General features: G+C 38.0%; 5 protein-coding genes and 13 non-coding genes across 31 annotated transcripts; 9 read left to right on the top strand and 9 right to left on the bottom strand.

Annotated features, from left to right (window-relative positions):
- Positions 1-1,923: 1,923 nt before the first annotated feature.
- Positions 1,924-21,474, bottom strand: MED17 (mediator complex subunit 17). Of its 3 annotated transcripts, none has more exons than XM_060160227.1 (12): positions 21,065-21,474; positions 18,284-18,450; positions 17,337-17,556; positions 15,381-15,517; positions 15,206-15,290; positions 14,708-14,860; positions 12,855-12,985; positions 11,808-11,992; positions 8,749-8,886; positions 5,446-5,563; positions 3,837-3,978; positions 1,924-2,444 (listed from the first exon to the last, which is right to left on the bottom strand). In XM_060160227.1, exons 1-12 carry the CDS (start codon positions 21,312-21,314, stop codon positions 2,233-2,235), a joined length of 1,938 nt encoding a protein of 645 aa, XP_060016210.1. In that variant the 5' UTR covers positions 21,315-21,474; the 3' UTR covers positions 1,924-2,232. The 3 variants fall into 3 exon arrangements, with proteins under 3 accessions (XP_060016210.1, XP_060016211.1, XP_060016209.1); XM_060160226.1 differs by having other exon boundaries at positions 1,925-2,444; positions 3,819-3,978; XM_060160228.1 differs by lacking the exon at positions 3,837-3,978.
- Positions 21,475-25,260: 3,786 nt separating this feature from the next.
- Positions 25,261-25,333, bottom strand: TRNAG-CCC (transfer RNA glycine (anticodon CCC)). The gene has a single exon. It is a non-coding gene; the product is annotated as a tRNA-Gly (tRNA).
- A 3,247-nt stretch (positions 25,334-28,580) lies between these two features.
- C9H11orf54 (chromosome 9 C11orf54 homolog) lies at positions 28,581-53,167 on the bottom strand. 3 transcript variants are annotated; one of them, XM_060160224.1, is made up of 10 exons: positions 53,068-53,155; positions 47,534-47,677; positions 47,155-47,216; positions 39,158-39,256; positions 36,011-36,084; positions 35,726-35,827; positions 34,459-34,635; positions 32,898-33,047; positions 29,859-29,975; positions 28,581-28,926 (listed from the first exon to the last, which is right to left on the bottom strand). In XM_060160224.1, exons 3-10 carry the CDS (start codon positions 47,207-47,209, stop codon positions 28,753-28,755), a joined length of 948 nt encoding a protein of 315 aa, XP_060016207.1. In that variant the 5' UTR covers positions 47,210-47,216; positions 47,534-47,677; positions 53,068-53,155; the 3' UTR covers positions 28,581-28,752. The 3 variants fall into 3 exon arrangements, with proteins under 3 accessions (XP_060016207.1, XP_060016205.1, XP_060016208.1); XM_060160222.1 differs by lacking the exon at positions 47,534-47,677 and having other exon boundaries at positions 53,068-53,167; XM_060160225.1 differs by lacking the exons at positions 34,459-34,635; positions 47,534-47,677 and having other exon boundaries at positions 53,068-53,167.
- A 7-nt stretch (positions 53,168-53,174) lies between these two features.
- Positions 53,175-64,323, top strand: TAF1D (TATA-box binding protein associated factor, RNA polymerase I subunit D). The gene is given in 11 exon segments (XM_060160221.1): positions 53,175-53,322; positions 54,915-55,074; positions 55,841-56,219; positions 57,037-57,212; positions 57,550-57,607; positions 57,994-58,116; positions 58,119-58,170; positions 62,607-62,653; positions 63,031-63,077; positions 63,391-63,456; positions 63,901-64,323. Coding segments are annotated over 9 exon segments (993 nt in total). The 5' UTR covers positions 53,175-53,322; positions 54,915-55,015; the 3' UTR covers positions 63,443-63,456; positions 63,901-64,323.
- Positions 58,740-58,866, top strand: LOC132526618 (small nucleolar RNA SNORA40). Its single transcript, XR_009542611.1, has one exon. It is a non-coding gene; the product is annotated as a small nucleolar RNA SNORA40 (small nucleolar RNA).
- LOC132526611 (small nucleolar RNA SNORA18) lies at positions 61,485-61,615 on the top strand. The gene has a single exon (XR_009542605.1). It is a non-coding gene; the product is annotated as a small nucleolar RNA SNORA18 (small nucleolar RNA).
- Positions 61,767-61,836, top strand: LOC132526624 (small nucleolar RNA SNORD5). Its single transcript, XR_009542616.1, has one exon. It is a non-coding gene; the product is annotated as a small nucleolar RNA SNORD5 (small nucleolar RNA).
- Positions 62,404-62,541, top strand: LOC132526601 (small nucleolar RNA SNORA8). Its single transcript, XR_009542595.1, has one exon. It is a non-coding gene; the product is annotated as a small nucleolar RNA SNORA8 (small nucleolar RNA).
- LOC132526606 (small nucleolar RNA SNORA1) lies at positions 62,787-62,921 on the top strand. The gene has a single exon (XR_009542600.1). It is a non-coding gene; the product is annotated as a small nucleolar RNA SNORA1 (small nucleolar RNA).
- Positions 63,173-63,244, top strand: LOC132526600 (small nucleolar RNA Z40). Its single transcript, XR_009542594.1, has one exon. It is a non-coding gene; the product is annotated as a small nucleolar RNA Z40 (small nucleolar RNA).
- Positions 63,507-63,627, top strand: LOC132526609 (small nucleolar RNA SNORA32). Its single transcript, XR_009542603.1, has one exon. It is a non-coding gene; the product is annotated as a small nucleolar RNA SNORA32 (small nucleolar RNA).
- Positions 63,963-64,089, top strand: LOC132526605 (small nucleolar RNA SNORA25). The gene has a single exon (XR_009542599.1). It is a non-coding gene; the product is annotated as a small nucleolar RNA SNORA25 (small nucleolar RNA).
- CEP295 (centrosomal protein 295) lies at positions 64,242-112,512 on the bottom strand. 10 transcript variants are annotated; one of them, XM_060160210.1, is made up of 31 exons: positions 112,420-112,512; positions 110,299-110,333; positions 108,370-108,509; positions 107,061-107,261; positions 105,776-105,900; positions 104,975-105,068; positions 102,595-102,690; positions 93,886-94,026; positions 91,309-91,492; positions 90,929-91,096; positions 89,203-89,424; positions 86,849-86,941; positions 86,597-86,700; positions 84,348-84,485; positions 83,835-83,932; positions 80,103-83,577; positions 78,867-79,035; positions 78,587-78,730; positions 74,377-74,529; positions 70,689-70,792; positions 70,085-70,181; positions 69,455-69,703; positions 68,535-68,674; positions 67,464-67,665; positions 66,258-66,856; positions 65,457-65,597; positions 65,097-65,190; positions 64,807-64,971; positions 64,634-64,733; positions 64,454-64,553; positions 64,242-64,363 (listed from the first exon to the last, which is right to left on the bottom strand). In XM_060160210.1, the coding sequence occupies exons 3-31, from the start codon at positions 108,484-108,486 to the stop codon at positions 64,325-64,327; spliced, it is 7,752 nt and encodes a 2,583-aa protein (XP_060016193.1). In that variant the 5' UTR covers positions 108,487-108,509; positions 110,299-110,333; positions 112,420-112,512; the 3' UTR covers positions 64,242-64,324. The 10 variants fall into 10 exon arrangements, with proteins under 10 accessions (XP_060016193.1, XP_060016194.1, XP_060016197.1 ...); XM_060160211.1 differs by lacking the exons at positions 110,299-110,333; positions 112,420-112,512 and adding an exon at positions 108,593-108,989; XM_060160214.1 differs by lacking the exons at positions 110,299-110,333; positions 112,420-112,512 and having other exon boundaries at positions 67,464-67,641; positions 108,370-108,492.
- LOC132526614 (small nucleolar RNA U2-30) lies at positions 70,269-70,338 on the bottom strand. Its single transcript, XR_009542607.1, has one exon. It is a non-coding gene; the product is annotated as a small nucleolar RNA U2-30 (small nucleolar RNA).
- LOC132526615 (small nucleolar RNA U2-19) lies at positions 70,486-70,565 on the bottom strand. Its single transcript, XR_009542608.1, has one exon. It is a non-coding gene; the product is annotated as a small nucleolar RNA U2-19 (small nucleolar RNA).
- On the bottom strand, positions 75,378-75,459 carry TRNAS-AGA (transfer RNA serine (anticodon AGA)). Its single transcript has one exon. It is a non-coding gene; the product is annotated as a tRNA-Ser (tRNA).
- Positions 108,887-108,960, bottom strand: TRNAG-UCC (transfer RNA glycine (anticodon UCC)). The gene has a single exon. It is a non-coding gene; the product is annotated as a tRNA-Gly (tRNA).
- A 4,872-nt stretch (positions 112,513-117,384) lies between the features above and the next one.
- On the bottom strand, positions 117,385-118,202 carry LOC132525344 (BOS complex subunit TMEM147-like). The gene has a single exon (XM_060157891.1). The coding sequence runs from the start codon at positions 118,123-118,125 to the stop codon at positions 117,451-117,453; it is 675 nt and encodes a 224-aa protein (XP_060013874.1). The 5' UTR covers positions 118,126-118,202; the 3' UTR covers positions 117,385-117,450.
- Between the last annotated feature and the right edge of the window lie 1,666 nt (positions 118,203-119,868).

Genomic DNA, 119,868 nt, shown 5'->3' with positions numbered 1-119,868 from the left:
TCAGAGGTTTAATCAAGCCTTTTAAGTCTTTTGTCATTTATAGATATTTTTGTACTCTGACACTGTTACAAAATGTGCTTCATCATCAAGAAGATTCATAGGAAGGCTAAGGAAACAGTTACAACAGTTCCACATCAAGATGACGGCCCATACGGACTTAAAACAAGCTGTCCTGCCCTTGTGGCCCCTAGATCAGGCATCCAGAGATTTTTTACTCCCTGACAGGCAGGGTCAACGCCCCTACTCAGCCCTGAAGCAGTTGTAGAAGACAGACCATCACCCCTCTGATTCCCATAAGAATATGGGAGTAAAATCTCTGAGGGGGGAATGAAACAGGAGGGAAGGAGAAATGGCACAACCTTTAAAAGAATGACACGGCCATAGGACATGACAAAAACTGGTTAGAACTCACTAGATCCAAGATGGCAGAAGATCTGACTTCCAGTGGACCTTGAGACTCATTATACACTCACTGTAATATATTAGTATGCTAAATGACACACCTACCAGCACCATGACAGTTCTGAGGCTAAGCATAAAAGGTCAAAAAGTGGGTGATGGCCCACTTCCTGGAAATCTCCACCCCTCCCCCCAAAAAACTGGAATAATCCTCCCACTCATTAGCCTATGAAATTACCCAGCCCATAAAAATGAACCATGCCGGGCTTCCCTGGTGGTGCAGTGGTTGAGAGTCCGCCTGCCGATGCAGCGGACACGGGTTCGTGCCCCGGTCCGGGAGGATCCCACATGCCGCGGAGCGGCTGGGCCCGTGAGCCATGGCCGCTGGGCCTGCGCGTCCGGAGCCTGTGCTCCGCAAGAGGAGAGGCCTGCGTACCGCAAAAGGGAAAAAAAAAAAAATTAACCATGCCATATTTCAGGGCACTCTCTCGCCTTCTGAGATGGTCCACATGTTTGAGTGTATTTCTATCTAAATAAATCCACTTCTTACCTATCACTTTGTCTCCAAATTCTTTCTCGACAAAGCAAGAACCTCAAATTCACTGGGAACATTATTAAGTGAAGTTCCTCAGACATATTTTAGGACTGGGGCACTATTTCCAAGAAGTTCATGTTATTTATTCTTTGCAAAATGTATTCCATTACTCCATTTGTATTTTCCCTGGGAAAATGCAGAGAGCTAATGGAGTAAGACAGGACAAATCTTTAGTCGGAAGAAGCAATCCAGGGTTGCTGGCTGAAGCTGAGGGCTGCCAGGGGCAGGGCCAGGCAGGAGCAGGTGCCTAGTGGGGCAAGGCAAATGAGGTCTTTCAAGTGGGAAAACAGACCAAGGAGGGACCTGAGGAAACACTAAAGATACAGTCTGCCTTCCAGGCCTTCAGCTGGAACTCTCCAAGGAATTTCTCAAAGTAGTAGACCCAGGCATGCATAACAAAGACAATCAGAGGAAGAGGTACTTTATCCACTAATACAAGAGCTCGCTTTAATAGCTCTGGTAGGGAGTGGAGAACAGGCTCCTTTGGCTGGAGAGTACTCTGTTGCACTTCAGGGAAAGGATCTGCTTCTCTCAACTGGAAGGAATTCCTGTATGAAAGCTGGGTCTTAAGAGTGTTTAAATACTCTTAAGCAATAAATAGTGGAATGAAACAAGTCAATTAAAGACACAATTCACTGAGGTTGAGTTCAGAGTGTCTGGAATTTAACCATATGCTTTATTTGATGTCAACATCAAAGGAATATTTTTTTTTTTTTTTTTTTGCGGTACGCGGGCCTCTCACTGTTGTGGCCTCTCCCATTATGGAGCACAGGCTCCGGACGCTCAGGCTCAGTGGCCATGGCTCACAGGCCCAGCTGCTCCACGGCATGTGGGATCTTCCCAGACCGGGGCACGAACCCGCGTCCCCTGCATTGGCAGGCGGACTCTCAACCACTGCGCCACCAGGGAAGCCCCAAAGGAATATTTTAAAAAGCAAATTCAAATCCATAAGTTAGTAACAGTTCAAGTTAACTGCATTAAAAAAAAAAGTATTTACATCTATCCATACTTGTATACCCTATAACTGTAAATAAACTTTTGCATTTCAAAGCACTTGTCACTTATAAAGTGAAAGTTTTCAAAATGCTAGGTAAACTTTTGCTAATTATGACTTTTTAAAAACAATACTCCTTTGGAAGATTCTTTTTCCTTGTGCTTATAGTTGATCTGCAAACATTTCTCAAAGTTTCTGGAAACTTCTCTGGAAAAAAATATCTGGAAACTGGTCTGGAAGAAAATCATAGTAGACAAGGGCTAAGTGCAGACATAAGCAGCTCCATTTTGTAAACAAAGTTCCGGCCTTCCATTTTATTCCACTGAACTTCTTTGAACGGTCCACGAAGATGATTCCATTTGCTATCTTGTAAAACATCACTTTTTGGAAGGTCTTTACACTGGTTACGGGGAAACTGAACCATAATCTTGCTGCCACTTTCAGGGCCATTACGAACTGTGGAACAAAACCAAAAATTCAATATACTCATTTTCCAAGCTAGAGACAACAAAGATCACACAACTTCATTTTCCATGAGTATAAAAACCTTGTTTGTCTATCAACTTGAAAGTGCTCATGTAAAAGTGCTTTTCAGGTTCAATATGCTGAAAGAAAATTTACTAATTTATAGATACTAGGCTGGTATAAATACTCATGAATTACCATTTGCACTATAAAAATGTGGCAAGATGAATGTTGGTTTAGGAAAGTCAAATGTCCTATATACATTTTCAGAACATCATTATTTTTTTCTAAAATACTTGACAACCCAATCATTCAATGACTTGGTTAATATATACCTACTATGTGATAAACTCAAATGTTCAAAATCAGAACTGGAAAGGATGGAGGAAAGATTATTCCAAATATAAACTTTAGGTTTTAATGAGGCTTTATAACCCAGGAAAGAAGAAAAGAAATTATCAGTAAGGGCCTAGCAATGATCAAGCCTGCAGATTCACAAGCTCTGATCCTGTGGGGAAGAATTTCTGATTATCCATTCTTTCAAATATTTAGAGCAGGTATTAGAAAAGATCACACTAAAACCATATATAATTTTCAACTAGACAGTATGTATACATGCCTATCAAAGTGCCCCACTCATAGAAGGTGTTTCATAAAACACCTCTCTGTTCCATCCCTTGACCATCTTTAGGATCAAATATTATTCTTGCATATTTGCAGCAGTATAGATATTTTATCTATGTATCTGTCTATCTATTTTTGGCCATGTGGCTTGTGGGATCTTAGTTCCCTGACCACGGATTGAACCTGGGTCCATGGCAGTGAAACCATGGAGTGAAAGCACCGAGTCCTAACCACTGGACCACCAGGGAACTCCCCAGCAGTGTTTTTTTTTTTGTTTTTTTTTTTTTGCGGTATGTGGGCCTCTCACTGTTATGGCCTCTCCCGTTTCGGAGCACAGGCTCTGGACACGCAGGCTCAGCGGCCATGTGGGATCTTCCCAGACCGGGGCATGAACCCATGTCCCCTGCATCGGCAGGCGGACTCTCAACCACTGTGCCACCAGGGAAGCCCCCCAGCAGTGTATTTTTAAAAAGCATTTATCCATTAAAAGTTTTGGCATTTTTCAGGTAATCTCTTAGGAAAATGTGTTGCCAAGCAAGACATTTTTTATAACTACTAGAAAAGAGAAGTAATAATCTGTTGCTCTGAATAACAGCTATGATGAGATAAATGCTCAGTATAATTACTGCATGAACTCACCTACTGCAGAGATAAATTACTATTAAGTATAGTAACTATTAAAGCTAAATGTTAAGGCCAAACTCCCAAAGGTCTCTTCACATTCAGAGAAGCAGAAAGTACCTGAAATAGCATAGTCACCATTCGGGGAGGCCACTGTGATGGCAGAGGCATTGCCAATGCTCTCTATGGGCCCAAGGCCCACGTGATTACTGAAGCTCAGGACCTGCCAGCCCATAACCTTGGCTAGCTGCTGAACTGCATGCACCTGATGCTGTGACATCTGTGAATGAAAAAGGAACCTTCATTGACAATCAGCGTGGGTATTTACTTTGCAGTGACTTGACATCGTGACTGTAAAATAACCTTCTGTTGGGGTTTTCAGTGCCTAGCACAGGAACCCTGTCTTATGTTTGAGGAATCCTCCTGTGACCCCTGAGGGAAGCGAACAGCACCCCACCTTCTACTGCAGAAGCTAAAACAGCCTAATACTCGCTTTCCTGTCCACTGGCAGCTGGAAGACAGGCATACAACCTGAACTTGGCCAACTGGAACCTCCCACCTGGATCACTGATTATGAAGCAACAATTAAGTAGTAGCAGGGTGTGCAGCTGAGTATCTTCCATTAACCCCCTCAAGTCCACTCTCCACCCTGCTCTGTCCTGGGAGGCTGATCCATATGGCTACACTACCAGCTTTTATAACTAGGTCCTTAGCAAACAGACACTCTTGAAATTATCCTGAATGTGCCACTTATTTCCGGTTAAGACCCTGACTGGTACACGGGGCAATTCAAGAGTGCATTCTGTCCCAGCGATGAAGGCAGTAGTGCTGGGATGGCATCAGTAGTGGCACTGCCCTGGCTGTGGTTCTATCTAGCTTCCTTTGATCCTGATCCATTTGCAAGTCTTATTCTCTAGACTTCTCATCAGTTCTGGAAGCTATTCAGTAGGCTTTCAATATGTTTCTGCGTGTATGCGTAAGCCGACCAAAGCCATTTTAGGTGCAATCAACCGAGAGCTGCCATACCTCACGAATGCATTTTTTTCCCTTGGTACCACGTAAGCAATCAGTATAAAAGATTATTGCTTCTAGGATGAAGAGTGTCAGTATTTTCAAAAAATTTTATGTGAAACATAAATATGTGTTTTCTGTGAAAGATTCATTAGCATTTCAAAACCTACCCTTTCTCCCATAACTCATATTTCAATGGGTCATCACAACTCCATGAAGAAGGTAGGAAAAATACTGTTCTTACTTTACAGACGAAGAAAGAAAGGTCCAGAAAATTGTCCAGTGTCACAAAGAAGGTTTGTGACGGCACTCTCCATACTGTCCCTTAATAAGAGGAACACTTGCTTAGGGCTCAAGAGGAAAACATTCCACTTATCATTATGGAGAATGGACACTATAGCTTCGTATCTGATCTCCCTTTCTCTGGTTTTCTTGGGTTAGTAATTCTAAACTTTCACGTGGTCCTGGAGGGGTGGTATATCTTGGCTAACATGAGAAATGAAAAAAGTCTGATAGTCTCAGAACTGGTCCTGCATCTTAAATACAAACTAAGAGTAGAAACAAATCTAGGACAGTTTGTCAACACTTTCAATTAGCCCGTAGGTTGTAAAATGTGCACTAGACATTAGGTGGCAGGAAAAAATGGCTTTTTAAAAATAACTGTACTTCTTCCCCACTTTGTTCGTTCACTAGTTATGAGTGGAAGGGGCTCAAGACCTGTAGCTGTAACTGTTACCTGAGACAGAAGGAAGTCCTGCAGCTCCTGCTCCTGATGAGACAGAGTGATGACTCTTCCATCTCTGTGTACGACTCGGATCTGCTCAACTCCAATATTCAACTGCAGCTGAATGGACCTTTAGAGACACATATACTAAACATCAGAAATGTTGCAAATTACCTTACACAATGCCAAAAACCTTAACGTCAAAGAAAAAGAATATAACAGACAGTTTTGATAACCAACACCCACGGGGGAGAGTTTTCTTAGGTTCAATGGAAACCATCAGACTCTCTCTGAACTACTGTAGGCCACGAAGCAGCAGTCTACTCAGAAGGATACGGTGGGGGAAGCACAGCGTGCCAGCAGGCCAACAGCCCTTGCTCCTCTTCTACGGCAGGCCTTCCAGCTGTCAACACTGCAGCAATACACCATTGCTGCAATGAAATGAGATCCACGTTGAGAATACGTGGGACCTGCCCTGACGCAACAACCTGGTTCCTCACAGGAGCCACGCACCCTTAACAGCTCCACAGGCATGGTTTCCAGGGTGCCCACCAGAGACACTGCCCACTGTTAGAAGTCACGCCATCCTGGGAAATCCAAAGCTGTCCCCATCAGGGATTTATAATTTCTCCCAGTCCAGAACCATTTTACCAATTTGGGATCATTTCTGCCATAAGCAGTGTTGCCTAGTAACACACATGGCATCTTTCCCTATCAAGTTACTAGGAGACTAGAGCGAGAGTTAACCAAAGGTCGAATTCTCATACAGAAAGGAAAATAGGGTTTGTTAACGTCACTCTCTCCTGAAGTAATCAGCAAACAAGTCAAAATACGTACGCTCTATAAACTAAGCTAAGGTCAAACAAAGAAACTCGTAAAATAGCCAATGAATATATACGCAGATCACAAAACTCTTCCAAGCTAATTTATAAATTTTTAGCATATGACACGTACATGAAACACAAAACTCTCCAAATCAAATAACCTAGATGAACAAATGTGGGAAAAAATAGCATTATTTCTTTCCACATTTGACAGTACTTCTTTTTTTCTAACTTTGTTTTACAGCAAATATTTAAGAATAAAGCATTTTGGCAACTACCTATATAAAACTGTAATCTTGATGAAGTTTACATATTTCTTTCCAAGAAAAAACACAAAAATTCAGAAGGCTTAAAGGAAAAGACTTATAAATCTAACGAAATTTTAAAATTCTCCTTTTTTAAACAAAAAGAGGAAGAGGGATTTGTAACCACTTTGAAAAGCAAATTGGTAACATTAATCAAAATTTTAAATGTCCTTATCTTTTGACACAGCAGTTACACTTGGAGGAGTTTATCTTATAGATATGCTTACATATGTACAAATTATTTTGCTGGCATCCAACTAAAATGGTCAACAATAGAAAGTTGGGGAGCTTTAAGAAAGAGAATTACTTTCAATTTTAAATAGCATAAGATGACCCCACCAGCTATAGAAGATGGGGAAAAGGGCATTCTACACTTCCTTCTACTTCCTCTCCTGTCCTGATTCTATCAAGGCTACATTATCACAAACCTTTCTTCACAGAAGTTTAGAACGTTTACACTGGATTCTATAACCATAATCCCATAGTTGTTTGGTCTTAGTTCTAGATGTAAATAATTCAATGCTGATCAATTTTTTCTTTTCCTCTCCTTTGTGCTAAGTTTTTATTATGGAAAATTTTAAACACACACAAAAGTATAGTATAATGAAAGCCGATGACCCCGTCACCTAGCCTTAACAGTTAAAAACGTACACTAACTTTGTTTCATATATTCAACACTTCCTCTCCCACCACACCCCCAAGGCACCCCAATTATTTCATTATTTCTTTAGGTAGAGGGGGAAGAAAGCCATGATCCACTCCACCAACCTTTTCCAAGAAGTTTCAAGACTGATTTCCTTTGCATTGTATACTCTTTTCCCTTCTCTATTTGATCTTTAAATCATGTTCGTCTACTATCTTTCATTTTTATAAAAAAAGAGAATTAAAACATCCCTATTAAAATATAGTGTTATTATACTACACATTATTATAGTATATATTATTATATTCCCCGACTCCTGAGGGTGGTGATTTCGTTTCCAGTTGTGTTTTGCTCACTGAGAGACCACTGTGGCTAGTTACGTCTGCCTAAAATAAAGCAACTAAAGCTTGAAATATAAAACATACAGACCCTGATAAACATACTCACTCTCTCAGACTGACCTGGAGGAGGGGACTCAGCTCCATCTTTCTAGTTGTTAATTTTCAAAGAGGCTGAAATGGAAGCCCAAAATGTCTTTCATGGCCACCAGCTAATTATATTAACAGTTTTACTGCCCACAGTTTTACTGATATAATTGACAATGTCATTGTATTCGTTTAAGGTGTACAACATACTGGTTTGATATTTGTATATATGGCAAAATGATTACCACCGTAAGTTTTTTTAGCATCCATCACCTCACATAGTTGTTAATTTTCTTTTTCTTGTGATTATAACTTTTAAGATTACTCTCTTATCAACTTTCAAATATATAATAGAGTATTATTAACTATAGGTTCCATGCTGTACATTACTTCCCCAGAACTTAATTTATCTTATAACTGGAATTTTGTACCTTTTGACCACCTTCACCAACTCCCCACCACTGCAACCACCAATCTACTATCTGTATATTAACTTGTGATTTATGAATATAAATCAAGTAGACTGCTCCTCCAGGAATGCTGGGGACAAAAGTCATTAAGGGCATAATCATGAACTGGATTAAGACACAGGGGTTGTTTTAGGCACACTATGGAAAGGATAGGCTCTAATATAAACGGCCCTCCTCACCTCAAATACCCCAGACTAGCCACAGCCTCTAGGCAAGAACTGAAGCGGATCGGAGTCTGAGGAAGCGTGGCAGCTTTCCGCTCAAAGCTGTGGTTCCTTCTTTACCACAGCTCAAATATGTGACATTTACCTAACAGAGACTATTTTAGACATTCTTACATCTTTTTTTTTTTGGTTTATTTGTTTTTTTCCTGTGTATTTTGGCCACACCACGCGGCATGTGAGATCTTAGTTCCCCAACCAGGGATAGAATCAACGCCCCCTGCAATGGAAGCGCGGACTCTTAACCACTGGACTGCTAGCGAAGTCCTTACCTTTCATTCTTAAAAACACTCTACAGCTGACATAATTTACTTGCATGTTATGCCACCCTGGCAAATAAAAACCAAAATCTTGATATAATCACTCAGCAAACATCAATACATAAAAAGCAACTTAACATATTAAACAACTTCTTTTTGATACTTACTTGCATATTTGTTCATAGCCTTGTGATGTGATTAAGACTTTCACACTAGATTCATAAACATCATTAATATTTGACCAGTGAGCCTGTATCTGAGGATCTTCAATGCGACTTGCTAAGCTGTCAATGGTTGCAGCAGTTCTTTTAAAGAAAATAAGTTAAAATTTTTATAAAGTTACCATATAAAATAATAAGATGATAAATCACTTATCAGTTTTACGATTATTTGAAAAACAGATGACTACTTTTTGAAAATACCATCATTTGAAAAGCAAAGATTTGAAAGAAAGGTCAGATGTAGCTCTGATGTGCTGGTTCTCAGTTTCACATCACGGCACATTCTCAGGCCACGTTGATTTCCTTTTAACTCCATTTGTTTTCTGCCACTCAGAAAATCTTACCAGAACACAAGTGAGAAGTATACTTCCAGGGTACTAACCTCAGCTCTGTAAAGAATATAAGTTACTCATAATTTACTCATAATTACTCACAATCAATATCAGTACTTGATTCCTGGTAACAAGTGACTTGGGACATACCCGCACCTGGAATTATAATTCCATTACTGTCATGGAATTATAATCATTTTCAAGAGAACCTAGAGAGACTTATTGCACAATTAAAACCTATACTCCAGGAAAGATAAATATGGTAAGCATAAATGAAAAATAAGACCCTTCAAGTGATAAAAGATAAATATGGTAAATATAAATGAAAAATAAGATCCATACAGCGATAATTATGTACCAACTGCTACAATAAGTGCTTTCATGAATTATTTTAACCTTACTAACAATAGTAGACACTACTATCATTACCTGCATTTTTCAGAAGGAACAAAAGCAGTTTAGCAATGTTTAGTAACTTGCCCAAAGTTTGTAACTGTTTGGGGCACAAAACCTGAAAGTCTAACTCCAGAGCCAATAATCTTTCCTTTATATTTTATACACACTAATGAAAAGCCACTGCCTAGAACCAAAGCATCAAATATGTAAGTTAACCAAATTACTGAGATCCTCAGTTTCTAAAATGTGATTCTAGCACTTCACTGGAAAGAGAAGGAAAAGCCAGAAGGAAATGGAAGAAATGAGAACAGCCCCTGAGGACAAGGGGTTTTTACACCAACAGGCTTGGGCTTTGCTCTTTTATCCTGCTTCTACTCTAGTACTGGTTTCTTTCAATCCATTTTTAACTTTACCTTCTTTTTCTGTGATTTGTTTCCCTGGCAGTGCTTCAAAAATTTTTACAACAGATAAATATGTATGTGAGAGTTTTGATCTCAGTATTATATCTATCAACAAACTGGGAATAAAAAAGTATCTAGCAATTGAGAATTGTTAAACGAAATCATGGATTAGTCACACAATGGGCTATTACACAGCTATTAAAATATCTCTGAAGGCAGGGTATAAAACTTTATGATACCAGATTTATTAAAAAATAAAAAAGATACACATGCCCTGACACATATACTGTTGACCCATGAACAATGGGTTTGAAATGCACCTGTCCACTTATAAGAGAATTTTTTTCACTAAATAATTACTACAATATGCACAATCTTTGGTTGGTTGAATCCACGAATGCAAAACCTGGGAGAAGGAGGAACTGCCTATTTGGTGGCCGACTGTAAATTCAACTGTATAGAGAGGGTGGCACCCCTAACCCTTGTGTTGCTCAAGGCTCAAATGTATGTAAAAATATATGAACATGTTAATTGTATGGAATTATACAGATGGGTTGATACATTTGGAACATTATTTCTATATATAAGGGGAGAAAAGGGAATATTTTTAAAACTTTGCTGCTTCCAAGATTACAACTACTATTCAGAAATTTATAAGTGTTCTAAAGATAACTTTTTCCATGCCCTTCATTTATTTCAGGGAATATTTAACTTTATGGTTAATCAGAAATTTGCAAGATTAACAATATACTCAAAATAATAGCTTTTATAATGGAAAGTAACAACAATAATCTAACATATAATATTCTTACTGCTTATAAGGAACTTCTGTATATACTGTTCAATTTGATCCTAAGACCAGACTCGTATACCCCCAGTTGCCAGAGAAATAGAGGGCCACAGATATTAACTAACTTGCCCAAAGTTACTTAGCAAGTCATTGAGCCCTGGCTTAAATGCATCTTTTACCCTAAACTCCTTACTCCTTTCACTGTATCATGCTGTTGTCTCTAACATGTCTTCCTAATTCATTTTACTAAGTTTCCATTCTGAGACCAAAGACTAATATGCTAATAAAACCATGACTGTATTAACAGGAAAAAAACAAAAATCAAAAATCAAATGTCATTCACAAAAACAGTGTGCCCACACCTGTTGAGTACCACCAAGGCGCAATCGTGAATGAAGTAAAAACAGACCTCTTCACTAAGCGCCCAATAATAAAATAGAAGAGCACCCTTTAGCATTTGGAAGTGAGACATTCATTTAGGTCCAATCATGCAAGTTTTTTTTGTAAATGATGTGTATGGAAGAAAGAAAATGAGCTTTGGGGTTACATAAACGTGGGCATAAATCCTGATTTTGCTAACCTTTTAGCTGTGTAACCTTCAGCATGTTGCACAACTTCTCTGAACCCCAATCTTCTCATCAGTAGAAATGGGTTAACATGATCTGCCCCAGAGCTAAGGATTAAATAAGTCAACATATAGGAAAGTGCCGTCCAAAGTCCTAAAATGTGTGACAACCAAAAAATAGGGAAAGCTTCAAAAAAGGTTTAAATCAGTTCAGGAAGAGCATCCCATGGAGGGGTTACTGAAGAAAGTTTGGTGTCCCATGGCAGGTCCCTAGTCAGTCGTCTTTGGAAACATTAGTGCCAGTGTTAGAAACAATATATTAAGTTACATGGGCAACGGCGCTAACTAAGTCTTCCCCAAACTTGACAGGACCATCTACGACCATAAACTCTTCTACCATAGCCACTTCCATCTCCCCGGAAAAAAAATTAAAGCATGCCAAAAATAATGTAACTAATAAAGATAACTAACAAAGGAAAAAGGACTGCAATTTCAAAGAAAAATAGTAACTCTGTCCTTACCTACTCCTCAGAAATATATGCTTTGCTTGTTTAATTATTTTTTCCAGGAGCCCTTCACTTGACTGTATTGAATTAATTTCATTTTTATCAAAAGCTTGAGGACCCGAAAGTCTCATTCTCTTGTGGCCGAAAGGTGCACTTGCTGGATGCGGCATCATGATGGAACTCAAGGTCTGTTTATGAAACTGTAACAAGAACAGCCGTTTTAAACAGCCAATACCCACATATTAACTACACAACGTTCAATCAAAACATGGCTCACATTTTGGAAACATGAAAGCAATGGATCTGAACCACATATAAAGGCAGTCTTGGCACACAGATAAATGTTAACATCTACTAGGCCACATTTAATGTGAGTTTGTAAAGAGAAGGGTCCCTCTCAAGCTGCTGTTTTTATTTTAAAAGTTTTAAAGTAGAAAAACAAGTATTCTTTAATAAGTCCCATTGACAGAAAACATGAAATCAATAGATAATTATTCCACCATACCCTAGATTAGAGGTTCCCAAACCTGGCTACAACAGAACCATCTGAGGAACATAAAAAAATACTGATTCTTGCACCATCACAAATGACTGAACCAGATTTTGGGGTGAGGCAGAGAAGGCTGGAATATGTACTTCTATTAAAAGATTTTCAGGGGAGTCTTTTGAAATTATCCTAAACTGTGAACCAGCACTCTGGAAACATAGTTCTAGATGATGTGTAAGTAGAATACATCCTGAAATAACTCAAGTAATCCTTTTCACGGGCTCTGGCAAGATATTTTCCCTGATTACCCAATCAGAATACCCTCTAGCATGCATTTCTTACACCTCTCTATAAAACCTGTGGTGTACTTCTGCCATTACAAGCTATGCTTGGAGATAGAGACTGTATTCTGATTATTTCCATATTCCCTGAGCCCATAGCAAGGATCTTTCACAGCACAGCTACTGAATGTCATCGCTATATGAATAATGAGGACTCAGCAGAGGGGAGTGTGTGTACATTCACTGCTGTGGATACTCTTACCACAATGCAAGGAAAAACATTTACTTCATTACCTCTCTAATCAGTAGATGCAAATTATGCTCTAGGACATAAAGATGGTCCTCTGGACTTTGCTTCTCAGTAGCAGATTTTTGGGATTTCTTATCATTTGAAGAATGGCACAGAGAAATAGATAACTGCAAGCCTATTTATAAAAATAAGAAGGACAGATATAAATAACCTATAATATGGAAAGGCACAAACTGTTTTCATAAAGTATAATCACAGCCCATTCTCAAAAGATACATTCTGAACTTTAAGAGGACGCTTTCGTGATCAACATTTTTACACCAAAATGACTACTCATGAATATAATAAACTACCATATATTTTAACAATTCAAATTCTGTTCACCTACAATGTGGCTGCTGACTTTGAGCTGTGGCTAAAGACAGGTGAACAGAAACTATATGTTAATTTATTTCTTCTAGATGTTAAATTAAAAACGAAATGAAACACAGAGTTAACATCTGGTCTTACTGACTAGAAGACATAGCGTTCCCTGTTCCCATGAGAATCAGGATGAAATTTTTCACTCCTAATACCTATTCCCTTGACAAGATCTAAGAAGATGCTCAGAATTTATGTAAAAAACAAGTGCAGCTAATTACAAATTGATCTCTAGGTAAGTCTAACTGCTTTTGAATAATATTTTAAATTCAATCTCTACAAATTTAGGAATATTATGGATATTTAATTATGCATTTTCTAAACAGAAACACTAAGTGGAAAACATACATGTACCCCAATGTTCATAGCAGCATTATTTACCATTGCCAAGATATGGAAGCAAAGTAAGTGTCCATCAACAGATGAATGGATAAAGAAAATGTGGTGTATATGCAATGGAATACTACTTGGCCATAAAAAAGAATGAAATTTTGTCTTCTGCAACATGGGTAGAGTTTGAGAGTATTATGTTAAGTGAAATTAGTCACAGAAAGACAAACACTGTATATCACTTATATATGGAATCTAAAAAATAAAACAAACTAGTGAATATAACAAAAAATAAACAGACACACGATAGAGAGAACCTAGTGGTTACTAGTGGGGAGAAGGAGGCAGGAGGGACAATGTAGGGACAGGGGATTAAGAGGTACAAACCACTATGTATAAAATAAATAAGTTACAAGGGTATATTGTACAACACAGGGAATATAGCCAATATTTTATAACAACTATCAATGGAATAACCTTTAAAATTTGTGACTCACTATGTTGTACACCTGAAACTTATATAATATTATACATTAACTATACCTCAATAAAAAAATAAAAAATAGGGACTTCCCTGGTGGCAAAGACTCCATGGTCCCAATGCCAGGGGCCTGAGTTCGATCCCTGGTCAGGAAACTAGATCCCACATGCATTCCGCAACTAAGAGTTCGCATGCCACAAATAAGCCACAACTGAGGAGCCCACCTGCTGCAACTAAGGCCCAGCGCAAACAACCAAATAAAAAAATAAATAAAATATTTAAAAAAATTAAAATAAAAAAAATTTTTTTAAACTAAGCATTTTCTAATTGACAGCTCATTTAGACAATAAGACAGGATCCCTGAAAAATCTTCCACAAATGGTGCTGGCACAGACACCTCAAAGCAATTGTTACTCAATAACAGCCTTGCTAGGACAAACTTTAACTTATATTGTTTATAAAGCCCAGGAGTGACATTACTGAGGACCCAGAACAGAGTCAGCAGTGCAGACTGTGTTGCATACTTCATTGGCTGTTATTACGGACCTCACACTACCTCTTTGCTCTAACTGTTCCTTCAGCACACCCAAATAGCTACCCACTCTGTCCTGTTCCCCAAACCACAAAGTCCTAATTATAAATCTCAAAAGGGTAGGCTGCACTTACTTGGAAAGGGCTGAGAGATAATCTGGTTTTTCACCACAATGTGAGGGATCTGTGATTTAATTTGAACAGCTTCCCGAGAGAGCTGTGCAAAAATTTCTTTACATAAGAGAACATTTTGTGCTGCTTCTAATTTCGTCTGCCAATGTGGGGAACCTGAAAGACAGGGACATACGTATATATTAATTAACTAATTATACTAGGTATTAACTAGCTTAAATGATGATTTGGATACATATGACAAAAGTTTAGAAAACAGTGCGTTATGGCATATAAAACATTTTACTTCTTTTACACAGAGAAAACTGGTAAATAAGTTCAATCTTTAAAAAAAGATCACACAGCTATTCACTAATGGTTAATTAACAAATTATAAATACTTACATTTCCAATTGCTCTTATTCCTAAGTACCTATTTTTCCTATCTATGTTTATCTTCAGTTCATTTGTAAATATAAGCTTAGATAAGACCAGAAGTTAGAGGATAGAACATAACTATACCTGGTTTGGATTTAGGCAAAGGTCGTTTGAAGAGGTTAACTGTGCCAAGATCACCTATGTCCGGAGCCTGTTTTTGAATTGAAACCTATGTGATGATAATAACATGAAAAAATGTTAGCACATCAGCTTCTGGGCTATTAGTAAGAAATTACTTGAAAAATACTTTGACAAATACCTTGATATATGCAGAGCCCTCTAAATCACTAGGAATCTGGACATCGAGGGGACAGTAATCTTCAGGTATTTTCTTGTCCAGATCAATGTCTGTATTCTTTATTACTTCAAATGTACCATGATGGGGAAACAGAGATCCTAAAGGCGTATTCAGAATAGCAAAATGAAAACCAGTTAACATGTTAATTTAACACAAATTATTAAGGGTATAATATTTCACATACACATCACTGAAGCATAAATTAAGTTCCTATGAAAAACGTGTGTTTTGGAGGAAGGGAGAGGCGTGGTAAACAAAAGGAAGTAAGGAAGCAGGAGAAAAGAGTTATTTACCTTAAAAAAATAACACGCCTTAGTCTAATGGTATCATAATAATATGAACTCTACAGGCCATCCAAACTGTTTTATTCAAATGGAGTTTTGACAAAATGAATATAATTCTAGAAAATACTTCCATAAATTTAAACTTTGGAGATTAAAAACTTCTGGAGCTCAGTCTCTGTAATATGGTTGCAATTAAAGGGTTCTGAATTCAGTAAGAGAAGGACAAAAGGAAAGTGTGTATACCACCGTTTTTTCAACCAATTCCTAGACTTTCATGTGATGTCTTTTTATGTAGGGCATAAGTTTGGGATAGTTGTTTTGGGCTGCTGAATTGCCAGAGGAGTGGGTAGATAAATGTAACTGCTGTTTTATAACAGGGGAAGATGTTCAAGATTTTCTTGCAGTTAAAACCAGAATGTAATCAAATCCTTTTATAACACAGGTGACTATCCCATAGAGAGAAATTAGGTAAAGTTCTTGCACATAATTATTTGTTGGGAAGAGCTTACAGTGTTCAAAGCCAGATAGCACTGCTTCTACAGACTACCTAATGTAAAAATGTCTTTGTCATCTCGAATTCATCTTTGTGGTAGAACTTTACCTTCAGAATTCAAAATTTCCCAATTCACATCAACGTTAAGGCATGTAGGTCCTCCAGTACTTAACTACCTCAATTTACCTTCCTTTAATTTTGGGATAATGATGGCTTGCTCTGACAAATGAATCCTTTTAAAATATCACTCTACTATTGTTACCCCAGTGATCACAGCCAGGGCTCCTTGCTTTTTTATCCCTTGACATTCAAAGTTTTTACCCCATTGAACTGTGACTCATAAACTTTTACTGTATCCTCTGAATATACTTCAGCAGCTTAAAGACAGTACCATAATTACCTCGAAAAACCTGCTATTATATATCATAGCTCAACAACAAAGAATGTATACCAAAAGATATTCAAGATTAAACTCTGATATACTTCAACAAAGTATATTCCTTAAGTTAGTGTTGCAACCCTGGCTGAATAGAAAAAGGAAGGCGAAGTGTTTTCACCACTGTTTCTCCTCACCCAGGATATGAAAACAGCTTAGCAGACTTTAGGGAGAAAAACAGAATAAGGAAGAATAGAGAAGTTTCTTTTCTCCATTTATGCCCAGTTTTTGAGGGTTACTGGTAAGCCTGTGATTGAGGACTCTAACCCTACCTCCTTATTTCTGACTTAAATGTCAATTATGGTTCAGGGTGTATGAGCACATAAACCCTATCTCTAAACTTTCAATTAAATTTATCTAAAGTGTTTCCAAATTGAATATAAACTATTTATACATATATTTACATAGGTTGTGATAAGGGTAATTTTAACTTTTTCAGGCTTATGGGCACAGAAATTAAAACTTCAAAACGTAACATGTAACTGAGAAATAATATTATTACAGAAGAATATGTGGGAGTTCCCTGGCAGTCCAGTGGTTAGGACTCGGCACTTTCACTGCCAAGGGCCCAGGTTCAGTCCCTGATCTGGGAACTAAGATCCCACAAGCCACGCGGTGGGGCCCCGCTTCCCACCCAAAAAGGTAACATTACAACCTACCATTTATAGTTTTTGAAAAACTATATTTTAAACAACAATCTATACCTGCACTTCTGTAGCTCAGATCTCCAAGAATTTTATCTCCAACTTTTCTAAGTTTCCAGTGTTGCCTCAGTCTCAAAAGCTCAGAATTGAAGTCTCTTTGTAGCTTATTTTCTTGGTTTTCAGTGACTGATTTAGTCAGTCTTTCTGCCCCCTTCAGTAGGATTTGTGCTGCTCCCGCAAGTGACTTCTTTTTAGATATCAACTGCAACGTCTGAGGATTCTATCAAAAACAATCCAAAAGTGTAGCTCTGTATTATTTTTTAAATGATTTTAAAATGATACACTTTTCTCAACAATAAAATACCTACTCAAGGGAAAATTTAAAAATTAAAGAAAAGCACAGAGAAGGGCAAAAAGCACATATAATAATGTTTTTTTTTTTAAAAAATAACCACAACCTATTTCTTTGGTCAACTCAAATAAAGATTTGTGTTAAACCAAATCACCAGTGGACTATAAATCAGAACTTAACACTGCATCAACCTGGCCCAGCCTAGGTTAGGTTCCACTCTCTGTACTGCCATTCCTCTCCTATGTATGCCACTCTCCCCCCAACCCACACGTACACTCTTTCGAGGCACTCAGTACACTTCAGATCAAAGTCCATAACTGGAAAACTGATGAGAAATCAAAATCTATGTATTATATATATCCACAATCACTACCAATTCATGTAGACATACTTCCAAAAAGCCAAGTTTAATAAAAGTTTTCTGGCTGCTGCATAAGATTCAAAATAATAAAGTTTCATAAAAATGTCACAATTTTTTGATCATATTACAGTACCGGATTTTGAGTTTTTGGAGAACTCAAGAGAGTTAATCTTTAAATCTTCATCTGGACTTAATTTTGCATTTAAGGAAAAGGAAACAATGGGCACACAGTCTAAAAGATGGTCCTAGGACTTACGAAAACGGCACCATTATTCAATCAAATCCCACAAATACCTGTTTTGGAGGAAGTGCATCCTGAGAGACAGGATCAAGAGTCATAAATTTTTTATCCCTAACAATACTGAGAACGTCATAGAGAACACACATCTCTGTCAGGGCACTTCTCAAATTGTTCCTCACTGAATCCCAAGGCCAAAGGGAAGGTTGAAATTTCACCAACCCTAAAAAGAGAAAGAAAAAAAGAGAAATACATAGGTATTAGTTATAGAAGGCTCATTTAGAGGTTTAAAAGTACTAAAAGAAGAAATAATGAATTCTATTTTAAATTGTTCCCTATTTTATCTCATTCTCTCCACTCTTTCTTGAATCTTGGTTAACATTTAAGTTAGTATTCCTACAATGTCAAAACAAATATGATATCTAATTTCCTAAGTTAACTCTAACATTACAACATGATAGGCTTTCAACTTGTAAAATTTATGCAAGCCTTCTTAATAACTTTTTTTCTTCCAGCTTTCAAAACCTGAAAAAGTAATTGTTGAGTTTCCAATACACAGAAAAGTACACAAATAAAAATGACCTATAATGGCAGCATTCAGATAGTAAACACTAGTAACACATCTTCCAACCTCTTAATCACTTTTAAAAATTAAATTTCATGAATACAGGCTCATCGTACAGAGTTCAAACAATAGAGTTATAGAGTAAAAAGTGCAAGTTTCCCTTTATTCCCCACCCCTAATTCTCTCCCCTCCTGACAGGCAGTCACCATTAACAGTTGGGGCGTACCCGTCCAAATGTTCTCCTATGCATTTACATACATATACTCCCATTTTTCTATTGCTTGCTTCTCCCCGCCACCCCACCAAGTTAATATGTCCTAGAGACACTTCCCGATCTACTTCATCCTTTTAACACTGTATGATATTCTGGAACATCAGTGTACAGTAAGTTTACTCATTTCTGTTTAATTGTCATGGAGATTGGTTGCAACAACGCTAGCAGTGGTAAACATCTTGAACACACATCTGTGTATACGTCAACTTTTTCTGTAGGTTAAATCATTAGCCATGATATTAGTGGTTCAAAAGAGATACACACTGGCAGTTCCCTGGTGGCCTAATGGTTCGGATTCCAGTTTTCACTACCATGGCCCGGGTTCAATCCCTGGTGAGGGAACTGAGATCCCACAAGCCGCGAGGCGTGGCCAAAAACAAACAAAAACAAGCAAACAAACAAAAGAGATGAACATTTAAAGATTCTGATACATACTGAACTGCCAAACTGTCACCCAAAAAGGCTCTAAAGGGCTTCCCTGGTGGCGCAGTGGTTGAGAGTCCGCCTGCCGATGCAGGGGACACGGGTTCGTGCCCCGGTCTGGGAAGATTCCACATGCCACGGAGCGGCTGGGCCCGTGAGCCATGGCCGCTGAGCCTGCGCGTCCGGAGCCTGTGCTCCGCAACGGGAGAGGCCACAACAGTGAGAGGCCCGCGTACCGCAAAAAAAAAAAAAAAAAAAGGCTCTAAAAATTCACATTCCCAATACGAGATATTAACAATCTTTTTAAATTGCTACTAATCTTACGCATGAAAATAGTATCTTAATGATATTTTCATTTGCTTCTCCCTACTAGTGTGAGAGCTGAAGTCTTTCCTCTGTGAGCAAACTGTTTATATCTTTGGCCTATTTTTCCAATGAATTGCCTTTTTCTTTTCAGTTTCAAGGGACTCTTTGAACATAAGGGGTATCAACCACTTGTGTGTCATATGTGTTGCATATACTTTTCCCAGTCTGTCATTTATCTTTTTACTTTGTTTATGGCATATTTTTCCATTATTATTTTAAAATTTTATGTAATTAATATACCTATTATTATACCTATCTTTTCCTTTATAATGTCTGTGTTTCCTATCTTGCTTAAGAAGATCTCTCCTAATCCCGAAGTTATATGATTATAACTTCTTTCCAATATTTTGTTTTATTCTCTTCACTTGCATTTCAATCCTTGCGGAAATATTTCTGTGTGAGGTCTGAGGTAGTATTTACCTTTTATTCCCAAACGGATCCCTAATTGTCCTAACACGACTGGCTTGAAATGCCATCTTTAAATGCCCATTTACACAGGGTTTCTTCACATAACTAATTCAAGAACTGTTAATGTTTTTTTATTCTTGACAATAAGAATACAAAAACCACACATACTTCTATAATCCTCTCCTAACTAGTTTTATTTTCCTTATAATCCATTTACTATATAGCATCCAGAGTGATCTTTTGTAAACAAAATCATCTGTCTACTTAAAATCCTTCAAACTTTCAGCTGTCGTTCTAATAAAAAGTAAATGCTTATCCTGGCCTACATGATTTGGCCTCTGCCTACCTCTTAGATCTTATCACATACTCCAGTCAATACAAATCGCCTTTCAGTAGGTGTTACTATAATCATCCACCTTGCACAGGGAAACAAAGTAACTAGTCCAAGGCCCCATAGCTAATACGTATCACAGCCGAGATGTGAACTACAGGGCTCTGAACCAGGGTGTGCCACACTACAGACGCTCTACTAAAAACGTAAACACTTCACCAGTGACAGTGTCCCTCAAGCGCTCCCACTCAAGGAAACCTGCAGAAGAATAAGGTGTATTAAGAGTCATGCAGTGCCCTAAATTGTCCAGGTGACGAAGAGCACAATTAAATGTTCCGCGTACCTGCGTTCGAAGTACTTCCACGCACAGCATCTCACCTGGCGCAGGAGAGGCAGAGTGACATTACCTGGGCGGGTACCGGGACCCCCAGACCCGCCCAGTAGACTCGAGCAAAAGACACGGGCCTTACCTTCCTCGTCGTCCTGATCCGCGCTGGACCCGGCGCCCGCCCAATCCTGCGCGTCGCCATCTGCCCCCGCCGCCTCCTCCTCCTCGGAGCCCGAACCCTGGCTGAAGTCGATCCGCTGGGCCAGACGCGCCAGATTCTGGGACATGGACAGCGGCTGCAGGTACGTCTCAGTGCCATCCAGGCCCACCTCCTGGACCTGCTTCTCGCAGGCAGACTCAATGCTGATCCGCACAGCGCGCACCCCAGACATGCTGGCGGCGTTGGCAGGACCCCAGCGCCAGCCGAAAACCGAGGGAGGAAGTATGTGCGCCTCTGTGGGGAGCCGGGAACCCGGGAACCCGGGAACCGCACCTTGGAAGAGCTTTTGGGAAACCAAACGCTGCTCTAGAGCCGGAAACAAAGACGAGAGTGCTGAGACTTCCCCAGAATGCACTGCAGGCCCCTTCGCGCTCCCCTCTTCCCCCCTCGTTGGAGTCTCGCGGAAGGAAACCGGCCGACACGGGAACTCTGCACTTCCGGACGAGCGCTTCCGGTGAATCCCACTACGTCGTCCGGAGAAGCTTCCTGGGCTGTAAGAGGCGTGGCTGGCGGTGGGAGGGTGGGATTCGGGTGCAGAGAGCTTGGGGAGGCGGGTCCCTGGTGCCCACCTCTGTTTTAAGTGTTGCTTGTTGGAAGGTGATGTTGGATAGAAGGATGAAGACGACCGAAAAGAGGCAGGGAAAAGGAGATGAATGGGCCCCTGGATCCTAGCTACGAGAGGCCCTCTGAGAGTGCTGAGATTTGAGGGCTTACACCTGGGGTAGAAACAACATGTCTGAAGAGTTAGAAAATAAGGGCGTAGTTTGAGGAAAACAATTAATTGTGCTTATCACTACTTAAAATTATACTGCATAATTAGTTTGTTATCTAAACTCCCGTTAGTGGTAAACTCCATGACGGAGACTATCTCTGACGTGTAATATGCGCATATTTCTTTCATGCCTGAGTTAAAATAATATTTATAAGATTAAGAAGCACTGATGTGGGCGTGGGGGTGGTGGGATGAATTGGGAGATTGGGATTGACATATATATACACTAATATGTGTAAGATAGATAACTAATAAGAACCTGCTGTATAAAAAACATAAAATTCAGAAAAAATATTTAAAAAAAAAGAAGCACTGTTGAGTCCCTGAGAAAGTATTTCATCAGTAGTAATTCCACAGGGGAAGATGAATTCTTTTATGTTACAAAACTCTACTTAATTTAAGGAATTATGTATATCATTTATCATGAGTCTCTCCAAGTTTTGTGCTAAGGTATATTTAAGTTTTTCAACTCCTTTTCTAAGGTATTTAGGAAAATACAGTTGTCATGGTGTCAGTCTCTACCTAAACAATATATGTGGGGTGTTTGTTGGGGGTGTGTGTGAATTTTCGAGGGAGGAAGCTCAACGTTGGCAAGCTCAACAGATTCTGCTGGACAGTCATGTTTGAGAACTACTTTATGCATAAGTTTGTAAAAGATTTTAATACCTTATTTCAAAATTTGATTAATATTTATCTTGGGCTCTATTTGTGCCAGTCACTGTGCTAAGTGTTTTAAACATATTTCTCCTTTAATCTTTATAAGGTGCTCATACTTATGCAGTTTGGCTGGGGCGTCTGCTGTCTCAGCTGGGCTTGACCTGAGGGTCAGCTGATCTAGGCTGGGCTCAGCTGGTTGCTTCTACTTCAAGTTATAGGTCTACAGGCCATTTAGAAGACTGTGCCATGTGTGTCTCATTCTTCTTGTACTAGCAGGCTGGTCAGGGTATGTCCTTCTCATGGAGATGGTAGAGTCACAAGATGTAAGCCTTGCCTGCATTACATGTCTAAAATCCACAAGTCCCATGGCCAAACCCAAAAGTCAAGGGTGGGAGAGGGGTTACACTCAGATTTTTCAGTTGCAGAAACTGCAGAGTTACATAGAAAGGGGTGTGGATGATGGGAGGAGCAGGGCCAACCATCAGTCACATATGGAAAATAATCCAGTTGCATTCCCTTATCTCACATCCTAAATAAAAATAAATTCCAAATGGAGTAAAGATCTAAGTGTAAAAAACAGTGAAGTCGTCTGCAGACTAAGATACACATAAGGTATATACATACCTAAGTCCTGCTTAGAGGGAAGTGTTCTATAAAAAATATTTGTCAGGGGGCTTCCCAGGTGGCGCAGTGGTTGAGAGTCCGTCTGCCGATGCAGGGGACACGGGTTCGTGCCCTGCTCCGGGAAGATCCCACATGGCGCGCAGCGGCTGGGCCCGTGGGCCATGGCTGCTGAGCCTGCGCGTCCGGAGCCTGTGCTCCGCAACGGGAGAGGCCACAACAGTGAGAGGCCCGCGTACCGCAAAAAAAAAAAAAAATTTTGTCAGATTTTGAGGGTTCATGGAGCTCAAATCTACGAAAGGGAAGAACTGAACCCCACACCATCTTTCAGGATTGAGGAGGCAGAGATCTGCCAGGCTCTGAATTAAAATCCCGGAAGTAACAGAGTAACAGACTCTAGGTAGAAGTGGCCTGAGTTTTATTTAAAATGCAACTGAGCCCCAACCCAGCTCCTTCTCTGATTACAATGAGCTAATCAGTCTCACACTTCATCTGCCTAGCAAAAGAAAGGTGGAAATCCTCACTGGTGAAAGATACCATCTTAGCAGTAGTAAGGGGTAGGAAAGAGTGACTGATAAAACATAAGCAAAGACAAATAATAGGAACTAATTCATGAATGATCAAAACATTGGTGATGGAAGACAAGGACTTTAACAGATTAGTATGTTAAAAAAAAATAGAGGACTTTTCTGGTAGTCCAGTGGTTAAGACTCCGTGCTTCCCATGCAGGGGGCATGGGTTCAATCCCTGGTCAGGGAAGTTCTGCATGCTGCACAACCAAAAAAAAAAGGAAAATGGACAAAATGGATGAAAAGATGGGCAGTTTCAACAGAAAAATTTCAGTCTATAAAAAAAAAAGATCAAATGTACATTCTAGACTAAAACCTAGATGCAATTAATAACCCAAGGTTTACTAAGAGATTTGACACAGCACAGAAAAGTATTAGTGAACTCAAAGATTGGACAATGGAAAAGTCCAAAACACAGAACGGAGTGTAAGATAATTTGGGATACACATTCAAAATTCTTACAGACATTAATAAGCTAATAAGGGAATACTGTGAATATCACCCCTTTTCCTGCTTCCTCTGGCCACAAATACCAGTTCTTCTTAGTTTTAGTGCCCTACACCCCAGACTGTAATGTAGTTCTTCACAGCTGGGGCCACCCTCCAGATGAAGCACCAAGAGAAAAGAGAGAAAAATGGGACCACAAGAAACCCATTTCCTGATTCCTCTGGAATCATTTTTCCTTGGTGTTTTAGGTAACAGCTACCCTGATACCACTGGTACAGCAGTGCAGCTCTGACTGCACTGGGACTAGCCTCTGGGCAGAGCCAAGACATAAAAAAGAAACAAGAAAAAAATGGAGACTTTCACACTGTGGCCTGCTGAGGCTCCCTTTCCTGGTTCTCTGGCCAAAAAGAACTGTCTCTTGGGAGTTTTTGCTGTCCATGCCCATTGCGTAGTTCTGTGACCCCGACTGCCTCGGATAAAAGAGGAAAGAAAAATCAGGAAACTCATCATCAGTATTGTTCATTCTTCAAGTTTTGACTTCCCTCTTCAACCATTCAGTCAAAATGGTTTAATTTTCAACAGTGTTCTGGGAGTTGCTTTTTGTATTTTATCCAAGATTTTGTATTTTGGAATTGTGGAAGAAATAGCCTGTTGTGGGCTTATTCCATCTTGGCCAGTACCAGAAATTCATGTGTTCTTTAGTAAATTTATTTTTGTGTTTGTGATATGAAGTATCCTCTAATGTACAATACCTTACAGGGTAATACTGATAGGACTTATTCTTTTTTATTTTAATTATTTGTTCATATGTCAGTCAGTGTCCCGTCCCTGCTGACTGGGGTAGGCCTGGTACAATGCTTGGCACATTGATGGTGTTCAGTAAATTGTCCTGGAATGAATGGTAGAACAAGCCACACGGAGGCATCACAGAGAAACTAAAAGGAAGCTGGGCTTTTAAAACCAAAAGCAAATGAGAGTCTGCTTTTATTTTTTTTAATATTTATTTATTTATTTGGCTGCGCCAGGTCTTAGTTGCAGCACACGGGATCTATTTCCCTGACCAGGGATCGAACCTGGGCCCCCTGCATTGGGAGTGCAGAGTCTTAACCACTGGACCACCAAGGAAGTCCCCCTGTCCCATATATTTTAAAATGAACTGGTGAGGCTCTATAAAAGCCCTACTGGGATTAGACTGATGTTGAATTGAATTTATAGGTTTGAGAATTGATACTTCTGTGAGATTGCATCTTCCTGGATGTACATGTTTATTTTGATTTCTTTGAGTTTTCAACAGTTTTATAATTTTCTCCATAAAGGTTATATATAATTTTTGTTAAATAAAAATACTGCTGTGTACTTTTGGTAACATTGTAATTGGTATCCTTTTCAGATTTCCTTTTTTTTTGGTTTTGACCATGCCACCGAGGCTTGCAGGATCGTAGTTCCCCAGTTAGGGATCTAATCCCGGTCCTTGGCCCCGAGAGCACGGAGTCCTAACCACTGGACCGCCAGGGAATTCCTGCCAGATTTACATTTTTAACCTATTTTTTGTTGGTATGCAGAAATACAACTCATTATTGTATATTGATTTTACATTTAGCAACTTTTTTTTCCCTTGTTGAAGTATAGTTACAATATTGTGTTAGTTTCATGTGTACAGCAAAGTGGTTCAGTTATATATATATTTTTTCTCAGATTATTTTCCATTATAGATTATTACAAGATATTGAATATAGTTCCCTGTGTTATACAGGAAACCCTTGTTTCTTATCTATTTTACGTATAGTAGTGTGTATCTGTTAATTCCACACTCCTAATTTATCCCTCCCCCACCCGCTTCCCCTTTGGTAACAGTAAGTTTGTTTTCTGTGTCTGAGTCTGTTCCTGTTTTGTATATAAATTCATTTGTATTATTTTTTAGTATATGTGCTGCCGAAGCGAGCACATTTGTATTTTTTAGATTCCACATTTAGGTGAAATCATACATTTGTCTTTGTCTGACTTACTTAGTATGATATTCTATAGGTCTATCCATGTTGCTATAAATGGCAGTATTTCATTCTTTTTCTATGGCTGAGTAATATTTATATTTAGGAACCTCTTTGAACTCAGTCTGATAATTTAACTATAGAGTCTCTTGGGTTTTCGAAGAAGTCAATCATGTTTTCTGCTGAAAAAATTATTTTTTCCTTCCTTTTCAGTTGTTATACCTATTCTGTCTTTGTCTTCTTTTCCTAGTTGAAACTCCAGTAGTTAATGATATTGGGCATCCTTGTCACATTCCTAAAGTGAATATAGTATTAACATAATTTTGCAAATATCTAGCTAGCTAGCTTTTTAAAAATTGCTTCTCGCAATATGCGCTAGATGTTAGCTTCACGGAGTTCAGGTGATCCTATTTTGTTTACAATGGCCTCTGCCATTTTTTGAAAATACCAAGTCCTCTTCTGCCTCTGAGCCTTTAAATCTGCTGGAAAGGATGTTCCTCCAAATAACTTCATAATAATGGCTCACTCTCTCAGTTTTTTCAGGCCTTTGTTCAAATGTCTCTTTATCAGAGGCTATCCCCGATCTCTCGCTATAAAATGTGTCATAGAGTCTGAGTCCACCTTTGATGTTTGATTGCCGACAGCTGTTAAGCCTTACCCCACTCCTTCCTCCCCTTCTGCCCCACGTTTGTGCAGTAAAGCCTGGCTGCTTCTTGCATGGCCACCTGTGGGAAATTCAAACTGCATGCAGAACCATCACCCTGGCCCTACCCTGTAACCACCATAAAACCCCCAAGCCAGTCTCCTCTCTCTGTTCTCTCAGGCCATTTTTGGACTTGCTTGGGAGCTGCCCTGCTTTCCCCAGAAAGCCTTATTATGGGAATAATAAAGTCTGTCATAGACCCTTGGTATGTGTGTGACTTCATCAGTCTCAACATCTGAGCTGAATTTTGGGTGGGAGTCCACCATTTCTCAGTGTGGATGCCCACAACAAAATAACATCCTCCTTCACAGTCCATCTTCTGCTTTATTTTTTCTTCATAGCACTAGTACCACCTGACATAATATGTATTTGCCTTCCCCTACTATATAAATGACTGAATGATAGATCCCAGCATCTAGTGAAGTATCTGTCATAATCATTCATTCAACAAATATTTGAGTGCCCACTTCGGCCAGGTTCTCTTAAAGGCAATAGTGCTATAGTGGTGATCAAAGCCCTTGCCATGGAGCTTACATTCCAGAGGGCAGGGTAGGTGTTCATTCAGTATGTATTTGTTAAATGAATGAATACTAATATTATTTTTGTCTGGAGGTAGGATATTAAAAAGAAACACAATATCATATTATGAATGTAAAATTTTTATTCATTTCTTTTGGTACAAACTAGTGTTTATTAAAAAATAATATTTAGGAATTTATACTCACTGGACATGTTATAGTTAACATCCAAAGACAAAAAATATTTCTTGACAATTTATTATATGCTTAGTACTAAAAAGCTCCTAAATCAGTGTTGGCATTACAAGATTAGAGAGTTGTTTTTGGCTCATGATTATTATAGAAAAACACTGAGGAAAACTTCAGTCATTACAATTGGTAAAGGTATAATTTTACATTTCATGAAGGATAGTAGTCATATTTGGCAATAGCCTCATTTATAAATTAAAGTATACTCACTTCGAGGTTGTATTTTGATGCTGTTTCTTTTCACTTCTCGCAAATAACCAACAAGGCACAAACTGCTTCCAATTGACAGTCCAAACAAAGGAGGAATCATGGCTAACCATCTGGTTGCTAATATTTGTTAAAGGCAAATTACAAACTTCAGAGTATGGTTCAACATCACCAAAAGGAGTAAAGTTGCTCCCTCTGACCACCTTATTCCATGAAAAAAGTGTACTTTGACTTCTAAAATGGATTTAAAAATTCAGTAGAAAGATTTAACAACTATCAACATTTCCAGCACTGATTTTTCTAATACCCAGAAACATCCACTTAGCAGTTGTAAGACTAACTTGAAAAACTGAATATACAAATGTAAATTATTGCCATTAGCTAGTAGGAATCATCACTTGATTCTTAATCCTGTTTATATTTAATTATAAACATAAGACTGATTTTTTTGTGTGTGTGTGGTATGCGGGCCTCTCACTGTTGTGGCCTCTCCCGTTGCGGAGCACAGGCTCCGGACGCGCAGGCTCAGTGGCCATGACCCACGGGCCCAGCCGCTCCACGGCATGTGGGATCTTCCCAGACCAGGGCACGAACCCGTGTCCCCTGCATTGGCAGGCGGACTCTCAACCACTGTGCCACCAGGGAAGCCCAAGACTGATTTTTAAAATAAAAAGAATGAAGAACATCTCCATCATGTGTCTTTGGTTCCCAATAATCCCTTTCAGATAGATCTGTGAAGTAATACAGAGCACGGTGTCGACATACCTTTCATTTCAAAGGCCGAAAAAAATAGGGCTTATTAAGTAGTGAGATCATTTCTATTAGGCTTTATATTAGTATCAATTAATGAGTTAATCAGTCAAACGAGTATCAGTTGATTTAATCTCGCCCAAATGAATGGGTCTCTGTTGGTTGATCAATGCGATAGAGAAACTCTGCAGGTAAGAAGTATCCAAGATATTCCACTATATCTGGGGTGGTGTCATAATGGTAGTGTCCACCTTCTCCATGATGACTAAAACAATGAGTGTGCTCCAACCGCAAATCAAACCCCTAGGACAACAGAGAAGCTATCTGTTAGTATTCCAATTATTTTGTATAGAACTTGTTTAAGGGGATGGGAGACCTTTTAAATTTATGTTACAATAATTTTTGTTTTATTTTTTAGTAGGTAATACAGTCACATGATTCAAAATTCAGAGGGTGCAAAAGCATATATTCAGTAAAATGTATCTTTCCATTTCCTGCCCTCACTTCCTTTCCTAGAAGGCAACCAAAGTAAGCAGCTTCTTCTATATCCTTCCAAAAGGATTATTTTTAATTTATTACTTGCATGGTAGTACTCTGCACCCACTGTGCTGTATGTTGCTCTTCTTCATTTAACAGTATAGCTTTCAGATCTTTGTATATCAGAACATAAAAGAGCTTCCTAATTCTTTTATATCTATGGTATTCTATTGTATGCGCATACCACTTTCCAACTGACATTAGATTATTTCCAGTTCTTCTGCTATTACAGCAGTGCTGTCATGAATAACCCTTTTAATTAGTCATTTTATGCACATAACCATATATTTAATGATAAATTCCTAGACATGTAATCACTGGATCAAAAGATATAGTCAGTATTTTGGTAGATATTTGCTTTAAATTAGTCTATATTATTTTTCTAGGGTACAATATTAGAATATAATGAACAGTATATAGAACAGCAAATAAGATGATAGGACACCTGAATCCTGTTCTGATTCTACTATTTAATAATGTGACTTTGGGTGTTATTTAAAATGCCGGTGCCTTCAATTCTCCAAAGGTAAAATCTGCTCTGCCAAATCATAGGTGGTCAGATATTTGCTCCCTTACCTTTTAAGACAATTCTACAGACTACACTAGTTCTTAAATAAGAACACAAAAAGTGCCTAATTCTAAAAGAATATTCTAAAAATCAAGCATTATTGCAATGTAAAAGACAGACATAGACTTACTGGGTCTCTGGAGATAAAAACTGGCAGACAAACCAAAGGAGCCTTCATCTCATAAAAACGTAACCATTTATTCACGTCTTCATCAGAGTTCAATGGGCAGGAAGAAAATTCTGCTGGCTACAATAAAAGGACATTAAACAAGTAAACATCGAATATTATTAGGCTAAAAATTTATATATAATTTCATTGTTAAAACCTTTAAGACTTCTTATACATTCTATTGCTATTTTTGGCACCAAGAGAAGTTATATACCCTAGTTTTCAAAAGGACCACCAATCAATGTGTACACACTAAAAGATATGAATGAATAAATAAAAGAGTTTCTCAGTTTTCCTATGAGTATATCCTCATCCCAGTCTTAAATGTCATTATTGATACTGGTAAATGAAAAAAAAAGGAAGGCTTTGAAAGTGGGGTAGAAGCATCAAACAGAATAAAATACTTAGGAATAAACTTAAGGAGGCAAAAGACTTGTACACTGAAAAGTACAAAGCATTGCTGAAACGAATTTTAAAAGACTCCAGTAAGTGGAAAGACATCTTGTGTTCATGGATTGGACAACTTAATATTGTTAACATGTCAGTACTATCAAAAGCAATCTAAAGATTCACTGCGTTCCCTGTCAAAATCCCAATGACGTTTTTGCAGAAACAGAAAAATCCACCCTAAAATTCATATGGAATCTCAAGGGACCCCAAACAGCCAAAACAATCTTGAAAAAGAAGAAGGAAGTTGGAGGTCTCACACTTATTGATATCAGCCTTGCTACAAAACTATAGTAATCGAAATAGTGTGATACTAGCATAACGACAGGCATACAGATCAATGGAATAGAATAGAGATCCCAGAAGTAAACCCTTGCATATATGGTCAAATGGTTTCTGACAAGGATGCCATGACCATTCAATGGAGAAAGGGCTGTCTTTTTAACAAATAGTGCTGGGAAAACTGGATATCCACATGTAAAAAAATAAAGTTAGACCCTTACTTTATATCATATACAAAAATTAACTAAAAATGGATCCGACACCTAAATATAATAGCTAAAACTGCGAAGACTCTTAGAAGAAAACAGGAGGGAAGTTTCATGACATTAAATTTGACTTTTTGGATATGACGTCAAAAGTACAGGTAATAAAAGGAAAAATAAACAGGTGGACTACGTCAAACTAAAAAGCTTCTGCACAGTAAAGGCAACAGTCAACAAAATGAAAAAGGCAGCCTATGGAATGAGAGAAAATATTTGCAAACCATATATCTGATAAGGGGTTAATATCCAAAATATATAAGGAATTCAATAGGAAAAAAAAAAGCCCAATTAAAAAATGATCAAAGGACTGAATTAGACATTTTTCCAAAGAAGACATACAAATGGCCAACAGGTATATGAAAAAGCACTCAACATCACTATTCATCAGGTAAATGCAAATCAAAGCCATGAGATATCACTCACTCTAGTGCAGATGGCTGTTCTCAAAAAGGCAAGAGATGAAAAGTGTTGGTGAGGATGTGGAGAAAAGAGAACACTTGTACACTGCTAGTGGGAATGTAAACTGGCACGACCATTACGGAGCTTCCTCAAAAAATTAAAAATAAAACCACCATATGATCCAGCAATTCTGCTGGGTATATATCCAAAGGAAATGAAATCACTACCTTGAAGAGATATCCGCACTCCTATGTTCACTGTGGCATTATTTACGTTAGCCAAGATTGGGAAACAACCTAAGTGTCCATCAACAGATGAATGGATAAAGAAATTGTTATCTGTATCTTTTTAGTTGTGATATGTATATGAAATATTATTCAGGCTTAAAAGAAGGAGCAAATCCTGCCATTTGTAACAATAGAGTTGAACTTGGAGGACATTATACAACACTAAGTGAAATAAGCCAGTCACAGTCAAATACTGCATGGTATCACTTATATGTGGAATCTAAAGAAGTCCAACTTAGAGAAACAGTATAATGGTGGTTGCCAGAGGATGAGGGGGTGGGGGAAATGGGGAAATGTTGATCAAAGGGTACAAACTTCCAGTTATAAGGTGAGTGAGTTCTAGAGAGCTAATGCACATCATGGTAACTATAGTTAATAATAAAGTATTGTTTACTTGAATTTTAAGAAATCCTATAATCCTTTGGCATTTACAAATAGATTTATCTATAATTTTGTCATAAATTGGAAAAGTAAGTAGTTTCACAAATGTGTCTTTCTATGCAGAATCAGCTGGTTTGCCATTTAAAATTATCAGGATAAAAACCATCAAAGCAATACGTTTTCTAATGGCTTCATTGTTAAAACAAAAAGGACATTAAGTTATAACACTTTTACACTTCATTCATTTATTCGTTCACTCACCTACCAAAAATTATTTTAAAAATCCTAGATGACCTGGTCTGTCTTCATATAGTATTCTGTCATTAATGCCTTATAAACTTATTATAGTCAGCCCATAAGATTATAATTTTCATGAGTTCTTTCCCTAAAACCACAACCATCGTAATAGCAAAGTCTATATAGGGATTCTAGCAATGAAAATAATCAGTTTCTAAGGCTTATACTCACATCTATCTCAATCTTTAATACAAACAAATTGAGAAGAAAGTTCTAATATATTAATATGAAAAAAGGACTCCAGCTGGACATTATCATACAAGTTGCTTTACAGTATTGTCTGTCATTTAAATTTGATCACAGTAAAAGGGTTCTCAGGTCCTCCCTAGTGGTCCAGTGGGTAAGACTCCGTGCTCCCAATGCAGGAGGCCCAAGTTCAATCCCTGGTCAGGGAACTAGATCCTGTATGCATGTTGCAACTAAGAGTTCGCATGCCGCAACTAAGAAGTCCACTAAGAAGCTGGCATACCGCAACTAGAGACCCTACATGATGCAACGAAGATCCCACGTGCCACAACTAAGACCCAATGCAACCAAAAATAAATAAATAAATATTTTTTAAAAAGGTTAAATTCTCAATGTATATTAAAAAAATCCTACGATCTTAACCACGTGCACACACACACACACACACAGGCCTTTACCATAATATGAGTCTTCACTTTTCCCTTCTGAATCACGAAAGTACCTCCCATTCCTACAGGCTTATCTCCATAATGTTTTTCAAGAGTCTGTCTCATACAAGTCACAAAGTTAAGTTTTCCAGTTCTTCTTTTGGCTTTCACCTCAATGACCTAGAGAGGACATAAATATACATACCATTGTTCTAAGCTGCAAAATATTATGTAAATAACTACCCAAGTGAAACATTATATAATTCAGTGCCATCAAGCAAATATTCACTTGTTTGCTTCGAGCACCCAGATATGACCAGAAGTGTCTCAATCCTCTAAGTCTTAATAATATATATAGTATTTTATATATATATATATATGAATTATGTATCATTTACTCTAATAATGTCGTATTTGTGCTTTCTTGGACTGAGAGAGTTACAGCTAAATTTTATAAATTTATAGCCAAATTCTACACTGAACTCTAGAGATTCTTATATGTCACGGTGGTAAAAGACTGAGAATTCTTTGGTTTAAAGGGATTAACTTCTGATAACTGGAGGGAGGAGAAATGATTATGTTTTCTCATTTCCTTTAAAAATCTGGACTTCTGTTACCTCCACTTTATTAGGTATTTATGCTTCACTATCTCATTTCCCAAAGTGGCTGAAGTAGTTATCTCTACAAGATCTGGGAGTTCTCACAACAGCTAAAACTGAAATAATCTTTAAAAAAAATAACAGCTTTATGGGGGATATAATTCACATACCATACAATCCACCTATTTCAAGTATACAATTCAATGGGTTTCAGTATATGTATAGAGTTGTGCGACCATCATTACAATTTTGGAACATGAAATCATCCTTTTTTTTTGTACTAACAGGAAGTAAATATGAAGTGAGGCATTAATTCTTCTCACCTCTTCTATAATTTTTTGCTCCCACCATTTCTATCTCAATCAATGTTTGATCAGTCTGAAATGAGTAAGTTACATATATACTAACTATATAGGCAGACATTATCTACTTCAGCTGCATGGTTCATCTATTTGACTAACTCACTCCCCACAGGAACATCCTATTTTAGTTCCTTGGAAAAAAAGCTATTGCTTACTAAGTATTATTTTTTTTTCTTTTTTAAATTTTTGTTTGCGTGTGTCTTTGTTGCTGCGTGCAGGCTTCCTCTAGTTGAGGAGAGCGGAGGTTGCTCTTCGTTGCGGCGCTAGGCCTTCTCGTTGCGATCGCTTCCTTGTTGCAGAGCGTGGGCTGTAGGCGTGCTGGCTTCAGTAGTTGTGCCGCACGGGCTTAGTTGTTCCGTGGCATGTGGGATCTTCCCAGACCAGGGCTCGAACCCGTGTCCTCTGCATTGGCAGGTGGGTTCTTAACCACTGCGCCACCAGGGAAGCCCAAATTATTTTCACTCTGCCTGTAGTACTTTCTGAATCTTTCATAACTGGGTTATTTAAAGAGGTTTGGGACTTAGCTAGCTTTGGATTTTCTTAAGAAAACTACAGTAGTAGCAATAAGCATGCAAATTTTTAGCTATCTGAGAACTCTTGGAGAATACTGCATTTTTAGAACAAAATCACCTTTCCAGGTTGGCCTTCACTGGCAAAAAGATTAGCCAGTAATGCAAACCCAAAATCATGATATTTCTCACTGTATTTCTCAAGTAGGCACCCTCCATCTGCAGAGTTAACATGAGCAAAGTAACTTCCATTCACAGGAGGTTTGTGTTCACTTTCTGTTTGAACAACTGGCATAAACTGAAAAGAAAAGTAAATAAGGTAATTAGTCAAGCCTAGTATCTCTATGCAAAGAGAAGATCTTGAATAATGTAACAAAATATTTTGTCCTAGACTTTAAGACATTTTATTTCAAGATCTAATAATAAAACATGAAAAATAAAATATTTAATGTCAGATTCAAAATGTTAAAGATTTACAAATATCAAAAAAACTGAAAAAAAATTTTAGAAAATGTTTACAGTATTATAGTGTTTCTATAAGATTGTGACATTTGCATCAAAATTTCTCATTTTATTACTTACTTACCTACCTACTTACCTACTTACTTACTTAGTTCCCTGACCAGGGATCGAACCCGGGCCCTTGGCAGTGAAAGTGCCGCGCCACGTCCTAACCACTGGACCGCCAGAGATGTCCTTAAAATTTCTCACTTAAATTTTAAACTTTTTCTGTCTTGAACACTAGGCAAATTATATTAATGTTTCTATAAAAGGACTTGTATGATTATTGACTAACAGTCACAGATGTAAGAGGCTGTGAGAGAATGGGCAGACTGAGCAGGTTATTCTCCTGTTCGTGAGATGTGAAGAAACAGTGATGTTTTTATGTTGGAAATGTGTTAACATACATAGTGATAGATACTACCTTTTGTAAACAATAATCATACTACTGGGGTAGGTCCCCGCAATTTGGTCTGAAAGAGGGATTTGATTAGATCATTAAATATTTCATTCATCTTCTGATTGCAAGCTGCCCTTATACCAGCAAAGATCATAGAGAAGTTAGGAATCCTCTGATGTGTAAGGACTGAAATCTTTCACAGTCCAGAGTCCTCAGCAAATCACAGTAGGACCTTCGATGGACTCCTCGAATACTGAGCGTGTGCCATAAGAAAATCTAAATTAGAGATGAGTGCTCCATTTCAGTTGGACTAATTGGAGCATGTGCTATACTCCAAATTGTATCAAACAGTAACAAATCTGTAGAGAGGTATGACATCAACCACTTACAATTCATTCAGAAGACAAGATTTCTGATAGGGCAGTAAAAGGAAAAAGGCAAACTAAGTGTCAAATCAATAAAGTAAAGTAATTATATATATGCTGACCTCAGAATTGAATCCAAGAGTCTGAAATGGGCCTGCTCCTGCTCCAAGAACAAAAGCTCCAGGAAGCTGGATTTCTTTTGCAATTTTATTTAGATCATAAACCTATACAAGAGAAAACGCATATTATTTAAATCTTACTTATATAAATTCCCAGATTTACTTTTTATTACTACATCCATTAACATTTCCTTGTCACATTGGTCAGTGGACTTTCTAATAATAAAAATAGGAATCAACCCGATTTTCATAATCTTCATGTGAATGTGAAAAGTAAAAGAAACTTACTTTTTTTTTATTTGTAAGAGGCAATAAGTAAGGCACACCTCCTACTTCTGCAATTCTAGTTTTCCCACAGATACCTAAAAAAAACAAAACAAGCCATCTTAAAAATAGGCAAACATCTAAATTTAAGTATAAAATGCCAGAAGACACTAATTTATTAAGAGTATATAACTTTTCAGTTCATAGTTTTACAAATAGCAGGGGTTGGAAAATGTAAGTAGCTAGGATCCCTGTCCTATGCTAACTTCCTGTGTTTCTAATACTGTCATAACCAAGCATGACTTGATATAGTTAGTAGCATAAAGGCAATCGAAAGTTGATGATACATAACACTGTAAAGCAACTATACTCCAGTAAAAATTAATAATATAAAAAAAGAAAGTTGATGATAGGGCAAGGGCTAGAACTGGAGCCAATGTTTGGATGAGGTTTCTAGAATTAGTCTATAATGACTTATTCCTTTAAAAATCTTTCTTTTGGGGGAGGGAGGGTTTTAGCTAAAATTATATTTTAATTTAAAATATTTTGGTAAAATATTACTTCTTTTAAAAATCCATATTGAGAAGTCCTCTTGTTAGAGTTGTTTGTTCCAAGGTTGTTTATAAAAATGACAAGTAATTTTAGGTAACTTCAGATGCTAGGAACTTTCTACTTACATTTTTAATTAAATGTCACAGGTACAGCTAGACACTGTTTGGGAAAAGATCCCCCAGTGTTCTCCTTACTTGCTGCAAGTGACAATAAGTCCTTCCTTCTCTAGTGCTTTGGTTGTGTCTATTGGCTCAACACCCACCAAGAGGTGAACCTGGTTTTCGGGTAAAACGACGAAATAATACTAGTAAACACGCCAAGATCACTAGTGACAAGACCAGTTCATGTAGAAAGTACCTAAATATGTTTATGAAAGATCATATATGTAACATGCATACATATCTGGCTTCCTTAGTATGTAATTTAAAGACTCACAAATTATTGACAAGAACCTAGAAAACTCTTTCAAACCAACCCTTTGGGTGACAAAATTAAGATTAACTATTTTTCCTGTACTCTTCTGTGTTTTCTGGTTTTTATTTGAATTATTTAATCAATTATTTATTTTGGGGTAAAATATATTACCCTTATAATTGGAAGAAACAGAGCTATAAAAAAGTATTATGATAGGGACTTCCCTGGCAGTCCGGTGGTTAAGACTTCGCCTTCCAATGCAGGGGGTGCAGGTTCAATCCCTGGTGGGGGAGCTAAGAGCCCACATGCCTCAGGGCCAAAAAACCAAAACATAAAACAACAAAAAAAGTATTATGATAAATGCTTTTAAGGTGTGAAGAGATATTGCCATCTGGTACATAAAACTTCTAGAATTTACAGGTCTACTTAAAATCAAAGACTGTTTGAACTAGAAAGACCCAAAAAGAACATTTAACCCAAATCTCACTCCCCCCACCCCCATTTTAATGTATCTGAAGCCCAGATACATTAATTGGCTTACCCAGGGTAATGAAACCTTAAGTGGCAGAGAAAGAACTAGAGTCCAGGATTTCTACGTAAAACTGCTTTTTAACAAAGATGTCAATTACATAATAAAAAGAGTGAGTAAGTGTGACTGTTTCCAAATTCCTCATTACAGTAGGGTATAATGAGAGAATGTTGGACTTTGGAAGCAGACAGATCTGGATTTGAATCCTGATTATGATTCCCACTGAGATTACTTAGACTCTCTTCAGCTTCAGTTTTCTCATCTATAAACTGGGGCTAGTACTCACCTTGCAGTGTTAGTATAAAAATTAAGACATCAAATATAGATATCCATCATACTGTCTGACAAATTATATTTACTTAATATTGAAACTGAATGGTACAGATGAACCGGTTTGCAGGGCAAAAATAGAGACACAGATGTAGAGCACAAACGTATGGACACCAAGGAGGGGAAAGTGGCAGGGGTGTGTGTGGCAGGGGGGGTGGGTGGGGGGCAGTGGTGGTGGTGGTGGTGGGATGAATTGGGAGATTGGGATTGACATATATACACTAATATGTATAAAATGGATAACTAATAAGAACCTGCTGTATAAAAAAATAAATAAAATTCAAAAAAAAAAAAAGAAACCGAGCAGGACCCTGTGGGGCTCCTGGGCACAAAAGTCTTTTCGTGTCCCCTGTTTTTTTGTTGGTAAGAAATAGGCTTCATTCAGCTTCGGTGACCTTCCCTGAGTTCCACAGGGCAGGTTCAAACAGTTGCTAATCAGGGAAGGGAGGGGATGAAGAGACAAGGGAGGAGCAGTCAAGAAACGATAGTGTAGCCTTGGGGCAGGGTCCTGGTTCCTCCTCACTGGATATACATAACTATATCTTTGAGCTCTTGTGCAGAACTAAAACCCCTACCACATGGAAGATGTTAACCACTTGATGAAACATTCTTCATTCCAGAGAGAAGGTTACAGTTCAATAACATAGAGAACCATAGATCACGGGACCACCTGAGATGATCCTTAGACTGAAGGAATGCAGGCCTTGCAAGCACTCTGATCCTTATGAGAAGCCCCTCCCCTTGACTGTAAGACTCCCCACACCTGCCCCCCCACTGAGTTTGGGACAGTTTTGAGGGCATTAGCCCTCTGTGGCCCCCTTTGCCTGGCAAAGCAATAAAAGTATTCTTTTCTACTTCACCCAAAACTCTCGTCTCTGAGATTCAATTTGGCAGTGCTGCACAGAGGCTGAGTTTCAGCATCAATATTAATTTCCCTTCTCACTTTAAACACTGGCTGGATAATCACTTGACAAATTTGTTGAAAGGATATTAGTATTTAATGGATGATTCAAATAAATACAAGGCTTTTAAGATCCCTTCTGGTCTTGAATGAATGAATGAATAATAAATAAATAAATAAATAAATAAATAAATAAATAAATAAAAATTACAGTAAGTTTCCATAACAGTCACTTGAATGATTAAAAACAAAACTCTCATGTGATATTCAGGATTCTAACCTATTGAATATCTACTATATAACCTGTAAAAGTTACAAAAGTACATAAAAAAACGTATTTTTCTACAAGGGTATAAAATGAAATTTGACCAATATTAGAAAACACAGAAATTAAGCACAATTTAATCTAAAAGTTGGGTCAATATCCTTTGCAGATATTGCTTACCTTTTACGGGAAAGGTAAATGGCTCCTTGGTCAAATTAGGGCAATCAACTACAGAGACCTGGACATCAGCAAAGTTATCCGTTAGCCCCTTCTGCAGAACTAATAAAGACAAGGAAAAGGGTTAAACATTAGGTAGAAATTTGTCATCACATATCAAGTCTTCCCTCAACTGTTTTGTGTGTCATACTTCCAAACTAAACTTGTGTAATTTACTACTTTTTTTTTTTTTATTTTTTGGATGCGCCACATGGCATGTGGAATCTTAGTTCCCTGACCAGGGACGGAACCTGCGCCCCCTGCAGTGGAAGCATGGAGTCTTAACTGCTGGACCGCCAGGGAAGTCCCTAAACTTGTGTAACTTAAAAGGAGGGGGATAAGGGACTTCCTTGGTGGTCCAGCAGTTAAGACTCAGCACTTCCACTGCAGGGGGTGCTCCCCACATGCTGTGCAGCGCAGCCAAACAAACAAAAGGAGGGGGAAATGGTCTTATTAATGAATACAATCAGAAACTGGACACATAATTAATCACAAGATACATATATTAAGGTACATAAATACTTCCATAAATAACACTGTAAACTGTAGTGATTAGAAACCACTGAAGATAAACACTGCACTCAGGTGAGGACTACGTTTCTTTTAGGGAGAGGATTCCAAGTATTGAAATGTAAGTATTTAAACCGCAAGAAAGTAAGCAATTACATGCAACACCTTCATTAATGCTTACAGAAAAAACGTTGAGCAAAAGAAGTAAGACATGGGGCTTCCCTGGTGGCGCAGTGGTTGAGAGTCCGCCTGCTGATGCAGGGGACACGGGTTCGTGCCCCGGTCCGGGAAGATACCACATGCCGCGGAGCGGCTGGGCCTGTGAGCCATGGCCACTGAGCCTGCACGTCCGGAGCCTGTGCCCCGCAACGGGAGAGGCCACAACAGTAAGAGGCCCGCGTACCGCAAAAAAAAAAAAAAAGGAAGACATGAAAGTATGTGTTATATGACTCATATGTATTTCAAAGACAGGCAGCTAATCTAAGGTTCTAACAGGTTAGAACAGTTCAGAACAGTGGTCACCTCTTGGGCGGCTGGGGGAGGGGAAGGGATCCCACACGCGAAGGGGGAAATTGGGGAACCACTGGGAGGGCAGAGGATCAAAAGGGAGCATGGCCAGGTTTCCCCTGCCCACTTGGACCCCCAGGAACCTGTTGAGATCCCGGGCCTGATCCTCTGCCCACCTAGGCCCCCTCCAGCTGTGTGGGTCCTGAGGGAGCGAGAGGGAGGGAAGGGGGAGCAAAAGTAAAGGCTGGACCTATGGCACCGGCACCCCTGAGGGGTAGCCAGGGGAGGGAAGGAGTTACTACTCCCAGTGTAACGCCCAGTGGGACCCAGTCATGGTTAGGATTCTAGCAGTGATGGGGGAGACCCTGGGGGAGACAGTGGGGGAGGGGCACAAACGAACGGAAGGGGACGGGGCCACTGCTTTCCCTGTCCTCTTAGGCACCAGGGAGCCTGTTGGGCTCCAGGGCTTAATCCTCTGCCCTTGGAGCCTCTCTCCTGCCATGCAGAGCCTAAGCCTCACCCCTACACCCCCACCCAGGGCCCCACCTCTACACTCGAAGACCCCCTCTGAGACCCCCTCCAATGTGCTGGGCATAAACCCCACCCACACACCCTCACTCAGGGCCCTGCCTCCAAACTCCGGAACTCCACACTCCAGGGGCCCTCCTTTCAACGTGCTACCTCTCCCCTTCTGCACAGGTCCTAAGCAGAGGCCCCGCCCCATGCTCCAACACCACCCTGCCTAGGCCCTGCCCCATGCTCAAATGTCACACCTCCACCCGCCTAGGTGCGACCCCACCCAAAACCCCACCTCTGCCTAAGTTCCACCCCCTGCCTAAACTCTACCCCTATAGCCAAGACTTTTTTTTTTTCTTCTTTTAGATTGGGGCTCTGTTTTACCTTGTAGATTCATTGTTGTCGATTCTTTTATATTTTTATTTTTTCCTAATCTTTTATTTTTCTAATTTTATTTTATTCTTTATACTTTGTTAGTGATCTCTCCTTTTGGCTTGTTCCCCTGCACCTTTATTTATTTTTCTTTTTTCTGTTATTTTACCTTGTTGCAGTTGTTTCAATTATAATTTTATTTTTCTAACATATTTTTTATCTTTCTAATTTATTTTATATTCTTTCATATTGTACTGCTCCATTTTTTCTTTCTTTCTTCCCCCCCCCTTTTTTTTTTACTGTGCCACGAAGCTTGCAGGATCTTGGTTCCCAGACTGGAGGTCGGGCCCGAACTCCTTTGGTGGGAGCTCTGAGTCCAAACCGCTGGACTAACACAGAACCTCAGACCCAATGGAATATCAATTGGAGTGACACCTCCAGGAAATCTTCATATCAGCATCAAGACCCAGCTCTATCCAACTGCATGCAAACTCCAGTGCTGGACATCTCAGGCCAAACAACCAGTAAGACAGGAATACAGCACCACCCATTAAAAAAAAAAAAAAAAAAAAAAAGAAATGACAAAAAAATTTGTTACAGATGAAGGAGCAAGGTAAAAACCATCAAGACCAAATAAATGAAGATGAAATAGGCAAGCTACCTGAAAAAGAATTCAGAGTAATAGTAAAGATACTATTGTATCTTTAAGTAAAGATAATCCAAAATCTCAGAAACAGGATGGAGAAAATACAAGAAACATTTCACAAGGATCTAGAAGAACTAAAGAGCAAACAAACAGTGATGAACCACACAATAACTGAAATTTAAAATACTCTAGAAGGAATCAATAACAGAATAACTGAGGCAGAAGAACGGATAAGTGAGCTGGAAGATAAAATGGTGGAAATAATTACCAGGGAGCAGAATAAAGAAAAAAGAATGAAAAGAATTGAGAACAGTCTCAGAGACCTCTGGGACAACATTAAATGCACCAACATTCTAATTATAGGGGTTCCAGAAGAAGAAGAGAAAAAGAAAGGGTCTGAGAAAATATTTGAAGATATTATCATCGAAAACTTCCCTAACATGGGGAAGGAAATAGTGAATCAAGTCCAGGAAGAACAGAGGGTACCATACAGGGTAAACCCAAAGAGAAGCATGCCGAGACACATATTAATCAAACTATCAAAAATTAAATACAAAGAAAAAATATTGAAATCAGCAAGGGAAAAGCAACAGATAACATACACAGGAATCCCCATAAGGTTAACAGCTGATATTTCAGCAGAAACTGCAAGCCAGCAGGGAGTGGCAGGACATATTTAAAGTGATGAGAAGAAAAAACTATAACCAAGATTACTCTGCCCAGCAAGGATCTCATTCAGATTTGACAGAGAAATTAAAATCTTTACAGATGAGCAAAAGTTAAGAGAATTCAGCACCACCAAACCAGCTTTACAACAAATGCTAAAGGAACTTCTCTAGGCAGGAAACACAAGAGAAGGAGAAGACCTACAAAAACAAACCCAAAACAATTCAGAAAATGGTAATAGGAACATACATATTGATAATTACCTTAAATGTAAATGGATTAAATGCTCCAACCAAAAGACATAGACTGGCTAAATGGATACAAATACAAGACCTGTACATATGTTGTCTACAAGAGACCCACTTCAGACCTAGCGACACATACAGACTGAAAGTGAGGGGATGGAAAAAGATATTCCATGCAAATGGAAATCAAAAGAAAGCTGGAGTAGCAATTCTCATATCTGACAAAATAGACTTTAAAATAATGACTATTACAAGAGACAAAGAAGGACACTTACATAATGATCAAGGGATCAATCCAACAAGAAGATATAACAATTGTAAATATTTATGCACCCAACATAGGAGCATCTCAATACATAAGGCAAATACTAACAGCCATAAAAGGGGAAATCACCAGGAACACAATCATAATAGGGAAATTTAACACCCTACTTTCACCAATGGACAGATCATCCAAAATGAATATAAATAGGGAAACACAAGCTTTAAATGATACATTAAACAAGATGGACTTAATTGATATTTATAGGACATTCCATCCAAAAACAACAGAATACACTTTCTTCTCAAGTGCCCATGAAACATTCTCCAGGATACACCATATCTTGGGTCACAAATCAAGCCTTGGTAAATTTAAGAAAATTGAAATCATATCAAGTATCTTTTCCGACCACAATGCTATGAGACTAGATATCAATTACAGGAAAAAAACTGTAAAAAATACAAACACGTGGAGGCTAAACAATACACTACCAAATAACCAAGAGATCACTGAAGAAATCAAAGAGGAAATAAAAAAATACCTAGAAACAAATGACAAAACACAATGATCCAAAACCTATGTGATGCAGCAAAAACAGTTCTAAGAGGGAAGTTTATAGGAATACAATCCTACCTCAGGAAACAAGAAAAATCTCAAATAAACAACCTAACCTTACACCTAAAGCAGTAGAGAGAGAAGAACAAAAAACACCCAAAGTTAGCAGAAGGAAAGAAATTATAAAGATCAGATCAGAAATAAATGAAAAAGAAATGAAGGAAATGATAGCAAAGATCAATAAAACTAAAAGCTGGTTCTTTGACAAGATAAATAAAATTGACTCATCGAGAAAAAAAGAGAGAAGACTCAAATCAACAGAATTAGAAATGAAAAAGAAGTAACAACTGACACTTCAGAAATACAAAGGATCATAAGAGATTACTACAAGCAACTATATGCCAATATAATGGACAACCTGGAAGAAATGGACAAATTCTTAGAAAAGCACAACCTTCTGAATATGAACCAGGAAGAAATAGAAAATATAAACAGACCAATCACAAGCATTGAAATTGAAACTGTGATTAAAAATCTTCCAACAAACAAAAGCCCAGGACCAGATGGCTCCACAGGCAAATTCTATCAAACATTTAGAGAAGAGCTAACATCTATCCTTCTCAAACTCTTCCAAAATATAGCAGAGGGAGGAACACTCCCAAACTCATTCTACAAGGCCACCATCACCCTGATACCAAAACCAAAGAAAGATGTCACAACAAAAGAAATTACAGGCCAATATCTCTGATGAACATAGATGCAAAAATCCTCAACAAAATACTAGCAAACAGAATCCACCAGCACATTAAAAGGATCATACACCATGATCACATGGGGTTTGTCCCAGGAATGCAAGGATTCTTCAATATACACAAATCAATCAATGTGATACACCATATTAACAAATTGAAGGATAAAAACCATATGATCATCTCAATATATGCAGAAAAAGCTTTTGACAAAATTCAACACCCATTTATGATAAAAACTCTCCAGAAAGTAGGCATAGAAGGAACCTACCTCAACATAATAAAGGCCATATATGACAAAGCCACAGCCAACATCGTTCTCAATGGTGAAACCATGGTTTCTGGAAACTGAAACCATTTCCTCTAAGATCAGGAACAAGACAAGTTTGCCCATTCTCACCAGTATTATTCAACATAGTTTTGGAAGTTTTAGCTACAGCAATCAGAGAAGAAAAGAAATAAAAGGAATCCAAATCAGAAAAGAAGAAATAAAAAAAAAAAGAAGTAAAACTGTCACTGTTTGCAGATGACATGATACTATATATAGAGAATCCTGAAGATGCTACCAGAAAACTACTAGAGCTAATCAATGAATTTGGTAAAGTAGCAGGGTACAAAATTAATGCACAGAAATCTCTTTCATTCCTATACACTAATGATGAAAACTCTGAAATACAAATTAAAGAAACACTCCCATTTACCACTGCAACAAAAAGAATAAAATACCTAGGAATAAACCTACCTAAGGAAACAAAAGACCTGTATACAGAAAACTATAAGACACTGATGAAAGAAATTAAAGATGACACAAACAGATGGAGAGATATACTATGTTCTTGGATTGGAAGAATAACATTGTGAAAATGACTCTACTCTACCCAAAGCAATCTACAGATTCAATGCAATCCCTATCAAACTACCAATGGCATTTTTCACAGAAGTAGAACAAAAAAATTCACAATTTGTATGGAAATATAAAGGACCCCGAAAAAATAAAATAAAATAAAAGACCCCGAATAGCCAAAGCAAGATTGAGGAAGAAAAACGGAGCTGGAGGAATCAGCCTCCCTGACCTCAGACTATACTACAAAGCTACAGTAATCAAGATAATATGGTACTGGCACAAAAACAGAAATATACATCAATGGAACCGGATAGAAAGCCCAGCGATAAACCCATGCATATATGGTCACCTTATCTTTGATAAAGGAGGCAAGAGTATACAATGGAGAAAAGACAGTCTCTTCAATAAGTGGTGCTGGGAAAACTGGACAGCTACATGTAAAAGAATGAAATTAGAACACTCCCTAACACCATACACAAAAATAAATTCAAAATGGATTAGAGACCTAAATGTAAGGCCAGACAGCATAAAACTCTTAGAGGAAAACATAGGCAGAACACTCTATGACATAAATTACAGCAAGATCCCTTTTGACCCACCTCCTAAAGAAATGGAAATAAAAACAAATATAAACAAATGGGATCTAATGAAAGTTATAAGCTTTTGCACAGCAAAGGAAATAATAAAAAACGATGAAAAGAACACTCAGAATCAGAGAAAGTACTTGCAAACAAAGCAACTGACAAAAGGTTAATCTCCAAAATTTACAAGCAGCTCATGCAGCTCAATAACAAAAAACAAACAACCCAATCCAAAAATGGGCAGAAGACCTAAATAGACATTTCTCCAAAGAAGATATACAAATTGCCAACGAACACATGAAAGAATGTTCAACATCATTAATCATTAGAGAAATACAAATCAAAACTACAGTGAGAATCATCTCACACCAGTCAGAATGGCCATCATCAAAAAATCTACAAACAATAAATGCTGGAGAGGTTGTGGAGAAAAGGAAACCCTCTTGCACTATTGGTGGGAATGTAAATTGGTACAGTCACTATGGAGAACATTATGGAGGTTTCTTAAAAAACTAAAAATAGAACTACCATATGACTCAGCAATCCCACTACTGGGCATATACCGTGACAAAACTATAATTCAGAAAGAGTCATGTACCACAATGTTCACTGCAGCACTATTTACAATAGCCAGGACATGGAGGCAACCTAAGTGTCCATCGACAGATGAATGGATAAAGAAGATGTGGCATATATATACAATGGAATATTACTCAGCCATAAAAAGAAACGAAATTGAGTATTTGTAGTGAGGTGGATGGACCTAGAGTCTGTCATACAGAGTGAAGTAAGTCAGAAAGAGAAAAACAAATACCATATGCTAACACATATATATGGAATCTAAAAAAAAAAAAAAATGGTTCTGAAGAACGTAGGGGCCCGACAGGAATAAAGACGCAGATGTAGAGAATGGACTTGAGGATACGGGGAGGGGGAAGGGTAAGCTGGGACGAAGTAAAACAGCAGCACTGACATATATACAGGACCAGATGTTAAATAGATAGCTAATGGGAAGCAGCTGCATGGCACAGGGAGATTAGCTCGGTGTTTTGCGAGCACCTAGAGGGGTGGGATAAGGCGGGTGGGAGGGAGACGCAAAAGGGAGGGGATATGGGGATATATGTTTGCATATAGCTGATTCAGTTGGTATACAGCAGAAACTAACACAACACTGTAAAGCAATTATACTCCAATAAAGATGTTAAAAAAAAGTTAATAAAGCAATATTGTACAACTCTTTGGGCACCACACATATTTAAATCGTGGGTTACCATATTCATTTTCATTCTGTAAAGTTCGTATCTCATCAAGAATCTTTGAATCGTGAATTTAGATTTTTTTTGAGGGGCAGAGTTTTGGACTCTCTCAATAAAAACAGTACAGAACAAATACAGAAAAGGAAAATTAGTTCTGTATTGAAAGTACTATTGCATAAAGCTTATCTTAGAATGTTTTTATTTAAAAATTTTTTTCCTTAGGATAATTAAAAAACTCAGTATTGCATTTACCTCCAACAAGCTCCTCTAGACTTGGCACATGAAAAGAATACTCAGCACAAGACATCTTCTTTCTGAAACAGGAAGGGGGCAGGACACAACCTTTAAAAGAATGACAGAGCTGTTGGGGGACACAAAAATTAGAACCAATTAGGTCCAAGATGGCAGACTTCCAGTAGAACTTGAGCCTCATTATATGCTCATTGTAATGCATTAGCATCTAAATGACACACCCACAGGTGCCATGACCATAAATGGCCAAAAGTGGGCAGTGGCCCAATTCCTGGAATTCTCTGCCCCTTCCCCCAAATAGCTGGAATAACCCTCCCACTCATTAGCCTATGAAATTACCCAGTCCATAAAAACTACCCCATATTTCGGGGCCTCTCACCTTCTGAGATGTTCCACACTCTGTGGAGTGTGTTTCTCCCAAGGCCATCTCACCTTTTGAGATGGACCTCATTCTGTCTATGGAGTGTGTCTCTCTAAAAAAATCCACTTCTTACCTATCACTTTGTCTCTCAATGAATTCTTTCTGTGATGAGACATAAAGAACCTGAGCTTCGTTAAGTCCTGAGTGTGTGATCTCAAAGTACAGTGTGTTCAAGTCCCAATCTGAGTTTTGGCTGGGGTCAAGTCTCAGCCCATGGGCTCAAGTCCCAATCTGAGTTTTGAGGTTTCACGAGGATGTACAAAATAAAGCAATTGTAGGCTAATTATTGCAGTGCACCAAGCATGAACAGCTGCTGCTCTGGAAATGAAAGAGTTCAGTTATATAAGGAGGGCAAAAGGGCATTTAGGTGTCCTCACAGAAAGGCAACCATAACTTCTTGTATTTAATATTCCAAGTGAGAAATGTCCAAGTAACCTATTTCAATACTAGTACCTTAAATAGCTGACATTTAAAATAGACAAGAGGAATACCAAACCAAGAGGGCACATGATTCATTTTCTTCAGTCATGTATCTGGATTGAACATGCAGCTTTCTAATGGTTGATTTAAAGAATATAGATCCTGAAGCAAAGGTAGTTATTAAGGTTTATGAATAAGTGTTTAAATGGTTGTAGATAACAGTACAGGATGCTCAGGTACTTCTATAATAGATCATTTATTTGTGTTTTCTATTCTATATTTGACATTTAGGCTAAAAGTTAAACAAGTTTCTTAGACTATCACTTTTACAAGAGAAAATTTAAATTACTAAGAGAAATGGAAACTCCTACAAATTATTAGCTTTTGAAATTCAAATTATTTCATTTACAAATGAACATTTTCTTGGTAAACAGCTTCAATGTCCAATTATTCTGATAACCTAACCAATTATAATTTGATTTTTAAAAAATATATGCTAAATATATTTTACAATAAGTAGACATATATGCACAGAGATTAGTATCTTACCTCAAGTGTACAGGTGATGAGGTGTGCAAGCAGAGAGAGTTAAATAAAATGCAGGCAAAAAAACCCAAACAAACAAAAGTAATATGAGGTGGGCGGGGAATCCCACTGGAGGCCAATCACAACAAGGAATAAAGACAAAACTCTTAAGGCTGTTTCTAAGAACACTGTTGGAGTTCTCATTAAAATTGTTAATGAAATACCTCGTTAATGTGAATAATCTCTGATATACCATTACTTAGTAAGTGAAAGATGGTCCTTCAACATCACTTGAAATACTCTTCCAAAAAAAATTTTTTTTTAATTTTCCAAAGATTCAGTTTTCTTAGAAACTGGATTTCTAATTTTGATGATATCAAATAACACATCCTCCACAAACATACATTTAAGACCAGACATTTCTTTAGTACTTTATCAGATAATACTTTATTACCCTTTATTTACTTAATATGCATAATTTGGTCTCCCAAAGAAAATGTAAAGTGTTGATAATGGGCCCCAAACCCTATATAATCATAGTTAGATGATCTCAAATATATTTTATTTTTTTTTGGCCGTGCATTGCGGCTTGCAGGATATTAGTTCCCTGACCAGGGATCAAACCCTGGCCCTCGGCAGTGAAAGCGAAGCATGGACTCCTAACCATTGGACGGCCAGGGAATTCCCGAAAATATATTTTCGAATTGAATAAGCTATAATTGTTTAGGAATGAACCATTTTAACTTTCTTGAAATAATTTCAGATGGACAGAAAATATGTACAAATAATCTCATATATGCTTCACCTAGATTTTCTAAATGTTGACATCTTATATTTTTTCTTTCTTTTTCTTCTTTTTTTTTTTTTGGCTGCTCTGCGAGGCATGCAGAATCCTAGTTCCCAGACCAGGAGTGGATTCCCAGCAGTGGAAGCATGGAGTGTTAACCACTGGACCACAAGGGAAGGCCCATCATCTTATATTTTCTTTATTAGAAACCAGCAAGTACTAATTAAGAACTTGTGAAAATCTGCTCAGTGAATACATGTTTACTTAAAATGAAGATAATAAAAGCACTCTAGATATTTCTACTTACAGTAGGAATAATAAAGACTCAAGTTTAAATTAAATACAATCCTAATGATCTCAGGTGGCCTCGGCCTGCAGGGGCTTGAAGCAAGATCTCGTTCCCCAGCGAAGGCAGGCCATGGCAGTGAGAGCACTGAATCTTAGCCCCTACACCACGAGGGCCAGTGGCTAGTGACAAGGCCCCTGGCTTGTCTTATTTGTAAAAGTTAATTTCAACAAAGAGACTGAAAGTAGTGAAACAAGCAAAGTGTTTATTAGGAGGGAAAAAAGTACATGTGAATAGACACACATGGGTGGACTAAGAGTTGTGTCTTTGTGGTAGTTTAAATCACTTACATGGGGCATTTCTTGGGGGTTTCCTCTGGCCAATGTCTTGCTTTGCCTGGCTCTGAGGCCGTATTTGGTATAACTCAGGGTTCTCCCCTGTATGTGCACACATCTCTTAATGCAGAGACCTATGGGAAGGTTGACATCACCTACTATGGGGTGGTGCCCCCTCCCTTCCCTACACCCCCAGCCTTTCTGTACCTGTATAGTTGGGAAGAACTCCTTGACCTTGAGAATGAGAAATCTGTGCTCTCTTTATCTTTTTTCTGGGTGGGACTCAGCTCCTCCCAGCTCCTGGCATTATCTTATCTTGGAGTAGCTGCCCACACAGGACAGATTTCAGCTGCTCAGCCTGCGGCCCATCTACATCTCCTGCATCACTAATTTTACACCCTTTACTATCTTTCAAAGGTCAGGTTTTTGTTTTCTTTCCCCACCAAAACAGAAACAAATTCCAACCCTAGGAGGCTACAGTCTGAATAACTGGTTTAGAAATGCAAGCCAAAAGCCCAGAAGGCAGCGTGGTAGTGTGTATAAGTGTGTTTCTGTGTGAGTGAGAGATAGGGAAGAGGAGGTTGGAGTTGGAGTGATGAGAGAAAAGGGTTAGAAAAGTTCTAATACAAATCCAGAGTGCCTCTAGGAGGACAGCTTTGGGCCACATGGAGGCAAACAACATTTACTCTCCAGATTCCACTGCTGGGAGTCAGTGGCCCAGAAGTAGGGTCTAGAGAAGGGAAGAATGGAAGATAGGAGGCAGAAGGATAAATGGAGCTGCAGAGGCAATGCCTAAAGGGGTAGACCAACTATGGCCGATAACTATTGACAAACTGCATTCTGTAAACCAGACAGTATGTTAGACACTTTACAGACATTCTTTCAAAACCTCACACAACGACATATTATCCTTCTCATTTTACAAGAGGAAATAGGCCAGAGAGAATATATTATTTACTCCAGATCACTCAGCTATTAAGTGGCAGAAACAGAATTCAAAACCAAATCTAGCCCACTGTAAACCCAGAACTCATCACATTATACCTTGCCATTAACTGGTGAGGGAATGATACAATTCAGCTCACAATAAGGGGAAGTTTGTATAGAGCAACCTTATAGCACTCAGTATACCTCTGGTCATCTGTTTGCTTTGTTTCTGTCCCTTAGACTGTGATCTCTGAAGATAGGACTGTATTTCTCATATTTGTCTTCCAAGTACCTAGCATACAATGGATACCAGTTCAGCCTTAGTTTTTTTTATTGAACATTTATGATATTCTAGACTCATAAGGCTCTGGGACATGGCTGGCTCCATGGATGTGCAACTAGTGAAGTTACACAGGACCATGTGCTCAGAATAGCACGTGGTTTATGCTCCATTGCCACCATCTTTAAATTCTTAACTTTAGGGACTTCCCTGGTGATCCAGTGGTTAAGACTGCAGGCTCCCAATGCAGGGGGCCCAGGTTCAATCCCTGGTCAGGGAACTAGATTCCGCATGCCATAACTAAGAGCCTGCATGCCACAATGAAGACCCCGTATGCCGCAACTAAGACCTGGTGCAGACAAATAAATAAATTAAATAAATATTAAAAAAAATTCTTAACTTTATATTTGAACTTTTAAGATGGATAGGACAATGGAACATGCTTGGGATCAGAGGAGAGAGGGTCTATGTGCATGTCCACCACCACTCCTTGCTTCCCATTCACAAAAAGCGTTTAAGTCCTGTGAGCGTAGAATGCTGGTGGATGCACAGTCCAAGGGAGTTCATTGAGACTCAAATTCCCTGGATTCCATAGTGCCGGTAGAATGTGGACGCATGGAAAAATAAAATAAATACAGGGGTGCTAGTTTTGTGCAGTATCCAGTGTTCTAGTAAGAACAAAATACATATGCCTACATAGTATGAATTGTGAAATTTCAGTAATTCTGCGTACAAGCTAAATGTTCTTTTGTTTGTATTTAAAACTGGTATTGCAGAATATAGAGTGGTAAATCTCATGCTAATGAGTTAAACTCAATTTTTCTTTACTTAGAGTGACAATAAATAGCAAATTAATGCTATTAATTAATAATAGTATAGTTAGTGATTAATAATAAATCAATAAAATAGAATTAATGTCATTAATAATTAATAATAGCAAATTAATGCTATTAATTAAAACATCATGACAAGTGGAAAGAGATACTACAGAAGAAAGGAGACGGCTTATATTTTAGTACCTTTAATGGCACTTTCCCCCTGCGTTTTGAACAAGGGGCCCTGCATTTTCATTTCGTACTGAGACTCACAAATTACATAGGCAGGCATGTTATGGAACATGGCAGTGAATAAGACATGCAATCCCTGTTCTGGAGCTAACGGTACTTCATAATGCCTAGAAGACTAGACTGTCTGTGCCTGGAATTGTCCAACATTTAGAGCAAAACTGAGTTAAAGAGGCTAGATTACCCTCCAGGTCTGTCCAATCCGAAGATGACACTAACCATAGATGAAGACTAGACGGCTTTCCTGGTTTTTTCATATGATACAAGAGGTCTGAAAGTGGACAAATCAAGCCAGCTCATTCCTTTTTGTAACTACTGTGGGGAAAAAAAACCCAAAATACCAAAACTAAACTAGTTTAAACGTTTATCTTAACATTCATTAATCATTCAGGGAACTAAGGGAGAAAACAAACAAAAAAATTCGCCGCTGGTATCTCTTGTGATATGTTAACCAACCCCTGGGAGGCTGACACTTAGCTCTGAGTGAAAGAGTAGTTAACAAAAGTCCGAAGGGGAGAGGTGACCTGGATGTACTACGGGGTAACACTGGCTTCCAGTACAAAGGTTACACATTTTGAGTCTCGGTCAAAGCATGATCGTCTTACAATTTAACGCAGAGGAGATTTCTGAAGGCAAAAGTAGACATAATATGACAAAACACACCTGGCACCGTACACACACGCACACCCCCACACACACACTCGAGATCAGATTTTGGTAAGTCAGAGGACAGCTCAGCCAAGGCGAGACCACTGGAAGCAAAGCAGGTGGAGTGCCTGTTTCCTTGCAGCTCACAGTCATTCCGTTCACCTGACCCCACAATTTATTTCTTGTAGTTTACCGAAACATTCTTGTCTACTCCACTTACCTAATCCGTGAGGGAAGCCTAAACCTAAAACCCGATCTTGCCTCAGTCAACTCCGCCTCCTCTGGATCCTGGAGATCAGACCCTGCCCACTCGAAATCGCTCCTCCTCTCACGGAGATCAAAATGGCGCTTCGCGGGTCGCCACTTCCCACCTCTCACTCTCTTCCTGGAGTCAAATTGTTATCGCGAGACTTCGGTCTCCCTATTAGCTGGGGCACGCAGCCCGCCCATCCTTTTCTCCAGCGCGGTAATAGAGGTTGGTGGTTCTTAAGTTGTTGGAGTGAGGGGGGATTCCGGAGGTTGCTGAATGCGGACTTCCTAGGGAGGGGTGGTGGGTATCTGGTACGCAGCTGAGGCCCATGCCGAGCCGGCGCTGGTTGGTGCAAGTTGTCTGCCCTTTCGACAGGTAGGAAAGAGGACGGGGGCTTCCGGGCCTTGTGGGCGGGGGAGGGTTTCCTCTTGTAGCTTTACCCAGGCCCCTGCGTGGCATATCGGGGTCCAGCCGCGGAAGTCAGTCCCCGAAGGCGGAGGGCTCGTGGTTTTTGTGGACTTCGGGCCTAGTGGCTTTACTGCGGCCCACAGTACACGATTATAGCATGGGCGTGGTCCGTTGTCTGGCATGTAGATGTTAAAATGTGGTACATACAATACACATTTTCTGAATTAATAGGGGTTAAGTGCGAGGTAACCATTGCTGACGCCGTTCTTCTTGTACGAGGTTAGGCGCTTCCTGGAGACGCTCGCCCCAAAATCGCACAAAGTGCTGAAGGGGAATTGTTAGAGCCAGTGAAGGGCACTATTGCCATGTGCTTCTCGCAGAATCTCGGAATAGGAAGCCACACTTCGTAGGAATGCTTTCTAGTTTCCGAAAAAGAGGTTTTGAGTCAACTTTAATTTTGATAATACGCTCTGATTTTTTTTTTTTAATCTCAAGTATACTATCAGTGCCATTGGATCCACTTGTTGAATTTCTTTTTGGGCAGTTATTTCGTGACTTATTTCTTAGATTTTGCATTTTAGAAAACTACGATAAAACATCATGAAATTACCAGGAGTCCGTTGGATATTTTGCGAATCTGAGAGCTTTGTGACCTTATTGGCTTCCTATGTTCGAAGTATATTGTTCTTGTAGGATTTCTTTCATCGTTGCTCATTTGTCATTGCCAAGAATGCTAAAGACTAAGAACAATATACAAATAGGAAGAATGATGGCATCCCCGATAAGGGAGATGGAAAAGTAAAATTAGACATTATCTTTTTTTTAAATTTTGTCCAAACTATTGTATCTAAGGAGATTACAACAGTGCCCTTTGTCTTTTTTTTTATTATTATTTGTAAGCCTTTCATCGAAAAGCTTGAGAATTCAGAACTTTTGTATTAGTACCCATTAACAGCAAATTCCAGACAGGAGTTTGGATAGAGGTAGTTAAGTCCTGCTGATTATTTTCCCGGGTATACTGAGGCCATACTCCACCTTCTGGCTTTGTATGCAAAAGATTTTCATACTAGTTCCCAACTGATGTTGAAAAATGGCTTTTTGGCCGTTGTATGGCTAAGGGTAAAATTACATTTTTTAGTGTTGCGGAAAGCTGTATGATACTTTCGTTGGAAATTACAATACTCTTCTGGAATCTAACATTGGATAGATTAAGGAGGCAAAACTGAAAGAGAACTTGTGAATAAAATCTCTAGATTTTAGGATAGACCTGAAATGACAGTTCCTACATGAAAATATTAAAAGCCTTGTATGTGATTTTTGCCTTAATTTATGTGTAATTAAGTTACATAATTGTCACAATGACATCAACATTTTCACTACTCTGATACTAGCTGTTTGCATTTATTCAGGGAAACAACATCACATTTACTGAATTTTGGTCAGAAATCTGTTTAAATCAAAGGACAATTGACAACAAATTGGAGAGGGGCTTGGAAAACACATACCAGGAATGGATTCTATCAACTATGCAATGGCATCTGACTCAGCTGTGGAAATTGAGAATCAAAGGTAAGTGCTTTCCTTTTTTTTAAATAACAATCACCAGATTTTTCTGGAAAAGAGACTAGATGGTAATTTTACTGTATTTGAATTACCGGGAAAGCATAAATCATTGTAGATAATGAGTGGTGGTAATGGTAATTTTCATGCATTAGAACAGAAAAGGAAAACCTGGTTTGCACAGGCCTTTGAAGTTTTAACTACTTATAATCGTGGGACACATCGTTAACTAAGGGAAACAGGAGTATATTCTCCGGGCCAAACTGCTATCTTCCTCATTAAATCATCCTCATTTTATAAGAAGAAAATGGATATCAGTAGGGAATCTTGTTTTAAAATCAACTTGTTCCTATATTCCACGTTATCAGGGATGCTGGCTTATGTATATGATGAGAGGTATCTAGTCCTAATTGTTGTTGATCTCACTGGGAAAAACAAATGAGCATTTCTAGTATACTCACTACATCTCTCCGCTAGGATACTCTTGTTTTATTTAGAGGAGGCTTTGTCTTAGTTTAGCCTCTAGCAGTGAACAAGGCTGCCTTTGTGGAACTTACATAAAGGAAGATGATTTTTTGGCTAAGTGCTATGGCACATGGCATTATGGGCCACTTGTGGTAGAGTGGTCAGAGCTAAGTGATTGGCTAGTACTGAGCCCATCTTTTAAAAAATTACTTTGAACATGTTTTTCTGCTTTGATTTGTAAAAGAAAAGTATATTACTGGTAATAAACAGTAATATAAGAGGGTACAATTACTCTTTCCCTGTTTTCTAGTGATAACTCTTCCTCTGGTAGCAGCTTATTTAAAACTCAGTGTGTTCCTATCCCACCTAAAAGGAGGCAAAGAAACCCTATTAGAAAATTTGTTCACACACCTGAAAGTACTCAAGCAAGAGATTCATCTAGTGACTCATCTATAGAGCCAAGACCATTGACTTTAAAAGCTATTTTTGAAAGATTCAAAAAAAAGAAACGTAAAAAGAGGAAATACAAGCCAACGGGAAGATCAAGGGGAAGACCAAAAGGAAGGAGAAACACTAGAAGCTCACAAATAAATAAGAAACAATTTAAAGACAAAGGATCTGGCTTCCCATTTTTAGAATCAGAAAATGGAAGAAAACCATTACCTTGGAGAAAAATTTTAACCTTTGAGGTGAGTCTTTATATATGCTGATGCACATAGCTTAAAATGTCTGAAATGAGTTGTTGGTCGCTTTTAGGATTTAGATGTACCTGGAACATACAGTCTTCAACTTTTATAATCTCTATACTGACTATACTGCCGCTTAAATGCCATCCCCCTCCTTCAGCTCAAAGTTCACTTGGACTTCTGGGTGGAATCTTGCACTGGTAACACAGGGTGAATGTACCTGTATATGAAGTGCTCTAAGGCTGATTTTATACCTTGATCTTATCATGTCAGGGCTGTAAACACCATTCCTAAAACTCAAATGCCCAGTTGTTTTATAGTAACCGAAGTGAAACCCACACCTGCCTTTCATGTTCAGTGGCTTTAGGATTTCATTTTATTCAGATATTTCAATTTCTGACAGAATTACCAGACAAATAACGCCAGTACTTAGCAGTAGACTCTGAAATATTTGAGATAAGTAATTGCATAATTTGTAGTCACTTGTTCTAGAATCTGATTTATTGGAAAGGATTAATACTCATTAATCTCTTTATGTTTTAAGGTGATTAAAATAGACAGTTCTCTGCATTAAAAAATATCTTAAGTAATGCCCAAACGATACAAGATTTATGCTTGTTTTTCTTGGTACTAACTTTGATAACTTGCTAGGTAGAACAGTGAATTGATACACGTGATCTCCATATGGCAGAGTAGTTAAATCAAGATCACTAAGGACCTTGTTATGGGGATCCTTGTCATTTAGGAACATAGGCATTTGCTGAGTGGAAGAAATTTTTTTTAAGTCCTTGACTTAAAATATGGTGTTTTTGGTACATAGCAAGCAGTGGCAAGAGGATTTTTTAACTACCTTGAAAAACTGAAGTATGAATACCATCTCAAGGAATCCTTGAAACAAATGAATGTTGGTGAAGATTTAGAAAAAGAAGACTTTGATAGTCGTAGATACAGATACTTGGATGATGATGGATCTATCTCTCCTATTGAAGAGTCAGCGTAAGTTCTATCATGGATTGGAATAATTTTGGACATAGGTTTTATAAGATTAAGTGCTTTTAAATTTTAATGTTGGTCCATATGCTATCAGTTTGTTTATACGTTGATTTAATAGTGATGTGAACACATAAAATATTAATAGACTTAACTGGTATTGCTGTTTCAGTTGTGTGTCATGACAGTATACTACTCATTGGGTTATAAAAGATTTGTCATCTGAGTGATACACTTTTTTTTAAACTATTGGAGTATAATTGCTTTACATGGTATGTTTCTGCTTTATAACAATTGAATCAGTTATATATATACATTGAGTGATATGCTTTTAATATTGCAGAGCAGAGGAGGAGATTGCAACAAATCTTGAACATGATGAATGTGATATTAAATTGGTGGTAAGTGACAATTTTATCCCACTTCATTTTGGGAGGACAGCTGTTGACAAAGGGAGAATTTTATCCTGTTGTGTTACTATCTGTATTTAAGTTTTGAAAGGTTCAGTGCCCTTGGTGCAGGAAATGCAAGAATAAAAATAAGAATTTTATGGATAATTGGTGAGAACATGAATTATCAATACTATATCAGTAAAAACAATACTGTTGTGAGTTTTCATGTGTGGTGTTGCTACTAGGATATCAGATGAGAAAAGCAGCAGAAGTTAATTTGGATTTTTAACATCCAGATGTAGTATCCAGGTTATTTTAAGTAACCTAGAGTTTAGTTATATGTAATTACGTGGTAAAGTTTCAGTTATTGCTTAGTATTGTTATTTCTTATGCAGGAGGATAATTATTTCATAATAAGTTCTGAAATACCAAAGAAGAAGAATGTATATTTGGAACAAGAGGAATATACTGAAGAAGCTGCATTGCCTAAAAAGAGAGCATCAAAATCCAAAAAACACTGGACAGAGGACAGAATGGCCTGAAAATAGATAGGATTATGACTACCAGACAAGGTAAACAGAATAGAGAAAAAGGAACTTTATAGAAAGAAAAGATGATAAATGTGAATACATATGCCAGCCTTATGATAAAAAAGAACCTTGTAAGAAAATAAAAAGAATAAACAAATTTATAAAACTCCTGAAGTAGTAATTATAAGAAAAATAATTAAAACAGTGAGATTATGTAGAAAAAACATTGAGGCTGTTACAGCAGATATAATCACTTCGCCCAAAAATAAACAACGTCCTACTGTTTTTGCATATGGTGGTGTATTTCTGGGTAAGAGAACTTAAAGGTGCCATTTGAGCTTTGAATCAAAGAAATAAGATTGTAATCCTGAAAAGAAAATCTTAGTTGCAATAACCACTAATGATTGACAGCAATAACCACTAATGATAATTCTCCTTAGAGTACCTGCAACTCCATTTTTATTTTTTTCAGAGAAATTTAGTGTGAAATGCCTATTAATGTAATAAGTTAATATTTTCTTTTCCTAAAACTACCTATAATATTTCAACTATCATTTTCATCACCACTGTATGTTGCAGATTATGCCACTCTATATACTTCATTTTACCATAGCACTTGTGTTTGTTTTTGTTTAATTTGTGGACAAAGACTTCTAGACAGGTGCACAAATAAATCCTCTTTTGCAACCCAGAGCTCATTGTTCAGTATGAGTTTTGATACAGATAAGAAGGAACATGATACCTAAGAGAGTCAAGTGATGGGGGTGTATTGATAAACATAAAGATTGCTTCCAGGACTATAGAGCTGATAATTTCCCTCATCTTAAGCTTTTAAATTATCAGCTGTATTGATTTAGTACTCTAATTTTAACATTGACATGAAACAAAGATGGCTTCTTTTTTTAGGCTTTTTTATCTTGATCAGAGTGTCTGGATAATCTAAAAAGGTATGTCTTATGCTTTAGGTGAGTTTGGGTCCAATTTGTGTAAATGTGATAAATTGTCAGAATTTAAAACCTCCATAGGTTTCATTATTGAAAGGCATTTTTGCCAATTTTAAATTTCTGTTCATAATGTAATTTCAGAAAATGAATCTCAGGATTGACATGCTTTATAGTGACATTGTGCCAGTTTCACTTCGCTTGAATGAAAGGGTCCCAGAACTCTAAATTAGGCAGTTGTAGTCAGAATCTTGGATATTCCTGCTTCAAGCATACACAACATATTTTTAATCTCCCCGCACCCCTATACAATATTTTTTAAAAGTTTATTGAAGTATAGTTGATCTACAATATTAGTTTCTGCTGTGCAACAGAGACTCAGTTATACATATATTTCTATTATGATTTATCACAGGATATTGAATATAGTTCCCTGTGTTATGTAGTAAGACCTTGTTTATCTGTACTTATATATATAAGTAGTTTGCATCTGCTAATCCCAGACTCCCAGTCCATCCTTCCCCCACATCCCCCTCCTTGGCAAACACAAGTCTGTTCTCTATGAGGCTGTTTGTTTCATAGATGTGTTCATTCGTGTGGTTTTAGATTCCACAAAGAAGTGATATCCTATGGTATTTGTATTTCTATTTTTGATTTACTTTGCTTAGTATGATAATCTCTAGGTCCATCCATGTTGCTGCAGATGGCATTATTTCATGCTTTTTCATGGCTGAGTACTAATCCATTTGTGTGTATATGTGTGTGTGTGTGTGTGTACGTACGTGTACCACATCTTTATCCGAGTAATAATCCACTGTGTGTGTGTGTGTGTGTGTGTACATACGTACGTACCACATCTTTATCCATCTCTTGATGGACATTTAGGTTGCTTCCACGTCCTGGCTACTGTAAACGGCATTGCAATGCATGTATCCTCTCAAACCATGTTTTTCTCTGGATATATGCCCAGGAGTGGGATTGCTAGATCATATGGTAGCTCTATTTTCAGTTTGAGGAACTGCCGTACTGTTTTCCATACTGGCTGTACCAGTTCACATTCCCACCAACAGTGTAGGGGGGTGTTCCTTTTTCTCCAACACCCTCTCCAGCATGTATTATTTGTAGACTTTTTGATGATGGCCATTCTTACTGGTGTGAGGTAATACTTCATTATATTTACATTTCTAATAATCGGTAATGATGAGCATTTTTTTATGTGCCTATGTGTATGCTTTCTTTGGAGAAATGTCTATTTAGGTCTTCTGCCAATTTTTTGATTGGGTGGTTTTTTTGTTATGGAATTGTACTATCCAATAGTTTTATTTTTATTTTTTAAATTTTCTGGCCATGGTGCTACTCTTTATATACTTAATTACATATGGACTGAACATGTTTACTAAACACGTCGTATGTTTTCAAGTTCTTCCTTCCCTTCAAATTTTGGTTTACCAAAATTTACGTTCTGCTATTAATTCACCCTCACGTGATGTGAAGAATCCCCAAATAACTTTTTTCTTAAAAACCTCATGGCCTAAATGAGATGAAATGTTGCTCCTAAAGATTATTTTATTTAATGTTATGCATGTTAATATGCTGAATGATTTAATAATTATAATTTTGATTTAATCTGACCTTTGTTATTTAGATTTGCAAAAGGGATATATTTTTCATACACTTGTTTGGCCAGTGCATTCTTTTATTTTTGGCGGCACCGAGTGGATTGCAGATCTTAGTTCCCAGACCAGGGATCGAACCCATGCCACCTGCAGTGGAAGCATTGGAGTCCTAACCACTGTACGCCAGGGAAGTCCCTACAGTGTTTTTAATGAATGCATAATCTAAAATGAGGTAGAAGATTTAAAAGTATAATGCTAGAAATGACTACACAGGACACAAAATTTCATGAATCTGAATGATATAAAGTTTAATTAAATACACCCAATTTGTCTTCAACGATTCCCCAATCGTCAGAACATCAGCCACATTAACATTTTTCTGTATTTTTATAATTGATATCAACTAATGAGAAAATGCTTTATATAGTTCTTAAATTAAGGCAAAAATTCAAAGTAAAAATTTTGCAGTAATCCGGGAATTGCATAGGCAAAATACATTGCAGTAATGAAGTTCTTAAAATCAAGCTTAAATTTATATGTGGAACTCTTCGTTTGGTTCATGTATAATAGCTAATAAGTACTTTGCATATTTTTACCTGTTAATATAATGCTATCTTTTCTAAGCATTGTAAAAATACCTACCATGTGACTAATTCATGGGATGATTTCCTTAAATTTCTTAAAACATCCTTTGTGATGTCTGTTACTGCACAGTTTTGAACGTATCTAAGAGACTGGAGCTCTTTCAAATAATTGTTCTCTTGTGGACTTGTTTATATTTTTTAAAACGCAAGCAGTGGTTGAGGTCTATCCCGATGGGGCTTTTTCTGTAAACCTACATCGTTGGAAACGCCTCATAGATTAACTGTGTGGTTTCCTTTACTCATAGAACTACCTGTTAGATCTGTGGGAAAGAACTACAAGACAGAGCTGCCAAGTAAACTATGAAAAACCTAACGAACTTTTTATCTTAGGTATTGGCATATCCCAATGATCTGTACTGTTCTAGGGTGTGATGGCTTAGGTAAGTATTAATCAGTGACAGTGTAATTTGTGCGGGGGTAGTGGGGGGACCATTCCAGTTCAGATGATGAATTTAACCGTTCAACTGCTGAATGATAGACATGAACTAAAACTTAATTCTGATAGAGCTGAGTATGCTTAATATCTAAATATTTTAAGTTATATATTGAGGTTTTAATTTTTAATCACATGAGTATGGTATCCATCTTTTATTTGATATTTTATTTGCAGGAGTGAATATGATTTGAACCTAATACATTTTTAGAGGTAAGTGGAATATTTAATTTCTATTCAAATTAAGGATTCAGAAGTTCTGAAAAGAATGTAAATTTTGAGTATAGCATTCCATTACTGTTGTGACTGCTAGTTAATTAGGTATAAAACAATTATCAGGATTTCGGCCAAAAATACTGCTGTAATATTTGTGTTTACAGAATTGGAAAAAATGAAGAGACAGCACTGACACGTAAATATGTATAATCGGATAGTTTCCTATGTAAGTTCTATAGGTATAGAGAGGGTAAAGGTAGCAATGGCTACGTTTATAGTTTAAAATGGAGTTAATGTAGTTGTCTCATTGGAATGACAAATAAACACGTTATAAGAACTTAAATTTTTAGAGATGTGTGAAGATATTTCTCAGATAGTAACATTACAAACTTGAGGTTGAGGGTTTTTTCTGGTTCAGTCATAATTGCACTGCATGGTATCTGCATTCAGCAGTTTGTTCCTGCTGAGTGTTCAAAGGACAGTGCAATATAAATTCAGTATTTGGCATCGTTGGTTTTCTTGGCTTTGTGCATGTTAGACCTGGTATTTCTACTGATACAGTATTCCTATAGTTTCTCATACTGTTCAGTTTGACAGTCTTCAGTAGTAACTAATACTATTTTTCTAGGATGTCAAATTCAGAACCAGGCAGCTCCATCTCCTGACCCTAAACATGTAAGGATTTCTATTTCTGTTGCTTCTAGTAGCTTTCCTTCATTGATAGCAGTTAGCAAAACAGCAGAACTTCTACACAAGTGCAGAAGCCTTTTGCACAGTGTATATATAAGCTTGAGAGAAATGTTTATAAGGCCTCATACAGTTGAAAATGGGCACTGTTGTTCATGGTGCCCGTAAATTGTTAATGTGGCTACATTGAGAACACAGGTTTTGCTTCCATCACTGTAATTTCATTGCGGTGGTGACAATGAGACCTGCAACATTTTTTTTTTTTTTGCTAGGCTCATGAGTAAAGATTGGATATAACAAGGCTTTTCAGTATTAGAAAAGATGAAGGGATAAATAGCAACATACTTGCTATATTTAATTTCTAGGGTCCTAAAGTAAATCACTTGAGGAAATTGGATCCCAAAGATTACAGGTATGATTTTAATTCATTTTTTCCCCTTGTATTTAATGAAAAAGACTATGATGTTAAAAAGGCCATTAGTTGTTTTACTATTTACCAGTAATGTATGATGTCATGATGATGGCAAAATGTTCAACTGCTCTGAATGGGCTGAATGAAAATAGCCTTTCTGAACATCCATCTTACATAAAGCTGTATTTTAAATGAAAGCTCTAAGATAAAAGTTGCCTGAAACATGCATGTTTGGAAACAATCAGCTAAATTTAGGTGTGAATGAAAATGCAACCTAATCAGTCCCAGTTGCCATTACAATCTTTTTCTGTAGGTGGGGAATTTTGAAGTGTGTCCATATTTCATTGGAGATCAAAGAAGCCTAACTAAAAGAATTGTGGTAAGTAATTATTTTTATTTTACCACACCAAATTATTTGTCAGGCTTTAATGGTCATTACCAAGGCTTTTAGAATGCAGTTTCTCATTTGCTGTGGACATGACCATAAAAAAAGTTTCCCACTAGGTTTTATTTCTGCTACTTTGTAGCATTCAGCCTGTTGGGAACATTTTATTATTATTTACTTGTATTTCCATTGCCTAGGTCAGCACTGTTCCAGTATAAATAGAACACAAGCCATTTTTTTCTAATTGGATTTTACAATACTGATGCATGGGTAGTGACTATTATATTGAACAAGTTGTGCCTAGATTGCTGGAGTTCTTTGTTTAATCCTGGGCTTTTAGTTTATTACATTACAGGTTGCCTGGTTACTAAAGGAGGGGAGGCTGGCTTACATGAGCACCTCTGAAAATGGACCCTTATCTTTATATTTGTTATACAGGGCTGACTCATATGATAACTTCTTTTTGAAAGGTATGTACACATTAAAGAAAATAATTTTATAGGTCATTTCAAAGAGGGCTGATGGGACCACATCCAGGAGCTCTTTACGCTGTGACCAAAGACTGAGTTCTCCACTGGATATAATAGTAACTTGATAGTGCTATGTTTTCCAGATGGAGATACAAGCCACTCATACCCATGGTTAGTGATGTGGGAAAGTAATTTAAATATCTTCCAACTTTAACCAGTGTCTACTCTCTTCTTCAGGGCTATTTTATCTTGAAGATTTATGAGTTTGGAGGAACTAAGGTGATTGGCAGTGGAAAGAATCAGAACGTGTGGAATTCCTTAAAAATTTATTGACTTAAATAACTTTGTGTTACACATAATGAAAAAAACCCTTTACACTTTGTGTGGAAAAGTCAGCATATATTCTTGGCTCGAAGTTTCTCTAATGTTTTCTGTGGAGGGAATAATAACGTTTATCAGTTGTAGTTCTGATGTGCCTTAGACATGAAAAATTGGCGGGGGGGGGGGGAGTGGCTGCTCACCTTATGAAATTCTTTTGCCCTTGCTCTGTTTTGGGCATATGCGTCTTGCTTTGCTTTCTCTTCCTTTTGCTTTTTCACTTCAGGTAACTGATGGTATAATCTGCAAGAAATTTATATGGAATTAAAGACAGACACTTAAGCTATGTGAATTCATAGATCTTCATATATCCACATACATACCTTAGAGCCCTTTGGTGCATATGGGCTTGTGCAGTCTTTCTGTCTTCAGGAAGAGACACTCTAACCTTGTTCACACCCTTTAGGTGACTGACAAATGAACCTGAGCGGAGAACAGGTCATTTAATATATATGTAATGCCAGATTCGCTTTGAAAACTGATGTGGAGAGTATACCTGTGGGTTTCTCCTTTACTATTTTGGTTTGAGAACTTCCAGAGACACGAATTTTATTCCTTATTTCTTTCTGTCTCTGTGAGGATCTCTCCATAAATGCTTTTTTTCTTTTCATAAATGCTTCTTGTAAGCTCCCTGGAGTAGCTGTAAACTTTGAAAGGGTTTCTGTTTAAAAAAAAAAAAATCGAGGCTATATGTCAGCAATATACAAATGTGTGGTGTTTCTGCTCAAGTAGGGGGAACCCCACTGGCCCCTGGGCTCACTAATCTGATGCTCGGGGCATACATACCTGCACACACAGCTGGTTTCTCCACAGGATGTTCTGATGCAGCTGGACAATCTGAGTTTTGTGTTTCTGACAGAAGAGGCAGAAATTCACTCACCTAATTGTGAGAAAGTCACAGACTTTACCACTTTACCTCACTGTACAGATTCACAGCAAAGGTTCTAAACTTTACCCATTCTAAACCCTAGGTCTTTTGGAACTGCCTTTCTAGAAAGTTCAATTGTCAGCTTGTCCACTGTGAGCACATTCATACATGATTCTAATGTAAGAAATGCCATGTAGAAAGCTAAGTAAAACTATCCTTTTCTATTCCCTAATCCTCAACTATGGGTTGCTGTATAAAATGAGAGCTATGAAATTTACCTGAAAACAGCTCTTTGCCTCATTTTCTCTCTTTTCTTCTAGAGTTAAGTTTGCAAAATCCATTTCAGCAATACTGATATCACTGTTGCTTATCAATGTAAGTTCTGGTTCTTCCATTATACCATGGCCACATTCTGTCTCCTGTACAGTAAAATTAAAAGGGAAACAGTATTCAAAAATCATAGTCTCAAAAACACTCAGAATGTGAAAAATATGTACATTATGGAAGAAGAACAGGTTCTTCAACTAAGGATAATGGAGAAGACAAACTACTCCGTGGGTTACAGAGCCAAGTGCCTGCTGACTGGGGGCTGTGCAGAACAGTGTGTGTATCCCCTACCTATCTGAATGGACCACCAGGGAAGTCCCTAGACCACACTTTATTAAGGCAAAACCCTTTCAATACTGAACAAGAATTTACAAAAAAAAAAATCCAAAAGCTGCCAAGTCAGTCAGCTTATTTTTTGCTTATCTGTGGAGGGACAAACAGTACTAGAAGGTAAGCTGAAACCAAGTAGATTAATCCAGTGCAGCACAGTGAAGTTCAACACTATGTGCTGAAGCATAGGCTGAGCCGCCATTTTTCAGGAAAGCTGGAGAAAAGAAATGCGAACTGGGAAGATCTGTAAAATTCAGAGGAAGGTCAAATTTTAAAAATTTGCTTTCTCATTTCATTGGAGATTTCTAATGATTATGAGATTGACTATATCTCATATAGTAGCTCTGTTGCATCTCTTGCAATTTTGTTTAAAAAGTCTGAAAATGAAACCAAAAATTACATACAACACAGATTTCACTTACCCAGATTGGAATAGAGTTCTGTAGTGAAAAGGATCCAGAGCTTACAAAGAGCGCTGACTGTGCTTGTTGAGTTTGGTTTCCTATGATTGTTGGAGTTTCTGCAGTAGTTGAATCCTCAAGACATTTTTCGTTCTGAACAGTGACTGAATGTGGTGTCTGAATTGAAGTTCTTACGCATAATTGTGGATTTATATTTAAAACGTCACAGGTTTCTTTATCATCAGTGAGCCCTTGACCTTGTAACACTGTACCAACTCCTCTTTCTGATAGTTCTTCAAAGCCCAGTCTTTCTTTTACTGAGCACTCACTAGAGGCAGAACCACATGGAGTGCTATGCTGTAGGTTTAACTGATGAAATACATTAGCCTCACCAGATGAACTGAAGACTGAACTTTGCAAATTTCCTACAGAGAGCTGGAAATGAACACTTTTTTGCTTGTTTTGTAATATTTCATTCTGTTCAGAGGAAGAGTATTGATTTTCCGCCCCTTGGGAAGAATCTCTTGCTTCAATGCTGCTAAAAATACTTGGTAAGTCAGCATGCTGGCTTTCTTGTGAAGAAAATTCTGGCAGAAGTTGTTGAAAAGATTGTTCAGACCCTATAAGAAATCAGTTGATCGTAATTATATGTTGTAAAAACTTCGATAGAGATACAGTCTCTAATAGTTGCTGAGAACATTGCAAATAATAAAGTCAGGTTACTTAAAATTTTAGGAATGAAAACTGATATACATAGACGTGAATAGAAGGTTAAAGGATGTCACAGAGATATTCGAATAACTACTGCTCACGCCATGTATTTTCTGCTATAATAGTTAAAGGAACTATGACTATTAAACACAAGGGCTTTCCCCCCCATAACAGAATACTGACTTTATAACAGAAAGACAAACATGCATGTGCATCTCATATATGTTGTGATGTGTGCATATATATAAAATTTGTATAAAAAGTTTTAGAAGGATACTTAAACTGATAACTGTAAGGGTTGAGGTAGGGAAGTTGAGCAAGAGGCAGCACTTTTTATCAAAATAAAATGCAAACACTATATATTACTTCTGTTATTTAAATAAATATACAGAGAAACTGGTGAGGAGTGGAGACAAACCAAGAGCTACTAGGTACAATTTCCAAGGAAAATTGATATAAATAAACAACGATGAAAAACTACTGAGCTTTATTTAACTTTTTTGAACTTCTACATACCTTCAATAACATTTTCTGTAGCAAAACTCTGAGCTTCCTCATGAGCCCAGTTAGGGTCAGGCTGCTGGTTCACGCTGGTGTTAAGAGAAGAATGCAGGCTGGTCCTCAGTGCTGTAAAAGAAGCTGTACTTTTGGGTGACAGACTAGAACGGAGGCTTTCACAGGAGGAATGTGACCTCTGATGGAAGACAACCGGGAAAGGCTGAAATATTAGTATTTACTATGTTGAATCAATCTTTTATGTTTCTTTGATATTATTCTTCCTTAATTACCACTTTACTACCACATAAACCACTTGCTTATTCAAACCCAATTCTTTCACTTTAGTAAATATGAAACAGACTTTTTGTTTAGAAAACAAATTGTGAATTAACAAGACAGAGTTCAGAATATGTTCAGAATATATCATTTTCTGATAAGCAGGAACTATGCAGAGCTGCCTGGAAATAGAAAGACCCAGGTTTGAATCTTAGCTCCTTTATTGTATAGGAAGAGACTTTAAATTTTGCAAAATTCTGTTTACCTGACTGTTTAAGACTGAATTCCATTAAAGTAACCCCACCCCCCGAAACCCTGAAGACAAGTTTTTTTTGTTTTTTTTGTGTTTTGCGGGCCTCTCACTGTTTTGGCCTCTCCCGTGGCGGAGCACAGGCTCCGGACGCGCAGGCTCAGCGGCCATGGCTCACGGGCCCAGCCTCTCCGCGGCACGTGGGATCTTCCCGGACCGGAGCGCAAACCCGTGTCCCCAGCATCGGCAGGCGGACTCTCAACCACTGTGCCAGCAGGGAAGCCCGACAAGTTTCTATGGGTCATCATAGCTGGAGATAAAACTATCGGGACAAAATTCTAATGCACCTGTTTTCAATCTTGGTTCTGCATTATAATCACTGTATCTGACCATTCCTAGGGATTCTGATTTAACTGGTCTGAGGTACAGTCTGGGCACTGGTATCTAAAAGCTTACCAGATGATTTTAATTGGCAGCCAAGGCTAAGAAGCATTGTTCTGTTCTAACAGAAGAAAAGACAGTTTTTGGAAATTCACTGCAAAGAAGCATCTACTTTATTATACCTGGTAAAAGTTTTTGCTGTCTTGAGAAATCCCAGAGAAAGATGATGACGAATCAAAATCTGGATGTGGTTCTAAGGGTTTAAACAGCTGACGATGCAAATTTGGAAAACTGTGCTCCAGTTCTGGAAAGTCAAAGTCAACTGTTGGAATTTTAAGGAAAAAGGACACTTATTTTAAAAATGAAGCCTAGAAAAGTAGTACTAAGAACATACTCATAAAGGTTATTTTAAGATAACTCCAATTCAACAAAATTACTTGCATTTTTTTCATTACCTGCAGGTGCTTTCAAATTAAGTCCTGCCGTTATCTCTCATGTACAGAAGGGGCAGGTGGTGGCAGTGGTTTGACCAGAACCTTTGACAAATGCAAGTTTCCATTTCTACTAGCCTCAAGGTCTTTATGGGGTTAGTTAGGAGTAAGATGCCATCACGGTCACTGCTTTGTTACAGTAAGCTTTGTTATTCTCAATTAGCTCATTTCAGAATCAATGATTTGAAAAAAAGAAGAAAAGCTCACTGTACTGAGTGTTGCCACAGGCCAGACACTGCACTTTATGTGCATTATCCCAAACACCCCTCCTTCCACTAGAGACAAGAGTAAGCTGCCTGTGGTTTCACAGTTAGGAAACGGTCAAGAGGTCTGATTTCTGAGTTCTTGTGCTCAGTATTGGCAATACTGAGCTACTGTAGTTAACTTTGCAAAGGTGAAGGAAGATCTGCTCATCTCTTCTACACTGTCTCAGTCAGTTTCCAAAGCCCCTCTCTCACTAAGTGCTCTCCTCAGCATTTTCCATGTTATAACTGCTACAGCAAGCCATCAAAACACAAAGCTCAATCACTACTTTCAACTAAAAAGGATGAAAGGTTAAAAGTTAAAAACACTTAGTTTACGTGAAAGTATTTGTTCACAAATAATTTTACCCTGCAAGTGTGTTTTTTCAGTCATCAAAATTGCTTCATTTATGTACTTGTCTATCATCTGCTGAATGTGTGTCTGACCAGATGTAAATGTTTCCAATGCAGGTAAAAGAGGTTTAAGGGAGTCCTGAGGGTCCTGTCTTTGATAAATAACTTGTGTTGAAGGAACTACAGAACTTAAAACATTTGTTTCCTCTTCTTTACTGGTGGGAGATTCTTGTTCCCTCTGGTCCACAAGCTCTGAAAACGACTCTGAAAATTGGGTTTAATGAAAATATTTAGTGTCTGGGTACTTCCTTTGAGACAGATTTTAGCAGAGAGGCATAGCAATACACATCCACAAGGAATCAGTGCAGCCAAGAAATGTGCTCCGTAGATTCCCACCAACATTAGCAGACCCTCCTCAACATGCTACTGGAGATCGGCAGAGTGTCTCTGCGTCTGCAGCCCCGTGATTTCAATCACGATTAGAATGTCATACTGTCCAATATTCTAAAGGCATGATTACTTCTGAGATTTAAAGAACAATCCCTCTCAGCACCTTGTGAAAAGCAATGTTGGCTCTCACCGCTGTACTGCAGTGCAACTGGTGCTTCTCTTTCAATTTATTTATAAACATTCTGATATTCTTACCTGTAAGGCTCAAATCTGGGTTTTCATAACTTAAAAAGCTCCCAGTAGAAACAGTTATTGAAGATAATGGCTCATGATAAATTTCTTGTGTTTCAGCCTAAAAATTAAGGAGAACATTAGGCCACAATGTAGGAAGTAATATCTAGAAAAAACCCAAATCACCAACATTAGCAGTTATTTATTCTGAGCTCAGATCAAGTGTAGAAACCTTCATAGTTATAAAGGTCCGTAGTAAAACCTTTTCATCATTGCTCAGAACTGATCAGCCTTTCATACACACACCCCCAGCCCACTCTCACTCCCCCATCAATAAGTCCTCAGTTATCCACTGTCACCTTTACACACACACACACACACACACACACACACACACCCTTATTGTTTTAAATTATTCTTTTGCTTCTCAGAACTATAGAGATCATGCATCAGGTAGACTAAGAGGTCTTCTGATGCTCAGATTTGGCTGTTTTCATCACTGATCCACTCCAGTAAGAGCAGATCTCAGAGAACATGGACTTTAATATTCCACAACTTCTGTAAACTAAAAAGACAACAGGAAGCCAAGCAACTCTAACAATGCAGTACACATCAAGACATGACTAACCTTATCATCTGGCTTCACATTTGGACCCAGGTACGTATGGTCTTCTTCCTCTGCAGCATAACTTAATACTGCATGACTCTCAACCGCAGCCTCACTGACCTTGACTAAAATGAGGAAGGAGGGGGAAGGTCTGGATTATGACAAATCAAATTTTTAGCACCAGAGGGCATAATTTCCTGCTTTTCTACAATTTTCTTTCATATTTTGCTTTGTAGAGCTGCCTTATCTTAGACCAAAAAGAAAAAAAAAACTCATATTATTATTCATTAAAAGCATTTAGGACTTCCCTGGTGGCACAGTGGTTAAGAATCCACCTGCCAATGCAGGGGACACGGGTTCGAGCCCTGGTCTGGGAAGATCCCACATGCCTCGGAGCAACTAAGCCCGTGTGCCACAACTACTGAGCCTGCACTCTAGAGCCCATGAGCCACAACTACTGAAGCCTGTGCGCCTAGAGCCCGTGCTCTGCAACAAGAGAAACCACCGTGATGAGAAGCCCGCACACTGCAACGAAGAGTAGCCCCCACTCGCCGCAACTAGAGAAAGCCCGCGCGCAGCAACGAAGACCCAATGCAGCCAAAAAAAACCAAAATAAATTAACTAATTAAAAAAAATTTATAGTTAGCACAATATAATTTTTCATGGAAAACTGTAGTTGTCATTATTATTCTATGAATAAAACCCTTTAGAAAAGAGCCAGTATAATGGGAAACGCTTTTGTCATTAATTTTAACTGAAGAAGGAAGAATATTCAATTATAAGTACAGTGTGATCTCAAAGGTGAGACAAATGCACATAAAAAAGACAAAAACACCAAGTGCATCCAGTGGTTGCTTGAGAATGGTAGGACAAGGAGGAATTCTGCTTCTTTATAACTTGCAGTGCTGTCTAAAATCACAATGAGCATACACTGCTTTTATTATGAATTATCATTCCTAATTACACTTGACATATTAAAAATACGTAAAAATTATACTTTCTGTCTCACTATTAGTAATCAGGGTATTCTGAGTTAGTTTTTCTCTTACTCCCAATAGTCAACATTTGTGAGAAAGCCGGCCAAGGCATATGGTCATCTGTGGCTCTGAAATAGAATAAAATTAAAACTGCTCTGCCAAATATAAACTAAAATTTCTGTCTCATTATCCCCATGATATTATTAAAAGAGATCATGAACATTAAAAGTATGTTTCTTAGATGTTTGTGTAAGAAATATTTTCCAAGAGGTAACCCAGGACACATACACATGCACACATATGTATCTGTGTGTAGATACATATATTTATTCATAAAATGATATCTATATTATGGATAATAAAGTAAAAACAGCAAATATCAAATATTATATTTAAATATAATTTGTTTTTAAATACAATTTTTTACCCTCTCCTAGTTCAATTAAAAATATATTACTGTGATACAACTGATTTAACCATTAAACTGTTTTTTTTGCGGTACGTGGGCCTCTCACTGTCGTGGCCTCTCCCGTTGCAGAGCACAGGCTCCGGACGCGCAGGCTCAGCGGCCACGGCTCACGGGCCTAGCCGCTCCGCGGCATGTGGGATCTTCCCAGACCGGGGCACGAACCAGTGTCCCCTCCATCGGCAGGTGGACTCTCAACCACTGCGCCACCAGGGAAGCCCTAAACTGTTATTTGGTTGCTTCTTTACACACTAAAATTTTAAGTGAAGAAAGTAAGAGATGGTGAAACTTTATAGTGAGTTTTTATTTTTTCTTAAGCAGCTCATTTCAAAAGCCAGTTGTGAGATGAGAAATTACGGGTTCACCATTTCGTAATCACAGTCTTATAACTGTTATTATCTGTAACAAACCAAGGAAGATTCCCCCAGAGGAGGGTGACCAGGAGGTGACCAGTAGCACTTGGGTAGTGATAAGAATTGAAAAATAAAAATAAGGGAAAGAAGTAAGGTCAGAGTTAAATAAACTTCAGTGAAACTGCAGTTTTGTGAAGGTGTTAAATGAGGGGAGAAAAGTCTGAACATGTCTGAACATAGACAAAACCATGAATACCATCCAAACCACTAAAATGACCTATCGAAGGGCTTCCCTGGTGGCACAGTGGTTGAGAGTCCACCTGCCGATGCAGGGGACACGGGTTCGTGCCCCGGTCCGGGAAGATCCCACATGCCGTGGAGCAGCTGGGCCCGTGAGCCATGGCCGCTGAGCCTGCACGTCCGGAGCCTGTGCTCCGCAACTGGAGAGGCCACAACAGTGAGAAGCCCGCGTACCGGAAAAAAAAAAAAAAAAAAAAAGACCTATCATCTCCTTATCCTGGCTAACATGAGTGACTGCTGCTTAATCAAGTACAGCTTTACTTAGCCTAACTCCATTATTCCTACCTCTTAGGGAAGAATTTTGTAGGTATCCAGTAACAGGATCACCCTGGCTTCCTGATAATATCCAATACTAACAAACAAAGCCCTATTTCAAAATACTTAAACCCTCCTCAAAATCACCTAATAAAGCCCAAATCTTATAGTAAGTCCCTTCTAATACCCTCTCACTAATTCATTGGCCTCATGGTTCCCCACAGTGTGCATTCTCCCTCACTACAAGTCAAAGCACCCAGCTTTCTTCAATTACATGTGTGTTCTTGGTAGTCTTTGGCTAGAGGACATTGACAGGTAGAATAAAAAGGAATGCAAGTATTCACTGGCTAAATCTAAAAAAATGGTAATGGTTTTTATTTTAAAATGTCAAAAACTACAATTCATTGGAAATTATATTTTGTAGTTATTTCAATCTCCAATCAAAAAAGGAGAAGCTAAAGTCAATTTTTCTACAAACCCTCAAAAAGAAAATAGGTCTTGCTCATCTCTCATTGTATTAAACTCTAGATACAACTAAGATAACAATTATCCAAGTATATGTGACAGCTAAAATAGAAAGAAATCTGGTTAGAAAAGGCAACTACTTAAAAGGTGCTTTAGAACTAATGAAGCAGTACTGGAACTATGCTTTGCAGGGTCAATATTATACATATAAAATAGCTTGTTATAAATATGCACAAATTCAAAAGCGAGAAAATTAACATCAGTTGTCTGGGTGGCAGAATTAAGTGATTTAAAGTTTTTTCCTTGTAACTTATTCCTTAATACTTTCCAAATATTTAAAACTAAACATAAAATAGCTCGTTTAGAATGCCACAGATAGAACTTTTAAAAGATAATACTCAGTAGTATTTAATTAAATGTGGATTGTTACAAATAGGCTTAAACACAAAATGTGTAGAGTTTGCCAACTGTAAAAACCTCATACCCTTACATACCTCCTACTAACATTTACTTATTTAGTGAAACAATTTAAAAGTGTAATTAATTATTCTCTAAATAAACTTCACTTCCCTCATTCAACTTTTTGTGTACAGAAATAATATAGGCTTCTTATGGAAAAATAATTTCACATTATGTAAACATATGAAATAGAAGTGTGAAACCCAACCTCCAACAAAGATTAACCCATACCTAAACTTTGGTGATTCTTATTCCAGACAGTTTTCAAATGCATGAACACAGACTTTTCTCCCCTCATTTTTAACACCTTCACAAAACTGCAGTTTCACTGAAGTTATTTACCATTTTTCATTACAAATAACACTACAATAACTATCTTTTGTCCACATATTCTTATGCACAGCAATTACAGTTTCAACTTCTTTCTCTCTTACCTGCTTTATCAGAGTCATCACCACAGATGCTCTCCTGGGCAACTGGGTGAAGATGACCAAATGGATCACAGTCCAGGGGGCTCCCAAGAAAACTCTGTTCTCGGCTTACTGAGACCCTCAGTGGGTCTCTGTCTTGGTAAAAGTCTGGTTTACCTGGGAGGGAAAAAAAATTGACTCACTGGATTTCCACTTACGTTTCTAGTTAAAACTAAAATGGCAATTTAGATTATGGGTAAAAACCTAAACTCTTAAAGACTTAATCAGTGTAGCAAGAAAATAGTAACTGCTTGACTTTCACACAGCCTTTAATTATTTCAATTCAATTTTACTAAGTTTTTAACGAAACTCCTACTTCCTAATGATAGAAAATGCTTCAGTACTGACTAATCACAGGAAAAATGCCTGGAAAAATTATTAACCATTAAGTTTTATAAGGAATAATATGCATTCATAACATAAAGTTCAAAAACAGCTACAGCTAATCTGTGGTATTAGAGATCAAGATAGGGGTTTACCCTGGGGAGAAGAGGAGGAAGAGTAATTGTGAGAGTACGAGGGAAGAGTTTATGGAGTTCTCTAACATTCCAGTTCCTGACCTGGATGGTGTTTACCTGAGGGTGATTATCAAAGTAATAATCACTGAAATAAATACTTATGACTGAAATAAACACTCATGAAACAAAGAAAGGAGTGGGAGACACTCAGAAGTAGAAGCTAATTTACTGTGCAGAACCCCAGAAAAACTTGGGAATTAAAGGCAAGAGGTATTACAAAAGGAAGGTGTGAATCAGGGAACTGAAAACAGGAGAATGTTTAAAAACATGTACATGGAAAAGATCCCTCCCATCACCTGAGATTCCTATCTCTCAACATCATCCCCAGAGAAGACTAAAGGCTTATCCTCTAGAGAAACTGAATCCTATACACTCTGCAATCAAATTTATAGCAGACTCTCAAACTGGTAAAGTGTCAAAGGATTACCTTTCTAAGGGGAAAGGTGCAGTAGTTGACAGGATTTGGACCTGTGTGGGGAAACCCCAATGGATTTCTAGTCTATCGTCTTAACCACTTGGCCACAACTACATGAATCCAATACACTCTGAATTTAGGGGGATCAGGCACTGAAAGGGGCAAAGGTGGAGGGAAGAAAAAGAATGCCATAAGGAAATCAAAGGTACTAAAAGAAAGTTTGCACCCTCAACTCAGATCCCCCCAGGTCTGGCTCCATAAGAGCAACAGCTAGGCTTGTATCAAACTTGGAGGATCTTTCTTTGGAGAAACTAAACTGTAAATTGCTCAGGGGAAAGAACCACAGATACTAAGCTGAGGGTCCTCAAGGAAAAGCCACATTTTCCAGTGAAATCCAGAAGTAAATAAGGTCCCCACCTATAGAATTTCCAATTAGCCATTCAGTGTTCCGCTCAAATATGCAAGATATTAGAGAAAAGCCTCTAAAATTTCAGACAGAAAAAAAAAAGGAAGAACCCAGACAAACAGAGAAAATACAGGACCCCAAACAAGCAAAAACCTATAAATATTCAAAGTAGGCAGTATTTTGCATCCATGAAATAAGAGCAGGATGCTACAAAAAGAAAATACCAGAAAGGAGGGCAAGCTTTTAGAAACTATACTTTGAGAGCCAAATAAAAATTCCTAAGAAATGTTACAAGAAAAAGCTGAGAAAATTCTCCCAGAAAGTAAAGCCTAAAGAAATAAGACTATAGGGAAGAAATAAGACTACAGGGACTTCCCTAGTGGTCCAGTGGGTAGGACTCCATGCTCCCAATGCAGGGGGTCTGCGTTAGGAACTAGATCCTGCATGCATGCCACAACTAAGAGTTCGCATGCTGCAACTAAGGAGTCCACAGGCCACAACTAAAAAAAAAAGATAAAGACCCAGCGAAGCCAAAAAAAAAAATAAGTAGAATACAGAGAAGAAAATTGGAATATTATAGCTCAGTGTTTCTCAATATTAACTTTATCATCACCCACCTAAGGAGCCCTTTCAAGACTTCTTTCCTAATTGCCTCCTGACTCCATGAAACTTAATAACTATATATACTGTATATCTTTTTTTTTTTAATACTGTATATCTTTTTATGTACATTTGTGCTTTGGTACATAAAGAGTAAGACTTTTTCATCTCCCTGAGAAGCAATTTTCATCCCCTTTGGGGACAACAATAACCTTGTTAAGAATGTATCATCCAATATCGCACTAAAAGATGTTCTCACAAACAGAGAAAATGATGTGATCTCAAATTATTTTAGCAGTGTTTAATATTTGGCTTAATTTTTGCTAAAATCCATTGCCAACTACAGAAGTAAATACAAGAAGAAACACCTAGGAGACTTGAAAAGTGACTGTGTCTGGTGAGTAGCATCAAGGGGTGGGGGTGGGGGTGTAGGGGCAGAAAGAAATGCTGTTTCATGTTGTAACCTTTTAGCACTATTTGCCTATAATATTTTGACTAAAAGTATTACCCAAAGAAGTGTGATGAAGGCTATGATGAAAGCTCCTAAAGAGCACATGAGAGGGATGCCTGACAGCTCATGGAAAGTTTATGCCACACAAGTGGCACTTACCTCACCCCTGAAGGGAGAGAGTGAGACCATGAAGGGCCTTATGGGTGAAGCTAGGAACTTAAGACTTCATTTAGACTTATTCCTCCAGTCAAAGGGAAACGAATGAAGAATTTAAACATGGAGCAATAGAGGCAGATTACTCTGAGTACACCATGGGAAAATGAATGACAGTAATGCTAGACTGGAAACAGGGAGACATGGGGAGTTGTAGCAGCCCTTCAAGAAAGAAATGACAGCCTGAATTAAAAGAGTGGTAGTGGGAATAGAAACAAATGGAGAGATTCCAGAGTTGATCAACTAGAATTGAGAAGAACTGGTAGTCTGTAGGTGTCGCAGAGGTATAGACAAGGAAACAGTCAAGACTTACATCTGGGTTCTTTTCATTGAAAAAAGCCTGAAGGATAAGGAGGTGGAGGTGAGGGAATATATAGCTTTCCCTTTTAGATAGGTTATTTTTGCAGTCTCATACACAACTCATTAAATTATAGGAATCAATGGTCGGAATTTCCCAATGCTCATTCTGAGTTAGGGAAAGCACCAATCAATTCCTGAACAGTTGTGTTTACCAAATAGTGCAAAATGAAGAAAAGCTTCCAAAGCCTAGTAATAAATAGAATCATTACTTTGTTATAATTTCCATAAGACATAAGGAGAAAGTAAAAAGGGGAATGATTCTTAAGAGTTATTCTGAATCTCTACTTTCTTAAACTCTTTTAGCCTGAAACAAAGGTACAATATTTTATGGCTTTAAGACCAAAATAGCTAATATTAACATTACATTTCTAAGTACCTTTCTACTGACAAAGTTATTTTCCCCCTTAAAAAAGAATTTGCTTTGGGCTTCCCTGGTGGCGCAGTGGTTGGGAGTCCACCTGCCAATGCGGGGGATGCAGGTTCGTGCCCCGGTCCGGGAGGATCCCACATGCCGTGGAGCGGCTGGGCCTGTGGGCCATGACCGCTGGGCCTGCGCGTCCGGAGCCTGTGCTCCGCAATGGAAGAGGCCACGGCGGTGAGGGGCCCGTGTACCGCAAAAAAAAAAAAAAAAAGAATTTGCTTTGATAGATTTGATCAAGAGAATTATCTGGTTGAGTCTGAAATCTAGAAATAATTATAAAATGAAAATAGGGCTATTTACTAAGGATCGCAGGGAGGAATTTTTCTAGATAATTGAATCTAGGAAGAAGTACAGTGAAGAAACATACATGTTACAACTGCTCTTAAAGCCAGGATCTTAAGCACCATGATTATCCTGTGAAAGATACAGGAAAAGAGCAGTGAAGGTACTGAAGTGAAAGAGCAACAAGGCAGAAGAGAAAAAACTGGGTTATATCCTAGAGAAACTGGTTTAGAAAGGAAGCAGAGGGAAGCAAAAGTGTCAGAATAATGGATAGCAAAGAATTTTTGTCTACTATCAATTGCTTTTCCTCATATATAAAGAAACTAGTTACCTAATGACATATTTCTTTAAGTCCACATTTTAAATACTGTTTGTAGAAACCATTTTTTCCCCTTCATGAGTACTCATAGTCTAAGTTTCCTCAACAACAAAATATTTAGCATCCTGAAAAAACTGTAGAAAACTGGCAAATATTAAAAAATCATATTTTATCAAACCATCTGTTTACCTAGTATAGAAGTTCTGCCACTTGCTGGTGATTCTACCTCTTGTATGGCACTAAGTTCATGTTGGTTCAAGTCCAATCCACCTTTAACTTTTGCTACAGGTGGTTTTGAGGATTTCCCACCCAGTTCTTTGTCCTGATGCTCCCCTATCAAGTCAAAGACAAAGTTAGGCACAATACAAATCTGTTAACGAAACAAACTTCTTCAACCGGCAAGTTGCAGGAGGTTAAAATAAAGAATCATCATCAGGATAATCAGTACAATAAAATGCAATTATCTTACCACTTTGCTGGGCATTACTATCTTCTGAAAGGAGCTGATTATCATCACAGTTTCTCCTGCCTGCAGTACCAATGTTTTCCTGATTGTCTTTGGCTAGATCTTGGAGATGAACAAGGCATTCTCTGAGCTTCTTAGTTTCAAAATCATTTTCAACTGTGGGCTTACTTGTCTGAAAAAGTAGACAGACAAGGGTGGGGATGACACAAAATGAAGATCATGTGAAGAAGTCATTAGATTTATATCTCTCTTCTTCAGTTAGAACATCAACCACATGAACAGCTCCATCAACCACATTATTACAATTTTATCTATAGATAAAAAATGAGAAGTACTTCTAATATTGAAAGGGTAATAATTCCATTGAAAAGTACAACCAGTCACAGCCTCGGACCTTACAAACAGCCTCCATTGCACCTTTCAATAAGAGATTATACTTGAGTATCCCTCTCTGCTTTTCTTTTCCCATTCCTTTTCCTTAAAATGACCAGTAAATCCCCAGAACTCAAGCTCTCATGAACGCAACTCAAGCTTCTCCTGAGCATCAAAGGATTGTAGAATTCTGTTTAGCCTAACTCATAAATTTAGGAAGTGGCCTTTTAAAATAAAATGGACACATTCATATATAGGAGAATATACTGTCTCCCATATAGAGAAACTATGAATAGTCATCTGAGTGACCACATCAGAGTCCTCTCAACAATTCAGTCACAAGCAGCCGGTCCGGCGGTCCATCAGCCTAAAATCACACCACTTTTATAACAGATGTTAATATTGTCACTTATGGAAAAAGATGGTACTGATTTTGATTCTACACAAATGTCAACAAAGTGCTATACAGAAAGCACAAAGTCTGCCATTTGCCTAAGACAAATTCTGCTAACTAGTTATTTTACAATTTAATCATCTTGTGGTAAGCTCAAAATCCTTCATAACAAAACTTCAAAAGGCAACCTACATTTTCCATGATGTTTGAGTTTGGTTGTATCAAACCAGTGGCTGAAATTAGTTGGGCTTCAAATAACTATCAACTTCATAAACGCCATGCAAGGTGGATCAATTTTTACCTTTTAATTTCCACGTTCTTTAAGGTAGAAAATTAAAGCACAGTTAAGGTCAAACCACTTATTCTCAGTAACTAAGAACTTATTTTGACCTAGGATTGAAACAAATATTTAGCTTGGCCGAGTTGGGTTATTGTCGATGTTTAATTCTTAGATATTCAAGATTAATACATACCTGACTGTCTTTAAAGAAATCCTTCAAGGTCTCCTGATGTTTCTGAATGTGCTGCTGCAATGCTGTTTGTCTCTGTACAAGCAATTCTTCTTGGGCTTTTTGGCCATAATGCAGAATTTCTTTTTGTAGCTCCATCTGCTTCTGAAGTCCCAAATTATCTTGCTGAGCTAAGAGAGGTTGTGAAAAACTCAAAAATCTATCTTGAAGTCTTGGGCTCATAGAAGCACTTGAAGGAGCTGCATGTTCATTCTTGGCTGAATACAATTCACAAACGTTTTTATATTTTACTTCAGCAAAAGGTAGTGGAATAAATGAATGCTCTCTTTCCTTGGGTAGAAACATAGAGGGAACAGGCTGCTCAGAAGAGTCACCTGCAATCAGCTCTGCTTGCTTGTTTAAAAGCAGTTCTTCCTGAGCTTTTTCATTAAAACGCAGCACTTCTCTCTGTAAGCCCAACTGTGCTGACACATGATCTTGCTGAGGCAGAAAAGCCTGGGATAAACTCAAAAGCCTATCCTGAGACCCTGGAATCTCAGGATGACTTGAGGAAACAGTATTGTCACTTCTGGTTGGAAGAGATTTTTGGATTCTTTCAGAGTCAGCAACAGGCAGTGCTATGTGGGATAAGGATGAAGAGGTGCTGGTCTGCTCAGGTGAGACCCTTTTCTCCAATTTACTTAGTCTTTGCAAAAGCAATTCTTCTCGGACTTCCTGTCTAGAATGAGTGGCTTTCCTCTGTATGTCTAACTGCTCTTGAAGTGCCTTCAAATCACCATGGAGAGGTTGGATAAAATGCTCAGATGACTTTTCCTCAAATTTATACTGTCTGGGCAAAATCAACTCTTTCTGGGTTTTCTCGCTACATGGAAGGGGACCTGTCTGTGTATACACATGTTCCTGTTGAAATGTAATCGGATAATCTTGTTGAGGTAAAACAGGCTGTGGTAAACCCAAAAGCCTATCAGGCAACCTCGGTATCTCAGAATGACGTGGGGAGACTATATTATCACCCTTAGTTGAACAAGGTTCTTGGATTCTACCAGCTTCACTAAGAGGTAATGGAGCAAAAGGACGCTGTACAACTAGGGGCAGGAAGGAAGAGGTGCCAACCTGCTCGGGAGATATTCTTCCCTTCCACTCACTCTGTTTATGCAGAAGTAATTCTTGCTGAGCTTCCTGTCTAGACTGAATGATGGCTTCCCTCTGTGTAGCTAACTGTTCTTGAAGTGCCTTCAAATTATCTTGTTGAGGCTGGATAAGCTGTGATATCTTCAAAAGTTTATCCTGCAATTCTGGGATCTGAAAATGGCTTGAAGGAATTCTACTCTCACTCTCTGCTGAAAGAGGTTCCCGGGTTGTAAGAGATTCAGCAGAAGGCAATGAAGGAAAAGAAAGCTGTTCTAACTGGGGTGTGAAGGAGGGGCCAGTTTGTTCAGAAGATACATTCCCTTGGGTCTTCTGGTTAAACTGAAGGGCCTCCTCTTCTGTGTCTAACCATTCTTGGTGTCCTTCCAAATTATCTTGTAGAGGTTGTATATGTCGAGAAAACCCCAGAAGTCTTTCTTGAAATCTTGGGATCTTCCAATGGCTTAAGGGAACTGTACTGTCACTCCTGAATGACATATAGTCCTGGAATTTTTCAGATTCAGCTCCCTGAGACAGAGATAAACAGGTGCCAGTCTGTTCAGAAGGAATTTTTTTTTCTAATTCACTTTGTTTGTGTACAAATTCCTGAGTTTCTTGTTTACCACCAAGTATTACCCTCTGAATGTGCGACTGACCTTCGAGTGTTGTTAGATTTTCCTGCTGTGGCAAGCTATGCTGTGGAAAACTAAGAGGCTCATCCTGAAATGCTGGCATTACCAAATGACTTGAGGGAGTAACACTCTCCTTCTCAGAGAAATAAAAGTTCTGAATTCTTCTAGGTTCAGTTTTAGAAGAAGCTTGTGAAGCAACTGAACGTTGAGTGACCACTGGCAGGAATGAAGAACTCATCTGCACAGACTTAGAGTCTTGCAAATCCCTTTGTCTATGTAAAAGTAATTCTGCCTGGGCTTCATGCCTGGCCTGAAGAGCATCCCTCTGTGCAGTCAGCTGTTCTTGGAGCAACTTCAAACTATCATGCAAAGGGTGGAACTGCTGTAGGAAACTTGAAGACCCATCCTGAAATTTGGGGATTTCAGATTGGATTGAGAGAAGTTCCTTCTCACTCTTAGATGAATACTGGTCCTGGATTTTTCCAGATTGAGTACCAGCAGAAGGTAGTGAAGTAAATGTATGCTGAGCTCCTTGAGATGGGACAGAAGGGGGCTCAGTCTGTTCAGCCCATACTCTTCCATCCAATTCACTCTGTTTATGTACACATAATACTTCCTGGGCTTCCCGTCTAGCCTGAAAGCTGTCCCTCTGAATATTTAACTGTTCTTGGAGAAATTTAAAATTAAGCCTATCCTGAAGTTGTGGGACCCCAGGATGGCCTGAGGAAACTGTAGTCTCTTTCTTGGTTGGAGAAGATTCCTGGATTCTCCCTGACTCAGCTTTGGCAGAAGGCAGTGAAGCAAACGAATCCAGAGGTACCAATGGAAGGAACACAGAAAGGCCAGTTTGCCCTTCCAATTCTTTCTGTTTGCACAAAAGCAATTGTTCCTGAGCTTCCTGTCTTAACCGAAGAACTTCTTTCTGTAGGTCTAACTGTTTTTGGAGAGCCTTCAAATTACTTTGCTGGGCTATGATATTCTCTGAGAATGGCAAAGACTTACCCTGCATTTGGCCAACTACAGAATGGCTTACAGAAACTACACTTTTGCTCCCAGTTGAAAAGCATTCCTGGATTTTTCCAGACTCAACTTCAGTAGGCAGAGAACTAAAAGAATGCTCAGCTACCAATGGTAGGAATGAAGAAGGTTCAATTAACTTAGACGATATACTTTCGTTGTTCTCTGAGAACATTTGGTGGGAGTCTAAAGTTTGAAAAGTTGTTGCCCCAGATGTTTCAGCTCTTTCTCCAGCATCCTGTACTATCAGTGGCTTATCATGTGACAAAGCCCTTGAAAGTGTATGAGAGTCTTTAGGGACCAATTTATAGTCTCTCTGTTGTGTTTCAGTCTGTGAGAGTTGCTTTGGCTGTTCCTGTGATTCCAAAGCTTGCTCGGCTAAAACATCTGAAGTAACTAATGTTTTGGTTGTTTCTACCTGTCTTTGTGGAAAGCGATGTCGTCTTGGAACCTGAAAATCTTGCTCTAATTTGGAGATCTGTACGGGTTGCATAGGTTGTTTGTTAGGACTCAACTTGGGTCTCTGACCTTGATCCTCATGTTCTGATGTAACAGCAGGTCTTTCAGATTTCTGTGGTGGTACTGATGTAACAGAACCAGGTATCAATGGTGCAGCTGACATGGATAGGTACTTTCCTTTTAACATAGTCTGATAGTCGAGTAATCGTTTCCTGGCTGTTTCAACAGACTGTTTGTGAAGCCTACCCAAAACAAACAAGCATTATTCTTTTTGATCAAAAAAAATGCCCCACACTCTTAAGTGTTTATACATTAAATTCAATCTAGGGGTGGCCATAATCAAGGCAGAAATGGAACAACGTTATTAACATTGCTCTTTGAGAAATCTACATGCCATAGTTCTAAAGGGAATCCTGATAAGACCTTCATATAAACCAAATAATAAATCCTGAAAATGTAGCCACACACTATCACATATAAATTGTACCCTAGCTAATACCTGTTTTGCTGTAATAGCTGTTGTTGATAGTTATAAATCATCTGCCTGTGATTATCTTCATCAGAACTTATGGTGCATGATGCTGGTGCAGTGCCAACCTAATAAAAAACAAAGATACTAACTAAAAGGCAAATCCAGAAATAAGTACTAAAGTACTTTACATAAACTGATGTTCTATAATTGTAAACTTCCATATAGCTTTATTTTTCATAAAAAAGACTGGTATTTCCATTGTTAAGAAATGAAGTAATCTACCACTCTCCTTTAGTGTCAAGCCCAAGAGCTCAACATACACATTACATACAAGTCATGGTCACATATATTAGCACCCTCTAGAAACTGAAAGATGAAAGTCATTAGGTTTGTATAAAGTTATTTTTACATATACATTATTTTTTTAAAAAATTATCAAATACAAATTAGAATTGCACTTTACTTTTCTGAATGCTAAGATTGCCCACACTTTTTTATCCCCCAACAATCTATGTAGGGATTAGATTTCCTGCATCGTACCCCAGCCTGTTGAGTTTTTTTTCTTTTTTCTTCTTCCAGCTGAGCTCTGAAGCAATCAGTTTCTAATGTTAACTTCTGTTGTTCAATTTGTTCAAGTAATTCCAACTGTTTTTGCTTTTGTTCTTCTATTTCCATTATCTAAATAACAAAAATACTATTGATTTATTAACAACAAACTCATGCCAAAAAAAAGTTTATATGCATTACAATGAAAAGAAACAGGTCTCATCACCAAGAGTACCAATTATCCAAGAAGAAAGTGGTGACATTTTATCTGTTATTGCCACTGCCAGAGGGAGGACGGAAGCAAGAGACAGGAAAAGGGGAAAGGAGGAAAAGGGAGAGAAGTAAAAATAAACATAGTAACTATTTCTATTTCCTGGGAGCACAGGGAAACCTTGATCACCACTGAAGCATCACCTCCAGAGAAGTAGCAAATTCTGTGTTCACATCTTTAATTTTACCTTGTTCTCAGTAAGAATAATGCCTAAGAAATTAAATATCGAGAATGCTCACAACACTTTGATTTCTTAGGCATACTCATAAAAGGGTGCCATTATCTACAAGCTAAATAAAAGTACAGTGAGCAACATTCAGTCCTTACTGTCAGGCATTAAAGAGATGGAAAATAATGGCAGAGTGATGACAAATAAACTCAAAATTATACCAACACATACACACATAAATCCAAGAACTAAAAACATGTGTTAAAGTAACTGTAAGATTCCTGAGGACAGGGACTAGTCTGTCTGGTTGCCTGTTAAATCCAACACCTAGTAGTCCTTGAAACATATATAAGACACATATACTGAATAAATAGAAAAGGGAATGTATGTGAAGTTTTATTAAGAGAAATACGTCTACTAGAGATAATGAAAAATGATCTTGTTTTCAAAATTAAAAATGTCTCAATATGATATTACCTATTCTTAATCAGGCAATAGTGGCTATAGCTTAGTTCCTATCTTCACCTTCCTTTCCTTCACTCATAGGAGCCACGGAATTTAAACCATTTACAGTTTTGTAGTAACTCTAGAACTGCACTATCAATATAGCAGTCACTAGCTACATGTGACTATTAAAATTTACATCAACCCAAAACAAATAAAATTTAAAATTCAGTTTCTCAGTTGCACTACTCATACTTCAAGTATTCAACAGCCCATGTAGGTAGCAGCTACCATACTGAACATAGATATGGAACATTTCCATTACTGTAGAAAATCTACTGGACAATACTGCTTTAGAATATTGATTAGAAAGCATTTATCTGAGACTTTTAAAATACTGGCTCATAGAATTGTCATCCCTCAGCTGCATTTTTATAAAAACTATGACTATAAACTGACTGGTTTAGTAACAATTAGCTTCTTTCGAGGTAATCTGTGTTAAGAATATCTTTCATTAAAGTAGAAGGGACAAATATTACAGTTATGGAAGTTGAATTTAAAATTTTTCTTTGAAATACAGTTTTTCAAAAAAACTTTTGGGATTACAAAGCCCAGATCAATGTTTAATATTATGACAGGGACTCATTTATTCAACAAATATTTATTGAGTACTTACTATGTATAAAGCATTGTATAAGAAACTATGTAGGATAAATTGACTTTTTAAAAAAGACAGTCTCGGACTTCCCTGGTGGTCCAGTGGCTAAGACTCCATGCTTCCACTACAGGGGGCATGGGTCGATCCCTGGTCGGGGAAGTTCCACATGCCCATGGTGAGGCAAAAAAAAAAAAAAAAAAAGATAGTCTCTGCCTTTAAAAAACTGATAAATTTTATAGGGAAGATAAGATACATACCAGAGTATAAAATACAAAGCAGAATGCAATAAGGGTCAAATGAGTAGTACAAGTAAAGATGAAGTACCTTCTATCAAATGAATGTGTAAGACACGGCAGAAGAAATGGTATCAAAAGTAGCCAGATGTTAAGACAAATTTCACCGGTCAAATAAAACTATAGTACATAGGGGAAGAAAGAAACCTTTAAAAATAAAATTTCAGGGACTTCCCTGGTGGTCCAGTGGTTAAGACTCCGCACTCCCAATGCAGTGGGCCTGAGTTCGATCCCTGGTTAGGGAACTAAGATCCCACTTACCTCAACAAAGCCTGAACACTGCAACTACTGAGCCTGTGCACTCTAGGACCTGCTCACCACAACTAGAGAAGCCCATGCGCCGCAACGAAGACCCAGTGCAGCCAAAATAAATAGAAAAAGAAAAATAAAATAAAAATTTCAAATTACCTGTTTCTGCCTTGCTGCCATTCTAATTCTGGCTGCTTCTTCCTGAGGATGAAGTAGAACTGAACTCTGAGCTACTGCTGTGATAGGCTGAGTCTCTTTCATTTCTAAGAGAATCCCCAAAGCAATAATTAGTTTCAATAACTTAGAATTTGATACCACTGTAATGTCTTTTGTTCATTACATGTAATTTTATTAGGAAAAAGATGTGAAGAATCAAGCAAGTTTAATTTGAGAATATGATAAAAGAAATACCTTGTTCCTTTTCAGAGTCTGTATTGAATGAAAGTGGTTTATCTTCACTAGTAAGTGGTCCAGAGTCAACTGTTAGCGTGTCACTTTCAACATCTGTAATAGATACATCATTATGAACATATTTTCATTGTCAAACTTAAATCTGACAAATGTAACAAAAATCTACATTCAGATTAACATTGGTCCACCTGAATGTCTTATTTAGTTAAGATCCAGCCACCTTCCAGAGACCACATATTTTATCCAATAAATTCTAGCCTAATACAAAAAGACCTAAGACTAAAATTATAAACAAAAAAGAAAAAACGAAGAACTGACTTAAAAGGTAGGCTGACAGAGTTTCAAACACAATGGGAAAGCATAAAAAGAGCAGAGTAAGCAAGGCACCAACGTGTAAAAAGAGAAGAAATTTAAGTGTATCTTTGACATACTTAGGTATTAGGATTTTTATTATTTATGAATCCAGAGCAGAGAAGGAAGTTAAAGCAGTATACTTTGATCACATCAGCGTAGCCAGAAACTGAACGGAGCATTCAGTCACCTCATTCGTTCAGCACCTACTTATGTGCTGTATGCACATTTACCATGGTCAACAAGAAAAGGCCTCAAAGGAGGTACATGGGGGACAGAACATTATATAATTATCCTAGAAAAAATTATAAAATTAGAAACGGTGCCAGTACTATACAAGAAAAAAGGGGGGTTACACAATAGAGTATTTCACAGGAATCTGAATTAGACTAGGAACTCAGATGAGATTTCTCTTAGGAAATGGCATTTAAGTGGACAGTTGAAAGGTAAGGAGGAATCAAGCAGGTAAAGATTGTGGGGATGTACAGGAGACCTTTCCAGACAGATCAGCAGGTATTAAGACCCTGTGAGGAGTGAAAAACTTGGCTCAGACAAGGGGAAGAATGAAGCCAGATGAGGCTAGAGAAAGCCTACTCACACAGGGCCTTTTCCAAAATAACTTGGTTATGGATTAAAGATGAAAGTGTCCCTTTGTATTAAATGCCAACACCGTACTCTCTCTCCTTCTTCTCACGCCCTTTTACTGCCTTTGCTGCTTGCCCCTTCTCTAGCCATCTTCTAAATGATGCAGTCCCTTCAGATGGTCTTAGAAGACCTTTTCTCACTGAATTCTTTCCCCTAAAGAATTCTTCCATGCCCATGTGCTTGAATATCATATGTATATCTGACTTCCAAACTTACCTCTCTTTGCTTTAGGCTAGTCAATTAATTCAACAAATATTAACTTAGCACCTTTTATGTATAAGGCACTAGTCTAGGCTCTGGGGATACAGCAATGAACAAAATCAAGCCCTATATTCCAGGACTGGAGGGTGAGGAAGGTGGAGAGGGGTAGGTGTCAAGACAAGAAGCAAATAAGCAAGAAAGTAAATTTATGGTCCAACAGATGTTAAGAGCTATGGAGTAGAGGTGATAGGGAGTGAAGATTATGGGGGTGGGGGAAGGCACAGAAGTTTGTTGTTTTACATAGAGTGGTTTGAGAAGGCGTTATTGAGAAAGCAGTATCTGAGCAAATATCTGAAGGCAGTGAGACAGTGAACCATAAAAATCCAAGAGCATTCCTCCCTCCCCAACCAAGACCAGCACTTGCAAAGACCATATGATTCGTATCTGCTGTGTTGGAAAAATAGCCAGGAAGCCAGTGTCTACGGTGCAGTGATTGGGGAGAAAATGAAGTCGGAGAGAGAAGTAGTGGGGAGGGGTGTGTGCACAGATCATGTAAAGCTTTGATGCCACTGTAAGCAAAATGGTTTTCCTGAGGGAAATGGGTAGTTGTTGGAGGGCTTCTCCCAGAGGAATGATAAGCTGATGTGTTTTAACAGGACGTCTCTGGAAACAGATTATTGCAGGAAGGTGCAAAAGCTGTGGATAGAAGACCAGTTAGGAGGCCACCAGTTAATACAGGCAAGAATCTACACTAGAGAATGAACATCACTTAAACTAGGATAGTAGGTGGTGAGAAACAGTTGGACTCTGGATATATTTTGAGGGTAGGACCGACAGGATTTGATGATGGTTTGGATGTAGGATATAGAAGAGCAGAACCAGAATGGCAAGCTTTTTGGCTTAAGCAAGAGAATTTTTTGCCACTTACTGAAATATGTAAGATTTTATATATATATATATATATATATAATTCTACTACACTTAAAGTGCTCTGGAAGGAGATTCACTAAGGTTTCTAACATTTATTGCCTTTAAGTGGCAGCACTATGGGCTTTAAATTATTTTCTTCCTTTTGACCTCTATTCTTCGGTTTTTCAGAAATGAGCATATTTTTGAACAACTTAGAAAGGTAAAATGAGATGACTGGAGAGAACTACCTTGTTTCTGCCCAGAGGATAATGGTCTGTCTTCACTCACAGCTGCTCCTGATTCAACTGTCAGGGCTTTACTTTCAGTTTCACTAACAGTTGTAATCATTTCGCTTTCATCCTCAGACATGGATTTAATTGTCCAGAGAGACTTTTGGTTTCGGATCTTATTTAATAATTTTTTAAAAAGAATTTTTGAAGGAATCCGGTGGGTCTTCATTGCCAAGGGAACTAAAAGAAAAGAAAAGAAAAAAAATTTATTCAGCATCTGTTACAAACCAGGTAAATTATTCTATCTTTATACTTAGTTACTATAACCACCACTGGTTAAAACAAAAGCACAGCTTTATTTTCCTCAATATTTATAATTTAACACAACTTTATAACCAGGAATAATTTTTTCAACTTAAATTTAAATAAGGACACCAAAATTCAACTATAGTTCACCCTTGAACAACATGCACTTGAACTGCACAGGTCCACTTATTTGAGGATTTTTTTCAATAAATACATACTACAGGACTGCATGATCCAGGGTTGGTTGAATCTGCAGATGTGGAACATTGGATACAGAGGGCCGACTCTAAGTTATATGTAGAGTTTTCGACTGCATGGAGGGTCGGCGCCCCTAACCCCTTGCTGTTCATGGGTCAACCGTATTTTTCAACAGTAGGCAGCAACATAAATTTCAAGCATAAAATGTATCAGGAAGATGTTTATTCTGCTTGCTAAATGAGGACAGAATGCATATCTCTTAATCTGTAAGACTAGCATTCAAAATATGTGCTGTAAGGTTCCCAAGAAAATAAAAGATTCTGCAGAGGCCAGAAATGAAGTTTCAAGGGGAATTCATGGCAATTGAGCCCTAAACCCATCTTCTGAAGTTTATGCCAAACCACAGGAAGCTTACATTTTGTTTGGACAGCAGTGTGGGGACAGGAGACAGGGATAAAGCTTAGAGTCCTCACCCAAGGAGTCTAAGAGGAGACCCACATAAAACTGGAACCCCAAGGACTACCTATCCACAGTATAGGGTGAAGATGAAAAGAAAGCCAGAGTGGTTTTGAACAAAGGCGATACTCATAGGTATGGGGAGAAAAGAAGTCAAAAGGAAGAGGACTTGGTCTCTAAGAAGATGTGGAGTAAGAGACACCTTTATCTTTTTAGAGGTACCTCTCATGTCTCTGGCTTGGATTACTGCAGACTGTGATATCATCACTAACGTGAGGAAGGCAGGAAGACAAGGTTTCAGTAGGCAAGAGAAGATGATAAATTTATTGTCAGACACCAAGTTCTAAGTACCTGTGCAACAGTCACGTGAAAAAGTTCAGAATGGTGGAGATAGAGATGAAGTTTAGAAGAGAGACCAAAGTTTGTGCTGATCATCATTATGCATGAAGTGCCTAGCAGTAATTAATATGGTAGGATTTCTGGTGATTTGATCAAAGTCTTAAAAAAAAAAATGCTGACCTTTCAAATGAATTCAAAATTGATCATCTAACTTAAATAACCTAGAAATCTTTAGACTGTATGTACATATAAATAAAATAACATTCCTCCTATGTATATGAAAAGGATCTTTAGTGATGGAAATCTGAAGTTTCCTCCTTCCATCACTCCCATGAGTATTAGTTACTGTTTGCACTTAAAACAGACCAGACTTTCCTAACTGTTGGCAAATGATCAGCATTTTTTTCCTACGAAATACTGCAATATTCAGCTCAGAAGTTTTTACCGTCTGCTTCACTAGAATGTATTGTTTCAGCTTCTGTCACTGGAATGTTTTCAGTCTCCCCTGAAATTTCTTGTTCCATTGAAAGGTCCAGTTCTTCATCTTGGATCTGATCAGTCACAGTGGGCAGAGGTTCTGATTCAAGGTGCAAAATCAGGTTTCCTTTCACCTCTCAATAAAGAAATACAGAGACATGTTTCCATTCCAAAATGACTAAGAACTTGAGCATAAAATTTTAAAGACCATCATAGTTTAAAGTCTAAAATATGAGAGCCTCTTTCAAACTGATAACTTATTTCAAAATAAAAACGGCTTCAAGACAAATGTATTTTCCCACCAAAACGTTTCAAAGCATTGTTGAAAGTTTACTGAAAATATCTTACTCCTGTCTGCATTGTACATGTCTTCAAAGGCAAATTCTAGCTCTCTCTGCCAATCATCTTTCATTTCACTGCGTTTGTATGGGAGTTCAACTAGTTGTGGTGGCATCCGTGCTACCATCTGTCTCCTGCGTGCCAGGTCCTCTTGTTGTAGCTGTTTGAGTTCTTTCATTAGTTTCTCCTGATTCTTCAAGAATAAAGAGAATTAATTAACAACCGAGTAACACACTTTGGACAGTGGATAGTAACGTGAATAGTGAGGGAAAAGTGGAGAAATCATGAAGACAGGGACTTTAGTACCCTCCCCTCCTCTACCATTTATTCAAACACAAAGACACTAATTGAGAGTCGGCCCTCCATACCCGTGGTTCCTCCACATCCACAGATTCAACCAACCATGGACCATGCGATACCACAGTATTTACTATGGAAAAATATGTGGGTATAAGTGGACCCATACAGGGCCAGGGTCAACCGTATGATGTTAGTAAGTACTATGAGAAGATGGCTCTGGTTAGGCCACAGGGCTTCAAAGTGGCTGCCAGGCACAGGTCTTCTTCCTCAGGACAGTTATGAAGTTACATTCTAACTAAGCTGCCACCGCTCCTGCAGTGTACTTTGTTTCAGCTCTCCACACAGCCAGCAGCAGCAGCCAGTCTCAGGTGAGCACCAAGACCCAGCCAGGGTAACTGTGGCTTAACAGATATTTCTTGTTACTCCACACTCTTATGAGTCCTCAAGATTAAAGGGGACTTGTACATATCTCTTTTAAGTTTAAAGAGCCTGGCAAATATGAAAGTTTAAGCACAATGTTTTAGTGAAGCCATCTAACTTAATTTTGGTGGTGGAGGATAAGGAGCGGGGGAAAGGGAAAACCTCTCACTCCCAGGATGAGGATTTAGCCAGATATAAGTGGGTGAAGGAGGAGGAGTACAAGTAAGAAATAACAACTCCAGCACGGAATTATGCAGATGAAGGCATGGGCAGTCGGGGAGAGTACAATGTTCATTATAGATAGGGTATGGAGGGCAGGGATGGTTAAGGACAAAAGATAAAGTTGGAGAGGCACGTAGAGGCCAAACACACTATAGCAGGAAGATCCCAGGGCACAGTAGGGTCTGCAGCAAAAAGGTTCAAACAGGGGAACGGAAATCCTCTGTATGTATTGTAGACCATTCTTGTGTAAGAGATACAGTCTAGAAAAAGGTAGAGAGCCTGTATAACAACGTTTTTGTTAAGTGATTACACACTACTTATTTGTAAATATTTTGTCATTTGGAGATGAGTTTTTTTGCCCGACCTTGAAAAGAATCAAATTATGACCAAATTCATTTTTTATATTAAGATTCAAACCATATCATTAAATTAACTTCAAAGTTATTTGAATAAGCATACTATTTCTGGCTCACTGAAAGTGTGGCATAGTACTCTACTTCAATTATTTATAACAACTACTATGACCACTGACACTGTGAGCTTATGAAATTCTAGGCACAATTCTAAGGGCTTTGCTAAACTCGTTTAACCCTCATAAAACACATGATGAAACAGAACTCGGAGAGGTTAGGTAACCTGCCTGTGATCAAACAGCTAAGCAGTGAAGAAGGGAGGAAAATCCAGGAAGACTGACCACGGAGTCCACTTTCTTAACCACTAAACATGGAAGAATGTGCTCTGCTTACCAACTGCTTTATTCATGTTTTTTTTTCCCTATAGGTTTAAATCTTAGATGAAAATTATGGGTAATAATTCAGACATTCAGTTATTTTACATTCAGTAAGTAACTGAATGTCTGAATTACTACCCATAATTTTCATCTTTTAGTTTTTATAAACTAGGGGTAAGTTATGATAATCATAACTTACCCTTAGTTTATAAGAACTAAAAATTTAAGGGAGAAGGTCATAATTCAGTTCAAACCATACAAAAGAATTTTAAGGCATTTAATTCCCAAAGAAGTACTTAAAAACTCATTCTTCAGATGAATGTTTAAAACATCTAAATGCATTAGTCAAATTCAGACTTCTAAAAAGATGAATCATTTTTATGCTGTTTCAAGAATAAACACTGAACAATAAGCAAGACAGATGTAAAGCTGTGACTACAAAGCCAGTTTGCACGATACATATTTTACAGCTCTGCAACAAAGTCAAAGCTCCTTGACAGCAAGGATCATGACTCTACCTTTGAATCAATATTCTGCAAAGCCAACAAGTGCTTTGCTCAATAAATATTTAATGAATCGAATCTTAAAATTTGCAGAGCACAAATGCAATTCAAATAATTAAATTAGAAAAGTGATTAATTTCTTCTTGGGCTATTTTTAGACTGATTAAAATATTAAACTTTTAATACATTCATCAGTAAAAATTTTAGAAGAGAAATGAGAACAGCTTCACCCAACGTGAATTTGAAACAGGAGGTAAAAGCAAGTTGGGCAGCTTGAAATGACACGAATCAGAGAGAATATTTTCCCATTCTTCACAACTCTGTCCTCTGAGCCTGTTCACTATCAGTTAAGTTTTACAGTGCCATCTCTAAGGCCATCAGTAGTGGTCACAGCCAGAATTTAATTCTTACTTGGGCCAAATGGATCTTTTTCATTGCTTGGAAACCCCGTGCATGTGCCTTCTCACACTGCTCCATTCTCTCTTCTGCTGCTTGTTTCTGTAGTTCTTCCAATCTTTTAGCCTCTTCTTTAGCAGCCAAATGAGGATCTGGCTAGCAGTCAATCAGTAACATTTTAGATAATTCAATAAAGTGTGAAACAAAGTGATAACTAAAAAACAAAACAATCTTAAAATCATGTTTTTCTACTTATATCGAATTAAATGATAACAAGTTATAGTTTTAAATGTCTACAATTATCAACAGCATGTACCTATGAAAAAAGTCAAATTGTTAGTGTAAAGTTTTACAAGTTGTTCATTTTAAAGCAGAGTAAACTATACTCATCCAAATACATTCTTCCACCATTTTTTTAAGAAATTCTATTAAAACAACAGTGTTGAAAGGTAAACACCTGCAAAGCTAGTAGTTAAGAAACCACAAACACTGAAGGTCATGTAAGCCATTTGGGGAAGCACTAAGATTTGTCTTTGGTTTTTAGCCAAAATGTACAGCTTGGCTTCAGCCTCAGGAAAGCCAAATCACCAAAACACCTACTTTAATATAATTTCTGGCTTCCTAGAACTTGTGCATAATCAATGATTATGTGGTTGCACAGTGAGCCATCATCTCATTGATGTAACAATAATATCAAATGTGGGAGGATATACAACGTGTATTACACATAAACATTCACTTTGTAAAAAATCTTATATATTTTATATGTTGACAATTAGTCAAGTGAAACAATAATGACCATGAAAACTGTTAACTATATATCTAAAATTATTTATAACTCTCAAACAGTGAGATAAATAGGTAAAGAGACAGTTAACGTATTCAGAAAGAGTAGGAACTTCCCTGGTGGTCCAGTGGTTAAGACTCCACATTTCCACTGCAGGGGGTGTGAGTGGAGAACTAAGATCCCCACATGCCGCTTGGTGCGGCCAAAAAAAAAAGAGTGCACTGGCCAAACAAGTGTATGAAAAATATTAAATACCTTTGGAGCTAATAAATATTTACGCAAATCTAAATAAACACAGGTCAGATTGCATTAATGAATAACATTAAATAAAATAATCTTTAGGAGCAACATTTCATTTAGGCCATGAGGTTTTCAAAAAAAAGTTATTTGGGAATTCTTCACATCATGTGGGGGTGAATTAAAAGCAGAATGTCAATTTTGGTAAACCAAAATTTAAAGGGAAGGAAAAACTTCAAAACATACAATGTGTATAATAAACATGTTCAGTCCAGATATAATGAGGTACATAAAGAATATCAAGTAAATAAAGGGTTAGAGAAAAATTAGGTACCCCAAACAAGTTTTAATCTGACTGCCCAATGTCAAAACAAGATTTTACAAGAATGTTTTAGAAAGACAATCCCTTAAAAATTTGTGTCAATACAATTAAAACTTTAAACAAAAATCTGGTTGAAATAATAGATTCCATTTTTAGCAGTTGAACTCAAAAGATATGTGAAATTTGCAAAAACCGTGAATCCCAAGCAAAAAATTCTTTCTAGAAAACATGTTTCTGAAAATCTTTTCTGTGAACTGTAATCTGCAGTGCACAAAACAACAAGTGATTACTAAATATGCTACTTCTGCATCTTCTACATCAGACTTATTTTAAGTATGATGGTAAATTGAATTTAAGTGTTTCTGCTTATCTGCTGACATTTCTGGGCCTCACAACAAATAATACAATGGATCTGATTGGAAAAATATTTCTAGGATGAAAAATCCATTTTAACAAGTGCTGTGTTAACTGTTGCTGACAAAGGAACAAACAGGATGAGGGGCACGAGTAATTCAGAAATTTCAAGCTACGAAGTTTTGTTTAACTGTGTGCATAGAATGTAAATGTAGCATAAAACAAAATTTAGAGAATAACTGGCTCTATGTAGGAATAGAGCAGGTCAAATTCATCACTCTTCTTCAAAGACAAATTTTATAACATACAAGAAATTTTAGAACCACTTTATCAAGATATTCAAACAAAAAATGATAGCAACTCTTACATGCTAAAAGGCTGACTGAAGAAAAAGGAACTAGCTTATTTAGAGAAAGCAGCTGAAGGAATAACTAAAATGTATGCCAAGAGTGCAAGTATTTTTTATATAATACCTGCTGTAAAAATCCTATTATTCTACTCCAAGAAAGATTCTAAATTATTGTGCATGTGAAATAAGCTTAGATGCAGATGAAAATGCAGAGATTTGTTATATGGAAAACCAAGTACACTGCTCCACTGTCCCATTTTAAACCCAAGGTTTAAGGACAGATTTTTCCTAAGTGATGGTGTGAGGAAGTAAATAAAAGAAAATACCAGAATACTTTAGCTTGTGTGACTGTTTTTATAAAACTGCATTATAACTACTGATATAATCTTCAAGTCCAGAAATTGAAGAGAAGGTACATCTTTTAGCTACTGTTAAACAGGAAAGTTTAATAACCTACTGTGATACCATCAGTGGCACCCTATATTAGAGCTAGAAGAAAAATGTCTTTCTTCATCAATCTTAGTATTAAACATCTATTTAATACTGTAAAAACATATGTAAAAACAATGTTTTAGTGAAGTGGACAAACATATAGGACAAAAGCAAGTTAGCAATAGATGGAAGTTATTATTTCTGTATTATAAAATACTGACCTTGTAATAATATTTTAAACAAGTTTCAAGATTTTCTCTTATTTCCTAGAAGTTAATTCTATGATGACATGCACAGAAAGACAAGATGAAAAGGCAGAGGGCTATGTACCACATGAAGGAACAAGATAAAACCCCAGAAAAACAACTAAATGAAGTGGAGATACGCAACCTTCCAGAAAAACAACTCAGTATAATGACAGTGAAGATGATCCAGGACCTCGGAAAAAGAATGGAGGCAAAGATCGAGAAGATGCAAGAAACATTTAACAAAGACCTAGAAGAATTAAAGAAGAAACAAACAGAGATGAACAATGCAATAATGAAAAGAAAAATATACTAGAAGGAAAAAATAGCAGAATAACTGAGGAAGAAGAACAGATAAGTGACCTGGAAGACAGAATGGTGGAATTCACTGCTGTGGAACAGAAAAAAGAAAAAAGAATGAAAAGAAATGGAGACAGCCTAAGAGACCTCTGGGACAACATTAAACACAACAACATTCGCATTACAGGGGTCCCAGAAGGAGAAGAGAGAGAGAGACAGGACCCAAGAAAATATTTGAAGAGATTTTTTTCAAAAACGTCCATAACATGGGAAAGGAAATAGCCACCCAAGTCCAGGAAGTGCAGAGAGTCCCATACAGGATAAACCCAAGGAGAAACACACCAAGACACACAGTAATCAAATTGGCAAAAATTAAAGACAAAGAAAAATTATTTAAAGCAACATGTGAAAAATAACAAATAACATACAAGGGAACTCCCATAAGGTTAACAGCTGATTGCTCAGCAGAAACTCTACAAACCAGAAGGGAGTGGCATGACATATTTAAAGTGATGAAAGGGAAGAATCTACAACCAAGATTACTCTACCCAGCAAAGATCTCATTCAGATTTGATGAAGAAATCAAAAGCATTACAGACAAGCAAAAGGTAAGAGAATTCAGCACCACCAAACTAGCTCTACAACAAATGCTAAAGAAACTTCTCTAAGTGGGAAACGCAAGAGAAGAAAAGGACCTACAAAAAAAAACCCAAAAGAATTTAAAAAAATGGTAAGAGGAACATACATATTGATAATTACCTTAAATGTGAATGGATTAAATGCTCCAACCAAAAGACACAGGCTCGCTGAATAGATACAAAAACCAGACCCATATATATGCTGTCTACAAGAGACCCACTTCAGACCCAGGGAAACATACAGAATGAAAGTGAGGGGATGGAAAAAGATATTCCATGCAAATGGAAATCAAAAGAAAGCTGGAGTAGCAATACTCATATCAGATAAAATAGACTTTAAAATAGAGAATGTTATAAGAGAAAAGGAAGGACACTACATAATGATAGAGATCAATCTAAGAAGAAGATATAACAACTATAAATATATACGCAGCCAACATAGGAGCACCTCAATACATAAGGCAAATGCTAACAACTATAAAAGAGGAAATTGACAGTAACACTATAAGAGTGGGGGACTTTAACACCTCACTTACACCAATGGACAGATAATCCAAACAGGTAATTAAGGAAAACACAAGCATTAAATGACACAGTAGACCAGATAGATTTAATTGATATTTATAGGACATTTCATCCAAAACCAAAAGATTACACTTTCTTCTCAAGTGCTCATGGAACATTCTCCAGGATAGATGACACCTTGGGTCACAAATCAAGCCTCAGTATATTTAAGAAAATTAAAATCTTATCAAGCATCTTTTCTGACTACAACGCTATGAGATTAGAAATCAATTACAGGGAAAAAAAACTTAAAAAACACAAACACATGGAGGCTAAACAATACGTTACTAAATAAGCAAGAGATCACTGAAGAAATCAAAGAGGAAATCAAAAAATACCTAGAGACAAATGACAATGAAAACACGACGATCCAAAACCTATGGGATGCAGCAAAAGCAGTTCTAAGAGGGAAGTTTATAGCAATACAATCCTACCTCAAGAAACAACAAACATCTCAAATAAACAATCTAACCTTACACCTAAAGTAACTAGAGAATGAAGAACAAACAAAACCCAAAGTTGGTAGAAGGAATGAAATCATAAAGATCAGAGCAGAAATAAATGAAAAAGAAACAAAGAAAACAATAGCAGATATCAATAAAACTAAAATCTGGTTCTTTGATAAACAAATTTGATAAACCATTAGCCAGACTCATTAAGAAAAAGAGGGACAGGACTCAAATCAATAAAATGAGAAATGAAAAAGGAGAAGTTACAACAGACACCGCAGAAATACAAAGCATCGTAAGAGACTACTACAAGCAACTCTATGCCAATATAATGGACAAGCAGGAAGAAATGGACAAATTCTTAGAAAGGTATAACCTTCCAACACTGAACCAGGAAGAAATAAGAAATATGAACAGACCAATCACAAGTAATGAAATTGAAACTGTGATTAAAAATCTTCCAACAAACAAAAGTCCAGGACCAGATGGCTTCACAGGTAAATTCTATCAAACATTTAGAGAACAGAAAACAGCTAACACCCATCTTTCTCAAACTCTTCCAAAAACTTGCAGAGGAAGGGACACTCCCAAACTCATTCTATGAGGCCACCATCACCCTGATACCAAAACTGGACAAAGATACTACAAGAAAAGTAAATTACAGACCAATATCACTCATGAATATAGATGCAAAAACTCTCAACAAAATACTAGCAAACAGAATCCAACAACACATTAAAAGGATCATACACCATGATTAAGTGGGATTTATCCCAGGGATGCAAGGATTCTTCATTATATGCAAATTAATCAATGTGATACACCATATTAACAAATTGAAGGATGAAAACCATATGATCATCTTAACAGATGCAGAAAAAGCATTTGACAAAATTCAACACCCATTTATGATAAAAACTCTCCAGAAAGTGGGCATAGAGGGAACCTACCTCAACATAATAAAGGCCATATACAACAAACCCACAGCAAACATCATTCTCAAAGGTGAAAAACTGAAAGCATTTCCTCTAAGATTAGGAACAAGACAAGGATGTCCACTCTGACACTATTATTCAACATAGTTTTGGAAGTCCTAGCCACGGCAATCAGAGAAGAAAAAGAAATAAAAGGAATACAAATTGGAAAAGAAGTAAAATTGTCACTGTTTGCAGATGACATGACACTATACATAGAGAATCCTAAAGATGCCACCAGAAAACTACTAGAGCTAATCAATGAATTTGGTAAAGTTGCAGGATACAAAATTAATGCACAGAAATTTCTTGCATTCCTATATACTAATGATGAAAAATCTGAAAGAGAAATTAAGGAAACACTCCCATTTACCACTGCAACAAAAAGAATAAAATACCTAGGAATAAACCTACCTAGGGAGACAAAAGACCTGCATGCAGAAAACTGTAAGACACTAAATTAAAGATGATACAAACAGATGGAGAGACATACCATGTTCCTGGATTGGAAGAATCAATATTGTGAAAATGAGTATACTACCCAAAGCAATCTACAGATTCAATGCAATCCCTATCAAATTACCAATGGCATTTTTTACAGAACTAGAACAAAAAATCTTAAAATTTGTATGGAGACACAAAAGATCCCAAATAGCCAAAGTGGTCTTGAAGAAAAAAAACAGAGCTGGAGGAATCAGGCTCCCTGACTTCAGACTATACTATAAAGCTACCGTAATCAAGACAATATGGTACTGGCACAAAAACAGAGATATAGATCAGTGGAACAGGATACAAAGCCCAGAGATAAACTCATGCCAACTATGGTCAACTAATCTATGACAAAGGAGGCAAGGATATACAATGGAGAAAAGACAGTCTCTTCAGTAAATCGTGCTGGGAAAATTGGACAACTACATGTAAAAGAATGAAATTAGAACACTCCCTAACACCATATACAAAAATAAGCTCAAAATGGATGAGAGACCTAAATGTAAGACTGGACACTATAAAACTCTTAGAGGAAAACATAGGAAGAACACTCTTTGACATAAATCACAGCAAGATCTTTTCTGATGCACCTCCTAGAATAATGGAAATAAAAAGAAAAATAAAGAAATAGGCCCTAATGAAACTTAAAAGCTTTTGCACAGCAAAGGAAACTACAAAGAAGAAGAAAAAATAACCCTCAGAATGGGAGATAATATTTGCAAATGAATCAACGGACAAAGGATTAATCTCCAAAATATATAAACAGCTCATGCAGCTCAATATTAAAAAAACAAACAACCCAATCCAAAAATGTGCAGAAGACCTAAATACACATTTTTCCAAAGACATACAGATGGCCAAGAAGCGGATGAAAAGCTGCTCAACATCATTAATTATTAGAGAAATACAAATCAAAACTACAATGAGGTATTACCTCACACCAGTCAGAATGGCCATCATCAGAAAATCTACAAACAACAAACACTGGAGAGGGCGTGGAGAAAAGGGAACCCTCTTGCACTGTTGGTGGGAATGTAAATTGTTACAGCCACTATGGAGAACAGTATGGAGGTTCCTTAAAAAACTAAAAATAGAATTACCATATGACCCAGCAATCCCACTACTGGGCATATACCCTGAGAAAACCATAATTCAAAAAGACACATGCACCCTAATGTTCACTGCAGCACTATTTACAATAGCCAGATCATGGAAGCAACCTAAATGCCCATCAACAGACGAATGGATAAAGAAGATGTGGTACATATATACAATGGAATATTACTCAGCCATAAAAAGGAACGGAACTGGGTTATCTGTAGAGACGTGGATGGATCTAGAGACTGTCATACAGAGTGAAGTAAGTCAGAAAGAGAAAAACAAATATCGTATATTAACGCATATATGTGGAACCTAGAAAAATGGTACAGATGAACCGGTTTGCAGGGCAGAAATTGAGACACAGATGTAGAGAACAAACATATGGACACCACAGGGGTAAAGTGGCGGGCAGGTGGGGGTGGTGGGATGAACTGGGAGATTGACATACATACGCTAATACGTATAAAATGGATAACTAATAAGAACCTGCTATATAAAAACATAAATAAAATTCAAGAATTAAAAAAAAAAAGAAGTTAATTCTATGATAATACTCATCTCATGTCTTGACCGAATACTGACCTGCTATTACGGAATTTGTTGACTTCTAACCTCCACATGAATGCTATACTATGAAAGTTTACTTTTCTAGTAGACAGATATATCTAATACGAAAAAAGTGAAAACCCACTGTTACAAAGAAATAGCAATTATAATAAGGAGTGATAATCATTTGTCACTCTTAAGACTGACAATAATTTTTAAACCACAACATTTCATACAGACAAGGGTATGATAAAATGGCCATTTTCATATGTTGTTGATGCTATTTAAAAGGCAATTTAATGATCTGTATTAAATATCTGTTATCAAATGTTATATAGTTTGGAACCTATAATTTCTCTCTAGGAATCTATTCTAAACATACAGTCAGAGCTGTAGACAAAATGTGCAAGATGATTATGTTTGCATTTATGAAGCAAAAAAAACCCACAATAGAATGGTTAAATAAATTCTATAATGAAATATTAAGTAGCTATTAAAAATCATGTTTTGAAAAGTATGTATATATGTTTATACATAAACACTATAACAAATCCATTAATGTATTAACTGCATTACTTTTTGGTGATGGAATCATGGGTGTTTTTCCTAGTTTGCGCCTATGTGTATAGTTTCAAATTTTCACAGAGTATGTATTATTTTTATGTCAAAAAAAGTTTTATGGTAAAAAAAATATATTTTAAAATATAACTGTTTAAGTAGCCAACTCTCTTCTTTCATGTTAAATCAGCATTCATAATAAACATGACATCATAAGTCAAAGCATATTTAAAAGTTTTTTTTATCACTATTACCCTAATATGGTTGGTAGAGCTTTTCAAATTTTGACATCTGAGAACAATAAACGTAGAACAAAGGTGTAACTCAATTCAATGAACAGAGATAATAAAGTGAGCGTCATGAAAAAACAGTCAATCACCTGTTTTGTGTCCACCTCTCTATTAACAAAAGTATAAAGATGATGGTAGGTAGAACTATTGGTTTTCACATTAGAAGTTTTCTTTACTTCAATGTTCTGAAAAATGAAACAGAAAATAGACTGTTAGGTTAAAAGTATTAATTTTCATTTAAAGCAGGATCCAATGAAAAATTAATTTTGTATTTTAATCAGTTATTCATTTTTTTCATGAGATCATGCACTGTATTTCCATTAAGCTGGAATTTAGGTTTAAAAGCCAGATTATATTTCTTTTGTTTTTTAAAATAAAATTATTTTATTTGTTTTTATTTTTGGCTGCACTGGGTCTTTGCTGCTGCGTGCGGGCTTTCTCTGATTGCGGCAAGCAGGGGCTAGTCTTCATTGCAGTGTGCAGGTTTCTCATTGTGGTGGCTTCTCTTTTTGGGAGCATGGGCTCTAGGCATGTGGGCTTCAGTAGTTGTGGCACATAGGCTCAGTAGCTGTGGCTCGCGGGCTCTAGAGCGCAAGCTCAGTATTTGTGGTGCACGGGCTTAGTTGCTCCGTGGCATGTGGGATCTTCCCGGACCAGGGCTTGAACCTGTGTCTCCTGCATTGGCAGGTGGATGCTTAACCACTGTACCACCAGGGAAGCCCCAGATTATATTTCAACAAGAATACTGAATAGGTGATGCTATACAGTTTACTACATATTAGGAGGCACATAATGTCAAGGTGCTCTGCTATTATTGATTCTAAGTTTGATCATTTGGTTATGGTGGTTCATAATCACAGATAAGAGAAAGTTCTCTCTTCTTTTGTCTAACAGAAGTAGGCCAATGAATAAATGTAGAAGGGTGATAGATACCTATTTGGTGCCAAAGTATCATTTCCCAGATTACTTGGCAATTGAAAAGAGAAAAATATACCTTTATAATGGAGATCTCTTGTAGTCACATAACCACATCAGACAAATACAGAATATAAGAAACTAGTCTCGTCTATTCAAAAAGTCTGAAATAAAATGTTGGCTAGGGTTGGGGGAGACAATGTTTCACATTGAGAGAGACCAAGAGACAAAGCAAGCAGAAGCAACAGGTAAACCTTGACTGGATCCTGGTACATTTTCTTAGTGTGATGTTGTGGTTGCATAAGAGAATGTCCTTATTCTAGCACAGGCATGCTGAAGTATACAGGGTGAAATGCAATCTCTACAATCTATATTCAAATGTATATATTTATTCATTCAAATGTATACACAACCATTTGAAATCTACACACAATGCAAAGAGCTGTTCCTTTGTACTCTCCTTTTAACTTCTCTGTATTTTGAAAATTTTCATAATAAAAAGTTGGGGGAAAAAAGCACAACCACACTTTTACATATAATGCATATTTGCCAAATCATTCACACAGACAATATTTTGCTTGCTTTAAAATTCTGACCTTGGCTTGTCAGGAACATTAGGAATTATGACAAAAGTAATCAAAAAAACATGGATAAAATACTGCCTGCCTTTTAACAAGGTACTGAGGGAGTGGCTAAAATTTGCCTTTCCACTTGGATCTTGTTGGATCAAATGTCACATGGCAGATGGCTCAACATAAAAGCAGGAAGGCTGACAAAACCAGAGGCTTAAGACAAGAACATCTGGTACTTAGGCTGATCATACATATATAAAATACACTTGTCTATACAACTAAATTAGATATCCCTGTATGTGTATTTTTTTTCTACTTATACTTAACTTTTTTGATAAAAATAACTATGTAATTTTGATAATCATCCAAACTAGCCATTTTAATAACCATAACAAGATAATCTGAACGAGAGGCAAGACCTTTCAAAATTAATTTCTGCTTAATAAGTTAAATGTTTTTTAAAAAAAATAAGCTCCAAATCACAAAATCAAACATTTTACTCCCATAAAGAAACAGGCCTCTCTTATCACCTTACATAATCTTGTGTAAATTTATTAATTTATCTGAACCTAATTTCTTTATCTATAAAATGGTAACTATTTACAATTGTCAAATCTTGAATGTAGGAAAGTCTTTAGGGCAAATAATCCTTTTCTTTCCCAATAAAATAAAAAAATTACAGTTTTTCAAACAACAAAAGAAATTTTTGAGACAACTGGGGAAAACTGAACACAGACTGGATATTGGATTATATTGAGAAAAATATTATATTAGTATTGTGCTTTTTAAAAAGTTCTTAAACATCAGAGATACATACTAAAGTATTCATAGGTAAAATGATATCTAGGATTATTTTTAAATATTCCAGATATGTGTTACCTGTACAGTTAAAAATTAATACAAATGGTATTTTGACCTACACTGAATTCTAATAGTAAAGAAGAATTATTATAACCTAGCTTGAATACTCAAAGTAATTCACCTCAAAAAGAGTTGGAGGAGGAGGTGGCAGACTTGTAATTTTGGCAGATCTCTCTTTTTCCGCAAGCAGTGCTTCTTTTCGAGCTTTTATATGCCTTAAAAAACACAAGATGTCATAAATTAATCTTTCAGATAATATTACAGTACAACTCTTAGGGTTAAGAATATAAAAGCCATTACAATCTCAAGAAATCCTCCAGTCTGATCCCACAGGCTCAATATGCTGTTTAATAAAGAGTCTATACACAATGAACAGGTAAAAAGATGTTTACCAAGTGAAAGAGGTATATCTAAAGATATAAAGCTCCACAATGGGGAGTGACCCAACAAACACCTAATGTTCTTTAGTTGAGAATAATTTAGAGTAAAAAAACTAGAAATTATCGATAAAGATGGGCCACTGTATAAAATGACTACTGCTGACTAGTAACATGCTCTTTCATTTTTACAACATGCAAAAATCTCATCAATGACTTGCAGAGTCAACAACCTCTTTCAATGTTCATAATTGCACTGATTTTTTTCTTTTTATATCGGAGGCAGACAGATTTTGGTTGACTTGCATTCTAAACTAGTAATACATTTCTCCAGAAACTTAGTAATTGCCACTACAGTCAGACTAGAAGAGAAAGCTCATTTGTTAGTATGTTCATCTAAGCAACCACTCCCCCACTGCATTATTTTAAACCAAGTTTAACAAACACAATGGATATACTGATTTTTAAAAAGTATCCAATGTACCCTTTACTTCCAGCCACATCAGTTTCAGTGGAGAATATGGTAAAAATCACTATTACTTTACCAGGTTTTTTGTTTCATTAACATTTCTTTTTGATTTTTCTGTACTTTCAGGGCCTCTTTATGCCTCATTTCTGCTTTTTTTTTTCTTTCTGCTGCCCGGTGTGCCAGAGCATTTAAATCAGGCTCCTAAAAACAAATATTACTTAAAATGTCATGTTAAACAGGATTAAAATGTCAAATATATGATAATATGGGTGGTACCCAGTAAGGGCAAAAATCATGACGGTGTATTCAAATGAAACACTGCACTAAAGCACAAAATTAATGATGGCATAAATAAAGCTACAAAAATCTGATGTCAGAACTTATGGCTATTACTAAAAAACACAAACTAAAACCAGGGACCAAGAATATTTTGATTGCCACATTCTTTAAAGAGTTCTCTTATTCCCTAAAAGTTTGGTAACAAAGACGTGCCTTCTTTGGAACCCAGCTTGTTTATTTTGTGTGACTACCTCTGGGACCACAATCTAGCATTTTCCAACCATAAAGCACAATAAACAACAAAATAAGGTCAGAGAGCAGTCTTAAATACTGAGTTAAGTTCTACTTTGCCTTTGTGAAAGTCATCAAAGAATTTTTACTGTCTGTGAATGAACTCAAGTGTATACACACTCCACTACCCGTTTTGGAGGTACGAGGAATAATGAATGATAATGAAAATGAAACCAGAAATCTGAATTCACTCCACTGAATCTGTCCAAAATCCTTGAAATGAATAACAACTTCTAATTCTGAAGGTTATTATTTTATTTACACAGACAGTTAAGGACTGGAAGAGAATAATGTGGTTTTTTTTTTAATTGAAGTATAGTTGATTTACAATGTTGTGTTAGTTTCAGGTATACAGTACAGTGATTCAGTTATATACATATATATATTCTTGTTCAGATTCTTTTCCTTTATAGGTTATTACAAAATACTGAGTATAGTTTCCTGTGCCATCCACTAGGTCATTGTTGGTTATCTATTTTATATATAGTACTGTGTATATATTAATCCCAACTTCCTAATTTCCCCCCCCCACCTTCCCTCTTTGGTAACCATAAATTTGTTAGAGAATAATGTTAACTTAAACATCACTGGAAACAGATTATTCCTGACATGACTCTTACCAGGAAATGAACCTAGCAGAATTCTTAAATTATATTAAATTTACAAAAAAGTTCAGGCTGCCCACAGCAAATTCGATACATGAAAACATTTTTGTAAGTGTCTAACAACTGTAATCTGCTTTTAACAAGTATCACTACCACAGGAAGGTAGTCAAATAAGTGCTCACTTACATTTTCTTTGGCTTGTTGATGCCCGTCTCCCATATTTCTTAAACTTGCCAAATACAGTTTTTCCAAGTTCTTTATTTTCTGAGTTTGTGATTCCTCCCATTCTGTCCTTAGTTCTTCTGCCAAACGAGTGAGTTGCTGATTTCTCCTCTGTTTTATATCTTCTCTTATTTGTAAAGCAATATCTCTTTCTTGTTCTCGAACCTGAAGGATGAGTATTTAACACATTTTATGAAAAGAGGCTTCCTTCAACTTTTTTGAAAAGCTATTTGGAAACAGGAACTTAAATGAATTCTCTTTAGGTATTAGCTACATCAGTTCTCCTGAATATTCATATTATATTAGATAAGGCCTATTTAAAGCAGAAAATCCAAGTGATGGAGGAAAAATTAAAATCTCAAGACTACTTCTAAAGTTCCATGATTAGCAATTATGTTTCCTCCCCAGAGATCTAATCGGACTGCCATTATCATTCTAATACCATACAAGAGGCTAAATTGGTAAGCATGATTCAATAAAATTTATAGCCCAGACAAGTACAGAAAAGATCTAGATGAGAATTCCGTATCTGTAATACATCATCCCCAATTCTAGACAGAACGGCACCTAAAATGTTTCACAAAGACTTAACTACGTAACTCTAAAAAGACTCCTAGAGACAAAGAATAGACAACTTCTGAATAAATTTATTTCAGTAGCTAATTATCTTTGAAGAAGTAAATCTTCTTCAAAGTCATTCAAATATTCTTGCTCGAATCTTCATCAGTTACATATGATTTTTAAAATGAACTATTTTCAGCAGTGGGGTTGGGATGTTGGCCTATGTTTTTGTATTGATTCATAGGTTTTTTTGTTTGGTTTTTTTTTTGTTTTTTGGGTTTTTTTTTTTTTGCCTTTATGTCAGATGATGTATTCTGCAAATTTATTAGGGGAAGATCTTGGGAAATAAGTATTGCATATATACGTTTTTTATATATATATATATACACACACACACACACACACACATATACATATATATAAAGAAAAAAGAAAAGAAAAATATTGCTAAATATTTAATAATCTCAAAAAATGAACTATTTCCTAATAATTACTGAGTCAGTCCTTATCCTCAAACTCTTCTTCAATATATTTACTGTTTCATCATACTTTTCAAATGTTCCAAAACTAGTTAGTATGCAAGAACCAGGGCTCTTGTACAGCCAGAAAAGACTGTTAAATGCGACATTTTATTTAAAACACTCTAATGTAAAAAATACTGATAATTTGGGGAAGACAAAGAATTTGACACTATGTTCCAAATAAATCTTACCTGTAGCAATCTTAGTTTTCTTCTTCTTTCATAATCTTCCTTTAAAATGAAGGCTTCCTCATTAGGACTCAATCTCAGCTTGCCGGCGGCATTCACCACCTTTCTCTTCATTTTCATGTAGTACTTTAAATATGAAGGTTCTGATTTTTAAAAAATATATATCTATTAAAGTAGGGCAGCAAAGATTAGAATAATTTTTAAAATTCATATTAATATTTTTTACCATTTAAAGGGCTGTGTACTTGCAAATAAAATAGTTTGGGTAAACTAAGTCCAACTTATTTACAAATAGCAATTTGTTTGTTGGCTGTATCAGGTCTTAGTTGCAGCACATGGGATATTTCGTTGCAGTGTGAGGGCTCTTTGTTGTGCCGTGCGGGCTTATCTCTAGTTGTAGTGCACAGGCTCCAGAGAGTGAGGGCTCAGCAGGTGTCGTGCAAGGGCTCTGTAGTTGTGGCGCGCAGGCTCAGTAATTGCAGCACGTGGGCTTGTTGCACCGCAGCATGTGGGATCTTAGTTCCCCGACCAGGGATCGAACCTGGGCCCCCCTGCAATGGAAGTGCAGAGTCCTAACCACTGGACCACCAGGGAATTCCCTTTCCGAAGCTTAAGCACCACTTCTCCTTGAAGCTGCCCTCCAGTGATTCTTGTTCCACCCACCTACCACTCATTCCTGACTTGCCCACCTGTAATGAATATTACCTTCACATTCATATGGGGACTAACCTTATGCTATCTTGGTATCACCTTCCTCTCGTTTTTCATCAATTACAGCTTGCCCTTTCTAGTTAGATTCCTAACAATTAAAGGACCGAGGCTCTAGTTTTTTTTTAGTTTTAGTATTCAAATTAAAATAATAACAATGAATAACAACTACCAGGCATTATTTCACACGCTATGGATAGATACTGCTTTCACTCAGGTGTAAAAACAGCAGCCAGAAGAAGTTGGGGTTATCTAATAGCAACTAATACTTTCTCAATGAATTCTCCACCAAAATGTAAGCTCAATGAGGGCAGGAATGATCTTATTCATGGTTTTATGTGCATAGCCTAAAAACAGTGCCTTGCATGTAAGCAGGTCCTTCAGTGTGTTGACTGAATGAATGACTCATTCAATGAGTTAATTCATGTAAAGTGCTACATACATATATGTGGTCACTGTTACAATCTGATGCCAAAAAAGGAGTAATCTTTTCCAGTGCATCCCACTCAGCTGATACTCACAAGGCTTTGGTAATGTACGCACAAAACTTTGGAAAAGTGCCAATTGTTCTCTTTATTTTAGACAAGAAGAAACAAAGGCCTCTTAAGTTAAAGGACTTGACCCAAGTGACAATATCTACTGGCAGAACCAAGGGAAGAATCCCATTTTCTTACTCCATATGGCTCCTAACTTTCTGAAATGCTAAAATATATAGAGTGAGGAAAATTCTGTTTAAGCCAGTATATTTTGCGAGTGGGGACTGAAAAACAGGTAAGAACTAAACAAAGAAGAAAAAATTGAACAAGATTAAATTGTCTTCACAATGCATCTTTATTCATTTGTCTGAAGGTCTCTGAAAAATCACTCATATCCAAACTATTAAAACTAATTTCTGATAAGTCCCACAGACATAGTACCAAAGGAGAAAAAAGCAAAAAAGAGACATATTATAAAATTCCATTTACATGAAATTCAAAAACAAGGAAGACCAATCCATGATGAAAGAGGTTAAAATAGGGGTCAGTCATCTTTCTGAGACTACTGAGAAGGAGGGGGCACAAAGGAGCCTGCTGGAGTACTAGAAATATTCCATATTTTAATCCGTATGATGATTTTACACAAGTGTAACAGGTGTATACATATGTAAGGATTCCTCAAACAGTACACTTAAGTTTGTGTATTTAATTCTAAGTTAAACCTCAACGAAAAAGAAAAAAACTTAACTTTTCAGTGTTTTGAGTATCCATCCATTTCATTTCCTAGAGGATTACAGGAAAACATAATACACTTGTTATTTTTACCTCCTAACATGTGATAGAATAACTGTTTTCTTTTGTATATCATTTTCTTAATTTTTGAACTTATTTGGAAATAATCTGTCTTAGAATTCCCAGCTTCTCTAAATGTCAACCGTAGTACAATGACCAAAACCAGGAAATTAACACTAGCACAATACTTTTAACTAATCTACAGACAGTATTCAAATTTCGTCAATTATCCCACTAAGGTCCATTTTCTGGACCAGGACCCAAGCCAAGGGAAACATATCCTTTGACTGTTGTGTTACTCTGGGTCCTGCAAGATGCCAAGATAGGATTAAACCCACAAAGATTTTATTAGGGGAAATTCTGTGTGAGGGAAAATGGGGAGGGAGCTGGTAAAAGATGGGAGCATTTCAGACTTCCATGAAAGTCAGACACTGAGTGAAGGAGGAAGGGAAAGTTGGATAGATGCCTCTTAGACTGCCATGCAGTCTAAGGAAGGTTCAGCAAGACTTCTGGGGAGTCCTTAAGCCAGAATCCCTTTTGTCTTAGGAACGGGCCTGCCTTCACATCCACACCAGGCTCAGTCATTAACTAGGAGCAGTCCGTAGAAGGCATCCATGCAAACAGACTTCAGAACACCGGGGCTGAGGGTCTATGAATTACGTTCTAATGGCTGCCAAGGTTGTTTTGCCTCCTTCAACTCCTCTAATCTGAGACCTTCCTCAGTCTGTTTTTTTTTTTCCCCTCAAGATCTTGACATTTTTAAAAGATGCCAGTTATTTTGCAGACTGTCCCTCAATGTGGATGTGTTTAATCCCTTCTTGTGTTTGGACTAAGGTTATGCATTTTTGCCAAGACCACTGCAGAAGTCACTAGGCACCCTTCTCAGTGCATCACACCAGGAGGTAAGTGATGTTAACATGATGCAAATTTTGATCACTTGATTAAGGAGGTGTCTAACAGGTTTATCCACTGTAGATACTACTTTTCCTTTTTAAGTATTTGGTGGAGATAGTTGAGGCTATATAAATATCATGTTCCTCACCATACTTCTATCAACTGAGTTCAGTATCCATTGATGACTGCCTGAAACAATTACTAAGGCATTTGTCAAAAGGTATTCTCTATTTCCATTATTCCTTCTACACTTACCAACTGGAATCCTACTGTAAGAAAGAGTTTCCCCCATTCCCTCACTTTAGTATTTATTCATATCAATATGGATTTTCAAATTGTATGTATTCTAACTGACAAATAATAAAGGTGATGCTACTTATCTTGCAAGACTTTGTCCTGAGGATTAAATGGCAGCTGGCACATCGTAATCACATATACCAGACTTAGAAGATCTGGGTTCAAGGCCCAACACTACCACTTTAAAGAAGAAAGACCCTTAAGTCACTTTGGTCTCGTTTCCTTAAACTATATAAGGGGAATCACAATATCGTGTCCAACAGGTTGTTCTGATGATTATGTGACTTAACGAATATAAACTGCCAAATATTTTCTAAATATTAAAGATTCAAAACTCCCCACTGTTGTAAAAGCTCGGGTTTGTGGCAGGACTTAATATCTAAGAAATTAAAGGTGAGAGACACCGAGAAAGAGTACGCTCTCCGCATGAAACAATTCCAGGCAGTGCTCTTAAACGGCTACCAGGATTGAGGCCACTCCGCAGGTGACCGGGGGGCAGGGTGGGCAGGACGCTGCCAGAAGCGTTCACAGTAGCGACCGCGAAGGCCCTCCCGGCCGCCCTGACTTGGAAGCTCAGGGACCCCGCAAGACCCGATCCCGGGAGGACGCGCAAAGCCACCCGCGCCAAAGGCCCCAGAGTGACCTGTCGCACGAAGCAGGCGGGTCTGGGTCGGGACGCGCGTGCCCGCTGCGCCGGCGCTCCTCCCGGCCGCCTGCCCGACCCCAGCCCGACCCCAGCCGGGGCCCGCGGCCCGCCGAGGCCGAAGAACCGCGGGCCGTGCTGCGTGCGCGGCACCCCCTTCATCCAAAGCACACTCCCGGTTCCCGGCCTCGGGGAGTCGTGCACGCCCACGGCCGCGGGGGAGCCGGCGCGGCCGTCACTCACCCGGGAAACGGGACCCCGGACTCAGGAACCGCGGCACAGACAGAGAAGATCTCGGCGGCCGCCTCACACCAGCCTCCCAACAGCCGTTTGTGCGCCTGCGTGGCGGCCATCGCCGAGCTCCCGTCACTTCCGTCATTCAAACCGCCCGCCAATGGCGCGGCGGAACCGCGGGAACCCGCCTCGTCCCGCCTCCTCCGGGGGCCGCCGGGACGGCCGCGCCGGAAAGCCCGCTCCCTGCGCACGCGCACGCGCAGGCCCTCCATCAGCCCGGTAATTTCTCACACCGGGGGCGGCTCACGGGTTTTACCTCACCTCTCACAACGTGCTCATTTTGCAGATCGCGAGCAGAGGTCCGGAAAGGGGAACACGTTTACCCAGAGCCATGAGGGTGACGTTAGTCTTTAGTGCCATCATGAAGATTCCTTGGGATATGCATCCTTTTGTGTACTGGCTGTGCAATTCATGTGGTACTATTACGGTGCAGTTATTTATTTATTTTTTTAAATTTTATTGAACTATGGTTGATTTACAATGTGTTAATTTCTTCTGTACAGCAAAGTGACTCAGTTATTCACATATGTTCTTTGTTGTATTGTTTTTCGTTATGCTTTGTCACAGGATATTGAATATAGTTCCCTGTGCTATACAGTAGGACCTGTTGTTTATCCATCCTATATATAATAGTTTGTCTCTGCTAATCCCAGATTTCCATTCATTCCCTCCCCTCCCCTGCCCCCCCCAACCACTAGTCTGTTCTCTATGTCTGTGAGTCAGTTTTTGTTTAGTAGATACGTTGATTTTGCAGTTATTTTCTGATAGCTTTCAACTCGTGCAACAGTGAACCGTATCATGATACTCTGTGCCTCCAGAGGTCTGCCACACCTAGAACATGTCAAGGATTTATCTGCTGTAAATAACGGAGAGTCAGAAAGGGGGATGAGCACGGGTTCATATTTATTGAGCACCTATTCTGTGCCAAGTACAGTGTGCTAGGTGCAGGGGAGACAAGGGTGAATGGATTATGACCCCATCCTAGATTTTGTAGTCTAGAGGGTGAAACATGCCAGGAATCAAAGAATTGGAAAATGGGGAGTGGGGGAGAGGGAAGTTGCTGATATGATCAGATCTGGCTTCATTGTGGAGAAGAAGTCAGAGGAAGTTAAGACTGAAGCCAAGGCAGGGAAGCCAGTTAGGATTCTGCTGCAGGAAGTGAAAGATGATCACAATAAGAATGGATAAGTGGATAGATTTAAGAGACAAATAGGAGGTCAGACATCGGGAGTTGATGGTTATCTGGTTATGGAAGGCAAAAAAGAGGGAGAAATCAATGGTGATGCCCAAGTTCCATATTTAGCAACTGAGTGGATGGGGATAACATTCTCCTAGAACACACAGGAAGACGATCAGGTTTGGGAAGGGAAAATGAGTTAAGTTTTGAACATTTTAAATTTGAGCCGTTTCTGGGATATCTTGAAAAAAGAATGAATTCCAGAAATATTTAGGTGGCAAAATAAGCAGTACTTGACAAACAATTGCTTGTGCGTTTAAAGGAAAAGGGAGAGTGAAATTAACTTCACGGTCATTGGCTTGAGGAGCACTATTATGGTGCCGCCAGTAACCAAGGGAGGAGTCAGAAGTGGGAGTCAGTTTAGTGGGCAAGGTGATGAGCTCAGCTCTGGACATGTTGGGCTTCATGTGCCTGTGGAATGACATGCAGCAAGAAGAGGAATACAATGGTAGACAGCCCACAGAACTGGGCTAGCGTATAGACTCAGGTTTCATTTCCATATGAGTTATAACCAAAGCTATAAAAGTGGATGAGATCATTTAGGGAGAATTTGCAGAATGAGAAGAGCACAATGAACTAAGGACCAAACTCTGAGGAACACCAAGACTTAAAGGAATTGGAGAAAGGAACTGTCAAGTACACAAAGAAGAAATAGTGTGGGGACTTCCGTTGTGGCACAGTGGATAAGACTCTGCTCTCCCAATGCAGGGGGCCCAGGTTCGATCCCTGGTCAGGGAACTAGATCCCACAAGCATGTTGCAACTAAGAGTTCGTATGCCACAACTAAGGACTCCATGTGCTGCAACTAAGGAGCCTCCCTGCCACAACTAAGACCCAGTGCAACCAAATAAATAAAATTTTTAAAATATCAAGAAAGAAGAGAAACCATTATGTTAAAAAAAAGAGGAAGAAGATGAAGAAGAAATAGTGTGATCCAACTTGGTTTTACAGACAAGGAAGCTGAGTTACAGAGAAATTCAGTGACCTGGCCAAGAGCACATATAAGGGAAGGGTACAACCAAGACTAGAGTTCATGTATTTATCCCAAATACTGGGGTTCTTCCTCCCTGCTTCCCTATCCGTTTCCTGTCACATTTATCTTAATGAATAGCTGTATTTATTCTAAACATACCTCTTCAACATCCTCAACACAGATTCATAGATACTCTCCCACACCCAACAAAAGGTGTGCCCATTATTTCATGTCTTGGGCTAGTTGTAGTGCCCACCATGTTTTCCAGGAGCACCCTGCACATTCCCCATCATGGCACTTATCAATTCTTATTGAAATGACCTGTTTATTAGGCACTCTGTTGATTAGACTCTGAATTCTTCAAGAACCAGGAGTGCATTTTGTTCAGTTGCCTGCCACATAGAGCTTCTCAAATGTTGGTTAAATGAATGAATAAATGAATGAATTATATGCATCACTTCCTCTACCTCCATCCTGGGCAGAAATCTTACAATTGAAGGTTTTGAATTACGACTTGTTATGGTTTTAATAGGAGGCACTGAGGAATCCAAGAAAGCCCAGTGGGCCTAGAGTCAGAGTGTTTGGTTTAGCATCATAACTCTGAGACTTTCCAGCTGTAGGACACTAAGCCAATGAGCCTTAGTTTCTAGTTTGATTCTCTACTGTTGCCAACCAAGCCAACCCAGAATGTCCAGAATGGCTCACTCATTATGACTAGCAGTTGATCCTGATTGTCATTTGAAAGCTTAGCTGCAACTGTTGACTGAAGTGCCTTCATGAGCCCCTTCCATGTGGATTGGACTTCTTACTAGCTGAGTTTCAAGAGGGTGTCCAAAGAATAAGTATTTCCAGGGCAAGAAAGTAAAAACTGCGAGTCCTTTTAAAGGCAAGACTGAGAAATAGTTATAGTAAGTTCTGCCACAGTGTACTGATTAAATTTCATAGGGCCAGCCCAAATTCAAGTGAAGGGGAAACAAAAGCCATCTCTCAATGAAGTGACAAAAAAATCTGCGGCCATCTTTAATTCACCACCGTTTCCTTAGTAATACTTGACCAGCCCTCTTCACAGGCTGGTTGTGAGACTCAAAGGCATGAATCAAAGAGAGCACTTATAGGGTTTCCCTGGTGGCGCAGTGGTTGAGAGTCCCCCTGCCGATGAAGGGGACACGGGTTCGTGCCCCGGTCCGGGAAGATCCCTACATGCCGCAGAGCGGCTGGGCCTGCGAGCCACGGCGGCAGAGCCTGCGCGTCTGGAGCCTGTGCTCCGCAACGGGAGAAGCCACAACAGTGAGAGGCCCGCGTACAGCAGAAAAGAAAAAAAAAAAAAGAGCACTTACAAACTCCAAAACCATGTTAGATACATTAGCAGCTATTTTATATATAGGAAACTTCCTCTCCTGTTCTCATACAGACCCAGCCCTCCAGGCCACAGGGGTAGGCATGTGACCCAGACTGGGCAAATCACAGTTCTCTATCTCCCTTGCCATTGAGATTGACCCAAGGATAGGAACATAATCTAAATTGGGTCAATCAGAGTCTTTCACAGGAATTTTCTTACTGGAGTCAGCAGGATGAATATTTAACTCTCTGAGCTCATGTTATGATATGAAGCTGGAGATTCCCCAGCAAGATTTCCCACCATGTGGTCACCCACAAGCTGGTCTGAAAGAATAAGTTTGACACTCAGCCAGGAACACAGAGAGAGAATCCTTACAGTTGTCAAGTGCCTGGATCCAGCCATCCCTGATGTGAGCTCTTTCTAAAGCTTACTAGTAGGAACCATTAAGTTCTCCCTGACCTTTTACTTAAGCTGCTTTGAATGGGAGTTTCTCTTATTTTTGAAAATTGAAAGAGGCTGTAGGTTTACATTTAAATTCTCACAGGCAAACGACATCTGGGCATCTTGGGAAATAGCATAGAATCAAAGTTAAGATATTGGACCTACAGTCCAACTGCCTGGGCTTAAATTTCTGGCTTAGCAACTCTGTGACCTTGAGTTAGTTCCTCAACCTCCTGAGAAGTCAGTTTTCTCATCTTTAAAAGGGATGTAGTAAAAGTACTCAAAAGGTTATGAGGTTTAAAACTCCTAAGACAATGCTTAGCACAAAGCATGCCATAAATGTTATCTTTTGTGGCTTTTATTTTAATACATTCATCTCAGACTGCAGGAGGCAAAACCAAAACCAAACCAAACCAAACAAAAAAACCTTTGAAATGTGTTTATTAGTGTTTGGGGTTTAATTTTTTTCCTATATATATATATATATATATATATATATATATTTATTTATTACAGTCGCATTATCCAACTTAGGTTGTTTCCATATCTTTGCTGTTGTAAGTAATGTTGGAATGAACATGGGTGCAGATATCTTTTCACATTCCTGTTTTTGTTTCCTAGGTTATTACAAGATATTGAATATAGTCAGGGTTTAATTTTTAATTAGGTCCTTTTGTATTTTATTGGCTTAGGGATAGGTATATAGGTTTAGCTTCTAGTGTTGTTACCCCACTAGGAATGAACATTAATAAGCAATGATCAAGAGGAAGAGTTTCCCCTAGGCAGTAACAACATTAGTATGACTGGTCGCTATGCAGTGCTGCCCCTTAAAAAGCAATGGAAGCCGTTCAGGATTGGAGCAGTTTAAGATGTTTCTCTGATGGTAACAGTTTCACTGTTTTGTTTTGTTTTGTTTTTTTTCCAAATACAGTTTACTTCACTGAAACCTGGAGACAGGGAAAAGGTACGTGAAAGTCTGGGCCACCAAGCCTAGGATTGCACGTTGACAACAGCGACATACAGGGCCAGGGTGCTGAGGGCCAGCAGCTCCGTCACCACCGCTCGGTCCAGAAGTGCCGTCCAGCTGCCCAGGGAACACAGATGGATGAAGGTCTCCATGACGAAGGCCTTGTAGACGCTAAGGAACATCAGTAGGAGGACTGCTGGCCGGAAAGTGTTGTACAGGTCGTAGCGTGTTATCATCCACACCTGGGCAGATGCGACGATGTAATGGACCAGACTGATGTTGGAGTCAATGCTCATCTGGATGTATTTCCAGTCAAACTCAATGCCCCGAGCTCCAACCCAGAGAGGGATGCAGCGGGACATAATGAGCTCGACGGTGGCCCAACCCAGGGCAGCAACCATGATCTTGTATTCCCCCTTGCCGGCATTCCGGGACATGACAAGGTTTAGGCCTATCAGGTCTGCCACATCCACGCTGGCCTTCATGAACTCCCCAATGAAGTCATAGATGCCGCCTTCCCAGGTGGGAAAGAAAGTGGCCAGGAACAGCATCTTGCACAGCTGCACGAAGAGGTAGGTGACCCCGGCCTGGACGCACTTCCAGAAGGCGTTGTACTCGGACAGGCCGCTGCACTTGTAGGTGATGAAGTAGGGGAAGTAGGCCACGGCAAAGCAGTTACCGAAGTGGAACAGCGTCATGGCGCCGGCCGCCCGGCTCGCCGGAGCGCGCCTCTCTGCCTCGGCGTCTTGGCGCCCGAGCCCGGGCCTGGCGCCCACCGGCCAGTTCCACTGTTTTCTGAGTTCCTTTCATCTTTATCCACATTCAATATGGGAGATTGGCATTAAAGTTGGGGTAGGGGGGCCCTCAATAATTCTCATGTATAAAGTCCAGAAGAAAGGGAATCACTGCAAGAAGAGAAGTAATCAAACTTCCATCTGACCATCTGCCAACTAGCCTTTCTCTCTCTGGCATAAACACCACAAGAGCTTAACAAGTGATAGTATCTCAGAATAATTTACAGCCAGTAACAGAAGTGAGCTTAAGAGTGCTCAGCAGGAGATGAAAGATGGGCTGGGAAAGGCTTTTAAAATCTATAAATATTTTTAAAAAATGTGTGTGGGTAGATCCGGAGGTGGGAGGAATTGGCCCATTTATTTAAGGAGAGTGAGAATTGAGAGGAAAGAATAGGGAAATTAATTTTGTTTCATCTTTTAAATCTTTTTCAGCTAATATGATTTTTATTAATATTACTAATATTTATTAAGCCATGAGGGTGTAAACCATGAGTTACATACTTAAAAAAAAAAGACAGGGAAGTCTGAATGAAAAGCGGGAAAAAAGGAAATTGTTTACAATCCAGACATGTACACAGCAGTTGAGGAGGATTAGGTGGGCTGGGGAAGAGCTTTGCAGCTGGAGTCAGAAGATGTAGGTTTGGACATCTGCTTGACCAACAGTTAACCTCTCTGAGGCTCCATCTTTATCTATAAAATGGGGATGAAAATACACAACATTTATTGGGCACTCCATGTGCCAGAGATGCTAATACCTTTCCTATCTTATAGAACAGTTGTAAAGACTACATTTTAAAAAGTTAAGTTATAAAAACCAACTAGGAAAGATTGTAAATATCCTACATAAAAACATATACATAACTATAAAAGATCATACTACAATTTGACCACCTGTGCACACTCTGGATAGGCAATGTCCACTTTGCAGTTTGTTTGTTACTGCCATTTGACCTGCTTTAACTGATCCAGCCTTTATACAACAAGAATCAGCATTATTTGGTCATAGTGCTCTTCATCCAAAATTATTTCCATTTCCCTATGAATATAACAATAATCTACACCCTTGCCACACAAAGTGTGATCCAAGGACCAGAAGCATTGGCATCACCTGGGAGCTTGTCAGAAATGCAGACTCTCAGGCTCCATCCCAGGTATGCTGAGGCAGAATCTGCATTTTTACTAGATTTGCAGGCAGTTTATACACACATTAAAGTTTGAGAAACACTGCTTGACACAAAGCCCCATGTGAGGCAAATTTAGGACAGAGTAATTTATTGCCAAATAGGAATAGAAAAGGGGAAATAAATGAATCATAATATGAATAAGTAACAGAGGCAGACCAGAACACTATCTAAAATGGGGGAAGAGAGCCAAAGAAGAAAAAAGGAACAAAAATGATTATGAAAACAACCCAAAAGCAATTAAGAATATGGCAATACATAGACATCTATCAATAATTACTTTAAATGTAAATGGACCAAATGCTACAATCAAAAGATGTAGACTGGCTGAATGGATACAAAACCAGACCCAAATATATGCTGCCTACAAGAGACTCACTTCAGATCTAAAGACACACACAGGCTAAAAGTGAGGGAATGGGAAAAATATACTACCCCCTAGATCAGGGGTTCCCAACCCCTGGGC

Source organism: Lagenorhynchus albirostris, chromosome 9 (assembly GCF_949774975.1).
Source record: "Lagenorhynchus albirostris chromosome 9, mLagAlb1.1, whole genome shotgun sequence".
NCBI lineage: Eukaryota > Metazoa > Chordata > Mammalia > Artiodactyla > Delphinidae > Lagenorhynchus > Lagenorhynchus albirostris.
The sequence above is the reverse complement of the archived record's forward strand: the minus strand, read 5'-3'. Positions and strand labels throughout refer to the sequence as shown.

Bases quoted from the DNA above. Each gene is read 5' to 3' on its own strand.
- MED17 (XM_060160226.1), bottom strand. From the start codon at position 21,314: ATGTCTGGGGTGCGCGCTGTGCGGATCAGCATTGAGTCTGCCTGCGAG. The intron at 17,557-18,283 runs GTATTTGTGGGA...TGTTTTTGATAG, and splicing joins ATGCACTTCCTCCAAAACAG to AATCCTCAGACGTTGCAGTT. The intron at 12,986-14,707 runs GTAAGTGCAGCC...TTTTATAAATAG, and splicing joins TATCTCTCAGCCCTTTCCAA to GCTTGCAGTTATCTATTTCT.
- C9H11orf54 (XM_060160222.1), bottom strand. From the start codon at position 47,209: ATGTCTTGTGCTGAGTATTCTTTTCATGTGCCAAGTCTAGAGGAGCTT. The intron at 35,828-36,010 runs GTAAGTTTCTTT...TCTCTTGTATAG, and splicing joins CTCTTACAAATAAAAAAAAA to GTTTATGATCTAAATAAAAT. The intron at 34,636-35,725 runs GTCAGCATATAT...TTTTCTTTTCAG, and splicing joins CTCTTGGATTCAATTCTGAG to TTTATGCCAGTTGTTCAAAC.
- CEP295 (XM_060160210.1), bottom strand. From the start codon at position 108,486: ATGAAAATGAAGAGAAAGGTGGTGAATGCCGCCGGCAAGCTGAGATTG. The intron at 79,036-80,102 runs GTATGTATTAAT...CTACTTTTTCAG, and splicing joins ATTTCTTTAAAGACAGTCAG to ACAAGTAAGCCCACAGTTGA. The intron at 64,364-64,453 runs GTGAGCAGCCAC...TTCCCTCCACAG, and splicing joins GGGCAAAAGAATTTCATAAG to AAAACATTAGAGAAACTTCG.
- LOC132525344 (XM_060157891.1), bottom strand. From the start codon at position 118,125: ATGACGCTGTTCCACTTCGGTAACTGCTTTGCCGTGGCCTACTTCCCC.